This window comes from Schistocerca gregaria, chromosome 3, assembly GCF_023897955.1.
Source record: "Schistocerca gregaria isolate iqSchGreg1 chromosome 3, iqSchGreg1.2, whole genome shotgun sequence".
NCBI lineage: Eukaryota > Metazoa > Arthropoda > Insecta > Orthoptera > Acrididae > Schistocerca > Schistocerca gregaria.
In genome coordinates, this window is record NC_064922.1 from 840,297,366 (window position 1) to 840,441,544 (window position 144,179).

At 44.3% G+C, this 144,179-nt stretch overlaps 1 protein-coding gene and 1 pseudogene across 1 annotated transcript; both read right to left on the bottom strand.

Annotated features, from left to right (window-relative positions):
- Positions 1–34,762: 34,762 nt before the first annotated feature.
- Positions 34,763–117,734, bottom strand: LOC126355617 (testis-specific serine/threonine-protein kinase 1-like). Its single transcript, XM_050005979.1, has 5 exons — positions 117,441–117,734; positions 85,396–85,647; positions 63,574–63,876; positions 34,919–35,065; positions 34,763–34,870 (listed from the first exon to the last, which is right to left on the bottom strand). The coding sequence occupies exons 1-5, from the start codon at positions 117,732–117,734 to the stop codon at positions 34,763–34,765; spliced, it is 1,104 nt and encodes a 367-aa protein (XP_049861936.1).
- Positions 101,299–101,415, bottom strand: LOC126356588 (5S ribosomal RNA; annotated as a pseudogene).
- Positions 117,735–144,179: the final 26,445 nt, after the last annotated feature.

Consider the following 144,179-nt stretch of genomic DNA (forward strand, 5'->3'; position numbering starts at 1 on the left):
AGATAGATTATATAATGGTAAGACAGAGATTTAGGAACCAGGTTTTAAATTGTAAGACATTTCCAGGGGCAGATGTGGACTCTGACCACAATCTATTGGTTATGAACTGTAGATTATAACTGAACAAACTGCAAAAATCTGGGAATTTAAGGAGATGGACCTGGATAAACTGACTAAACCAGAGGTTGTACAGAGTTTCAGGGAGAGCGTAAGGGAGCAAATGGCAGGAATGGGGGAAAGAAATACAGTAGAAGAAGAATGGGTAGCTTTGAGGGATGAAGTAGTGAAGGCAGCAGAGGATCAAGTAGGTAAAAAGACGAGGGCTAGTAGAAATCCTTGGGTGACATAAGAAATATTGAATTTAACTGATGAAAGGCGAAAATATAAAAATACAGTAAATGAAGCAGGCAAAAAGGGATACAAACGATTCACAAATGAGATCGACGGGAAGTGCAAAATGGCTAAGCAGGGATGGCCAGAGGACAGATGTATGGATGTAGAGGCTTATCTCACTAGGGGTAAGATAGATACTACCTACAGGAAAATTAAAGAGACCTTTGGAGATAGGAGAACCACTTGTATGAACATCAAGAGCTCAGATGGCAACCCAGTTCTAAGCAAAGAAGGGAAAGCAGAAAGTTGGAAGGAGTATATAGAGGGTCTATACAAGGGTGATGTACTTGAGGACAATATTATGTAAATGGAAGAGGATGTAGATGAAGATGGAATGGGAGATACGATACTGCGTGAAGAGTTTGACAGAGCACTGAAAGACCTGAGTCGAAACAAGGCCCCTGGAGTAGACAACATTGGATTGGGACTGCTGACGGCCTTGGGAGAGACAGTCCTGACAAAACTCTACCATCTGGTGAGCAAGATGTATTAGACAGGTGAAATACCCTCAGGCTTCAAGAAGAATGTAATAAGTCCAATCCCAAAGAAAGCAGGTGTTGACAGATGTGAAAATTACCGAACTATCAGTGTAATAAGTCACGGCTGCAAAATACTAACGCGAATTCTTTACAGACAAATGGAAAAACTGGTAGATGCGGACCTCGGGGAGGATCAGTTTGGATTCCGTAGAAATATTGGAACACGTGAGGCAATACTGACCCTACGACTTATTTTAGAAACTAGATTAAGAAAAGGCAAACTTACGTTTCTATCATTTGTAGACTTAGAGAAAGCTTTTGACAATGTTGACTGGAATACTCTCTTTCAAATTCTGAAGGTGGCACGGGTAAAATATAGGGAGCGAAAGGCTATTTACAATTTGTATAGAAACCAAATGACAGTTATAAGAGTTGAGGGGCATGAAAGGGAAGCAATGGTTGGGAGGGAGTGAGACAGGGTTGTAGCCTCTCCCTGATGCTATTCAATCTGTATATTGAGCAAGGAGTAAAGGAAACAAAAGAAAAATTTGGACCAGGAATTGAAATCCGTGGAGAAGAAATAAAAACTTTTAGGTTTGCCAGTGACATTGTAATTCTGTCAGGGGCAGCAAAGGACCTGGAAGAGTAGTTGAACGAAGTGGACAGTGTCTTGAAAGGGGGCTATAAGATGAATATCAACAAAAGCAAAACGAGGATGATGTAATGTAGTCGAATGAAGTTAGGTGATGCTGATACGATTAGATTAGGAAATGAGACACTTATAGTAGCAGATGAGTTTTTCTGTTTGGGAAGCAAAATTGCTGATGATGTCGAAGTAGAGAGTATATAAAATGTAGACTGGTAATGGCAAGGAAAGCGTTTCTGAAGACGAGAAATTTGTTAACATCGAGTATAGATTTAAGTGTCAGGAAGCTTTACTGAAAATATTTGTGTGGAGTGTAGCCATGTATGGAAGTGAAATATGGACGATAAATTGTTTAGACAAGAGGAGAATAGAAGCTTTCGAAATGTGGTGTTACAGAACAATGCCGAAGATTAGATGGGTATATCACGTAAGAAATGAGGATGTACTGAATAGAATTGGGAGAAGATAAAATTGTGGCACAACCTGATTAAAAGAAGGGACTGGTTGGTAAGACACGTTCTGAGGCATCAAGTAATCACGAATTTAGTACTGGAGGGTAGCGTGGAGGCTAAAAATAGTAGAGGTAGACCAAGAGATGAATACACTTAGCAGATTCAGAAGAGTGTAAGTTGCAGTGGTTACTCAGAGATGAAGAAGCTTGGAGAGCTGCATCAAACCAGTCTCTGGACTGAAGACCACAGCAACAACAACAGATTAAATTTTATGTCAGCATCTGGTTAGTTACGAATTTCATCCCAGGTCATCTTTTGTAAACTATTCCTAAAAACCTTTGTTCTGGAGTCATTAACTATTCTGATCTCTACTGAGGGGTATCTATACCGTAAGACCTTATCTCACTTATCCTACCTAACTCTGCGTCATGATCAGAGAAAGTATTGATTACAGACTTATAGCTATTTTCTTGGTTTGAGCTTCATAAAAGAAACATAATCAATTAGAGTCCCACCGTCTTTATCCACCTGTGATGAAAAGTTAATTTCTGAGATACAAATAAGGTTTCAAAATCAGTCTTCCTATCATAATCCTGTAAAAGATCTACTTTGAAAGCACTACAGAGTATTAACTGTTCGCAGGTGTCTGTAAGATAGCACAGTAAGAAATCGAAGTTCCTTATGAAGAGTTCAAAAATTCCCACGTGGGATTTATACACAGTTACAACTCAAAGTGAACTATTCTTCGGCATTAATTCACAAACACACACTTCTCTGTGCTGACCACTATAAAATCAATTTCTGACAGTGTTTTGGAACTTGTGTTTGATCTTAATATGTGTAACAACCCCATCTTTCACAGCATTATTTTTACATTGCTAGAAACGGAAAAAAGAACACATTGACACCGGTGTGTGAGACCCACCATACTTGCTCCAGACACTGCGAGAGGGCTGTACAAGCAATGATCACACGCACGGCACAGCGGACACACCAGGAACCGCGGTGTTGTCCGTCGAATGGCGCTAGCTGCGCAGCATTTGTGCACCGCCGCCGTCAGTGTCAGCCAGTTTGCCGTGGCATACGGAGCGCCAACGCAGTCTTTAACACTGGTAGCATGCCGCGACAGCGTGGACGTGAACCGTATGTGCAGTTGACGGACTTTGAGCGAGGGCGTGTAGTGGGCATGCGGGCGGCCGGGTGGACGTACCGCCGAATTGCTCAACACGTGGGGCGTGAGGTCTCCACAGTACATCGATGTTGTCGCCAGTGGTCGGCGGAAGGTGCACGTGCCCGTCGACCTGGGACCGGACCGCAGCGACGCACGGATGCACCCCAAGACCGTAGGATCCTACGCAGTGCCGTAGGGGACCGCACCGCCACTTCCCAGCAAATTAGGGACACTGTTGCTCCTGGGGTATCGGCGAGGACCATTCGCAACCGTCTCCATGAAGCTGGGCTACGGTCCCGCACACCGTTAGGCCGTCTTCCGCTCACGCCCCAACATCGTGCAGCCCGCCTCCAGTGGTGTCGCGACAGGCGTGAATGGAGGGACGAATGGAGACGTGTCGTCTTCAGCGATGAGAGTCGCTTCTGCCTTGGTGCCAATGACGGTCGTATGCGTGTTTGGCGCCGTGCAGGTGAGCGCCACAATCAGGACTGCATACGACCGAGGCACACAGGGCCAACACCCGGCATCATGGTGTGGGGAGCGATCTCCTACACTGGCCGTACACCTCTGGTGATCGTCGAGGGGACACTGAATAGTGCACGGTACATCCAAACCGTCATCGAACCCATCGTTCTACCTTTCCTAGACCGGCAAGGGAATTTGCTGTTCCAACAGGACAATGCACGTCCGCATGTATCCCGTGCCACCCAACGTGCTCTAGAAGGTGTAAGTCAACTACCCTGGCCAGCAAGATCTCCGGATCTGTCCCCCATTGAGCATGTTTGGGACTGGATGAAGCGTCGTCTCACGCGGTCTGCACGTCCAGCACGAACGCTGGTCCAACTGAGGCGCCAGGTGGAAATGGCATGGCAAGCCGTTCCACAGCACTACAATCAGCATCTCTACGATCGTCTCCATGGGAGAATAGCAGCCTGCATTGGTGCGAAAGGTGGATATACACTGTACTAGTGCTGACATTGTGCATGCTCTGTTGCCTGTGTCTATGTCCCTGTGGTTCTGTCAGTGTGATCATGTGATGTATCTGACCCCAGGAATGTGTCAATAAAGTTTCCCCTTCCTGGGACAATGAATTCACGGTGTTCTTATTTCAATTTCCAGGAGTGTATATGAGGAAGACACTAAAGTGTATTCTACGTAATTTTGTAGCTGGATGCCGCTGGCGTAGCTTTCTGCAGTGCAGCAGTCTACTGGAGCGCTGCACTAGACTGCTACAGTCCGCGCAGAATGACATGGCTGTGAGATGTGCAGTCAGCAGGGCACGTGTGGGGAGAGCGATAGTGTTGGGGGCTGCGGGCGGCCGCTGTAGGGGAAATGGTGAGCGCTGGAGGGGAAGGGCCACTCCAAACTGAAACCTACGCTCACATTTTCTGTAAATATTGATTGCAGTGCCTCTACGCCCACGCTTACATGACGACTATTCCGAAAGATCTGTCAGCCTGCTTTGATTAGTGTCTAGAAAGAATTCCTCTAAAAAAAAGCAGTGATTTATTTGTGCTTGGCTTGTTAATCACTTGTAACTTTCAGGGAAGCATCATGAGTCGCGAATTTTGAGTAAAATTTATACATTTCAATGGCTGCCAAGTTAAAATTTGCTTCCTTTGCAAAACACAGTGAAGTATACACTGCGTCACCTCTCTAAGATATTGTAGAGACTTCATTGCCAAAGAATTCTGAAACAATGATTTATTAAGTTTATTAAGTAAGGAACTAAGGAAAAGTCAGGTAAGTAATTTACTAAAAAAGAACATCCTTGGTACGAAATTAACGTACATTGTCTTCACTTTTGTTGTTCCAAAACTCATAGCATTTCTCATTTCACCAGCTATCGATGGCCCCTGAAAATTACGCTCTTTCATCGACTAAGTCTGTAGTTAGTGGATTGACACGGTAGATAACGGAAGTCTTGCATATTAATCATTTAGTAAAATACCCTGCTTTTAGTGTACTATCATTTGCCAAAATCTCATTTCGATATATCAGACTGTTTATGAAATATGAGGAACGTTTAGATATTTAATTCTGGATTCATCGCTAGCGTGGCGCGTTTGCAAATGAGTGTGTTACATTAGATAGATTTTCTCGAAACAGATGACAGATACAGACCTTCAGCTAAGACCAAAGAAAAATCAGTATGTTAGCTAAAGTTCATACTAGCTAAATTTCATATACAGCAACGTATTATGTAATTTTCACCTATCGCAAAATGATTGCGGCCCCATTTTTCATTGCAAATTTCTTCCAATTTCTCTCAACGTGTTACTTCTATGTAAATGTCACAATGACTACGAGCATTAACGAAATGGTGGGCACATAATCATGAGCCTGACACATAAACTATAAGTAACGCTAAAATGATATTTTTTACCGCAAAATTTATGTAAAATCGTTTGAGGAAGACTGGAGAGCGTGCACCTCGAGTCTGTCATCACTGACTGGCCAAAAGGTGGCAAACACTTGCCGCCCTCCCCTTCCGGCCAAACGAATGAACTCGCTCAGTGCTTTGGACGACAACTGGTCACTGTGCATCAGCCATGTTATCCTGAGCGAACTGTACATGCTGTAGCATAAAGCAAAGTTTCACAGCCGACTTATGTGATGGGAAGTGAGTTCCTGTTACAATACACCTAACCGGAGCGAGTATTAATGTTGCCAGCTCAGCTGGTAGCAGCACTTCCATCAGTGTTATGCATTTGTCTGGCGCAGTCTCCAGCCCAGCCATCAGTCAGATGTGCAGCTGCTGGTCTATGAGCCGTCAGCTAGCCTTGACGGTTCTGGGTTTCAGACTGGATCAGCTGAGGCGCGGCCACCCGTTGGGTGCCATCGTCTGACACTGCAACCATCCTTCTAGAGTCCTGGGTTCAACTTAGGGTACCCGCTCCTCGCTGGCAGCTGTCTTGTGGAGTACATCGGTTCAGCAGTAAGATCACTGTACTATGGAGCTGACCACCCATTTTGCATCAGCAAGGCTGCATCACTGCCAGCTGTGATTAAGCCCTCTCAGCAGCATTCCACTACCTCAGTAGACTCACTCGTTGCCACCATCCACAGGCAGTATCTGGCCACAGCCTTCGACCTGACCGATGACCTCGCAGTTTGGTCTCTTATACCATCTTTAAAACCAACCAACCTTCGACCTGTTGTTTCAGACATGACAGATTATACAAAACGCTTTATTGAGCCATGAGTCTTGTTTCCGCACTCACTGCGGTACTACTCGTAGGAAGTCCCACTCTGACAATCTCCCGCGCATACCATTATCGGGGCAGAAGTGGCGAAGCTGGAGCACTATTGTCAGTGTAGTGGTCAATACTAACACGACAGCATTACAGTTAACAGGTTTTCGCGGGACAGTTGACGTCTATCTTCAAGAATCTGCCAGCTTTGTTTCAGGATTTTCCTGACCCTCTCCCACGCATGAACAAGCCTGTGCCATTTGTGCAGCACCCTCTTTGTATACATTCAATGTTTCCTTAAAGTTCTCTGTGGTGTTGGGGGCCCACACAGCTGAGTGACATTCTTGGATTTTTCGAACGATTATCCTGATTCAAATGGCTCTGAGCACTATGGGACTTAACTTCTGAGGTCATCAGTCCCCTAGAACTTAGAACTACTTAAACCTAACTAACCTAAGGACATCACACACATCCATGCCCGAGGCAGGATTCGAACCTGAGACCGTAGCGGTCGCGCGGTGTCAGACTGTAGCGCCTAGAACCGCTCGGCCACCACGGCCGGCGATTATCCTGTAAGCAGTCTATTTTGTAGACTGTATTTTCTCATTACGCTACCTATGAATCAAAATGTATCATCTGCTGCAACTGTGACTGAGTCTATGTAATTATTTAACTTCATATCCTGTTAAATTATTAAACCAAGGTATTTGTTCCGGTATGCGAAAGATTTGTGGGGAGATTCACTCTTGATAAGCTTCTGAGTGAGCTGGGATCCCTGTGACTAGTCAGGTGGTAAGTGTAGGAGGAGGAAATACGAGGTCTGTTCCAAAAATTCCGGAACATTCGTAACGTCGCGCCAGTGGTGTGTTGGAGCGAAATGCGGTTGGCATCCCTGCACACACCTGTGTTTGATGTGTAACTGCCGAAAGTTTCATTGTTGCATGTCTATTAATGTTCAGTACAGCACTGAATAGAACGTTGTGTAGCACAGTTCGCAAATTTTGAGATGGCAGAGTTAGAAGAGGAACGCGTGCGATTAAAAATTTGCTTGAAACTCAAGAAAAAGGAGGTATGTAATATTTCAGTTAGATTGTGTAGTGAAATCCTGACACAGCATCTTGGAATGCATCGTGTTGCCGCCAAGTGCATCCAACGACTCATGAGTCAAGACCAGAAAGACCTTCGCCTCGCAATCTGTGAAGAGCTTTTGGATCACGAAAATGAGATAGAGATGTTTTTAAAATAACCATATAGCTCCTGCGGATTTTTTTCATTTCCAAAGTTGAAAACCGCGTTCAAAGGACCCAGATTTGCAGCGAGATGAAAGAAAATTCGCAGACGACACTTCGCGCGATCCAGCAAGAGGCGTACGAAGACTGCCTCCGGAAGTGAAAACGGCATTGGGAGCGCTGAATCAATTGTGGAGGAAAGTATTTCGAAGGATACGATGTACAGTGAGTACAAGGTAAAGCTTGGAAAAATTTTGTGGTCAAAGTTCCGGAATTTTTTGAACAGACTTCGTACGTTGGTTGGCTTTTCCAGAAACATATGTTCTAGCAATTTTACTGGCTAACGTTGAAACGTTTCTGCTACGCATTGACTCGTTTGTTAAATACACCACTTGTCACTCCGCTGTTTCACAAAGAGGCAGATATTTAACGACGCGCTGCTATGCGCTGGTCGTTTGTGGCTTAGTTTGAACGGGGTGCGCAGACATAGATGACGCAGTTCGTGGACTTAGTCTGGCCAATCAGGCGGATGGCCGCGGAATTTCGGCTGTGTGATCGCATGTATCCTGTTGCGTTCCGACTTACCGGAGGCCGAATTCTGTACTGCGACGTAGTGGTCGCAGACTGTAGTTTTCGCCACGCCCCATCTTACTTCTTCGGCGATCTTACTTCTTCGGCGAGATCGCAACGTGCCCTTAGATTAAGCACCACTTTTCATGTGTGTCAGAGTGCATTCATGTAGATGTGTTTGTGTTTGATTCAAGGGTTGCCAGTCTAAATTCTCGTGGGGCGTGCATATTCAAATTAAAATGGAACATAGCTTTCCTCTCTGATCAGTACTGAATCGTGTATCGACTAGGATAGTAACGTACAATTGTACTTCAGCGAGTATTAATGGTTTTCACTCGTCTCTCATTGAATTATACATGACGAAATTGCTGGTTAGATTATTTTATGAATATTGCCTCCTTTTGTAATACCTGAGATTGTTGGTGTAATGATACCTGTTATGTAGGAAGAAACGAACAGGAGGCATAATTACAGAAACCAGTACCTCTGTGTTAGAAGTACTGACCCTGGCTGTTGAGACACTTGTCCGACTGCGACATAAGGCTGTGAATGACTGTCTCATAAAATTCCCGGGGCTGCGGTGTTAACCATTTCCGCACGTGCAGCTGGACGACCGAGGTGAATCATTTGCCCCTGAGAGCCTTTTTAAGGGGACCAAAAATGGCCCCCTTCTAATTCATTTCCTGCAGAATGGGACAACAGTGAATGCCCAGAATTACTTGCAAACCTTGACCACCCTTTGCCAAGCGATCACATCAAAACGACCAGCCAATCTCACCTGTGGGGTTATTCTGCTCCACTACAATGCAAAGCCTCACAAGGCCAACACAGTCGCGGCACTCCTTTGCGTATTTACCACCATGCGCTCGCTTCGTAGCAGCACATATTATTCTCTTGTTTAGTAATGTATCAGCTTTCTGGTAAATATGCCTGTCGCACTTTGCTGATGAATGCACTTCCTGTGGCAGCTGTATTTTACAGCGTCTGCGTCTACAGAGATACTCCGCAACCCACCGTACGGTGCGTGGCGGAGGGTACCCTGTACCACTACTAGTAATTTCCTTTCCTGTTCCACTCGCAAATAGAGCCAAAATAACTGTCTATACGCCTCTGTATGATCACTAGTTTCTCGTATCTTAACTTCGTGGTCCTTACACGCAATGTATGTTGGCGGCAGCAGAATCGTCCTGCAGTCAGCTTCAAATGCTTGCTCTCTTAAAGTTTCTCCATAGTGTTTCTTAAAAAGAATATCCCCTTCCCTCCAGCGATTCACATTTCAGTTACCGAAGCGTATATGTACCAAGTACGTGTTGTTCGACTTTTGGGTAACAAATTTAGCAGCCCGCTTCTAAATTGCTTCGGTGTATTCCTTCAATCAGACCTGGTACTGATCCAAACCCCTCGAGTAACACTCAAGAATAGGTCGCTCCAGCGTCCCATATGGGATTTCCTTTACAGGTGAACAACTCGTTCCTCAAATTTTCCCGGTAAATCAAAGCCGACCATTTGTCTTTCCAAAGACAGTTATCAAATGCTCTTTCCAGTTTATTCTTCCAATTCATCCTCATCAACTTACATTTCTCACAGTTAGAGCTAACTGTCATACATCTAACCAACCAGAAATTTTACATGAGCGATCTTCCTACAGTCCTCAACTTCGACACCTTACCGTACACCACAACAACATCGGCTAACAACCCACCCTCCCCGCTAAATGATTTATGTATATAGAGCACAGGGTCCTATCACACTTCCCTGGGACACTGCTGGTGATACCTTTGTCTCTCATCAACACTCGCCTCGAAGACAACGTATTGGTTCTGTTACTTAAGAAGTTGTCCAACCACTCACATATCTGGAAACGTATTCTGTATGCTTGTACCTTCGTTAACAGCCTGCAATGGGGCACTATGTCAAATGCTTTCCGGAAATCTAGAAATATGGCATCTGCCTGTTCCTCTTCATCCATAGTTCGCAGTTTATCATGTGAGGAAAGGGGACGCTGAGTTTCGCATGGGCGATGCTTTCGAAAACCATGCTCATTGGTGCACATATGTTTCTGTCTCAAGAAAGTTTATTATATTCGGCCTGAGAATACATTCAAGTTTTCTGCTGCAAACTAAAGTTACAGACTTTGGCCTGTAATTATGTGGGTCCGTCCTTCTACACTTATATTGTGGAGACCCCTGCACTTTTTTTCCCCAATCACTTGGGACTTTGTGCTAGGCGAGAGGTTTACGACAAATGCGGGGTAGGTAAGGCGCTAATGCCGTAGAGTACTGTTTGTAAAACGGAACTTAGATTCCACCAGGAGCTGGCGATTTATTTGCTTCCCAATCATTCAGTTGTTTCTCTACGCTAGGGATTGTTATTACCATGTCGTCCATATGGGAGTCTGTTCGATGGTCAAATGACGGTATGCTGGTACGATTCTGCTGCGTGAACGATTTCTTGAACCGGAAATATATCCCGAAAAGTTCGTCTGAAATCGCTATAACTCAGAGATGAATACTTTTGGGTGTGTAATTCAGACTTCAGTGGTAGATCAGGTCCTACAAATGGCAAGTACTTATGCATCGCTTGAGGGTTTGTCTTTAAAATGACGCTTTGTATACTAACAGTAAGAATTTACTACCTTTTCAGATCTAGTTTGCTAATGTGGACTAATCAGTTTCATCCTGAAATGTATGGATAAATGTCAAAAAGCAGTTGTGAGAATATAAACTATGTCACTGAGGATTAGATTGCATTAGCATATGGGCTTATCTGGATACCGTCGAGAAATCGGTTAAAAAGGTGTTTAAAAATTTTAATCAAACATTAAGTTAAAGTTTAAAGACAACAGTTAGCTTTCAAACTCTCTGTGACACGTGACGCCTCTTTTGTAACGTTTGCCTCCGGAGTTGGCCGAGCACCTTCGTGATAAATTCGTGCTTACTAAACGAAACTGTGATGAAAACGTGGTGACGTTCTTCTCTATTTTTTTAATTGATCATTGAGGGTCTTCGGTTGTGGACGATTCTACTTGACTACAGAAAAATAGCGTCTTTGACGATCGTAAACATATGCAGAGAGACTTACACAAAATTTCCACTTGGGGTAACGAATGGCAGTCTCTGTTTAGATGTGGCTGAATGTAACATAGTGCCTATAACAAAGAAAAAACCTGATAGTATGCGATTACAAGATTAGTGGTGAAACTGATGACCTGTTTGAACACATCACTTTGTACAACTGTTTAGGGGTAGTACAAAGAAACTATAGGAAATGGGACATTTACGTAAAATCAGTATTGGAGAATTCGAATGGAAAACTTAGATTTGTTTGGAAGTTATCTGGAAGAGTGTAACGTATTTGTAAAGAAAATCTCATACAAGACGCTAGTGAGGCTAGTTTTATTGTCCTAATGTTTGGAGTCCTTATTAGGTAACCATGCCAACAGACATCGAACAAATTCGGAGGTTCGCCGCTAGGAACCTAACAGATTTACGTAGCACAAACGAAAGTGCAACAGAAGTGCTCAGGAAATTTAAATGTGAACCCTTGGAAGAAAGACGGCGTAGTTTCACGAAACCGTGTTGGGAGAATTTAGAGGAGCTGTATTTGAAGAAGACTGCGTGAACATTATCGGTCGCCATGGTATACCTTGCACAGGAGTCACGAGAATAAGGTAAGGGAGATTAGTGCATGTTGAGAGGCTGATAATGATCTAAATTATGGATAAGTCAGCTTTCTGTCGCTCAGTGGAATAAGACAGGAAATGGCTAATAATACGAAGTACCCTCCGGCTTGCACTGTGTGAAGTGTGTTCAAGACCTCCGATATTCTTTATCACAAAATAATTACACAAAAAATTTATATCTTCCGTCATATCTCAATGCAGTCTCGCTGCTGCCGTACACATAATCGATGGCATAATCCCACAGCCGTTGTAAAGTCGTTGTTAGGAGCCTGTTTTGACCAAAGGATAATCGCTCATTGAACAGGGGCATGACCGAAGAATGTCTATCACCATTGAAAATACTCAAAATTCAGTAGGAGCCATGTCAGATGAGTAAGGAGCATGAGAAAACAATTCAAAGTTTTTTTCTTTCTTTCGCTTTTTTCACTAAGAAACTCTCGTGTCAGTTTCGCCTGATGTACTTTAGCAGAGTCAGTGACGGAAGCACTCAGACAGTTGCAGGGGGATTGGAGCGGCTGCTTCACGCCTCTACCTCAACCAATCACGTACTTCGATTTTGTAACGTCCGTACAGCAGCTAGAGCTCCTATATAATAGGCTGAATCGTCCGCCGCGTTTTCCCCACCTCTGTGGTTTCGGAAATGTTTATCTTGTGAGGGGTTTATCTATTCACGCAACGTTTTATAATATTTCTTATAAAATATTTGATACTGCATATATGAAATGTACCGAACAGTAATTAATGTTTGTAGAGATATTTAGAATACCCTTTTCAGATTAAAAAATGTAATATTAGATGACTATAGAAATGTAGATTCAGAACTTGCGCCGGCCAGTGTCGCCGAGTGGTTCTTAAGCGCTTCAGTCTGGAACCGCGCGACCGCTACGGTCGTAGGTTCGAATGCTACCTAGGGCATGGATGTGTGTGATGTCCTTAGGTTAGTTAGGTTTACGTAGTTCTAAGTTATAGGGGACTGATGACCTCAGATGTTAAGTCCCATAGTGCTCAGAGCCCTTTGAACCATTTTTTTCAGAACTTGCATGGTAGTTAGTAAATATTAAATTGAATGAATTCAGCACTCATTTTAAGTGTACTAACATGGGCTTTCTGACTCATAGTTAGTGCGCTAGACACCGCGGAAGCGCATTCACTTTGCCTGGAGGAAACATGACTGATTACTGCAGTAAATACTCGAAGAGTGTGCCATTGACTTGACGGCATAGCTCAGAGCGTCGAACCACTGAACGGTGGACATTGGATGACGTCTGATTGGCTTGATCAGGGACGTCTCCTGCAGCAACAACTATTATAGCTACGAATACCTCCATAGGAGTTTGATATACAAGAGCCTTCATGTGGCCCCATAGAAAAAAAAAATCATGTGGTGTGAGATCTGGCGATCCTGCAGGCGAGAGAATAGGTGCATTAATTTCAATCCAGCGTCCAGGTTATTGCCTGTCCAAGGATCTTCTCAGTTGATTTTGAAATGAGGTGGTTCTCCAACGTGCTAGAAGAAAATTCGTCTTTTGGTCTAAAGCGCGCATCTTCGAGAAGACTGCGAAGTTTGTGTTCGGGAAATACGCGGTAAACACGACCATTTAGACGGTGAGGAAGAGAGTAAGGCTACTTGGTTGTGAATAATTCCAGTCCAGACATAAACTGAAAATCGTTCCTGCAAATAGTAGGCAGCCGTATCTCAAGGATTTTCACTAGACCGTACATGGGAGGCGACTGTTGAATATTCCTTCGCGGTTGAGAGTCGATTCGTCAGTCCACAGAACAATGTTTGCGAAGTCGGGAGGTAGCATTATTTTCTGCAAAACCAATACGGCAGCCGGCCGCAGTGGCCGAGCGGCTCTAGGCGCTTCATTCCGGAACCGCTCGACTGCTACAGTCGCAGGTTCGACTTCTGCCTCGGGCATGGATGTGTGTCCTTAGGTTAGTTAGGTGTAAGTAGTTCTAAGTTCTAGGGGGACTGATGACCTCAGATGTTAAGTCCCTTAGTGCTCAGAGCCATTTGAACCATTTAAACCAATACGGCAAAGTCGTTCAGAATTGGAAAATGGGTGGTTATAAGGTCCTGTACGTTACACAAGCTGTAGGGATGACGATTATCATTAACGCAGTGTTCTCCAAACATTGCTAGAACTAGCATTTAGAGCATGAGCAACGGAGCTTGCACAATCTGAAGGATTGTTGTCGAACATTCATAGCCCTCGCCACTCGCAACCAGGATTGCGTACACTCCGTGGTCGACCTCTAACGTGCCCCTTTCATAGAGACGACGATCCATAGCAGCAAATGTTCTCTGATATGTTGTTCATCTGTTTGGATAAGGTGCCGTGTGCAAACGCCACGTTCCTTCCATAGTTTCTACAGCACCAACGACCAAGTGCATAATTGGAAGTTCATTCCACGTAAAACGTTCCTCGTCCTAGGCATGATGACCCACAACATTCAATCTTTTTACATTTGGAGGTGCACACCATTGTTCCATAACACACTGCCTTACCTTTGGTATAAGACTTGACTAAGAATTACGCTGAGGTGAAATCGAAGGACACAAACGACAGCTCACTTCACGTAAGCCGGCCGCGGTGCTCTCGCGGTTCTAGGCGTGCAGTCCGGAACCGTGCGACTGCTACGGTCGCAGGTTCGAATCCTGCCTCGGGCATGGATGTGTGTGATGTCCTTAGGTTAATTAGGTTTAAGTAGTTCTAAGTTGTAGGGGACTAATGACCACAGCAGTTGAGTCCCATAGTGCTCAGAGCCATTTGAACCACTTCACGTAAATAGCACCGAATGAGGACAAAGGGAAGTAGTTCGGAGTTTCCTCGCTAGGGCGCGCGTACCAATGAAAACAAATGACAGTAGACATCCAATATCCAAAGTAATGGATACGTACCGCCGGCTATCGCACCACCAGGCAGACCGATGACTTTTTGAGGTTGCCTACAGTCGTAAAAATGTGGCAACGACTTCATGTTCGTACACTTAAAATCATTGCCTGTATCCACCCTGTCATTCTACAAAAATTCCGTACTTATTTCTGAAATTGTTCAAATGTGTGCGAAATCTTATGGTACTTAACTGCTAAGGCCAGCAGTCCCTAAGCTTACACACTACTTAACACAAATTATCCCAAGGACAAACACACACACCCATGCCCGAGGGAGGACTCGAACCTCCGCCGGGATCAGCCGCACATCCGTGACTGCAGAGCTTGAGACTGCTCAGCTAATCACGCTTGGCCTTATTTCTGAAACACTTGGTACTTACAATAGACAATTAAGCGCTAGGCGCTGACTCTCATTTGCTTCTGCAGCAATTTATGGACCATCTATTTCTTCGTTCTTGGTCACTTGGAAATCTAAACATGCGAAAATTATTTTTGCAGCGCTTAGAGCAGTTGGCAGCCACTCATATATTCGATGAATTCTTCAGTACATTTAATCATAAATCTCCAGTCCCATCGTGACTCGTATATATACAAGTATTAATATCCTATGCTTTCAGGAGAACATGGGAGACACTTGAGCTCAGGCGAGAGAAGTCTCAATGGCAACGCATCACTGTTCTTGAAGCTCTGTAGAGGTGCTGTTTTCGCAGACAGCAGTTTGTACTCCACGGCAAAACTGTCGACAGCACTCGCCGCCAGTTGACAACGATCTTTCGTTGACTTTACTATAGAGCTTGGTGAAAGAGCATATGTGCAGCATTACTGATCGTGCTGATCGCAATTGTGGGAGGAGCTTGTTCTTGAAAATATCATGGTAGCATGCGCGCCACACTACAATTCCAATTGACGATTCTTCCAAACAACTGTCTCTACTACGTGACTATGTAATCTGATCGTCCGGTGTAACATTAACACTGTTTTCATTTGTAATGGCACGACATTCGGCCTGCTTTGTACTTTTCACCTATCAAAGCACACTCTTCACAGTCGTGAAGCACCACATATCTCACACACTCACTGGCGACAAAGTTCAGTTGGTGTCACACAGCACAAGTGGAGAAAACAAATAATTTCTCACTTTACTGTAATGAGAAGTCACCATTCTTAATGAGATAATTACGAGGGGCGTTTGAAAAGTCCATACAAAAATAAAACTACTTACGTGTCTGAGGTAAACCTTTTTTATTTTTCGACATAGTCTCCTTTTAGACTTATACACGTCGTCCAACGCTGTTCTAATTTGTTGACCACTTCTGAATAATAAGAATTGTTCAAGTCTGCAAAACAGCTATTAGTTGCTGCAATCACCTCCTCATTCGAATAAAATCTTTGTTCCGTCAGCTATTTCTTCAAATTGGGGAACAAGAAGTTGTCCGAGGGAGCCACGTCTGGAGAATACGGGGTTTGTGAAATGAGTTGGAATCCTATTTCCATTAATTTTGTGACCACAACTGCTGAGGTGTGTGCTGGTGCATTGTCGTGAGGGAAAAGAACTTTTTTGCAGTCCAATTGCCGGCGTTTTTCTTGCAGCTCGGTTTTCAAACGGTACAATAACGATGAATAAAATGCAACTGTAATAGTTTTACAATATTCCAGATTGTCGATGAGGATTATCCCTTGCGAATCCCAAAAAACAATCGCCATAACCTTTCTGGCCGAAGGACTGGTGTTCGTCTTTTTTTGGTGCAGATTATCCCTTGGTAACCCATTGTTTAGATTCTTGTTTGGTCTCAGGAGTATGGTAATGTATCCATGTTTCATCCACAGTGACGAAATGAAGCTTGAAGTCCTGTGGATTCTTCCTGAACAGCTGCAAACCATCCTTGCAACACTTCACACGATTCCGCTTTTGGTCAAGCTTGAGCAATCGCGGAACCCATCTTCAGATACCTTTCTCATGTCAAAATGGTTATGCAAAATATTACGTACCTAGTCATTCGAGATGCCCAGAGCACTAGCAAACTCACGCACCTTAACTCTTCTGTCATCCATCACTATATCATGGATTTTATCAATGATTTCTGGAGTCGTAACCTCCACAGGGCGTACAGAACGTTCAGCATCACTTGGGCCCATATGGCCACACCGGAAATTTGGAAACCACTTATAAACTGTTTTCATCGAAGGTGCAGAGTCACTGTAATGTTTATCAAGCTTCTATTTAGTCTCCTGAGCCCTTTGCCTTTCATAAAGTATTGTTTAATCACCACACGAAATTCTTCTTCGTCCATTTTTTGACAATCACTCGGCTTCATTGATATTCACACGAATGCCAAACACAGAGAAATAGACCAATATGGCTGAAACTTGGTGTGCGTTCTTTCCAAAGATGCTACTAACTAAACATGACCTCGATACGCGCCGGTGGTGCCATCTCTCGGATTTTTCACAGACATTTCAAAGGCCCCTCGTATTCCTCACTGCCGTCGCAGCTGATAAAGTTGTGTGTGTTGTGCAGTGCTGCCACCTGCGTCACAAATTCACTAAGAATGCTCTCATACTTCACGCTAAATCGCACGTTTCTGTAGGGTAACAGCCGTCAGAAAAAATGTTGTAGATCTTAGATCTTGAACGAACCTCGTACAGTGCCTTGCGAAATATACCAGGTGTAGCTGTAAACTTTTAATTATAGTCTCAAAAAAAGGTATTTAATTATTTGTTTGTTTGCAGGTAAATGTCTGAAGTTCTAGTACAGATTTAAAGCCCTGTTCCTCTGTATAGCAACACACCATTTGAGGGAGCCAAACGAAATGGTGCGGTCTATCGGCTAAGTGGCTTTTGTAGGATAACTGTGCGTAACAATTCATGCTGAGTTATTGGAGGTGTATGTCAGCAACGGTCCATCATATGGTGAGGTGGTTCTGAGAAATATTGACAGATCCAAAGCTGATGTGGTTGAATATACGTATGTAGCTTAAAAGCATCCTGTGTTAACTTTTTATTTGTATTTCGTTTTGAGAACAAATGCTAGAGCCACAGCATGTGCTATTGTCTTGTCTTTCTTGAGGCTGCACGTTTGGCAGAAGACGGTTTCATTCTTTGTTGTATATTTCATGATAGATATAAATTTAGTGAGATGCAACTAGTAATTAATTATCGCTTTAAACATTTCCTTGTCCTAACTTCCTCACCGCTGTTGGAGCCGCTAAAGTTGTGTTGACTAGAAGAAGGGATCGGTTGGTAGGGCATGTTCTGAGGCCTCAAGGGACCACCAATTTAGTACTGGAGGGCAAAAATCGTAGAGGAAGAGCAAGAGATGAATACTCTAAGCAGACTCAGAAGGATGTAGCTTGCAGTAGCTACTGGGAGATGAAGAAGCTTGCACAGGATAGAGTAGCATGGAGAGCTGCATCAAACCAGTCTCTGGACTGAAGAGCACAACAACAACAACTTCTTTTCAAGATTTTTTACAGAAAAAAATCTTTCGGAGATCGAGAATCAAGTCAGTCTTAGTATGGTGATACCGCTGAAGAGCTGCCATTGTAGCAGTTTCTTCAACTCTGCTTTTCTGGGGTCTCTTACGAAGCTTCAGCCAGCAGTTAAGTGTGCAGATCTGCAGCAGTATCGAGGTAGGTGGGCAATTTACGTTACAAAACCGCTGTCGATGTACGAAAGAGCGCGTTACGTCGCAACTGCACAACACAATTAAAGGATCGCTTTTTGCAAACGCTATAATTCTTTCCTAGTGCGGTGTAGAATTTTGCATTATACGTTGTTGTGTCACACAGTGGGAAGCTCGTCACATTTACATCTACATAGAAACTCCGCAAGCCACCGTACGGTGCGTGGCGGAAGGTACATTGTACTACTACTAGTCATTCCCGGCTCTGTTCCACTCGCAAATGGGGCGAGGGCAAAACGACGTCTATGTTCCTCAGTGTTATCCTAATTTCTCTTAGCTACACGCTCCTTACGCGCAATGTATGTTGGCGTCAAGAGAATCGTTCGGCAGTCAGCTTCAAATGCCAGTTCTCTAAGTTTTCTCAGCAGTGTTTCTCGAAAAGAACATCGCCTTCCCTCCAAGAATTCCCATTTGAGTTCCCTAAGCATCCCTGCAACACTTAAGTGTTGTTCGAAGCTACTGGTGACAAATCTAGCAGCCTGGCTCTGAACTGCTTCGATGTCTTCCTTCAATTCGACCTGGTACAGATCCCAGACACTCGAGCAGAACTCACGAATAGATCGCACCAGACTCCTATATGCGGTCTCCTTTACATATAAACTACACTTTCCTAAAATTCTCCCAATATATGGAAGTCGACCATTCGGCTTCTCACCCACAGTTCTCAAATGCCTGTTCCACCTCATATCGCTTTGCAATGTTATGCCGAGGTATTTAAACGGCTAGACTGTGTCAAGAAGAACACTATTAATACTGTACCCGAACAATACAGGTTTGATCTTCCTACTCATCCGTGTTAACATACATACCCAAATATACAAGCCAGATATAATTTGAAGTTGGTTTGACGACAACGTATTGAGTTCTGTTACTTAAGAAGTCTTCGAGACATTCACATATCTGGGAACCTATTCCGTATGTTCGTACCTTAGTTAACAGCCTGCAATGTGGCACTGTATCAAATGCCTTCCGAAAATCTAGGAATATGTCATCTGCCTGTTGCACTTCATCCATAGTGCGAAGTATATCATGTGAAAAAAGGACAATCTGAGTTTCGCAAAAGCGTTGCTTTCTAAAAGCACGCTCATTAGTGGACATAAGCTTCTCAGTCTCAAGAATGTTTATTAGATTCGAACTGAGAATATGTTCAAGGACTCTGCAGCAAACCGAAGTTAGGGGTAATGGTCTGTAATTTTGTGGGTACTTTCTCTTACCCTTCTTATGTACAGAAGTTACTTGCGCTTTTTTCCAGCAGCTTGGAACTTTAAGTTGGACGAGAGATTCACGATAAATGCAAACTAGGTGAGGGGCCAATGCCGTAGTGTACTGCTTGTAAAACGGAATTGGGGTCCTTCCGGACGTGGTGATTTATTTGCTTTCAAATCTTTCAGCTCTTCCTCTATGTCAGGGATGCATATTAGTATGTAGCCCATACGGAAGTCTCTCCGATTGTCAAGTGACAGCGTGTTTGTAGGATTTTCCTGTGTGAACGATTTCTTGAATGTGAAATTTAAAACTTCGGCTTTCGTTTTGCGGTCTTTGACTTGCACATCAGGTCGGTCAACAAGGGGCTGAATGGAAGCCTTATTCCCCCTTAGCGATTTTACATAAGGTTAGAATTTTCTCGGCTTCTCTCTCAGATCTTTACCTAGATATGACGCCCCCTCTTACCCACATTTCACCCCTTCTTCAGACGCCTTTGAGATGCAGGTCAGAACTGACATACCCAGAGTTGAAATAACACAGTTTTCTTATTGCTGGCTGAGAAAAACGTTTCAGAGACACCACCGTTCTCAACAGGCACCTGAAGGCCTTAGGGAGTGGCATAAAGGCCTCAATGAAACCACCTCTTCCCTTGTAAACGACCGTTTACAGTGCGATGTGCTACTGAACGACATCCTTTATAAACTTTGATGCTGTTGACGCCTCCAAAAGATTGAGCCCTGTAGTATAAAGGACATCGTGGACCAACAAACCATTGAATAGTCCTTTTTCGCACCCTCGTGCGGCGTGATCATTTTGGCGGGTTTTGACACTGTCGGATGTGTGAGTAAAACGGCAGTGGGTCCCTCTAAGACCACCCTCTTCGTTCAGACCCTCAATGCCATGCACCCACTTTTGTTGAGCACCTAAAATGCACCTGTACATACAGAAACCCGTGACGAGAGTTCTAGGTGCCTCCAGGCACTCTACACTGCTGCTTTTCTCCCTGTCAATAAGCCCTCTGGAATCGGAAGTGTGTCGAGGGAGTTCTCTTTCTGCAGGCACCTTGCAGTTCGTATAGACTCTCTCTGATGACGTATAACACATTTTTAAGCGCTCAACAAAAGCAGGAGGGTGGCACAGATGATGTTGCCGAACCGATGGGTCATAGAAGGAACCACTGCCGTTATATTCACGCATATGTCAATTTCGCGTCCCTCTGTGATCACGTCCCAAGACTTCGCGAAACAGGTGGGGTGAAAAAGCATATCATTGTTTGCAGCTTCGGATCGCGTTCAAATTTCGTCGAATGGTTTTGAACGGTTCGTTAGTGGTTTCACCCTGCATACAAGAGCAAAAATTGCGGTCGACTGCACTCCAGAGTAGTGTGGTAACACTCAATGGGGCTACTGACGCACAATGTCCTTAGAGGACTGAATGGTCGGGTAGCATCGGCAGTATCCAAGGTTGTCAAGAACGACGTTCTGTTGCACAATGCACAGCAATCTTTCGTCTTCGGAGCCGAAATATACGGTATGGAAATCGACGCCCGAAGGGAAGGCGTCGTTGCACTGACGTCCTTTATGCCACACCCTAACGCTTTTTCGTGCCGATTCGGATCAGTGGTGTGTTTGAAATGTTTTCTTCGGACAGCCGTAACAAAAGCGTGTAATTTCAATGCTGGTTGTCGGTGTTCTGACCTCCACTGCAAAAAGGGGGTGAAATGTGGGTAAGAAGGCTGTGAAGACCTTCCCACCAAGTGACAGGTACACTGTGCCGCTGGGCAGAATTAAAGCGAAATTTGGTGCCAACGTGACATCATTAACCTGCGTTACACGTCATGTGAGCTTTTGAGCTCCGGCCTTTTTCAACACATGTCAACATCTTGCAGACATGAAGCGCCGCCGTGTCCCACGGTGACGTTGGAGGTTGCCACGCATTTGTACCACCAGAGAGGAAGGTTTTAGGCACCTTTGAGAAAAATATCAAACTTCTGCATCGCAGTGGGAGACAATTACTGGGTCACAAAAAAATGTGTCGCGTAGCGTGTTTCACCAAGTTTCTTGGTCTCAGCTTCAGTGATTCGACATGACGGTTACAGCGTTATTCATAAGTACGTCCTCGGTCTGAGAACACGAGTCCGTGAAATCTACAAGACCGGCAGAAAATAGACACAAATCAGTGAGTAGAGCCTCTCTTCAAGGTTTTCACTCACGTTGCAGGTGCTCAATATGGCTACCGTTTGCGGTGCGGAAAATGTCAAGATGGGATGAAGAGTAGGTGCATACAAGTCAGTGACTTGCAACAGCAGCAGCTCACTTTGGAAACACGTTTAAAAGGGAACATATCTGCAGGCGCAAACAAATCTGATACAGCAATACAGGGAAGATGATTTGTGTGTGTATCCTGACATGCTTGCCACCTAGTGCAACTGTGTTACAGGTTCACTGCGAAACGTAACTTGGACAGATGCTCTATTCACTGATGCTCTATCTGACCAAAGTTGTTCGGACATATGATAGTGTCCACCCTTCAGTCTGTAACAGATTGAACTCTGCTTTCAGTGAAGTGTCTGAATGTAGAATGTAGAATGGTAGCCTGTTGTTCCCCTAGGGCTGAAACCCGAAAAGGTAGTGATGTTGGACATCGAGTTCTGGAGCGAAGTCGATGTTCAAAGTAGTCCCAAAGCTGTACCAGTGGGTTAGCGTCGGGACGCTCGCCAGACCAATGCATTTCAGGAATGTTATAGTCCAGAGGCCGCTGACTCATAGACGCTGCTTTATGACAGGGTGCATTACCATGCTGACACAAGAATTACTTTCGAACTGCTCCTCTCCTGTGTATAGTACACTGTAAGACATCCAGATTTTATGTATCTTACATAAGCTTGATCTATAATGACAGGACGATACAGTATGAGAGCCTCAGAAAACAACAATTACATTATATCGACAAAAGGCAATTGCAGTTAATCTCATGTGCCGAAAACTAACAGAACGATATCTGCCAATATATGGACTGACACGAACAAAAAAGTTAAAACGAAACTTCTTTTGGAGACGAACCGAGCACGTGATTAATGATATCGTAAAACTGTCATTTGGCAAGAGAACGGCGAGCTTCAGCGCGGAAAGGGATAAGGCCAGAACAATACATTATTCCTTTTAACATAAATAAAGCTGGGCCGAGGGTAAGTGGCTGTACATCTTTAACAGGGCTAGACTGTGACCCAGCAACAAAAATTAAAATGTTTATTCACGTCTAGCGAACGGTGATTGGCTGAAGCCATACTTGGTGACGCAGACTCAAATGGTTCAAAGGGCTCTGAGCACTATGGGACTTAGCATCTGAGGTCATCAGTCCCCTAGAACTTGTTGTTGTTGTTGTTTTTGTGGTCTTCAGTCCTGAGACTGTTTTGATGCAGCTCTCCATGCTACTCTATCCTGTGCAAGCTTCTTCATCTCCCAGTACTTCCTGCAAACGTACATCCTTCTGAACCTGCTTAGTGTATTCATCTCTTGGTCTCCCTCTACAATTTTTACCCTCCACGCTGCCCTCCAATACTAAATTGGTGATCCCTCGATGTCTCAGAACATGTCCTACCAACCGATCTCTTCTTCTAGTCAAGTTGTGCCACAAACTGCTCTTCTCCCCAGTTCTGTTCAATACCTCGTCATTAGTTATGTAATCTACCCATCTAATTTTCAGCATTCTTCTGTAGCACCACATTTCGAAAGCTTCTATTCTCTTTTTGTCCAAACTATTTATCGTCCATGTTTCACTTCCATACTTGGCTACACTCCATACAAATACTTTCAGAAACGACTTCCTGACATTTAAATCTACACTCGATGTTAACAAATTTTTCTTCTTCAGAAACGCTTTCCTTGCCATTGCCAGTCTACATTTTATGTCCTCTCTACTTCGACCACCATCAGTTATTTTGCTCCCCAAATAGCGAAACTCCTAGAACTTAGAACTACTTAAAACTAACTAACCTAAGGACATCACCCGCATCCATGCCCGAGGCAGGATTCGATTATGCGACCGTAGCGGTCGTCGGTTCCAGACTGTAGCGCCTATAACCACTCGGCCACTCCGGCCGGCTGATGTTTTGTCCATTTGCGTGCTAAGTGGTAAGCTAAGTATGCACACATTAGTACAGTCACTGTACAGATACAAAGGTCGGACGTACGACAACACAATGCTGTAACAAGCGCTCACACCCCTCTGCAAGAGGGACAACATACACTGAGGAGACAAAAGTCGTGGGCTAGCGATATGCACACGCGCGCGCACACACACACACACACACACACACAGGTGACGGTAGTATCGCGTGGACAACGTATAAAAACGCATTGCGTTGGGAGAGGAGTCATTTGTACTCAGGTGATTCATGTGAAAAATTTTCGACGTGATTAAACACACAAGACAGGAACTAAAAGACTTTGAAAGCGGAATGGTAGTTGGAGGTAGACGCAAGGGACCTTTCATTTCGGAAATCGTTAGGGAATTCAATATTCTGAGGCCCACATTGTCAAGAGTATGCCGAGAATACCACATTTCAAGCGTTACCTCTCACCACGGACAACGCAGTGGCCGACGGCCTTCACTTAACGACTGAGAGCAGCTACTTGTAGACCATTTGCTGCCATTCATGAACTTCGTGTTCCCAAACAGCGACGAAATTTTTATGGGTGGCAATGCGCCCTGTCACTGGTTCACAAATGTCCGTGATTGGTTTGAAGAATATGGGAATGATTTGGCCACCCAGTCGCCCAACATGCATCCCATCGAACATTCATGGGACATAATCGAGAGGTCAGTTCGTGCAGAAAATCCTGCACCGGCAACACTTTCGCAATTATTGACAGCTATAGGCGAAGCAGGGATCAATATTTCTGCAAGGGACTTCCAACGACTTGTCGAGTCCATGCCATGTCGGTTTGGTGCACCGTGCCGGGAAAAAGGAATTTCGACACGATATTAGGAGGAATGCCACGAGTTTTATCACCTCAATGTGCTAAGCACATAATACATACCCCATAATGTAACACCACCTGGTGCAGACTTGACTGTTAGCACCACACATGACGAACGGTAAACCTCAGCACGCATTCGTTAAACGCAAACCCTTCCGTCCAATTACCAAAAGGTACAGCATGATTCATCACTACAAATCATTCGTTTTCCAGTCCTCCACTGCTCTATGGCCTCGCTCTTTACACCACCTCAAGAATCGCTTACCATTCACTCAGAAACTGAGGAACTGCTCGACCGTTACTCACCATTCTTTTTAAAACCCTAGGCACAATCATCTTGGGATAACAGTCATTTTCTAGACTTTCTGCAAACGTGACGTAATTTTGGCGTCAAACGCGACAACGCGACAACGTGACAACCAGAGGAATTGCTATCGGCTTTGAGAGCAGGAATAATGTGAATGTACACTACTGGCAATTAAAATTGCTACACCAAGAAGAAATGCAGATGATGAACGGGTTTTCATTGCACAAATATATTATAGTAGAACTGACATGTGATTACAATTTCACGCCATTTGGGTGCATAGATCCTGAGAAATCAGTACCCAGAACAACCACCTCTGGCCTTGATACGCCAGGGCATTGAGTCAAACAGAGCTTGGATGGCGTGCACAAGTACAGCTGCCCATGCAGCTTCAACACGATACCACTGTTCATCAAGAGTAGTGACCAGCATATTGTAACGAGGCAGTTGCTCGTCCACCATTGACCAGACGTTTTCAACCGGTGAGAGATCTGCAGAATGTGCTGGTCAGGGCAGCAGTCGAACATTTTCTGTATACAGAAAGGCCCGTACACGACCTGCAACATGCGATCGTGCATTATCCTGCTGAAATGTAGGGTTTCGCAGGGATCGAATGAAGCGTAGAGCCAAACACATCTGAAATGTAACGTCCACTGTTCAAAGTGCCGTCAATGCGAACTAGAGGTGACCGAGACGTGTAACCAATGGCACCCCATACCATCAGGCCGGGTGATACGCCAGTATGGCGATGACGAATACACGCTTCCAATGTGCGTCCACCGCGATGTCGCCAAACACGGATGCGACCGTATGATGCTGTCAACAGAGCCTGGATTCATCCGAAAAAGGGATGTTTCGCTATTCATATACCCAGGTTCGTCGTTTAGTGCACCATCGCAGTCAGTCCTGTCTGTGATGCAGCGTCAAGGGTAACCGCAGCCATGGTCTCCGAGCTGATAGTCCATGCTGCTGCAAACGTCGTCCAACTGTTCGTGCAGATGGTTGTTGTCTTGCAAACGTCCCCATCTGTTGACTCAGGGATCGAGACGTGGCTGCACGATCCGTTACAGCCATGCAGATAAGATGTCTGTCATCTCGACTGCTAGTGATACGTGGCCGTTGGGATCCAGCACGGCGTTCCGTCTTACCCTCTTGAACACACCGATTCCATATTCTGCTAACAGTCATTGGATCTCGACCAACGCGAGCAGCAATGTCGCGATACGATAAACCGCAATCGCGGTAGGCTAGAATCCGACCTTTATCAAAGTCGGAAACGTGATGGTACGCATTTCTGCTCCTTACACGAGGCATCACAACAACGTTTCACCAGGCAACGCCGGTCAACTGCTGTTTGTGTATGAGAAATCGGTTGGAAACTTTCCTCATGTCAGCACGTTGTAGGTGTCGCCACCGGCGCCAACCTTGTGTCAATGCTCTGAAAAGCTAATCACTTGCATATCACAGCATCTTCTGCCTGTCGGTTAAATTTCGCGTCTGTAGCACGTCATCTTCCTGCTGTAGAATTTTAATGGCCAGTAATTTATGTTGGCGGCAGAATAATCGTTCGGCAGGCAGCTACAGATGCCGGTTTTCTGTATTTTCTCAATACTGTTTCTCGAAAAGAACATCTCCTTCCCTCCAGTGATCCCTATTTGATTTCTCGAAGCATCTCTGTCTTGTTGGAACTTACCTGTAATAAATCTAGCACCCAACCTCTGAATTGCTTCGATGTCTTCCTTCATTCCAACCTGTTACAGATCCCAAACACTCGAGCAGTACTCAAGAATAGATCGCACAAGCGTCCTATATGCGGCCTCCTTTGCAGGTGAAAAACTTTTCCCCATAATTTCTCCTAGAAAACCAAAGTCGACCATTCTCCTTCCCTACATGCTCGTTCCCTCTCACATCGTTTTTACAACATTATGACCATTTTTCAAACGAATTAAAGTGTCCAGCAGGATACTAGTAATACTGTATCCGAACATTACACGTTTGTTCTTACTACTCTTCCGCATTAACTTACATTTTACCACATTCAGAGCTAGCTGCCATTCATAACATTAACTGGAAAGTTTGTCTAAGTCGTCTTGTATCTCCTATAGCCACTCAACGTCGATACCTTACCGTAAACCAGAGCATCACCGGCAAACGACTGCAGATTGCTGTCCACCCTGGCAAATCATTTTTGTATATAGAGAACAACAGCGGTCCTATCACACTTCCCTGGTGAACTCCTGACGAAACCCTTGTGTCTGATGAACACTCGTCGTCAAGGACAACACACTGGATTCTATTTATTTAAGAAGCCTTCGAGCCACTTACATATCTGTGAAGTTATTCCATATGTTCGTATCTTCGTTAACACCCTGCAGCGGGGCACCGTGTCAAATGCTTTCCGAAAAATCTAGAAATACTGAATCTGCCTGTTGCCCTTCATCCATGGTTCTCATGTAGTATGTGAGAAAAGAGCAAGCTGAGTTTCGCACGAGCGATGCTTCCTAAAACAGTGCTGAGTCGTGGACGTAACCTTCTAAGTGTGAAGAAAATTTATTATATTTGTAATGAGAATATGCTCAAGGATTCTGCAACAAAAAGGAGTTAGGTCTATTGGTCTGTAATTTTGCGAGTCCGTTATTTTACACCTTTACTACTGGAGTCACCTGCGCTTTTTTCCAGTCACTCGGGGATGATTTCACATTCTTCTCTATTCTTCTGATGTATCTCTCTTATCGCTTCACATGTTCTAAGAGCCACCAGGCAGCACTGAATCTTGCGATGGACAGAGAACATAATCTTCTGGCTCATTAGTGTACTTCTGAAGCGGTGGAATACGTGCATTCAACATTCAGACTACGTCTCTTAAAAAATTCCGGAACTTTGTGCAAAAAATTTTGCTACGCTTACCTTTACTTCGAAATACTCTCCTCCATAATTGATACACTGCTCCCAACACTGTTTCCACTTCGGGAAGCCGTCTTGGTACACCTCTTGCTAGATCGCGCGAAGTACCGTCTACGAATTTCATTTATCTCGTCTATCGGTGCAAATCTTCAACCTTTCAGCTGGGGTTTAATCTTTGGAAATAAAAAAAAAGATGTCCGCAGGGGCCAGGTCTGCAGAGTATGGAGGACGAATTAGCACAGTGATTTCGTTTTTTGTGCAATAGTCACGCACCAACAGGAATGAATACACGGGTGCGTTATCGTGATACAAGACCTATGAATTGCTTCGCTACATTACAGGACGTCTCCTCCATACATTTTCTCGCAGGCGTTGCAACGCGTCCAGATAAGTACCATGTGGTACGAGTTCATGATCTTTCAAAATCAAAGAGAACTATCAGCATGGCCTTGACATTTGACTTGACCTGACGAACTGTTTATGGTCTCGGAGAATGCCCTCCGACCCATGATGAAGATTGAACGTCGGTCTCAACATCATAACCATAGACCCACGCCTCGTCGCCAGTTACGTTTCATTTGCGCCGTCCAAAAGTTCTTGACAGATTGCGAACCGAACGTCTTTGTGGTCTTGACTAATGAGCCGTGGGGCGAACTTGGCGGGAACACGGTGCATTCCAAGATGCTGTGTCAGGATTTCACGACATGATCCAACTGAAATGTTACATTCTACTGCAATCTCTCAGACGGTCAGTCTTCGATTGCCAAGCACAATTTCGTTGACGTTCATGACACCATTGTTGTCGGTAGACGTTGAAAGCCGTCCTGAACGAGGTTCATCTTTAATTTCTGTCCGACCATTTTCCAGACTGCGTGAACCGTTCGTAACACCTAGTACGGCTTAAACATTCATCACCGTAGGCTTACTGCATCATTTGGAATGTCTCTGTAAAGGTTTCCTTGAGTTTCACGCAAAATGTAATGCAGATGCGTAGCTCCTCTGTCCACCTAGAAATTCGAAAACTGTGCGACACAACGCTCTGCTCGATACAGCACTGGACAATAACTGACAGACATGCAACAATGAATCTTCCGGCAGTTACACATTAAACACAGGCGTGTGCAGGGATGCATTTCGCTCCAACACGCCATTGGCGCGAAATTGCGAATGTTCTGGAATTTTTTGAACAGACCTCGTACGTTATTTGTTCATTGCTACGATTAAAAATACAGGGTGTATGAAAAAGAATCATCCGATTTAAAAAAATCATAACGAATGTTATTTGAGATATGTCTGTGAACAACTGACTGTTGGAAAGAGCAAGCTCTAGAGTTTTACATGGTTCCCACTAGGTAGCACCAGTGTGCGCCCACTTCAGTTCTATTAAAAGTGGTGTCAGCACAACAGGAAGAGTTTTGCGATCTACGTTTTACGCAGTGCGAGTCTGTAATAGCTGTTCAGCGTTACTTTCGTACTAGTTATGGCGTCTTTTCAGTAAAGACAAATCGCCGGGCGGCTTCGAGTGTCTGACACAGACGTCGAACGCATCTGCCGTGGTTTCACAAAGTCTCCGCAGAAATTTGTTAGCCGGCCATTGTGACCGAGCGGTTCTAGGCACTTCAGTCTGGAACCGCGAGACCGCTACGGTCGCAGGTTCAAATCTTGCCTCGGGCGTGGATGTGTGTGGTCCTTAGGTTAGTTAGGTTTAAGTAGTTCTAAGTCCCATAGTGCTCAGAGCCACTTGAACCATTTTTTGAAGAAATCAGTTTGCCATGCAGCGCGATAGCTCAACATGCCCCAGATGTCCGTCTGGCTTGCGTTGCGTCGACGTTTACACATGAAACCATACAAAATTTAGCTACTGCAAGCTCTTCGTGAGGGCGACAAACAGGAACGTCTGAAGTTCTGTAATTTCGTACTGCCGAGATGGAGGATGTTTTCTTCCATCCTTAGGGTACAGTGACGAGACAACATTCCATTTAAACCGAAAGATGACCCGTCATAAGGTGAGAATGTGGGGTAGGAAACAACCAGAGGAAGTTGTACAACATGAGAGGCACTCTCCAAAATTAAATGTGTTTTGTCCACTTTCACGGAAAAAGGTGTATGGTCCATTTTACTTTGCCGAGAACACTGTTACAGGAAGCACATATCTCGATATGCTTGAGAACTTTCTTTTGCCACAGTTGGAGACTGATTCGAACGACTTCCTTTATCAACAGGATGGTGCGCCGCCACATTGGCATCTGGAAGTGCGGGAATTTTTAAATCAAAGGACTACTGAACGATGGATCAGTCGAACTGGATCAAATTATTCAGTCTTACATTACTGGCCTCCAAGGTCACTGTTCATGACTGTATGTGATAATTTCATGTGGTGGTCTTTATACGACTCTGTTTATGTGCCTCCGTTACCAAAAACAATGGATGAATTGAGACATCGCATAACAGTAGCTGTAGGACCTGTAACTCATGATGCGTGTGGGAACAATCTGAATACCACATTGACATATGCCGTGCATCCGAAGGGAGACGTACTGAGCACTTATGAACAGGTATGAAAAGAAAAAAAACTTTTTGAGTTTCCTGTTCATCAAAAAACAAAATTCGTTTTATATGTTTATTAGTTTCAGAAATATAGACGTGCCAAATCGGATGATTCTTTTTGATACCCCGTGTATTATACACTGAAGCGCCAAAGAAACTGGTATAAGCATGCTTATTGAATACGGGGATATGTAAACAGGTGGAATACGGCGCTGCTGTCGGCAACAGCTATATAAGAGAACAAGGGTCTGGTGCAGTTGTTACATCGGTTACTGCTGGCACAACGGCAGGTTATCAAGATTTAAGTGAGTTTGAACACGGTGTTATAGACGGCGTACGAACAACGGACACAGCATCTCCGAGGAAGCGATGAATTGGGGATTTTTGCTTACGACTACTTCATGAGTGTACCGTGAATATCAGGAATCGGGTAAAACATCAAATCTCCGACATCGCCGACACCGGAATTCTCTTGGTAGGACACATTCGTCTGGTCAGGGCAAGGAGATAATCAACAGGAGCAATGTTCGTGGACATAGAAAAAATATTTGACCGCGTCTGTCACGATAACCTAATCTACAGACTAGATCAGATAGGGCGCGCAGTTCACATAACCTGGATCATAGACTCCTTCCTTATATGATTCAGTTCTTCGTAAGGAACGGAAGTTTAGCCAGACTAGACGGATTGCGGCAGGAGTCCCGTAAGGTTCGGTTTTAGGTCATACGAATGACATCTATAGACAGATTGGCGGAGAGATGCGGATGACGCCGCCATATACAGATGCAGTCGCAGCCGCCTCCTTATACACCGTCACCTCCAGCAACATCTCGATAAGATCACGCAGTGGTAAACCGCTGGAACATAAAGAGAAATCCTACCAACTGCCAGGCGATCTACACTCATGCTCATAAATTAAGGATAATTGCAGAATGTGGTGCCAAACAACGTGGCATTACACAAAACTGGCGTTTATAGCATAGGAACATAGGGAACACACACGACACAGATCTGTAAGTCCACGGTATTGGTGATAAGTTGAGAAAACCGTCCCGAAACACATGTGTTACAAAACGCCACTGTTTCCTGCGTATGTATCCTGACATCAGTATGGGATATGATTACCATGCAGACGTACAGAGGCTGCACAACGTTTTCGCATGCTCTGGATCAGGTGGTCGAGCAGCTGCTGGGGTATAGCCTCCCATTCTTGAACCAGTGCCTGTCAGAGCTCCTGAAGTGTCGTAGGGGTTTGAAGACATGCAGCGATAGCTTGCCGGAGTGGCCGAGCGGTTCTAGGCGCTTCAGTCTGGAAACACGACCGTTACGGTCGCAGGTTCGAATCCTGCCTCGGGCATGGATGTGTGTGATGTCCTTAGGTTAGTTAGGTCTAAGTTCTAGGGGACTGATGATCTCACAAGTTAAGTTGCATAGTGCTCAGAGCCATTTGAAACTTTTTTTTTTTTTTTTTTTTTTTTTTTTTTTTTTTTTTGAACGCGCAGCGATTAGTCGACCGGATTAGTCGACCGAGAGGATCCCAGACTTGCTCGATGGGGCTTAGGTCTGGAGAATAGGCAGGCCAATCCGTTCGCCTGATATCTTCTGTTTCAAGGTACCAAGGTACTCCTCCAAGATGGCAGCTCGGTGGGGCCGTGTGTTAACATCCATCAGCCATCAGCAGGAAGGTGGGACCCATTGCACCCCTGAAAAGGCGGAAATACTGGTGCAAAATGACGTTCCGATACACCTGTTACAGTTCCTCTGCCAAAGACATGCAGGAGTGTACGTGCAACAATCATAATCCCATCCCACACCATCAAACCACGACCTCCATACAGCTCCCTTTCAAGGACAATGGGTTGGTATCTGGTTCCTGACTCACGCAAGATGAAAACCCATCGAAAATCGCTTTCAGACTACACCTGGACTCGTCCGTGAACATAACCTGGGACCACTGTTCCAATGACCATGTACTGTGCTTCTTGACACCAGGCTTCACGGGCTCTCCTGTGATCAGGGGTCAGTGGAATGCACCTAGCAGGTCTCCGGGCGAATAAACCATGTCTGTTCAGTCGTCTGTAGACTGTGTGTCTGGAGACAACTGTTCCAGTGGCTGCGGTAAGGTCCTGAGCAAGGCTACCTGCAGTAGTCCGTGGCCGTCTGCGGGCACTGATGGTGAGATACCGGTCTTCTTGTGGTCTTGTACACTGTGGACGTCCCGTACTGTAGCGCCTGGACACGTTTCCTGTCTGCTGGGATCGTTGGCATAATCTTGAAATCACACTTTGTGGCGCACAGAGGACCCGTGCTACGACCAGCTGTGTTTGACCAGCCTCCAGTCACCCTAGTATTCTACCTCTCACAACGTTATCAATATGTGTTCTTGGAGCCTTTTCAACACACAGTCACCATTAGCAGTCTGAAAATGTCTACACACTTACTCGCGGCACCGTACTCTGACATGCTCACTCTGACATGCTCCAACACACCTCTGCGTATGTGGACTGCTGCCAGCGCCACTGTGCAACAAACGCAGGTCAAATGCACTGCATGGTCATACCCCGAGGTAATTGAAACCCGCAAACCGCCCACCAGAGCGTTGTTTCACCATGTATCAGCGTTATCCTTAATTTATGAGCATGAGTGTATTTTACCCCTAAAATCAAGTTCACTGATCGCCAGCTCACCACTGACGGCAGAGAGATAACTTGGAGAAATTCAGTTATTTACCAGGGCCGCGAAATAGATCGATGCGTAACATGCAACAGGCACCTCACCACAGCAGCAAACAAAGGCTCTTCTGTAGGTTATATCCCCTGCTGAAAGGCGACGAAATAACCACCCAGTGCAAACTCCTCCCCTGGCTGCTCATACTTCCAGTCATCCTCTATGGCTCGGAGGTGTGGTCTATGGCGTCAGACACACCACTCTCCCGACTGCAACGTCTCCAGGACAAAGTTTTCCGTGCCATCGCAGTCGTTGGTAGATAAGTCCCCAACATATACATAAGAGACTTCCAGGGCAAAGAACCGTTAACACACTTATTCAAGACAAGTCTACAAAATTTGACGAAACAATACAAACTTCGGCCCACTTTCTCGTGCAAAATTTAGGAAACGAACCATCAAAATCTTCTCACGAATGCCCAAAATTAATCCTTAAACGACTCTTTAGGGACCAATAACACACACATAAAACCCCACACCAAACGTACACACAGAAAACACCTACAGAACCGCCTGGCGCATTCTGAAGTCAGACAGGCACAGTGGAGTGGTTCTTCATATGTAACCAAAACAACCATAGCCTCGTCGCGGTCGGGAAAAGACCCTGCAAGAACGGGACCAACGACGGCTGAAGATAATCGCTCAGCGTGACAGAAGTGCAACCCTTCCTCAAAGTGAAGCAGGTTTCTACGCTGGGCCATTAACAAATGTCAGCAAACGAACCATTCAACGAAACATCATCGATATGGGCTTTCGGAGCCGAACGCCCTCTCGCGTACCCTCGATGACTGCATGACACAAATCTTTATGCCTCGCCTGGGTCCGTCAACACCGACATTGGACTGTTGATTACTGGAAACATGTTTTCTGGTCGGTCGAGTCTCATTTCAAACAGTACGAGCAGACGGACGTGTACGGGTATGGAGCCAACCTCATGAATCCATGGACCCTGCACGTCAGCAGAGGACTGTTCAAGCTGGTGGAGGCTCTGTAATGGTGTGGGGCGTGTGGAGCTGAAGTGACATGGGACCGCTGATACGTCTAGATACGACGACAGGTGTCACGTACGAAAGCATCCTGAAAGATCACCTGTATTCATTCGTGTCCATTGTGCATTCCGACGGACTTGGGAAATTCCAGCATGACAATCAGACACCCCACGCATCCAGAATTACCACAGAGTTGCTGCAGGAATACTCTTCTCAGTTCAAACTCTTCCGCTGGCCACCGAACTCCCCAGGCATGAACATTATTGAGCATATCTGTGATGAATTGCAACGTGCTGTTCAGAAAAGATCTTCACCCCTTCGTACTCTTACGGATTTGTGGACAGCCCTGCAGGATTCATGGTGTCAGTTCCCTCCAGCACTACTTCAGATATCAGTCGAGTCCATGCAACATCGTGTTGCGGCACTTCCGCATGGTCTCTGGGGCCCTACACGATATTAGGCAGCTGTACCAGTTTCTCTGGCTCTTCAGTGTAGCACCACTGAAGGTTTTTATCTGAATCACCCTCGTAGTGGCAGGTCCGTCTCTCGTGACAGCCAGCGGTCAGTCGGGAGTTACGTAGCGGGATTACGGGTGCTTTTGTTCGCACAGTGTAGGCGGTCACCGGCTCGCGCTCGCGTCGTAGTGCGTGGGGCGTGACGGGAATGAAGAGGACGCGGCGTGCGTTGCGGTTTGGGCAGAGTGTTTATTTGACGCTGCGCGAGACGGTGGAGGACTCGGAGTGTTCCGAGGCGCGCAGGTTGGGCGCCATGACGGAGTGCTTGGCGAAGTTGGGCGCGGAGCCAGCGGGCGCCTGCAGCATGTGCACCTCGGGCAGCCCAGCCTCCGCGGCGCGCGCCGCCTCCTTGGCCGCCGCCGCCGCCGCGATATCCATCGAACCGCCGGGTTTGCGGCGCCGCGACGCGCGCGCCTCCATCAGCGCGTTCTTCTCGTCCGGCGTCAACTGCATCAGGCGCGGCTCCATCGCGAAGAAGTCCGCGTTCAGCACCTGCGCAACCCGGAGTACCACACTACTGTACACGCACCCAATTCTGGGACTGTTGCCATTTATAAAAACATCGGGTATCCGATATATCGATATTAAAGCTCCATCGCGAAGAAGTCCGTGTTCAGCACCTGCGCACACCGAAGTACCGCACTACTGTACTCGCACCCAACACTGGGACTGTTGACATTTCTAAAAACATCGGGTACCCGATATATAGATATTAAAGCTCCATCGTGAAGAAGTCCGTGTTCAGCACCTGTGCACACCGAAGTACCGCACTACTGTACCCGCACCCAACACTGGGACTGTTGACATTTCTAAAAACATCGGGTACCCGATATATCGATATTAAAGCTCCATCGCGAAGAAGTCCGTGTTCAGCACCTGCGCACACCGAAGTACCGCACTACTGTACCCGCACCCAACACTGGGACTGTTGACATTTCTAAAAACATTGGGCATCCGATATATCGATATTAAAGCTCCATCGTGAAGAAGTCCGTGTTCAGCACCTGCGCACACCGAAGTACCGCACTACTGTACCTGCACCCAACACTGGGACTGTAGACATTTCTAAAAACATCGGGTACCCGATATATCGATATTTAAGAAACATCGTCAGCCCACGACATATCGAGAAAAATTATCGATATATTGATATACTGGTGAAAAAAATATCTGCATATCAGCATGCCAGTCAAAAATAATTGTAAATACAGGGTGTATAAGGAAGAATCACGTCTATATTACCATATTTCTATATTTCTGAAACTAATAAACATATACAATGAATTTTGTTTTCTGATGAACGGGAAACTCAAAAGATTTTTTTTCGTACCTTTTTATACATATTGAATATTCTCCTATGGAGATGCACGGCATATGTCAATGCGATATTCACACTATTCCCACACTACGACGACCGTGTCTTGAGCTACAGCTTCCACAGCTGGTGTTATGTGATGTCTTACTTTATTTACTGTTGTTGGTAACGTGGCACATAAACGGCGTCTTGTACAGACCCCCACATGAAATAATCACATACAATCAGGTCCAGTGACCTTGGAGGCCAGTAATGTAAGGCTGAATCATTTGGTCCAGTGCGACCGATCCATCGTTCAGGAATCCTTTGATCTAAAAATTCCCGCATTTCCGGTTGCCAATGTGGCAGCGCACCATCCTGTTGATAGAAGAAGTCGTTGGAATCAGTCTCCTACTGTGGGAAAAGAAAGTTCTCAAGCATATCGAGATATGTGCTTCCTGTAACAGTGTTCTCGGCAAAGAAAAATGGACCGTACATCTTATTCCGTGAAAGTGGACAAAACACTTTTAATTTTGGAGAGTGCCTCTCATGTTGCACAACTTCATGTCGATGTTCTGTACCACATATTTTTACATTATAACTTTTCACCCTTCTGTTTCTGCAATATTGCATCACTGAACACTAAGCGTGGAAAAATCTGTGATCCTCCATCTTGCCAAGTACGAAATTACAGAACTCCACACGTTCCTGTTTGTCACCTTCATGAAGAGCTTCCAGTAGTTGAATTTTGTACCGTTTCATGTGTAAACGTCGACTGAACACATACCAGACGGACATCGGGGCCATGTTGAGCTGTCGAGCTGAATGGCGAACGGATTTCTCCGGACTCCTTGTGGGTCTATGGCGGATGCTTTCTACGTCTGTGGCAGGCACTCGGGGACGGCCCGGCGATTTGACTGTGCACAAAAAACCTGTTCCTCGGTATTGTTCTTGTCATCGTCTAAGCTCCGTGCTGTAGGGGGATCCACGCCATATCTAGTACGAAAGTCACGCCAAACAGTTACTACTGACCCGCACTGCGGAAAAGATGGAACACGAAACGCTTTTCGTTGTCCTGACACCACTTTCAGTGGAACTGAAGTCGGCAGACATTGCTGCTACCTAGCGAGAACAATGTCAAACTCGAGAGTTTGCTCTTTCCAGCAGTATGTTGTCCTCGCACATATCCCAAATAACATAACACTTATGATTTTTTTTTTTTTAAATTGAATGGTTTTTTCTGATATACCTTGTATGTTCCGAGTTTTAGGATTGTATATTTAGTTGTTGATTTATTATTAGATACTCTGAACATCAACAAGCTGGCAGCCTAGTTACCCCGCTTAGTGAAAGGATTGAAAGGAAAACGATGCGCGTTCACGCTTGGCGATAACCACTTTGCTGACAATGGTAACTGCAAGTAAGTGGCACAAATATAAAGGTGTACGACAGGTGCGTCGTTCGGTTTCGTTACATATCGGATTTGTCCGCAGCATTTCATGTCGACTTCCTTGTCTTTTTTCATTTCTACAAACGCTAGCGACCTAGCCTTTGTAGTGTCAAATTTGCGAAGTGAAGCTAAACGTTGCAGTGTGTGTTGGTAGCGCCGAGCGACGATTACGTCAGCATTTCCCCTCACACGTCTCCGCCCACCGCAAAGACCAGTCTTGTAATTTAGATTGTTGTTCCTCATTTTCAGCAACTGCTATTGAAGTATGCCGATGTGAAGTAATAGCACACCAGTCGCGTTAAAAACCATATTTGACGTAACTGATGTCATACAGGGAGTCCGGATAGTCTTTCCCTGATTACATAAATTGGTAACTCAGGCTAGAAGTAAGATACAAATATGAAACTTGTGTCGAGTTGTTTACAACTATAAAAGTTTTTTTCTGTTTTAGGTTCGCAGCACATAGGTAGTGGATGAGGTGCAGTGCCCAAGAAGCCATGTTAACCAATCAGGAGAAAGCACAGTGTGTCCTGTCGTACCATGAGACATGATCAACAACCACAGTGCAGAGACACTTCCAGACAACATTTGGAAGGAATCCACCTGATGTCAAGAGCATTAAAGCCTGGTATGAGAGGTTCAAGAACACAGGATTGACCTTCCGAGGTCTGGTCGACCAAGAACCTCAGCAGACAGGGTGGAAGCTGTAAGGCAGTCTTTTCTGCGAAGTCCGAAGAAATCGGTGCGCAGGGCCCCACGTGAATTACAGATGCCAAACTCTCTCCATGACATTTTACACAAACGTTTATTGTTTCGTGCATACAAAGTGCAAATCGTTCAGACCTTGTTGCCCAATGACAGCACACGTCGATATAACTTTGCGGTCGAAATGCTATAACGTATTGAGGACGATGATGGTTATCTCAGACGAATTGCCTTTTCCGACAAAGCGACCTTTTTTGTCAGTGGAGTAGTGAATCACCCTAATGTGCGTTTTTGGGGTTCACAACTCCCTGGCGAGGTCATGGAGCGCACCAGAGGCAGTCAGTCCAAAGGTGAATGTTTGGTGCGCGCTATTGCACGATCTAATTATCGGGCCATTCTTCTTCGCTGAGGCTACCATCACATCTGCAGTGTATCTGGACATGTTGCAACTGTATGCTGTTCCTCAGCTGCTTCAGTATGACCCCGATGTCTTGTTTCAGCAAGACGGTCCACCGCCTCATTGGGGTTTGGACGTCCGTGTCTATCTCGGTATGACCTTTCCTGGGCGATGGATTGGTCGTGATGGGCCAACGGTTTGGCCTCCACGCTCTCCTGACATAACTCCATTAGACTTCTTTTTATGGGGTTATGTCAAGGACGAGGTCTACCGAACACGTGTACCAGATCTTGAAACCCTGCGGCAACGGATAACCACAATCGTTGAATCGATCACTCCGGTGATGTTGGCTAATGTGTGGACGGAAACTGAATATCGCCTAGATGAGCTACGTGCTACCAAGGGTGCTCATGTGGAAGTTTACTGATGTGTGAAAAAAAGGTTTGATAGTTTGTAAACAATCAGACACCAGTTTCATATTTGTATCTTACTTCTGACCTGAGTTATCAATTTATGTAATCAGGCAAAGACTTCTCGGACACCCTGTATTTCCTCAGTGGGATTCTTGTCTTTCTGTTCACACCGCCACCCCGAAGTGCAATCACACTTCTTCTTCTTTGCTATCTATACTTGATGCACACATTGATAGAGAAAGACTGGACGTGGTGAAAGCTCAAAAAGTAGTAAGACTCCTTCACACAGTGAAAGTAAAATTATGTTCTACTACAATTAAAAAAACAGCTTCAAATATAAATCGAAAACTGCAAAAAAGAAAAAAATGATATAAAAATATCGGCACCAGATATTGCTCTTTCCCTATCGATATATCTGTAAAGAAACTATCGTCGATACATAACGACATCTGTATGAAGAAAATATCGTTATATCGATGTATCAACATATGAAGATAGTAACTGTTCTCGAAATAACAGATACCATTGAAGACCGTGCAGCTTCTCTAGAATCTACATCTACATCTACATGACTACTCTGCAATTCACATTTAAGTGCTTGGCAGAGAGTTCATCGAACCACAATCATACTATATCTCTACCATTCCACTCCCTAACAGCGCGCGGGAAAAACGAACACATAAACCTTTCTGTTCGGGCTCTGATTTCTCTTATTTTGTTTTGATGATCATTCCTACCTATGTAGGTTGGGCTCAACAAAATATTTTCGCATTCGGAAGAGAAAGTTGGTGACTGAAATTTCGTAAAAAGATCTCGCCGCGACTAAAAACGTCTTTGCTGTAATGACTTCCAATTCGCGTATCATATCTGCCACACTCTCTCCCCTATTACGTGATAATACAAAACGAGCTGCCCTTTTTTGCACCCTTTCGATGATCCCCTGTCGATAGTGGCCATTACTTCGTGCGAATAAAGAGCTAGCTGCGTTGCACAAGAACGATGTTTTCTGAAACCTGCTGATTAGATCGTTCCCTTCGAGGTGATTCATAATGTTTGAATACAGTATATGCTCCAAAACGCTACTGCAAACCGTCAATGATACGTATATGTTCCCCGAACATATACAACGAACAAAATATAACAAAATGAGATCAACAAAGAAGTAAAAAAAACAGTCTTTGAGAGTACTGTATGTATTATTTCAATAGGTAGTTATTAACTACAGTAACTTTATTTGCTGTCAGAAAACGAGAGTTGCAGTGATCGATTACTTTTTCTCGGTAAATGTATGTTAAATCCGGCTCCTACCTCCTTGCTGATACAATAATCTCTGAAGGCATAGTCCATATCAATTCAGGCAGGCTAGGAAAAAATCTTACCTTCATAGTCTCGAATATTATTCAATTTTAGTTTTGAAAAGGAGTAAGAGACTCATTTTTCACGCATTTTCAGTGGCTCCAAAATGAATGTGAAGAGTCCAAACGTTTCAATGTATACAACTTCTGGCCACCCAGTTTTGTACTAGAATCAGCCAGTAAATGGAACTAAAAATGTGTTCCACTGCTTCAGTATCTTCCTTTGATGTAGAGTGATGGCTTCCTGTTCAATCAATAGGAACTGGAGCACCTACAGTCTTCAGAACATTGTAAACAGGAAGTAAACACTTATGGCATTGGTGCTGTTCTTCGGATGGAAACCTATATCCAGCAGCTGGTCCATGTGGAAACATAAAGTTCACTACAGTTTCGTTTAACTCATAACTGGTGTCGATAATCTCCAGCAGTCACAGTCATACACACATGCCACAAACATCCCCTTTGTCAGTTGGTTCAAATGGTTCAAATGGCTCCGAGCACTGTGGGACTTAACTTCTGAGGTCATCAGTCGCCTAGAACTCAGAACTACTTAAACCTAACTAACCTAAGGACATCACACACACATCCATGCCCGAGGCAGGATCGAACCTGCGACCGTAGAGGTCCCGCGGTTCCAGACTGAAGCGCCTAGAACCGCTTGGTCAAACCGGCCGGCCTAGAGCAACTGAAACTGGTCTATCGGCAGTTCGTTCTTTGCATTTCTGGAATTTATGCATACTTGGGATGTCTCAAATGCTAAGCGACAATTCTGAATCGCCTATTGTTGGCGGGCAGTCTTTGGCGAGAGTAGCTGTGTCGCTGGAAGATGTGCTTCGTTTTGTCATCGCTGTTTGGCAGCGAAGAGCGCGGGACTTCAATTGTTAGACGCGTAGTGAGACAGACGCCGAGCAGAGGACTTTTGAGAATGTAGACGTAAAGCTAATTCCATCTTGTTTAAGTAAAATCATTTGTGTTTGAATATTGTGAAACCGACGAAAAGGATTTGATTAGTGTTTCAGAATGAAAAGAACATGAAGAGGAATGAAGGTAATATTTTATTTATCGGCACCAAGTAGCTAGAATCATTGTTGAATGAGACATCCACATCGGGGAACTTTAAATTTTTCATTAAGGCCTGTGTAATTTTCACTGTAAGGTATTTTTCGTGTTCATTAAGTTTGGACAAGAAGAGAATAGAAGCTTTCGAAATGTGGTGCTACAGAAGAATGCTGAAGATTAGATGGGTAGATCACGTAACTAATGAGGAGGTATTGAATAGGATTGGGGAGAAGAGAAGTTTGTGGCACAACTTGACTAGAAGAAGGGATCGGTTGGTAGGACATGTTTTGAGGCATCAAGGGATCACAAATTTAGCATTGGAGGGCAGCGTGGAGGGTAAAAATCGTAGAGGGAGACCAAGAGATGAATACACTAAGCAGATTCAGAAGGATGTAGGTTGCAGTAGGTACTGGGAGATGAAGCAGCTTGCACAGGATAGAGTAGCATGGAGAGCTGCATCAAACCAGTCTCAGGACTGAAGACAACAACAACATTAATAATATTTCTAAAATTTGTGAGAGTGAGATTTTGGTATCAATGTTGCCCTTTGTCAGTGTTAATGAGTGTTGTAACAGGATTTGCATAGAGATAATAATGTGTCAGATAGTTCAAAAACAGGTGCCAGTTAACATCTGAGGTCACCAGTCCCCTAGAGCTTGAAACTATTTAAACCTAAATAACCTAACGACATCACACACATCCAAGCCCGAGGCAGGATTCGAACCTGCGACCGTAGTGGTCGAATCGTTCCAGACTGAAGCTCCTAAAACCGCTCTGTCACAGCGGCCGGTCAGAATTTTGTTGAGAAGGCTTATACAGATAGTCGAGCTTCCATCCTGTAGCAAAATACTGCAAGTTTCATCCCATACATTCGCTTCTAGTTTCTACTTCTAGTTTCAACTTTCATTTTGGCTGAATCTGACTGCCATTCGTCGTACAGAAAACGTCTCACCCGAAGTCAGTTTCTTGCCACACTATCCAGCACGTCCTGTGAAATCCACCATTTTGATTTTCAACCTTCTGTAGTTCCTAGTGGTGGAATTCGGTAGTACAATGATACGTGAATGAAGCTTTTACTATGGAACCTTGCCTTTTGGCTCAGAGAACACTTAGCTTTGCCTGACCGAAAATTATCAAGCACATACGTCACATCATACTAAATTTATTGAAAGTTGTTTCGATTTAAAAAAAAGACACTGGAAACCATTCAGAGCACATCCAGATGACAGGTACGTGTTAAAAATTGCAGAGTGTATCTAATCAGTGTCGTGATTCGAGAAAATCCTTGAAACACAACTTGCAATATTGATAACTACCTATATAGTTATCGCTTGAAACCAAATCGAGACTATGGGAAGATGTGTCGCAAGCGGTATATATATATATATATATATATATATATATATATATATATATATATATATATATATATATATATTACATAAGAGAAGCGCCTGCTGCAGAACTCTCCATGTAGTGTAAAGCTGATAGCACTGCCTCCTTCCCTTGCTGGAGGTGTACAATGTGACATAGTCATGCGAGAGCAATATGCATATATAGAGATAGTGGTAGTATCGCGTGCACAAGGTATGGAAGAGCAGAGCGATGGTGAAACATATTTACGTGGGTAATCCGAAAAGTCCTTCCCCCATGAACCATGGACCTTGCCGTTGGTGGGAAGGCTTGCGTGCCTCAACGATACAGATAGCCGTACCATAGTTGCAACCACAACGGAGGGGTATCTGTTGAGAGGCCAGACAAACGTGTGGTTCCTGAAGAGGGGCAGCAGCCTTTTCAGTAGTTGCAGGGCAACAGTCTGGATGATTGACTGATCTGGCCTTGTAACAATAAACAAAACGATCTTGCTGTGCTGGTACTGCGAACGGCTGAAAGCAAGGGGAAACTACAGCCGTAATTTTTCCCGAGGGCATGCAGCTTTACTGTATGGTTAAATGATGATGGCGTCCTCTTGGGTAAAATATTCCGGAGGTAAAATGGTCCTCCATTCAGATCTCCAGGCGGGGACTACTCAAGACGACGTCGTTGTCAGGAGAAAGAAAACTGACGTTCTACGGATCGGAGCGTGGAATGTCAGATCCCTTAATCGGGCAGGTAGGATAGAAAATTTAAAAAGGGAAATGGATAGGTTAAAGTTAGATATAGTGGGAATTAGTGAAGTTCGGTGGCAGGAGGAACAAGACTTATGGTCAGGTGAATACAGGGTTATAAATACAAAATCAAATAAGGATAATGCAGAAGTAGGTTTAATAATGAATAAAAAATAGGAATGCGGGTAAGCTACTACAAACAGCATAGTGAACGTATTATAGTGGCCAAGATAGACACGAAGCCCATGCCTACTACAGTAGTACAAGTTTATATGCCAACGAGCTGTGCAGATGACGAAGAAATAGAAGAAATGTATGATGAGATAAAAGAAATTATTCAGGTAGTGAAGGGATACGAAAATTTAATAGTCATGGGTGACTGGAATTCGACAGTAGGAAAAGGGAGAGAAGGAAACATAGTAGGTGAATATGGATTGGGGCTAAGAAATGAAAGAGGAAGCCATCTGTTAGAATTTTGTACAGAGCATAACTTAATCATAGCTAACACTTCGTTCAAGAATCATAAAAGAAGGTTGTATACATGGAAGAATTCCAGAGATACTAAAAGGTATCAGATAGATTATATAATGGTAAGACAGAGATTTAGGAACCAGGTTTTAAATTGTATGACATTTCCAGGGGCAGATGTGGACTCTGACCACAATTTATTGGTTATGAACTGTAGATTAAAACTGAAGAAATTGCAAAAAGGTGGGAATTTAAGGAGATGGGACCTGGATAAACTGACTAAACCGGAGGTTGTACAGAGTTTCAGGGAGAGCATAAGGGAACAATTGACAGGAATGGGGGAAAGAAATACAGTAGAAGACGAATGGATAGCTCTGAGGGATGAAGTAGTGAAGGCAGCAGAGGATCAAATAGGTAAAAAGACGAGGGCTAGTAGAAATCCTTGGGTAACAGAAGAAATATTGAATTTAATTGATGAAAGGAGAAAATATAAAAATGCAGTAAATGAAGCAGGCAAAAAGAAATACAAACATCTCAAAAATGAGATTGACAGGAAGTGCAAAATGGCTAAGCAGGCATGGCTAGAGGACAAATGTAAGGATGTGAAGGCTTATCTCACTAGGGGTAAGATAGATACAGCCTACAGGAAAATTAAGGAGACCTTTGGAGAAAAGAGAGCCACTTGTATGAACGTCAAGAGCTCAGATGGAAACCCGGTTGTAAGCAAAGAGGGAAAAGCAGATAGGTGGAAGGAGTATATAGAGGGTCTATAAAAGGGCGATGTACTTGAGGACAATATTATGGAAATGGAAGAGGATGTAGATGAAGATGAAATGGGAGATACGATACTGCGTGAAGAGTTTGATAGAGCACTGAAAGACCTGAGTCGAAACAAGGCCCCCGGAGTAGACAACATTCCATTAGAACTACTGACGGCCTTGGGAGAGACAGTCCTGACTAAACTCTTCCATCTGCTGAGCAAGATGTACGAGACAGGCGAAATACCCTCAGACTTCAAGAAGAATATAATAATTCCAATCCCAAAGAAAGCAGCCGTTGACAGATGTGAAAATTACCGAACTATCAGTGTAATAAGTCACAGCTGCAATATACTAACACGAATTATTTACAGACGTATGAAAAAACTGATAGAAGCTGACCTCGGGGAAGATCAGTTTGGATTCCGTAGAAATGTTGGAACACGTGAGGAAATACTGACCTTACGACTTATCTTAGAAGAGAGATTAAGGAAAGGCAAACCTACGTTTCTAGCATTTGTAGACTTAGAGAAAGCTTTTGACAACGTTGACTGGAATACTCTCTTTCAAATTCTAAAGGTGGCAGGGGAAAAATATAGGGAGCGAAATGCTATTTACAATTTGTACAGAAACCAGATGGCAGTTATAAGAGTCGAGGGGTATGAAAGGGAAGCAGTGGTTGGGAAGGGAGTGAGACAGGATTGTAGCCTCTCCCCGATGTTATTCAATCTGTATATTGAGCAATCAATAAAGGAAACAAAAGAAAAATTCGGAGTAGATATTAAAATCCATGGAGAAGAAATAAAAACTTTGAGGTTCGCCGATGACATTGTAATTCTGTCAGAGACAGCAAAGGACTTGGAAGAGCAGTTGAACGGAATGGACAGTGTCTTGAAAGGAGGATATAAGATGAACATCAACAAAAGCAAAACAAGGATAATGGAATGTAGTCGAATTAAGTCGGGTGATGCTGAGGGATTTAGGTTAGGAAATGAGACACTTACAGTAGTAAAGGAGTTTTGCTATTTGGGGAGCAAAATAACTGACGATGGTCGAAGTAGAGAGGATATAAAATGTAGACTGGCAATGGGAAGGAAAACGTTTCTGAAGAAGAGAAATTTGTTAACTTCGAGTATAGATTTAAGTGTCAGAAAGTCATTTCTGAAAGTATTTGTATGGAGTGTAGCCATGCATGGAAGTGAAACATGGACGATAAATAGTTTGGACAAGAAGAGAATAGAAGCTTTCGAAATGTGGTGCTACAGAAGAATGCTGAAGATTAGATGGGTAGATCACATAACTAATGAGGAAGTATTGAATAGGATTGTGGAGAAGAGAAGGTGACTAGAAGAAGGGATCGGTTGGTAGGACATGTTCTGAGGCATCAAGGGATCACCAATTTAGTATTGGAGGGCAGTGTGGAGGGTAAAAATTGTAGAGGGAGACCAAGAGATGAATACACTAAGCAGATTCAGAAGGATGTAGGTTGCAATAGTTACTGGGAGATGAAGGAGCTTGCACAGGATAAATTAGCATGGAGAGCTGCATCAAACCAGTCTCAGGACTGAAGACCACAACAACAACAACAACAACAACAATCCGAAAAGTAAGGTCTCCTATTCTCTTTATTAATACGTAGACCTGTTTATTTCTATAATGTTTTACATCAGTTTACACCTTGAACATTTAGCTATTTTTCGACATAATCACCATTTCTGTCGATGCATTTATGTAGACGCTGTGGCAGTTTTTGTATGCCCATGTTATACCAGCTCGCCGCTAGGCTGTTCAAAAAGTTATGAACCTCTTCTTTCCTCGTCGTCGGAGCTGAATCGTTTTCGGGCCAAATGTTCTTTTAATTTAGAGAAGAGGTGACACTCACTGGGCGCCAAGTCAGGACTATAGGGTGAGTGGGTGATTACGTTTCCACTGAAACTGTTGTAGGAGAGCAACGGTTTGCGAGCTATGTGTGGGAGAGCGTTGTCATGGAGAATGTGTACGCCCTTGCTCAACATTCCTCTTCTCCTGTTCTGAATTACCGGCTTGAGATTTTTCAGAGTCGCACAGTACCTGTCAGCGTTAACTGTTGTCCCAGTGGGAATAAAAGCGACCAGCAGTACCGCTTTCCGATCCCAAAAAACCGTTGTCATGACTTTACCGGCAGACTGTGTTTCTTTGAATTTCCGCTGCTTTGGCGAAGAAGGATGCCGCGATTGGCGTGATTGTTGCTTGGTCTCAGGTGTAAAGTGGTATGCCCAGGTTTCGTCACCCGTGACAACTGAGTCCAGTAAGTTGTCCTGTTGGGCTGCAAGGCGGTGAAGAAACCGCTGGAAGCATCAACTCGTTGCCACATGTGGTCCTCAGTCAGCACCCATCTTGCGCACAGCTACCGGTAGTTCAATGTTTCCGTTAAAATTCTGCGAGCGGTGCTTCGGGAAACCTCAGGAACAAACGTGCAGATATCATCGAGAGTGCTCCGCCGATCTTCACGCATGCTTTGTTCAACCTTCGACACTTCTCAGATTGACGGTCTCCAGCTCCTTTGTTCATCGTGAATTTCGGTCGGACCAGCTACAAACTCTCTACGCCACTTATGGCCATTTTTGACATCCATGCGCGACTCACCATACACTTCCGTTAATTGGCAATTGATTTCATCGGCGCAATGACTTTTGCGTTCAAAAACCGAATAACTGCGCGCAATTCGCACTTGGCGGTAACATCCAACGGGAGCTCCATTCTCAACGGCTGCCAAGCCAAGACTGAGCGCCTCAACGGGGCGTGCGCATCTTTACACACGGCGAGTGAAGCACTCTTCATAACAGTGTGGCCAACTGCCACACAGAGTTCTGTACTTATAAAAAAAATAGGAGACCTTACTTTTGGGATTACCCTCGTACACTCAGACGATTCATATGAAAAGGTTTCCGACTGATTACGGCCGCACGGTGGGAATTAACAAGTTTCGAACGATTGGGACATCCGTTTCGGTAATCGTTAGGAAATTCAATATTCCAAAATCCACCGTGTCAAGAAAGTGCCGAGAATACCACATTTCAGGTATCAGCTCTCACCACGGACAACGCAGTGGCCGACATCCTTCAATTGACGACTAGGGCATCTGAGTTGTCAGTGCGTGAAATAACCGCAAAAATCGATATGTGACATACGATGAACGTATCCATTAGGACAGTGCGGCGAGATGTGGTGTTAATGGGCTATGAGAGCAGACGACCGACGCGAGTGCTTTAGCGAGCTGCACATCGCCTGCAACGCCTCAGCTGTACTCGTGACCGTATCAGCTGAACTCTAGACCCAGTTGGTATGCGCTGACGGTGGATTTCGAGTGCGGCACAAACACCATGAAACCAAGTTGTCAAGAAGGCATTGTGTAAGCTGGTGGTGACTCCATAATAGTGTGGGCTGTGTTTACGTGGAATGGACTGTGATATGTGGTCCACTGAACTGATCATTGCCTGGAAATGGTTTCATTCGGCTACTTGGAAACCATTTACAGCCATCACCGATGGAATTTTTATAGACGACAATGTGCCGGCGCACCGGGCCACAATTGTTCGCGATTGGTTAGGGAAGCATTCTGGACAGTTAGAGCGAATGATTTGCCTACCTATCTAACATTCACGGGTCGTAATCGATTTCGTGCACAAAGTACTGCACCGGCAACACTTTCGCAATTATGGGAAGCTACAGAGGCAACACTGTTTAATATTTCTGCAGGGGACTTTCAGCGACTTATTGAATTCATGCCACGTCGAGTTGCTGCACTATGCGGGGCAAAAGAACGCCCGACAAAATATCAGAAGGTGTCGTTTGAATTTTGTCATCTCAGTGAACATCCTTCTCTCACAAACCCTGAATTACTTAGAAATAGGTTCAGCTGACGCCTTGTGATAAAATGTTACCCTTAAAAAGTGAGTCACTGACGCGCGAGGCCTGAAAAGTGTGAATGATCATTATTCCCAGCTTGAGCATACTTAAGTCCATGGGATTAGCCCATTTCGAGTCTAAACATTTGGTCCTCGCGCAAGCGTTCACTTGCCGTTAAATGGACACAGTACTCTAAAATAATATGTAAGAAACTATCAGCCTCGATTGCGGTAACGAAACCAACCTTTTCTTAGGTTTCAGCCCAAATAACTGAGCCTTCTTCAGAAGATATACCTGAATCTATAATTTGTCTAAGAGGGCATGGTGTAGAAATAAAACTAAAACAGCCTCAATAGGCGAAGTCACATTTTAAAAATGTGGTACCTGAGTACTGACTCAACATCAAGACTTAAGCTGTGGCGTGCGCCTCGTCTCCATGGTCACCGTACGGTGGGCCTCGGGAGCTCACGTGAAACTAAGTAGGACTAGGTAACGCGCTGCTTGATAGCTTGCTTGTCCGTCTTTGGAATGAAATACATCACTGATTCTGCGTATCAGGGATCCGACAGTTTGTTGGTAGGTTTGTGGAGGTATGTGGCGTTAGATGTCTACCAACAGGGCGTGTAATTCGCGTAAATGACTGACCGCCGATTTGCGTCCGCGGTGATGGCGGCCGATAGCAAAACAGGTGAGTTCCATAGCCGTTTCTCTTCGGCTGAAAGCTCTGGGGAAGCTGCAGGGAGAGGGAAAAAAGCAGTAAGCAAATCGAAAGACCGCTTGTAAAATGCTACTCGCCAGATACAAAAGAAAGTAGTTTCTCCATAGAATAGTGACAGGTGATGAAAAATCGATATATTTTGGGGATCCTAAGCATCGTAAATCATGGAAGACTCCAGGCAAACCATCGACATCAATTGCAAAACCAAATCGCTTTGGAAAGAAGACAACGCTCTGTGTTAGTTGAGATCAGAAGGGTGTCATCTGACCTGGTGAAACCGTTAACACTGATCGCTACCAATAGCAAATGATCGATTTAAATCGACCATTACGTGTAAAATGACGGGAATATGGAAAAAGGCAGCACAAAGTCATATTGCTCCATGGTAACGCCCCATCACACACAGCAAAATGGGTCAAGGAAACGATCGAGGCGTCCAGTTGGGAAATACTAAGGCATGCAGCTTATTCTCCAGACTTGGCTCCGTCCGATTATTGTCTATTTGCAACACTGGGACACGCTCTCGGTGAACAACGTTTCAGTTCTTATGAAAATGGACGAACATGGCTCGCTGACTGGTTCGCTTCAAAAGAAGGACTGCTTTTTGGCGTGGCATTCGTAGCCTGTCGGAGAGGTGGGAGAAAAGTATAAATAGCGATGTAGATTATTTTGAATAAAATATTGTTTATCAGTTTCAAATAACAGTCGTGCAATTATTGCAACCAAATTCCGGTTTCATACTTCTACACCTAAAAGATGATACGCTGTCGGGGAATACATCAAGCATGAAGGGTTGGAGGTGGTTCGCAGTTGTCAGCGTGTATTCGATTACTACCACAGGTATCACACAAGCACAGGAGAATGTATCCCGTATCATAATACTGCTCCCAACAGCCTGCGCCCCTGGCGCACAGCACGTTTCGAGCAGGTGTTCACCTCGATGATGCCATTTGTGGAGACGGCCGCCGACCTGCTGCAGCAAAAACTTGATTCACCCGAAGAGGCAGTACGTTTCCATTGATCAATGGTCGAATCCCGGTGGCCTCTTGCCCACTGCAGTCGTAATTGTCGATGTCTTTGGGTTAACATGTGAACACGTAGGGGAGATCTGCTGCGGAGCTCCATGTTAAAAAATGTATTACGAACGGTGTGCTCCGAAATACTTGTGCGTGCACTAGCACAATGATCTTTCGACAGAGGTACCGTAGTTCACCATCTGTCATACTCTACAGAACAGGCAAGCCTCTGAACCCCATGTTCTGTGAAGAGTCATGGAACCCACGTTCTGTGAAGAGTCGTGGACGTCCAACCATTCAGCTCTTAGTGGCAGTTTCAGTGTCCTTCTACCTCTTTCCGTAGATGGTCACGACAGTAGCACTTTAATATTCGACCAGCTTGCTTCTTTTTCGAGATTTTCGCTTACAAACTCTGCGTAATGATAATCTGCTCTTTGTCAAAGTCGCTTATCGCAACGGATTTTCCCACTTGCAGCCTATGTCTTCTCTCCGGTGCTCCTCGTCCGTGTTTGCTCCGCTTACACACACTGAAGAGCCAAAGAAACTGGTACACCTGCCTAATATCGTGTTGGGCGCCCGAGACCACGGAGAAGTGGCATGGACTCCACTAATGTCTGAAGTAGTGCTGAAGGGAAATGACACCATGAATCCTGCAGGACTGCCCATAAATCTGTAAGAGAACGAAGGCGTGAAGATTTCTTCTGAACAGCACGTTTGCAAGGCATCGCAGATATACTCAATAATGTTCACATCTGCGGAGTTGGTGGCCAGAGGAAGTGTTTAAACTCAGGAGACTGTTCCTGGAGCCACCCTGTAGCAATTCTGGACGTGTGGGGCGTTCCATTGTCCTGCTGGAATCCGCGAGAACGCACAATGGACATGAACGGGTACCGGTGATCAGATAGGATGCTTACGTACGTGTCATCTGTCAGAGTCGTACAGATGTATCAGGGGTCCCATATCGCTCCAGCCGCATACGCCACACACCATTACAGAGCCTCCATCTGCTTGAACAGTTTCCCGCTGAGATGCATGGTCATTGGATTCATGAGGTTGTCCCCATACCCGTACACGTCCATCCTCTCGATACAATTTGAAACGAGACTCGTCCGACCAGGCAACATGAAACCAGCCATCAGCAGTACAATGTCGGTGTTTATGGGCCCAGGCGAGGCGTAAAATTTTGTGTCGTGCAGTCATCATGGATACACGAGTGGCCTTCGGCTCCAAAAGCCCACATAGATGATTTTTCGTTGAATGGTTCGCACGCTGACACTTGTTGAAGGTCCAGCATTGAAGTCTGCAGCGATTTGCAGAAGTGTTGCACTTCTGTCACGTTGAACGAGTCTCTTCAGTCGTCGTTGATCCCGATCTTGCAGGATCTTTTCCCACCTTCAGCGATGTCGGAAATTTGATGTTTTATCCGGTTCTTGATATTCTCAGTATACAGGTGAAATGGTCGTACAGGAAAATCCACACATCATCGCTGCCTTGAAGATGCTGTTCCATTGGGAACATTGATTATTTCCGTCACTTATCGGAACTTAAGATAACTGCATCACATGGTGATTAGACTACCATTTATTTGTGATAGTGTGAAGTTTGGTTAAATTTGACTGTGACCACCAATCGTTATTTCCGTACATTTCATGTATTTTATTCATATAGTGAGCTTACAAACCATTAAACTGGGAGCTGGAGCTGAATTCCAGTCCATTCCAACCTATGAAATTCTGTGTGAAACTGGCAACAATGAACTTCGTTGTTAAACTTGACTGCCTGAAGTTGGTGCGCATTATTTAGCTTTGCTGCACCTACGAGCAACATAATGTTATTTTGCATCTGATTAGTACATCGGAGTCAAATATTCATTCACTAAGAGGAAGTGTGATTGAGAATTGTAAGTGTATTACCATTGTCGAAGCCAGTTTGGCACCATATCTCAATAGGTGTTGGTTTCTGGGTATGTAATTATAGGAACTTTTCTTCTAGTTTTGACCCACACAACCTCCTACAGGAACACACATTTTTAAACAATGTGTATTATGTGAAAAAGAACAAAAGTATGTATTGTGTGAAAAGTTATGAAAATACATATTATTCTGGTACGGACTCTGGGAGAGTGGTGTGGGTTATAATCTCTAATCCGGGTGTTTACATTATGCAGTCATTAGTAGATACTGATGCATTGCTTTATGAGGAACAAATATAAGTGGGTTGATCACCAACCAGAACTGTTGACTCCTTTGTGAGTCAAATTGCGCCAGATTCTGATCTAAATGTATTTCACGTGACAGTGTGACATTACTGTCACCACGTTGTCAATTTTATTTAGAGTGCACTGGTCACATTTGCTGGGAGGAAAGTTTTGTGGTCTCTGGGTCGTCTTCGTCGGCAGGAGGCAGTCGGCGAATCTCATTAGGAAGTGTGAAGGTCACCTGGGAGCTGGGTGGTTTTCGCAGAAATTAGCCTGCAGCCTGCTTCGAGATTTTTCAGCAGAGCCGGCTCCTCTCCTGGCCCTGAGTAGAAGGCACCGTGCCGCCACTGCCATTCCCAGAGAATAACTGAGCACATCATTTTTGCCTATTCTGTATAGACATCAAAAGGAGGACACGCCAAGACGCTGCAAAACCAGCGTAAAATTTGGTGTATCTAATATAATAGAGTTTCCTCACCATTATGCTTGGCATGAAGAATTGAAGCAACTTCTGGGACGCTGCCCCATTTCTAGTACCAGCCTCTTTTTTGTTAGGGTGGGTTCTGTACACCAAGAGTTGGTAGTTTCTGCAGGGTTCCCCCGTTTTTTCGTGAAATAAGTGATATTCTCATCTGACATATTGGCGAAAGCATTTAGTCAAGCCCACCGTATAGATTTTTTTTTTTCGAAAGTAGAGTGTTGTGAAGTGTTGATGCCCACCGTAAGGGTCACTTATCTCCTGGCTGCCATTTGGTGCTGATGGGCGCATGGTTTGCTGAATTTAGAGAAATGTTAAGTGTCGTAATTGCGGCGGCTCGATCCTTATTCTTAGCAGCACTTTACTTGCTTACTTTCGCATACAATTTGTGTCGGTTAACTTGGTTATAATTTGTGACATCTTGTTGTGTTATCACCTTTGATTCTGCAGAGGAGCAGATCGTATTGCGCTTTCTGCATACAGTCATCCACACATTCTGGCATCTCTCCACAGTGTTAGCATCATTTTTTAATCTGATCTCAGATTTAGAGAACTTTGGTCTCAGTTAATTTTTGTTGTGTGTTTTGCCAGTCACTAGAGATAATAAATATCTGTTAGTGTTAGTCTTGACCTAGGTTCTAAGATCCTTTATATTGTCCTACAACTTTTCCATGGTGAGGCGACACAGTAATACTAGATATGGCCTGGTGCACACCTAAACTTGTTATCGTCACTGCGACCGCCTTATCGATGTGCACAGTGGCCAATCACAACCCTTAGTTACGTTAAAACTTCAGAGGAAGGAGCGAGGAATGCACTCGCTGATCTTGTATGATTGAAGATTTGTTTTATAACTGACATTGCACTTACGTTCCTGTACTCTGATCCTGAACGTGGACCCAACTGTCAATAGAAAGACTAATTGATTGCTAAATCGCGATATTAACTGGAGATCTGAGGCCCCTGCTGGCGCCTGATAAGCACACCAACTGGTCATGTTCACCAGACCCCGACGCTTGGAAGCACTCTGACCTAAACTGAGATTGCTATGAGCACGCTGGCAAACTCTTCGAACGCTGGCAGGACAGGTAGCATCGTTACGTTCTCGGAGGCCCCGGTGCCATGCTTAAGTTCCTGTGACGTCAGTATTCCGGCCAATGTGAGAAAAGAATATGGAAATCAGTGAACTGCGGTAACTCCGGCAATGGCTCCGTATCACAGAGCACGCCCAGTCACATGAAGTTTAGCTGAACAGACAATAACATGGACTTCTTAAACCTAAATGCTTGTATTATTTTTACTACTGCGATGTAGTTCAACACGGTACAAATAGTGAAAATTCTAGATGCCTCGAGCTAGTGATGAATGCTTGCGTTAGATACGTGTGCAATATTCGGTTGTATGACCATATCAGTCCTTCATACTCCCAGCTAGGTTGGATACGCCCACATAAAGCACGCGATCTCCACACGATGTGCTTACTTCATCGATTTCTTAGCCACTGGTGCCCCCAATACTTATCTTCTCACATTAAACACCTATCATCATTCCACAATCGCAACACCAGATCGGATACGTCTATCATCTTGGCTGTACCTTTACATAACACAAAATCTTTCTCCGTGTCATTCTCCATCTCAGCCATACGACTATGGAACGCACTCCCCTGTGATCTGCGTCTTATCCAGAACCACTCAACATTCAAGAGGGAACTCAAGACTTACATATTAGGGACGGTATAGCCACCATTGTTGTGCCCCTCCCATCTCTTTCTTTCTCTTTCTTTCTCCTCTCCATCACAGCTTCGAATTTTACCATTCTATTTCTCTTCCTCTAACCTATCTACCTCTTATATATCTCTTTCACCCCATTCTATCGTCTTATGTCTCTGCTCGATGAGAATAACTCACAAGCTGCAAGAACATAACGAGAAAATTCCCAACTAACAATGGGACTGACATTCACAAAAGAAAAGTATGTTTACTTTCATATACATAGTCATTATTATTATTATTATTATTATTATTATTATTATTATTATTATCATTATTATTCTTGATTGTTATAATTATTTTTATTGTTATAATTATCATTGTACTACTGTTATAATATCTATTTTTTTAACATCAATACTGCATAATACGCTATATGTCCTTAATGTTATGTAGAAACTGTAACTCCTTCAATCTGAGTATGCCTGGTTAGGTGTAAGAGAGGGCCTGAAGGCCCTAATCTTGCCAGGTAAAATAAATGCATAAATAAATAAATAAATAAATTGAAAGTTAGGAATAGAAGAGAGTTTGGTTGAATTGGAAGAGGATTGCGTTAAGATCAACTGAGACACAAGAGGGTTATCAGAAGTGCAAAACCGAAGTCCATATGCAATTAGACTTAGGACTTGGGCTACACTATAGAGGAACAGAGCAGGGAGGAAATTCAATAGTTGACTTTACGGTGTACAAGAAGACTAATACCAGTCTAATAATAATAATTATTATTATAATAAATTCAGACAGATTAGGAAGACTTGTTTCAAAAATAAATAAAACATGTTTCATGAATATTAGTTTAGTTTATGCACTAGCACACTGATATCCTGAAGAACAAACTGAGGAGCCTTATGAATATTTGCAGGTGCTAATAAAATCGTGTTACGAGTTGATAGTGGTAAACTTTAACGTTAATAACTGGAAAAGCTAATGAGCGATTCTCCATTGTGAGACTTTGGATTTAGCATCATAAATGTCGGAGATACAAGAATTCGCAGAAAGCAACAATTTTATTTTTAACATGTTCTTCCGAAAGAAAATAAATACCATATGGGATTGGCTAAAATCGAATGGAACTAAAACTGAAAGGATCTATTCTTTTTTATCATGCAATAAAGGAATTGTACAGGATGTGTGGGTCGGTCCTAAACCACTTTCCAATTGTGAACAATCATTAACTGCTATTTCAAAACGAAAGTAGTGAATCCAGGATTGGCTCTAATGTCCTGACACTGGTGGGATCGGCAGAGAGTGAACACTGGTTCAGCTAGAGAAGGATGATCAAAGGAACAGACCGCAGAAAATCCATAGAGATTCTGATCGTATGTGAAGTATGCTAGCGGCAAAATACAATCAATGCCTTCTCCACGCGATAGCATAGTTACTAAACGCAGCCTTCCGAAATGCCTTCACAAAAGAATAAGAAGTAAATATTCCACAACTCGAATCAAGAACAGCTGTCAACATGAGTAACGAAGAAGTAGATATCCTCGGACTAGTGAAGCAACTTAAATCACTTAACAAAAGCAAGTCTTCTGGTTCAGACTGTATACCAGGTAGGTTTCTTTCAGAGTATGCTGATGCAATAACTTCATACTTAACAGCCATGTACATCCGTTTTCTCGACGAAAGATCCGTACCAAAAGACTGGAAAGTTGCACAGGTAACACCAATATTCAAAAAAAGGTAGAAAGGTTAACCCGCTAAATTATGGACCCATATCATTAACGTCGATATGCAGCAGGATTTTGGAACAAATATTGTATTCGAACGTTATGAATTATCTGGAAGGAAACGGTCTATTGGCACACAGTCGACACGGATTTAGGAAACATCGTTCTTGAGAAACACAACTAGCTTTTTACTCGTACGAAGTATTGAATGCTATTGACAAGGGATTTCAAATGGAGTCCGTATTTCTGGATTTCCGGAGAGCTTGTGACACTGTACCACACCTGAGGCTTCTAATGAAATTGCATGCTTATGGAATATCGTCTGACTTATGTGACTGATTTCCTGTCAGAGAGGTCACAGTTCGTAGTATCTGACGGAAAGTCATCGAGTAAAACATGGTAGTGTTATATACCCTGTGCTGTTCCTTATCTACACTCCTGGAAATTGAAATAAGAACACCGTGAATTCATTGTCCCAGGAAGGGGAAACTTTATTGACACATTCCTGGGGTCAGATACACCACATGATCACACTGACAGAACCACAGGCACATAGACACAGGCAACAGAGCATGCACAATGTCGGCACTAGTACAGTGTATATCCACCTTTCGCGGCAATGCAGGCTGCTATTCTCCCATGGAGACGATCGTATAGATGCTGGATGTAGTCCTGTGGAACGGCTTGCCATGCCATTTCCACCTGGCGCCTCAGTTGGACCAGCGTTCGTGCTGGACGTGCAGACCGCGTGAGACGACGCTTCATCCAGTCCCAAACATGCTCAATGGGGGACAGATCCGGAGATCTTACTGGCCAGGGTAGTTGACTTACACCTTCTAGAGCACGTTGGGTGGCACGGGATACATGCGGACGTGCATTGTCCTGTTGGAACAGCCAGTTCCCTTGCCGGTCTAGGAATGGTAGAACGATGGGTTCGATTACGGTTTGGATGTACCGTGCACTATTCAGTGTCCCCTCGACGATCACCAGAGGTGTACGGCCAGTGTAGGAGATCGCTCCCCACACCATGATGCCGGGTGTTGGCCCTGTGTGCCTCGGTCGTATGCAGTCCTGATTGTGGCGCTCACCTGCACGGCGCCAAACACGCATACGACCATCATTGGCACCAAGGCAGAAGCGACTCTCAACGCTGAAGACGACACGTCTCCATTCGTCCCTCCATTCACGCCTGTCGCGACACTACTGGAGGCGGGCTGCACGATGTTGGGGCGTGAGCGGAAGACGGCCTAATGGTGTGCGGGACCGTAGCCCAGCTTCATGGAGACGGTTGCGAATGGTCCTCGCCGATACCCCAGGATTGCTGAGAAGTGGCGGTGCGGTCCCCTACGGCACTGCGTAGGATCCTACGGTCTTGGCGTGCATCCGTGCGTCGGTGCGGTCCGGTCCCAGGTCGACGGGCACGTGCACCTTCCGCCGACCACTGGCGACAACATCGATGTACTGTGGAGACCTCACGCCCCACGTGTTGAGCAATTCGGCGGTACGTCCACCCGGCCTCCCGCATGCCCACTATACGCCCTCGCTCAAAGTCCGTCAGCTGCACATACGGTTCACGTCCACGCTGTCGCGGCATGCTACCAGTGTTAAAGACTGCGATGGAGCTCCGTATGCCACGGCAAACTGGCTGACACTGACGGCGGCGGTGCACAAATGCTGCGCAGCTAGCGCCATTCGACGGCCAACACCGCGGTTCCTGGTGTGTCCGCTGTGCCGTGCGTGTGATCATTGCTTGTACAGCCCTCTCGCAGTGTCCGGAGCAAGTATGGTGGGTCTGACACACCGGTGTCAATGTGTTCTTTTTTCCATTTCCAGGAGTGTATATAAACGATTGGGGAGACAATCTGAGCAGTCGTCTTAAGTTGTTTGCGGAACACGCTGTCGTTTACCAACTAGTAAAATCATCAGAAGATCAAAACAAACCGCAAAACGATTTATGAAAGATATATGAATAGCGTGAAAATTGACAATTGACCCTAAAGAACAAAAAGTGTGAGGTCATCTGCATGAGTGATAAAAGGAATCCGTTAATCTTCGGTTACACGTTAAATCAGTCAAATCTAAAGGCCATAAATTCAGCTAAATACCTAGGAATTACAATTAAAAACAACTTAAATTGGAGGGAACACATAGAAAATGTTGTGGGGAAGGCTAACAAAAGACTGCGTTTTATTAGTAGGCCACTTAGAAAATGTAACAGATCTACTAAGGAGACTGCCTACACTAGGCTTGTCCGACCTCTTTTAGAACTGCTGTGCGGTGTGGGATCCTTACCAGATAGGACTGACGGAGAACATCGAAAATGTGCAAAGAAGGGTAGCACGTTTTGTATTATCGCGAAATAGGGGAGAGAGTGTCACTGAAATGATACAGGATTTGGGATGGTCATCATTAAAACAAAGGCGTTTTTAGTTGTGCCAGAATCTTCTCACAAATTCCAATCACAAACTTTCTCCTCCGAATGCGAAAATATATTGTTGACGCCGACCTGCATGGAGAGAAACGACGAGCATGATAAAGTAAGGGAAATCAGAACCCGCACGGAAGGAGATATGTGTTTGTTCTTTCCGCGCACTATACGAGATTGGCATAATAGAGAATTGTGAAGGTAGTTCGATGAACTCTCTGCTAGACCCTTAAATGTGATTTGCAGAGTATCCACGCAGATGTAGATGTAGACGTAGATGCAGATCCAACGCGACAATTGGACGCGATTTGGTACGGTATCCCTCAGCAGGGCATTCGTCAACTCTATCAATCAATGACAAGCCGAGAAACTGCTTGAGCAAGGTCTAGAGTTGGATCAACGTGTCATTGAATTGCCCAATTTGTGAAGGTCTTTCTCTCGAACAAATCATTCAATTTTTTCTGAAACTGTAATGACTCGTTTGCCTATACACGTACATCACATCTCCTGTTTTCCATCACATTCGCATTAAGGTAGAAAGATTTTTCTGTTTAGCAAAAGTGACAAAAAGCAGATTGCAGTGTACCTGACGGCTAAACACAAAAGTTTTGTCTCAAGTACAGATAGTGTTGAGGATCAGAGGACAAAGTTCAAAACCATCGTACAGTATACGTTAATTGAGTATGTGCCAAGCAAGATCGTAAGAGATGAAAAAGATCCACCGTGGTACAACAACCGGGTTAGAAAACTGCTGCGGAAGCAAAGGGAACTTCACAACAAACATTAACATAGCCAAAGCCTTGCAGACAAACAAAAATTACGCGAAGCGAAATGTTGTGTGATGAGGGCTATGCGAAAGTAAAGTTGTATGTACTGACTTGGCAGAAAATCCTAAGAAATTTTGGTCTTATGTCAAAGCGGTAGGTGGATCAAAACAAAATGTCCAGACACTCTATGACCACAATGGTACTGAAACAGAGGATGACAGACTAAAGGCTGAAATACTAAATGTCTTCTTCCAAAGCTGTTTCACAGAGGAAGATGCATTGTAGTTCCTTCTCTAGATTGTCGCACAGATGACAAATTGATAGAAATCGAAATAGACAACAGAGGGATAGAGAAACAATTAAAGTCGCTCAAAAGAGGAAAGGCCGCTGGACCTGATGGGATACCAGTTCGATTTTACACAGAGTACGCGAAGGAGCTTGCACCCCTCCTTGCAGCGGTGTACTGTAGGTCTCTAGAAGAGAGAAGCGTTCCAAAGGATTGGAAAAGGGCACAGGTCATCCCCGTTTTCAAGAACGTCGAACAGATGTGCAGAACTACAGACCTATATCTCCAACGTCGATCAGTTGTACAATTTTGGAACACGTATTATGTTCGAGTATAATGTCTTTTCTGGAGAGTAGAAATCTAGTCTGTAGGAAGCAGCATACGTTTAGAAAAAGACGATCGTGTGAAACCCAGCTCGCGCTATTCGTCCACGAGACTCAGAGGGCCTTAGACACGGGTTCACAGGTAGATGCCGTGTTTCTTGACTTCCGCAAGGCGTTCGATACAGTTCCCCACAGTCGATTAATGAACAAAGTAAGAGCATATGGACTATCAGACCAATTGTGTGATTGGATTGAGAAGTTCCTAGATAACACAACGGAGCATGTCATTCTCAATGGAGAGAAGTCTTCCGAAGTAAGAGTGATTTCAGGTGTGCCGCAGGTGAGTGTCGTAAGACTGTTGCTATTCACAATATACATAAACGATCTTGTGGATGACATCGGAAGTTCACTGGGGCTATTTGCGGATGATGCTGTGGTGTATAGAGAGGTTGTAACAATGGAAAATTGTACTGAAATGCAGGAGGATCTGCAGCGAATTGACGCATGGTGCAGGGAATGGCAATTGAATCTCAATGTAGACAAGTGTAATGTGCTGCGAATACATAGAAAGATAGATCCCTTATCATTTAGCTACAAACTAGCAGGTCAGCAACTGGAAGCAGTTAATTCCATAAATTAGCTGGGAGTACGCATTAGGAGTGATTTAAAATGGAATGATCATATAAAGTTGATCGCCGGTAAAGCAGATGCCAGACTGAGATTCATTGGAAGAATCCTAAGGAAATACAATCCGAAAACAAAGGAAGTAGGTTACAGTACGCTTGTTCGCCCACTGTTTGAGTGCTGCTCAGCGGTGTGGGACCCGTACCAGATAGGGTTGATAGAAGAGATAGAGAAGATCCAACAGAGAGCAGCGCGTTTCATTACAGGATCATTTAGTAATCGCGAAAGCGTTAAGGAGCTGATAGATAAACTCCAGTGGAAGACTCTGCAGAAGAGACGCTCAGTAGCTCGGTACGGGCTTTTGTTTAAGTTTCGAGAACATACCTTCACCGAAGAGTCAAGTAGTATATTGCTCCCTCCTACGTATATCTCGCGAAGAGACCATGAGGATAAAATCAGAGAGATTAGAGCCCACAAAGAAGCATACCGACTCTCCTTCTTTCCACGAACAATACAAGACTGGAATAAAGGGAGAACCGATAGAGGTATTCAAGGTACCCTCCGCCACACTCCGTCAGGTGGCTTGCGGAGTATGGATTCAGATGTAGATGTAGATTTCTTCGTGTTGCGTCGTTCTGTAATTTATTTATTATTTTCATTTTTGATTTTATTTGTTTATTTTCTTCTTCTTAGAGTATACCTGATGCCGAGAGAATTTCGTCAGTGTCTACTGCAGCGTTTTGCCTACATTCGTATACTGTGCTGGATGTCCGTGAGACAATCAAGAGCAAATTTGGCAAAGTACTGATGGTAAAAGTGGAAGCAAGATTTAGCCTCAACGACCCATTGATGACAAAGCCATTAAAGAGAGAGAGAGAGAGAGAGAGAGAGAGAGAGAGAGAGGACAAGTTGGCGAAGGATGTGGAAGAAAATAGGCTTTGTCTTTTCTCTAAGAACCATCCCGGTGTGTGCCTCCAGTCACCAAGTAGAATAAGACAGAACTTAAATATTGCCTAGCTTTTCACTGACGCCTTTTACATATGGTAAGTGTATCCGTGGAAGATTCTCTCATATGTAAAAAGCGTCAGTGAATGACTAGGCAACGTCCTGCGCCGACGAGGTTTCAAACCGATTTTTCGAAGCAGTCACAGGATCCACGAAATGATAGGTTCCACCAAGGATGTCGTCAACAGTCGTAACACTGCAGGTGTTTACAAACTACGGTGAGAGTGCGGAGCTGCCTACATAGTAAAAACAGGGAGACCTGTCAGCTTACGAGTAGCAGAACACGAACGATATGTACGATTACAACATAATAAATCGGCGATAGCGTAACACCACCGTGACTGTGGACAACCTACCAGGTTCCAGGAAGCCCGAGTTCTGGCGAAAGAATCGTGGATGCGAGAACGCAAAATACGGGAGGCGATCGAAATTATTAAGCAGCCTGACAACATCAACAGAGAAGATGGCTACAAATTCCCGGCGTCCTAGCTGCCGGCCATCCCAGTCCAACGGGCCGCGAGCGGTTGCGGGGCAGAAGCTACACGGGACACGGGCGTACCTGCACAAACAGCTGTAGAGCAACTGTCAGTCCACTTCCGCGCACACCGTGAGGAAAACTTGCCGACCAGAAGCAGAACGCTGATTGGCGGACAGCTACCAATGGTTGACTACATGGACATCCACGAATAGCCTCTTTGCTTCCATCTTCCCTTACGTCATGACTAGCCAATCATGTTAGAAGGCCAATTAAAAGTTTTACAACAGTGACGTCAGACATCGATAGTCTATAATAAATAAAAGCACCTATCCCCAAGCAAAACCAGTCGTGCCCTGAGGAATTCCGTTGCAATTCGGCCGAAACGTCTGTTGCAGTTTAATATTGTCGTTAGTTATTAGCAATGACGTGGCATAATACCCACAAGATTTTAATCACAATGATTTTGGTGTCTCTTGGAGTCGGTGTCGTGTTAGCTGTCACAGTGTAAGTAGACTGTTTAGGTTTTTTTTATTGGTAACGCCACCTCTGTATGAAAATCACTGACTGTGCTGTGTGCAGTCTGTGGCTAGTTTGCATTGTTGTCTGCCATTGTAGTGTTGGGCAGTTGGCTGTTAACAGCGCGTAGCTTTGCGCAGTTGGAGGTGAACCGCCAGCGGTGGTGGATGTGGGGAGAGAGATGGCGGAGTTTTGAAATTTGTAAGACAGGATGTCATGAACTGCTATATACATTATGACTTTTGAAACTATTGAGGTAAATACATTGTTTGTTCTCTATCAAAATCTTTCATTTGCTAACTATGTCTATAAGTAGTTAGTGCCTTCCGTAGTTTGAATCTTTTATTTAGCTGGCTGTAGTGGCGCTCGCTGTATTGCAGTAGTTTGAGTAACGAAGATTTTTGTGAGGTAAGTGATTTGTGAAACGTATAGGTTAATTTAGTCAGGGCCATTATTTTGTAGGGATTACTGAAATTCAGATTGCGTTGCGCTAAAAAAAAATATTGTGTGTCAGTTTAAGCACAGTCATGTATAAATTTTGCTAAGGGGACGTTCCAACAGTCATCAGGACAAACGTGTGTACAACAGCCTGATAACAAGGTGCCTAGTTCAGCTGTTAATGACTGTGTAGGGAAGCCGCAGTAAATATGAATCAGAATGCGTGTATGAGGATGTGAACCCCATTCCTTCAACTATAAAACTTTATCTCTCAGGTGCAACTGCTAAGCAGCCGGTCCAGGAAATAATTTTGTAGGTCCGTCAAAATGTGGCTCGAGGATTCCGTGTGGATTGCCAATATGCTGATGTCAGTTTTGGCACTGGCAACTCACCTGCTGGATGTTGACCCTCCTGCTGGTCTCGGGCTCCAGCATGGAGGTCGTGAGCCGCTTGACCTGGTCGCTGAGGATGTTGACCACCTTGGAGCGGAACTTCCAGCGGCGCGCCATCTGCTGCTCCTGCAGCCGCTTCACGTTCGTGTCGTCGAAGGGCATCGCCTTGTTGAGCATGACGAACAGGATGACTCCAAGTGACCAAATGTCGGCTACCTTGGGGTGGTACGGAGTCCCTTTGAGGATCTCTGGCGGCGCGTATGCCAGTGAGCCACAGTACGTGGTGCTTAGGATCGGCTTACCCTGCAAATTGACAGAAACGCCAATGGCCGCCACCACGTATACCACGTGGGAACAACTGCTCAAAAGAGGGATATCCCCTGCACAATTAGGCAAATGACAATGAAGGCAGAATAAAATCTACTCAGTTCTTTCTCTACTGGCCATTAAAATTGCTACACCAAGAAGAAATGCAGATGATGAACGGGTATTCATTGGAAAAATATATTATAGTAGAACTTACATGTGATTAGATTTTAACTTAATTTGGGTGCATAGGTCCTGAGAAATCAGTACCCAGAACAACCTCCTCTGGCCGTAATAATGGTCTTGATACGCCTGGGCGTTGAGTCAAACAGAGCTTGGATGGCGTGTACAGGTACAGCTGCCTAGGCAGCTTCAACAAGATACCACAGTTCATCAAGAATAGAGACTCGGGTATTGTGACGAGCCAGTTGCTCGGCCACCATTGATCGGACGTAGGAGAGATATATGGAGAATGCGTTGGCCAGGGCAGCAATCGAACATTTTCTGTATCCAGAAAGGCCCGTACAGGACCTGCAACATGCTGTCGTGTATTATCTTGCTGAAATGTAGGGTTTCACAGGGCTCGTATGAAGGGTAGAGCCACGGGTCGTAACACATCTGAAATGTAACGTCCACTGTTGAAAGTGCCGTCAATGCGAACAAGAGGTGACCGAGACGTGTAACCAAAGGCACCCCATACCTTCACGGCGAGTGATGCTCGCGTTGGTCGAGATCCAATGACTGTTAGCAGAATATGGAGTCGGTGGGTTCAGTAGGGTAATACGCAACGCCGTTCTGCACCCCAACGGCCTCGTATCACTAGCAGTCGAGATGACAGGCATCTTATCCACATGGTTGTATCGGATCGTGCAGCCAAGTCTCGATCGCTGAGCCAACAGATGGGGACATTTGCAAGACAACAACCATCTGCACGAACAGTGCAACGACGTTTGCAGCAGCATGGATTATCAGCTCGGAGACCATGGCTGCGGTTACCCTTGACGCTGCATCACAGACAGGAACGCCTGCGATGGTGTACTCAACGACGAACCTAGGTGCACGAATGGCAAAACGTCTATTTTTCGGATGAATCCAGGTTCTATTTACAGCATCAAGATGGCCGCATCCGTGTTTGGCGACATCGCGGTGAACGCACATTTGAAGCGTGTATTCGTCATCGCCACACTGGAATATCAACCGGTGTGATGGTATGGCGTGCCATTGGTTACACGTCTCGGTCACCTCTTGTTCGCACTGACGTCACTTTGAACAGTGGACGTTACATTTCAGATGTGTTACGACCCATGGTTCTATCCTTCATTCGATCCCTGCGAAACACTACATTGCAGCAGCATAATGCACGACCGCATGTTGCAGATTCTGTACGGGCCTTTCTGGATACAGAAAATGTTCGACTGTTACCTGGCCAGCGCATTCCCTAAATCAGTCTCACCAATTGGTAACGTCTGGTCAATGGTGGCCGAGCAACTGGCTCGTCACAATACGCCAGTCACTACTCTTGATGAGGTGTGGTACCGTGTTGAAGCTGCATGGGCAACTGCACCTGTACACGCCATCCGAGCTCTGGTTGACTCAATGCCCAGGCGTATCAAGGCCGTTATTACGGACGGAGGTGTTCTGGGTACTGATTTCTCAAGATCTATGCACCCAAATTGCGTGAAAATCTAATCACATGTCAGTTCTAGTATAATATATCTGTACAACGAATACCCGTTCATCATCTGCATTTCTTCTTGGTGTAGCAATTTTAATGGCCAGTATTGTATGTTGTATAGACGGTGAACGTGGAATGACAGAGCATTTGCCTTATGAAATTTCGACTTGACAGTCATTTCATGTGCTTCTTTATGAATAAAAGGACGTTAATAGAATTTTCAAATCTTTACTGCAATTAAACTTCATTCTCATAGCGCGCTAAATTTGTGAAAATGAACTTACAGGAAATGATTTTGAACTTGAGATACCATTAGGTAGTGGTTTCATCAACGCTACCTTACATTGCCTAGCGTATATCTACAGAGTGAAGGGACCTTGGAAGGAAGAAATATAGAGGTAGGTTAACTGTACCATGAAAGTGACCGAGAGAGAGTAAGGAGACGAAAGAACGACTGAAACACCCCGTCCTGTCGCAAACAGATGAATATCTGGAACTTGATGCCGATTACGACTGTCTGCCAGACCAGGTATCGAACCCCTTCCCTTAAGTTTCAAAGACAATGTTTTTGAAGAATGAACTATGCCTCCAGGCCTCACCAGTTCAGTACGAAAGCATCTCTTTCTTTTTTATTCCTTACTGGCATAATGTCGCACGCAGAAAGTATGTAGTGGGAACTCGCTTAGTTTTAGCCCATAAGTTATTTCTTGAACGACACTTTCTCTCTAAGACTCTACTACTGTAAAAGAAGTTATGTTGATATCGAAATGTAAAAGAAGAGGAAGAATGCTCAGGGTTTAAAGTCCAGTCGATGTTGAGATTATTGTTAGCGAAACTCAAACTCGGATTTGGAGGATAGGGAAGAAAGTTGGCCGTGCTCGTTCATAGGAACCACAGCGGAATTCGGCTTAATGAATTTACCGAAATCACAGAAAACCTGAAACCAGATGGCCATGTGGGAATTTCAACCACTATCTTCTCGAATACGAGTCCATTGTATTAAACACAGTCCCATCTCTTTCGATGATAGTACGATAGAAGAATTATTATCACAGGCTGATAGATGTTCCCAGATAGTTCTGCTGGTAAGTTCATTTTCTACAAAAGCCAAGGGTCTGTGTTGGGTTCTTAGTTCGCCAGATAGTTGTAATCTGTCACAAAATTTCGTAGCATCGGTTAGTGCTGCACAGAAAAATGTTTGATTAGAGTTCGCAATGGGTGATCACGAAATATTGTCTATCCTTCCTTCCCTTGTGTCTAATAGGCCTTCACCACGCACCTCTTACTCTACCTTTTACAGAAGGGGTGTCATCGAACCATGGACTTGCACATTTATGCTGCTTGCTAATTATCATTATACAGCTGGTATACAAAGTATCTAATTCCGAGAATGGTAATGTTTCCTCCGTAATCGTTGCACCTTCTAGTGTTTCCAACGTATGACAACTGCTGAATATTCTTGATTATGACAGAGGCCAAGTTTTTTGTCGTACTTGACACTGGTTAGTAATTAATCACAGTGGGGACTGGCTGGCAGTTGTTTTTTTGTCCATGACGTATCATCATTTTAATCGGGGGCTGTGCTTCATATGATATTATTCATGCGTGTAAGAGTCATGCCAAACGACGCCTCGCTTGGTGTAAGGAGCGTAAACACTGGATGATCGAACAGTGGAAAAACGTTGTGTGGAGTGACGAATCACGGCACACAATGTGGCGATCCGATGACAAGGTGTGGGTATGGCGAATGCCCGGTGAACGTCTTTTGCAAGCGTGTGTAGTGCCAACAGTAAAATTGGGAGGCAGTGGTGTTATGGTGTGGTCGAGTTTTTGATGGAGGGGGCTTGCACCTCTTGTTTTGCGTGGCACTATCACAGCACAAACCCACATAGTTGTGTAAGCACCTACTTGCTTCCCACTGTTGATGAGCAATTCAGGGATGGCGATTGCATCTTTCAACATGATCGATCACCTGTTCATAGCGCATGAATGGTTACACGACAATAACATCCTTGTAATGGACTGGCTTTCACAGAGTCCTGACCTGAATTGTACAGAACACCTTTGGAATGTTCTGGAATGCCGATTTCGTGCCAGGCCTCACCGACCGACATCGATACCTCTCCTCAGTGCAGTACTCGGTGAAGTATAGGCTGCCATTCCCCAAGAAACCTTCCAACGCCTGATTGAACGTCTGACTGCGAGAGTGGAAGCTGTTATCACGGCTAAGGGTGGGCCAACACCATACTGAATTCCAGCATTACCGACGAAGGGCGCCGCGAACTTGTAAGCTATATTCAGCCAGGTGTCCGAATACTTTTGATCACCTAGTGTTGAAGTACATACCCTACCTAGGTCTAGCGAAGCAACTTATGTCACCTAATAAAGGCTAGTCTTCCTGTCCAGGACGTATGCCAAATCGGTGCCTTTCGGAGTATTCTGCTGTATTACCTTCATATTTAACAATGATCTGCAACAGCTCGGTCGCCGCAAAATCCGTATCTAAGAACTGGAAAGTTGCACAGGCACACCAGTACACAGGAAACGAAGCAGAAGCTCCCTTGGGAGGAAACACGATTTTCTTGTTAAATCAGTCACAGTGACCTCAGTCAATCTTAGTCCTCACAGATCAGAGATAGAAAAGATTAATCTGATTTTAATAAACTGCAGGAGCATCCAACGAAAGGTCTCAGAATTAGTGTCGCTCAAGAATTATGACGTTCTTGGAAAATGAACAGCTCCTTTATGAAAAGCAACATGGATTCCGCAAACATAGATCCTGCGAAACACAGCTCGCTCTGTTCCTCCATGAAATCCACAGCACAGTGGTCAACGATGCTCAGGTTGATGGTATGTTCCTTGATATCCGTAAGGCAATTTACACCGCCGCGCATTACCGTTTAATGAAAAAAATACAAGCTTACGGAGTATCGGAGCAGAGATAGTATTGGGAACACAAAGCTAGTTGAAACCAGACGTCAGTGACAACGAAATCCTAAGTTCAGAGTGTAATGTTTATCGTAAGGATAGGTTAGTCGCCAATGGTGGCAGCGTGTTTATTACAGTAAAATATTAGATAAAATATATCGAGGTTATCACGGATTCCGATTGTGAATTAATCTGGGGGGAACTGAGTATCAATGACCGGTCGAAAATGCTTTTATAGACTACCTGGGGCAGGATCTGTAGTTGTAGAGCACTTCAAGCAGAGCTTCGAGAATATCATTAGTATTTTTCCTCATCATGCCGCTGTAATGGGGGTGAATTCAACTTGCCAGTTATAGATTGGGAGTGTTATGCCATCAAAAGTGGGGCCACAGACAGGGAATCATGTGGCATTGTTCTGGATGTCTTGTCCGAAAATTACCTAGAACAGATAGAGAAAAAACTCGTGAGGGTAACGTCTTAGACCTACTGGAGACAAACAGAACTGAACTTATCGAATCAGTTAACGTAGAGGAAGGTATCAGTGATCATAAGGCTGTATCAGCATCTATGACGACGGTCCTACAAGGAATGTTAAAAAAGGTAGGAAAATATATTTGCTCAGCAAGCGTGACAGGATACAAATGTCAGAATATCTCAGCAGTCAGCATCAAATATTCGGTGATGAGGACGAATATGTGGAGAAAAAAATGGAAAAAAATTATAATGCATCGTTCAATATGCCCTAGACAAGTATGTTCCGAGTAAGGTTTTAAGGGATGGAAAAGATCCAGCATGGTTTAATAACCGTGTTAGAAAAGCGCTACGTAAACAAAGAGCACTTCATCTCAGATTCAAAAGAAGTAAAAACGTAGCTGACAAACAAAAGCTGAACGAAGCGAAAATGAGCGTAAGGAGAGCAATGAGAGACGCGTTCAATGATTTCGAAAGTAAGACGTTGTCAACCGACCTGAGTAAAAACCCTAAGAGATTTTGGCCGTATGTAAAATCAGTAAGTGGGTCAAAATCATCTATTCATTCTCTCAGCGACCACACCGGCACCGAAACGGAAGATAACAGAGAGAAGGCCGAAATACTGAATTCGGTCTTCCGAAGTTGTTTCGCCGCCGAAGACTGCAACACTGTCCCTCCTTTCAATCGTTGTGCGAACGTCGAAATGGCAGATATTGAGATAACCGATCGCGGAACTGAAAAGCAGATACAATCGCTTAGTAGTGGGAAGGCTTCAGGATTGGATGAGATACCTATAAGATTCTATAAATATTATGCGAAAGAACTTGCTCCACTTCTAGCAATAATTTATCGTAGACTGCTTGAGCAAAGAAAAAAATCTAACGAGTGGAAAAAAGTGCAGGTCATTCCCGTTTTTAAGAACAGCCGTAAGACAGATCCACACAATTGTAGACCTATGTCGTTGACGTCAATCTGTTGTAGAATTATGGAATATGTTCTATGCTCAAGAAGAAACGGAAAATTAACAGCTCCTCTATAAAATACAAAATGGATTCCGCAAACATAGATCTTGAGAAATCCAATCGCTCTGTTCCTCCATGAGATTCACATCGCAGTGGTTGTTGCCGTGTTCCTTGATTTCAGTAAGGCATTTGATACCGTCCGGCAATGTCGTTTAATGAAAAAAGTACGAGCTTACGGAGTACTGGAGCAGACCTGCGATTGGATTCAAGACTTTCTAGCACACAGAACTCGACATGTCGCTCTTAACGGAACTAAATTGACAGATTTAAACGTAATATCCGAAGTACCACAGGAAGTGTGATATGACCGTTGCTGTTGAAGATATATATAAATGATCTAGTAGAATGCGTCGGATGCTCTTTAAGGGTATTCGCAGATAATGCAGTTGTATATACCAAAGTAGCAACGCCAGAAGATAGTAAGAATTTGCAGAGCGACCTGCAGAGAAATGGTGAATGGTACAGACTCTGGCAGCTGACCCTGAACGTAAATAAATGTAACATTTTGAGTGTACATAGGAAAAGAAATCCACTACTGTACAGCTACACTATTGATGACAAACAAGTGGAGACAGCGTCTGTCATAAAATATTTAGGAGTGACTATCCAAAGCGACCTTAAGTGGAATGACCATATAAAACAGACAGTGGGAAAAGTAGACACAAGACTCAGATACATCGAAAGAATCTTAAGGAAATGTAACTCGCCCACTAAGGAAGTGACTTATAAGGAGCTTGTTTGCCCGATTCTTGAGTACTGTTCATCTATCTATGATCCCTATCAGATGGGACTGATAGAGCAGATAGAGAAGATCCAACGAAGAGGGGCGCGTTTCGTCACAGAATGGTTTAGCAGGAGAGAGAGCGTTACGCAGATGCTAAACAAACTCCACTGGCAGGCGTTGTGCATCACGGAGAGATTTACTACTGAAATTTCGGGACAGCTCATTTCAGGAGGAGTCAGACATCATATTACCTCCCCCCACACACATCTTGCCTATAGACCACAAGGTGAAAATCCGAGAAATTAGAACCAATGCAGAGGGTTACCGTCAATCATTCTTGCCACGCAGTATTCGCAAGTGGAACAGGGTTGGAGGGATCAGATATGGGTACCGAAAGTACCCTCCGCCACACACCATTAGGTGGCTTGCGGGGTATGATGTAGATGTAGAAGCTGAGTTAAGGGGGTTCGACGTGGTGACGGACGAAAATATTGCTCAAATTCAGAATTTTTTTCTCCATGCTGGAATGTAGTAGACAAATGGGGTTGGCTGGAATGAATAAACCATACATTGAAGTTTTTGCTGGTATTTTTTACTGAAAAATATTAATATTTTAACTGTGTAATTGTGATTTTCCCAAGGTTGCTCTGAAATGAGGTAGTTGGACTGTTGTCGCTGTAACACCTGTTATGGCTGTGTGAAACATGTAATTAACATATCACCCTGGTCCTTACACATATAATTTTAGTTCATTGTAGAGATCTGAAAAAAAGGGCGACAATATAGATATCTGAAACAATGGCTATTTTTGGACCTCTTTTTCTCGGTCGAAAATAAGTAAAAAAAAAAAAAAGAATCGGCTACAAAGGACTGAAGAGAATTCAGTTTGCAATATGTTCGAGTATAATGACTTTTCTGGAGACTAGAAATCTACTCTGTAGGAATGAGCATGAGTTTCGAAAAAGAGGATCGTGTGAAACCCAGCTCGCGCTATTCGTCCACGAGACGCGGAAGGCCATAGACACGGGTTCCCTGGTATATGCCGTGTTTCTTGACTTCCGCAAGGCGTTCGATACAGTTCTCCACAGTCGTTTAATGAACAAAGTAAGAGCATATGGAATATTCGACCAATTGTGTGATTGGATTGAAGAGTTCGAAGATAACAGAACGCAGCATGTTATTTTCAATGGAGAGAAGTCTTCCGAAGTAAGAGTGATTTCAGGTGTGCCGCAGGGGCGTGTCGTAGGACCATTGCTATTCACAATATACATAAATGACCTTGTGGATGACATCGGAAGTTCACTGAGGCTTTTTGCGGATGATGCTGTGGTATATCTTGAGGTTGTAACAATGGAAAAATTGTACTGAAATGCAGGGGGATCTCCAACGAATTGACGCATGGTGCAGGGAATGGCAATTGAATCTCAATGTAGACAAGTGTAATGTGGTGCGAATACACAGAAAGAAAGAGCCCTTATCATTAAGCTACAAAATAGCACGTCAGCAACTGGAAGCAGTTAATTCCATAAATTATCTGGGAGTACGCATTAGGGAATGATCATATAAAGTTGATCGTCGGTAAAAGCAGTGTGGGATCCGTACCAGATAGGTTGATAGACGAGATAGAGAAGGTCCAACGGACAGCAGCGCGCTTCGTTACAGGATCATTTAGTAATCGCGAAAGCGTTAAGGAGATGATAGATAAACTCCAGTGGGAGACTGCAGGAGAGACGCTCAGTAGCTCGGTACGGGCTTTTGTTGAAGTTTCGAGAACATACCTTCACCGAGGAGTCAAGCAGTATATTGCTCCCTCCTACGTATATCTCGCGAAGAGACCATGAGGATAAAATCAGAGAGATTAGAGTCTACACAGAGGCATACCGACAATCCTTCTTTCCACGAACAATACGAGACTGGAACAGAAGGGAGAACCGATAGATGTATTCAAGGTACCCTCCACCACACACCGTCAGGTGGCTTGCGGAGTATGGATGTAGATGTAGATGCTTTAAGGGAGACCAAAAGTCATTAAAATCGGATGAGAATTGTAGCGTGGGGGATGACAACCATACCAAAAAACATGCTTCTGAGAAAAAAGCGTTTACAGTTTGACAAGTATTTATCACACAAAAAGGAACAAAGCTTGAAATTTACGGGATATCATCGATGCCTGGTCCATAATAACTATTGCTCCGCATAGTGGATCGCTGCTTTCTGCTACTTTGACCCGATAAGCGTTCATTTTCGTCCTCTAAACCCTTTTCGTCTCTACCTTCAAAGAATCGGCGCATTTCATCACCGGTTTTGATTTGAAGGACATTTGCCACGTGCATTATAGTAGTGTGCCCTACATTGAATAGACACATGGCCAAATTTGAAGCAACGTTGACAATTTCGCCTTGAGTGGATGTTATTATTGGAGCGTATCTCGAAATGAAACTATTGAAACCTTCGTTCACGTTTTGAGTGAAACCTGCCAAACAAAGCAAATCAAGTTTACTCAAATCGGCCTAGGCAGAGGTGATGGCATAGATAACGATTTGTAGAAACGGCGTTGCGTGTTGTGCACACACAGAACATCTACATCTACATCTACATCTACATCCATACTCCACAAGCCACCTGACGGTGTGTGGCGGAGGGTACCCTGAGTACCTCTATTGGTTCTCCCTTCTATTCCAGTCTCGTATTGCACGTGGAAAGAAGGATTGTCGGTACGCTTCTGTGTGGCCTCTAATCTCTCTGATTTTATCCTCATGGTCTCTTTGCGAGATATACGTAGGAGGGAGCAATATACTGCTTGACTCTTCGGTGAAGATATGTTCTCGGAGATTTAACAAAAGCCCGTACCGAGCTACTGAGCGACTCTTCTGCAGAGTCTTCCACTGGAGTTTATCTATCATCTCCGTAACGCTTTCGCGATTACTAAATGATCCTGTAACGAAGCGCGCTGCTCTCCGTTGGATCTTCTCTATCTCTTCTATCAACCGTATCTGGTGCGGATCCCACACTGCTGAGCAGTATTCAAGCAGTGGGCGAACAAGCGTACTGTAACCTACTTCCTTTGTTGTCGGATTGCATTTCCTTAGGATTCTTCCAATGAATCTTAGTCTGGCATCTGCTTTATCGACGATCAACTTTATATGATCATTCCATTTTAAATCACTCCTAATGCGTACTCCCAGATAATTTATGGAATTAACTGCTTCCAGTTGCTGACCTGCTATTTTGTAGTTAAATGATAGGGATCTATCTTTCTATGTGTTCGTATCACATTACACTTGTCTACATTGAGATTCAATTGCCATTCCGTGCACCATGCGTTAATTCGCTGCAGATCCTCCTGCATTTCAGTACAATTTTCCATTGTTGCAAACTCTCGATACACAACAGCATAATCTGCAAAAAGCCTCAGTGAACTTCCGATGTCATTCACCAGGTCATTTATGTATATTGTGAATAGCAACGGTCCTATGACACTCCCCTGCGGCACACCTGAAATCACTCTCACTTCGGAAGACTTCTCTCCATTGAGAATAACATGCTGCGTTCTGTTATCTAGGAACTCCTCAATCCAATCACACAATTGATCTGATAGTCCGTATGCTCTTACTTTGTTCATTAAACGACTGTGGGGAACTGTGTCAAACGCCTTGCGGAAGTCAAGAAACACGGCATCTACATGTGAACCTATGGCCCTCTGAGTCTCGTGGACGAATAGCGCGAGCTGGGTTTCACACGACCGTCTTTTTCGAAACCCATGCTGATTCCTACAGAGTAGATTTCTAGTCTCCAGAAAAGACATTATACTCGAACGCTCACAGAATGGTTACTTTATGCAGTTCGCGCATAATATTTTTGGAATAATTCTTCATTGTATATACATTCGAATTCTGTAATACAAAAATGCGAATTTTTTCGACCGTCACAATTTCGTTTCCCCTTAAGGGAACTTTTCACTGACATCACTTTGCAGTACGATTCTGGAACATATATTGTGTTTGAACCCTATGAAATGCCTCGAAGAAACATTCAGAAAACATTGTTCTTGTGAAACAGAAACAGCCATTTATACGCGGTGCTAATGATAGGGGATCTGATGCTGATCCCGTATTTCTAGATTTCCATAAGGTTTTGGGAACGGTTATTCGCAAGCAGCTTCTAACTAAATTGCGTGCCAACGGAAAATCGTCTCAGTTGCAGTTGTGATTTCCTGTCAAAAAGGTCACTTTTTCCAGTAATTGACGGGAAGTCATCGATTGAAACTGAAGTGATATTTGGTGTCCTCAATGAATTCTTATGTGTTCTCTTGGAGGAGACACAGTGAGCATCCCATTTATGTATTTTACAGATGATCTGCCGTTTACTGCCTAGTAAGGCATCAGAAGATCAATGGGTATTACAAAATGATATAGGCAAGATATTTGTGTCGTCAGAAAAGCGGCAGCCGATGCTGACCCATAAAAGTGTAAGGTAGTTCCATAGGTTCTGAAAAGAATCTGTTAAACTTCGGTTACACGGTAAATCACAATAATTTAAAGGTTTTCGATTTAACCAAATACCTAGAGATTACAGTTATAAATAACTTCAAATGGAACCATTATACAGAAAATGTTTTGGGGAAGGCGAAGTGTTGTGCCAATAAAAGGCAATCTTTGGAGCCGTTTTACGTTGGGGCGAGATCTTTCCACCAAATTTCAGCTTCCAACTCTCTCTCTCTCTCTCTCTCTCTCTCTCTCTCTCTCTCTCTCTCTCTCTCTCTTTTCTTTCTTTCTTTTTTGTTTTTGCGCACTCTTACATAGGGAGAAGCGATCATCGTTATAAAATACGAGAAATTAGGTTCTAATGGATCTGAGCACTATGGGACTTGACTTCTGAGTTAACTTAAGTTAGAACTACTTAAACCTAACTAACCTAAGGACATCACACACATCCATGCCCGAGGCAGGATTCGAACCTGCGACCGTAGCAGTCGTAGGTTCCAGACTGTAGCGCCTAGAACCGCTCGGCCACCACGGCGGACGAGAAATTAGGGTTCGCACAGACAGATTTAAGTGTTCATTTTTCCCACACATTGTTGGAGAAAGGGACAGTCGAGAAATAATGTGAAAGTGATTCTGTGAAGCCTCTGATAAGCACGTGGTAGTGTTAGCACACTGGACTCGCATTCGGGAGGACGACGGTTCAATCCCGTCTCCGGCCATCCTGATTTAGGTTTTCCGTGATTTCCCTAAATTGTTTGAGACAAATGCCAGGATGGTACCTTTGAGAGGGCACGGCCGATTTCCTTCCCAATCCTTCCCTAACCCGAGCTTGCGCTCCGTCTCTAATGACCTCGTTGTCGACGGGTCGTTATACACTAACCACCACCACCACTTGGTAGTGGACTGCAGAGCAGTGATGCAGATGTATTAGGTGTACAACTTTGCTTCCGCCCTTTTGCAATAGACAGCATTAGTGGAAATTAGTGGTGCAAGTCGTTCGTCGTAAGTATTATACAGTAAGCTTAGGCATTTGAGAACATGACGCCATCAAAATATCAGTCAATTTTTAATTGCAACATAAGGTTATTCTCGACTGAGTACGTCAACTTATGAGCCCAATTATCGTCATCTTCGGGAAGTTTTAATTTTATGCTTTCATATGAAGAAATCTGCGGCTGAGGCACATAAAAATCTGGGTAAGATCTATGATGAGACGCCTGTTAGTGAGAGAACTTCGCTGAAAATGGTTTCCATGTTTCAAGAATGGTGGCTTTGACGTTGAGGACCAGCTTGGTTGTGAAATAGAGAAAGGTTTCAATGCTACTGCAACCGACGGGAACAATCGCAGGAGATGGTTATGGAAAGCAATTGATGTGTTTGAGCTCAGCTCTGAAAGAAAAACGGCCACACTACAGAGATAATCCTGCCTCGGGCATGGACGTGTGTGATGTCCTTAGGTTGGTTAGATTTAAGTAGTTCTAAGTTCTAGGGGACTAATGACCACAGCAGTTGAGTCCCATAGTGCTCAGAGCCATTTGAACCATTTTTGAACTACAGCGATAGTCATGAAAAAATGATTTTTCAGCAAGACAGAGCACGACTCCACGTCGAAAATCCAGTCAAACCATACTTGGAGACGTTGAAATGGGAAGTTCTACCCCACCCTCTGTATTCTCCAGATATTCCTCCCTCTGACTCTTAACTACTAAGATCATCAGTCCCTAAGCTTACACACTACTTAACCTAAATTGTCCTAAGGCCAAACACACATACCTATGCCCGAGGGAGGACTCGAACCTCCGCCGGGACCAGTCGCACAGTCCATGACTGCATCGCCTGAGACCGCTCAGCTAATCCAGCGCTGCAGCTGACTAACACTTGCGGTCATGGGAACAAGTACAAAATTGGATCGATTCATGGCTCCCCTCAAACGATGCCCAGTTTATACACTGCGGGATTTGTATGCTGCCCTAAATCTAGGAGAATGCAGTAGCCAACGTTGGTCAATACTTTGAATCGTAAATTTTTTGTAAGTTTTACACAATAAAGTCTCGAACTTCGAGAAAAAACGGCGGAAGCAAAGTTGTAGACCTAGTGGATGTAGAAAACGACATCTCTTTCCTTTCCAGCGCTTACCCTGTCGTACGGAGTCTCATGTATTACAAGATTTGGGAAATCTATTTTTATTTCATTTTGTAGCCGGATGCCTTTTATGTCACCACTAATGTCAGCTAGCCCCAGGGTGGGAAGTCGTGTGCGCCAAAAATTGTCTCTGGATCGTGTATGACTTTTGTTATGCTTGTAATCGTATTTAACTGCTTGTGTATAATACTTTAGGAGGCGACGACAGTTGTGAGCAGAGCATTTACCTAAACCAACTTGGAAAATCGCGTGAAAAGCACATACAGGGTGGCCTTTATACCCACCAGTCGTACAAGCCAGTGCGCTGTGTGCCATACGTAATGCCATCAGAGACGTTAAATTATCGAGCCAAAGGAATCTGCTGCACCCTAGGGCAAACGGAGCAACAGAACATGGAATCTAACGTTGATGCGTCTTCAAGAGGTATGTCTAAAACTCTTTAGCCGTGGCGGGATTTAATGCATGGCACTCTGCAGGCGCCACTAACTACTGGGGTTGCCAGTATAGACCCTGATCATATGTCGGGAGTTAGGATCTTCGGTCGAGAAATGTGTTGTTGGTTTTTGGCGGGATCTGGTACTGCAGTTAGCTGTAGGGCACGTGGCTCGAAAGTTGTTGGTTTTGAAGGGATTGCTGCTGTCCGGTACGGGTCTCGAGAAGCCAAGAGTTGGTCGAAGGCAAGCCTTGTAGGCTGGATTAAGGACTGGTAGCGGCGAGTCGCGGGAAGAGCAGTGAACGCCGCGGGCAACCTGTTCGGTACGTTCCCAGCCTACTCGGCGAGCTTAAATTTTACGGCACTCCCAAGGCAGCCTGTATGGATTGGAGGTAATAACAGCCCGGTTTGGAATCCTGGAAGTCACGGCTCCTTCACACCTCACTGGAGTTAAGTGTTCCTTTTACTAAATTTGGTACGTGCTATCGTAAGTTCAAGTCTGTATTATATGCCACTGGACGTGTCATACTAACGCACCTCCGAGTGACGGAGTGCATGGTCATTTTACCAAAATGGTAGCTCAGTTGATTTAACACCCACGGTATTTTTTCTTTGATTCTAAACCGAAGTCTATGTTTATGTTGACAAGCCACAAACTTTGGAACATTTGCAGACAAACATTTGTCAGGCAATCGCAGACATAAGGCCATTAATGTCGGACAGAGTTATTGACAATTGGAGCCATCATGTAAATCAGTGTGTACAAAGCCGTGATGGACGTTTCAACAGTGTTGTGTTCATAACGTAACTTTAATGTCTGAGCTTCAAAATAAAGCACAATTTACTTTGATATGTTGACTGGTACATACATACAGTAATCCTTGTTCTAGATCATCAATACAACATTTCGTAATGATGTGGAACGTGTCACTTCAACATTAGTTTTCTTTACACACACTAATTAATTAATTTTTTAAATTACTACTTCATATCTAAAAATTCATCTATTGAGTAGGAGCAGTTGTGATTCAGAAATTCTTTTTAATTTGCTTTTAAATGTTGGTTGGCTGCCTCTCAGACTTTTAACGCTATTTGTCAAATGACCAAAGATTTTGGTGGCAGCATAATTCACCCCTTTCTGTGCCAAAGTGAGATTTAATCCAGAATAGTGAAGTTCATCTTTTCTCTAGGTGTTATAGGTATGCGCTTCGCTTTTATTTTTGAATTGTGATGGGTTATTAATGGCAAATTTCGTAAGTTAATATATGTATTGCGAAGGTACTGTGAATATCCAGAGTTTCTTAAATAAATGTATGCAAGATGATCTTGGGTGGGCTCCAGCTATTATTCTGATTACACGCTTTTGTGCAATGAATACGTTCTCTCTTAATGACGAATTTCCACAAACTATTGAGACATATGAAAGCAGTGATAGAAAATATGCATAGTAGGCTAATTTACTGATATGTTTATCACCAAAATTTGCAATAACCCTGAAGGTAACTCAAATGAAGCAGTAGTCTAATAAGAAACCATGGATCACACAAGGGATAAAGATATCATGTGAGACAAAAAGGCAACCCCTTTCCTACTTTTATTCATATTTGTTTATGCATCAAATTTAAAAAAAAGTGTTACTCCTAATGAATAACTCTTTACTCCTCAAGGAAGGCCACAATGCTGGGATCACGGATTTACTTCAAACATTGTGCAAATTTAGTAGGTCATCAAAACAATATAATTTGCGAGTAGTAAAGTGCACTACTCTGGCAATTCGGGAAAATCACAAGAGAAGTTTTACACATCTCTTATGTAACTGATGTATCGAACTTATGGGCCATAAGAAGGCATTGTGGTAAAGTAAGCACTTAGCAGAAGGGTTGTGGACAAAGCGATGGTTGGAATCCAGCTACCAATTATTTTTTAATCCATATTTTTCATGCTTGGTCACTTTATTTGGTTTACATGACATTTGAAAACCACGCGGAAAGAAGGGGTTAAGTCCATTTTATAGATTTTTCAGGGGAGCAGTTTTAAAATCTAAAACTTTACAGCTTAATTGATAATTGAAATTTGTAATTTATACAGTCATTCAACAACCTTTCCTTTAGGCTTCCTTAAAAGTGGAAAATAATATTATTATAAATTGGACCCTGTATGTCTTTTTATCTGAATGTCAATTTTTCAATTTCTTTGCATAATGCACTAATTAGATTGTAAAAGTCAGAATGTAATGTGATATTGGGATGACACTAAACTATAAAACTTCCCTGCAATTCCTTTGACAAAGACTGATTCATCTTTGAGTCTAGTCATTATTGTACAGAATGTTCATGACTAATCAGGTTTTAGGAACAATACTGTTTATCGATATTCTGTTTTTATTTTCGCTGAACTCATGCAAATTATAGTGATTAATAAGCCCATGTCTCAACTTTTGTATCTTTAAATCACCTGGTATGCAACTACCAACAAATATTCAATGAATGGTTACAACACATACATTAAAAATACAAAAAGACGTAATTTCAATTATCAGCATAAATCACATTTTTTATAACCCACAATCTTCATTTCTCACGTTTTACTTATAACAAACAAATAACACAAAACATGTTTGTAAATTCAGTGTCTGAAATGAATATTTGTATAGTACTCTTGGGCCCCTCTGTTAGAGTACACCATCAGTTCTTGCCGATCACGATACTTTTCATTGGTGGTATATAGCAGTCCTGAAACATTGGATATGCGACCTCTTATTCGCATGGTATCTCAGTAGGTTTGTTATAATAAAGCAGGATCTTCAATATCACGCACTGATATAATCTAGTTTCATTTAATTAGTGCGACGTAAGCCCTTACCAGCCTACCTTCGTAACAGAGTGAAAGGAACAAAAGAATCTCCTTCTGCAAGTTCTGATTCCTCTTCCGTTCGAGCAGCAGGAGCAGTAACAACTGTGATCCAAGATCCGTTGTTAGTGTCACTATGTATGATAAGTCTTGGACAGTGACGTTCTACCTTAATAATTCGTATTGGGAATGGACATTTTGGTCGTATCTAGGTTGGAAGAAATCAGTGTAGTCACGTATCATTAAGCCATCAATTTCAACAACCTGAAAATGTGCGGGTTTCGCACTCGCATCTTTAGTTATGTCTGTACCGTCCTCTGGGGACCCAGCTTTTGTTTTTACGTTTGATGAGGCCCATGTTTTTGTCACTTTCCAGGGATGAATGTCCTCTTACTGGGAACGTCACACAAATTGATTCAAATTGATTTGCATGATGGACAAGATAGTGGATTAACGCGAAGAGGGTGTAGTTTTTGTTTTGACTATCACATGTGTCACAGAAGATTTCCCAATTTTTAACCTCAGGATCATAATGATGCAGCAAAGAAACTACTTCATTTGAACATTTATTCCTTATGGTTTCAGGATAAACATAAAACATTGTATTAGTGTCTGAGAGTCGATGTATGTTAAACAGATGTAGAGAAAGCTGTCGCCTATAACAGGCAATGTTGATACTGATGTTTGGACATGGAAGATTTCGTTGGAAGTCTATACATATCGATTCTGTGTTTGTAAACTATCTGCTTCTATGTCGAGATTGTCCTGTACGTTGATAGAATGCATCAGCTTTACGGCGGTGCAGTTCATATTCAGTCTTCTCTCTCTTAATATTACTTTTAATGTCTGATCTTTCCTTTCCGTCTCTTGCATGTGTGAGTTGTGCCTCAAGGCCTTAGAAAGTTACAGAAAACTTATCACAAGTTCTGCATGTATCACATCGAGGGAAAATGAATGAGTTATTAAATTTTATATTAAATATTTTGCGATAAGTTTCATATGATACGGAGCAAATGGAATAAGTCTCTTGAAACATCTCGAACATCTTCTTGATCGTGAGATCTTCAAACAAATACACTTTGTGTGTTTTATTTATGCTACAATTACTGGACCATCCTTTAAATGACTTGATGTGAGCGCAGATGTTTTGCTCTGTTTCTGTTGAAAGTTTATGAATTTGGTTTTCGTGTTTCCCTTGTTCATCAACTGGCACCATGCCTTCATTTTTTAAGGAATCGCTGATAGTTTCTAATCTTTCTTTGAAATACCATGCAGTGATATAAAGGCCTCTTGACAAACAGTCAATTGTCCCAGTATTGTCTCTCATTATTCTGACCTTATAATGAAATGTATAACCACGCAAAGTAGCTGCTGTTCCAGTCCTTCAGCACCTTGAACATAGTTATTAATGTATACTTCTCTGTATCAGTTAGCAAATCAGTACAATTCTTCTCACAGTTACAATCCTCTTCTATTTCATGTGACATTGTTCTTAGCTTTCAAGATTTTTCAGATTGTCTACCATAGGTCTATATTTTTCTACACTTACTACTGCAGCTTGACTCTGGATGTTCCATCACCAATTAAAACACCGACCTCAGCTGGATTTTACACGAAATGGAATTCTATCTACCATACCACAATGATCTGAAGGGATTCTCAGGGCTGCTGTGTGTTAGCACAAATCACAGCACGAAATTCAATTCCACCACAGCACAGCACAATGTCAAATTTGCTCCGTGCTAGATTCGACAATACATAAGAAAGATCAGCAATAATTTAACAATGCCAACAATGGGACTTCCATAAGAGCATAGAAGAAATAAATACAGTTCATAAATTCGCACCTGCTCGACTTCACCCTTTCTGTTGGTGTATTTGACGGAGTTGACCCGTTTTCTCCGTGTGTACCATATTTTAATCTGGCTACAACTCTGTGACTATACCCATCACATTCATTTACGTTCACCTAACTGAAAGTATATCTGATGAACTTCATTATGTTACTACTAACTCATTTTCGTAAGATTTGGATTTAACGCCTTCTTTCCATGTAGTATTCATTTGAGAGGTACTATATGGAAAAAACCACGTGCATTTTCATGAAGTTGTGGTGAATTTCGTATGTTATTTGGCTAGTTACTATTTGTAATTACATTTTCAACGACCAAAGTCAAACCACGATAAATAATGATGCGAATGACGTTATTCACAATCAGTAATATTGAAAGTAGCAATGAGGCAGACCACGAGAATAATGTACAGTTATTCGTCGGATGAGCTCTCGACATCACACGTTGCAGAATGGTATTTGCTATATAGACATGGAAGACAAAGATTGAAACTTGACTCAAATACTTAATGCAAATACACGTGGTTTTCTTTTTTACTATTTTACCTCTCAAATGCCATATAAATTAAATAATATGACCAATGACGAAAAAAACAGAGTAGTAAATAAGTGTGAGTCGGAGTCGAATCGTCGCTGTTCGTCTTACGAAGCTCGAACCCAGATCACTTGACCACCAGGAACTTTAACATGCAATACCTACGTGCAGATACACTACTTGCCATTAAAATTGTTACACCACGGAGATGACGTGCTACAGTCGCGAAATTTAACCGACAGGAAGAAGATGCTGTGATATGCAAATGATTAGCTTTCCAGAGCATTCACACAAGGTTGGCGCCGGTGGCGACACCTACAACGTGCTGACATGAGGAAAGTTTCCGACCGATTTATCATACACAAACAGCAGTTGACCGGCGTTGCCTGGTGAAACGTAGTAGTGATGCCTCGTGTAAGGAGGAGAAATGCGTACCATCACGTTTCCGACTTTGATAAAGGTCGGTTGTAGCCTATCGCGACTGCGGTTTATCGTTTCGCGACATTACTGCTCGGGTTGGTCGAGATCCAACGACTGTGAGCACATTATGAAATAGGTGGCTTCAGGAGGGTAATACTGAACGCCGTGCTGAATCCCTGTGCCTCGTATCACTAGAAGTCGAGATGGCAGGCATCTTATCCGCATGGCTGTAACGGATCGTGCAGCCACGTCTCGATCCCTGAGTCAACAGATGGGGACGTTTGGAAGACAACAACCATCTGCACGAACAGTGCAACGACGTTTGCAGCAGCATGCACTACCAGCTCGGAGACCATGGCTGCGGTTACCCTTGACGGAGTACCACAGACAGGAGCGCCTGCGATGGTTTACTCAACGACGACCCTGGGTGCACGAATGGCAAAACGTCATTTTTTTGGATGAATCCAGGTTCTGTTTACAGCATCAAGATGGTCGCATCTGTGTTTGGCGACATCGCGGTGAACGCACATTTGAAGCGTGTATTCTTTACAGCCATACTGGTGTATCACCCGGCGTGATGGTATGGGGTGCCATTGGTTACACGTCTCGTTCACCTCTTGTTCGCATTGAAGGCATTTTGAACAGTGGACGTCACATTTCAGACGTATTACGACCCGTGGCTCTACCCATCATTGGATCCCTGCGAAACCCTACATTTCAGCAGGGTAATTGCACGACTGCATGTTGCAGGTCGTGTACGGGATTTTCTGGATACAGAAAATGTTCGACTGCTGCCTATCCAGCACATTCTCCAGATCTCTCACCAATTGGAAACGTCTGGTCAATGGTGGCCGAGCAACTGGCTCGTCACAATACACCAGTCACTATTTTTGATGAACTGTGGTATCGTGTTGAAGCTGCATGGGCAGCTGTACCCGTACACGCCATCCAAGCTCTGTTTGACTCTATGCCCAAGCGTATCAAGGCCGTTATTACGGCCAGAGGCGGTTGTTCTGGGTACCGATTTCTCAGGATCTATGCACCCAACTTGCGTGAAAATGTAATCACATGTCAGTTCTAGTATAATATATTTGTCCAATTAATAGCCGTTTATCATCTGCATTTCTTCTTGGTGTAGCAATTTTAATGGTCATTAGTGTAAATTAAATAATATGGCCAGTGACGAAAAAAATATAATAGCAAATAAGTGTGAGACGGAACCAAACCATCGCCTCACACACGCTCGTCTTACGAAGCTCGAACGCACATCACTTGAACACCCTGAACTCTAACATGCAATACAAAAATGGTTCAAAAGGCTCTGAGTACTATGGGACTTAACATCTGTAATCATCAGTCCCCTAGAACTTAGAACTACTTAAACCTAACTAACCTAAGGACATCACACACATCCATGCCCGAGGCAGGATTCGAACCTGCAACCGTAGCAGTCGCGCGGCTCCGGACTGAGCGCCTAGAACCGCGAGATCACCTACTTACAGATACACGAGTTATATAATAGCCGCGATAAACTTCTCTTGGCATTTTCTCGGAATTGCTACAGTGGTGCACCTTATTACTTGCACGTAGTGTTGTTTTCATGGCCTACTAATAGGTGTACAAAGTTTGAAATAAGCCCCTGCTCCCAGCGACATGCCCTACACTTGCCGGTTACCCTGAGACAGGCAACCCGTCATACTCCATCCACCTCCAAGTGCAGATGATGTACGCTAGGCTGCCTATCTTGAGGCAACTGAAATACTTTCCGGGCGAGTTTTATTTGGCCCAAGGTCTATATGTAGTCTGCGATGTGTTTCTCTGTCCCCGACATGAAAGTAAAGTGGCAGAGATGGAGCGGGAGGGGTCTTTGGGATTTGTGGACGGTGGTGTCATACAGTTTCAGTCCTGAACGTCATGACAGGCAGTAGACTCAGGTGCTCAGAAGGTCGCACGGCAGTTGCTGACCCCCCGTTGGCCTACCTCCGCGTCGACGATGCGGCGGGCGAAGCCGAAGTCGGCGAGCTTGCAGTTGTAGTTGGAGCTGATGAGGACGTTCTCGCACTTGAGGTCACGGTGCGCCACGTCCATCTCGTGCAGGTACTGCAGCGCGAGCGCCATCTGCCGCAGCCAGATGCGAGCCTGCTCCTCCGACACGGCGCCGTTCTTCAGCACGAAGTCCAGCAGGTCGCCGCGCTCCGCGAACCGCATGAAGATGAAGTACTTGGCGCGCCGCTGAAACGCACATGCCCGAACTAGACTACTCTGCAGCAAAAGGGTAGAGCTACAGAGGTGAATCGAGAAGTAGCTATGGTTACCGCTTCTTCTAAAAACCTCTTTTTTTAAATTATACTTAGAAGAACAGTCTCGGTCGTACAAATCACATTAATCGGAGACCACTTTCAGTCCAAAGACAGATTATCTTCAAACAGTACTCCAAAGTTGACGTGTGGAGACGGATCCACAGAGCAGGAACTGCAGAAATCTCCTGAGCTACTCTGAATCGCCAAAGCAAATGGTATAGGCATGCGTATTCAAATACAGGGACGTATAAACAGACAGAATACGGCGCTGCGGTCGACAACGCCTATACAGGATGTTACAGAAAGGTACGGCGAAACTTTCAGGAAACATTCCTCACACACAAAGAAAGAAAGGATGTTATGTGGACATGTTACAGCTCATTTTAGTTTCGACAGTATGTACTGTACTTCCTCGATTCACCGCCAATTGACTGTACTGACTAGGCAGAAAATCCTAGGAAATTTTGGTCTTATGTCAAAGCGGTAGGTGGATCAAAACAAAATTTCCAGACACTCTGTGACCAAAATGGTACTGAAACAGAGGATGACAGACTAAAGGCCGAAATACTAAATGTCTTCTTCCAAAGCTGTTTCACAGAGGAAGACTGCACTGTAGTTCCTTCTCTAGATTGTCGCACAGATGACAAAATGGTAGATATCGAAATAGACGACAAAGGGATAGAGAAACAATTAAAATCGCTCAAAAGAGAAAAGGCCGCTGGACCTGATGGGATACCAGTTCGATTTTACACAGAGTACGGGAAGAAACTTGCCCCCCTTCTTGCACCGGTGTACCGTAGGCTTCTAGAAGAGCGAAGCGTTCCAAAGGATTGGAAAAGGGCACAGGTCATCCCCGTTATCAAGAAGGAACGTCGAACAGATGTGCAGAACTATAGACTTATATCTCTAACGTCGATCAGTTGCAGAATTTTGGAACACGTATTATGTTCGAGTATAATGACTTTTCTGGAGACTAGAAATCTAGTCTGTAAGAATCAGCATGGGTTTCGAAAAAGACGGTCGTGTGAAATCCAGCTCGCGCTATTCGTCCACGAGACTCAGAGGGCCATACACACGGGTTCACAGGTAGATGCCGTGTTTCTTGACTTCCGCAAGGCGTTCGATACAGTTCCCCACAGTCGATTAATGAACAAAGTAAGAGCATATGGCCTATCAGACCAATTGTGTGATTGGATTGAAGAGTTCCTAGATAACAGAACGCAGCATGTCATTCTCAATGCAGAGAAGTTTTCCGAAGTAAGAGTGATTTCAGGTGTGCCGCAGGGGAGTGTCATAGGACCGTTGCTATTCACAATATACATAAATGGCCTTGTGGATGACATCGGAAGTTCACTGAGGCTTTTTGCGGATGATGCTGTGGTATATCGAGAGGTTGTAACAATGGAAAATTGTACTGAAGTGCAGAAGGATCTGCAGCGAATTGACGCATGGTGCAGGGAATGACAATTGAATCTCAATGTAGACAAGTGTAATGTGCTGAGAATACATAGCATGAGAGATCCCTTATCATTTAACTTCAAAATAGCAGGTCAGCAACTGGAAGCAGTTAATTCCATAAATTATCTGGGAGTTCGCATTAGGAGTGATATAAAATGGAATGATCATATAAATTTGATCGTCGGTAAAACAGATGCCAGACTCAGATTCATTGGAAGAATCCTAAGGAAATGCAATCCGAAAACAAAGGAATTAGTTTACAGTGCGCTTGTTCTCCCACTTCTTGAATACTGCTCAGCAGTGTGGGATCTGTACCAGATAGGGTTGATAGAAGAGATAGAGAAGATCCAACGGAGAGCAGCGCGCTTCGTTACAGGATCATTTAGTAATCGCGAAAGCGTTACGGAGATGATAGATAAACACCAGTGGAAGATTCTGCAGGAGAGACGCTCAGTAGCTCGGTACGGGCTTTTGTTAGTTTCGAGTACAGACCTTCACCGCATAGTCAAGCAGTATATTGCTCCCTCCTACGTATATCTCGCGAAGATACCATGTGGATAAAATCAGAGAGCTTAGAGCCCACACAGAGGCATACCGACAATCCTTCTTTCCACGAACAATACGAGACTGGAATAGAAGGGAGATCCGATAGAGTTACTCAGGGTACCCTTCGCCACACACCGTCAGGTGGCTTTCGGAGTATGGATGTAGATGTAGATGTAGATGGTAATGTTGACTTCGGTGCTTGTGTTGTCATGCGACTCATTGCTCTACAGTACTAGCATCAAGCACATCAGTACGTAGCATCAACAGGTTAGTGTTTGTCATGAACGTGGTTTTGCAGTCAGTGCAATGTTTACAAATGCGGAGTTGGCAGATGCCCGTTTGATGCAAGGATTAGCACGGGGCAGTAGCCATGGCGCGGTACGTTTGTATCGAGACAGATTTCCAGAACGAAGGTGTCCCGACAGGAAGACGTTCGAAGCAATTGATCGGCGTCTTAGGGAGCACGGAACATTCCAGCCTATGACTCGCGACTAGGGAAGACCTAGAACGACGAGGACACCTGTAATGGACGAGGAAATTCTTCGTGCAGTTGACGATAACCCTAATGTTAGCGTCAGAGAAGTTGCTGCTGTACAAGGTAACGTTGACCACGTCACTGCATGGAGAGTGCTACGGGAGAACCAGTTGTTTCTGTACCATGTACAGCGTGTGCAGGCACTATCAGCAACTGATTGGCCTCCACGGGTACACTGCTGCGAACGATTCATCCAACAATGTGTCAATCCTCATTTCAGTGCAAATGTTCTCTTTACGGACGAGGCTTCATTCCAACGTGATCAATTTGTTAATTTTCACAATCAACATGTGTGGGCTGACGAGAATCCACACGCAATTGTGCAGTCACGTCATCAACACAGATTATCTGTGAACGTTTGTGCAGGCATTGTTGGTGATGTCTTGATTGGGCCCCATGTTCTTTCACCTATGCTCAATGGAGCACGTTATCATGATTTCATGCGGGATACTCTACCTGTGCTGCTACAACATGTGCGTTTACAAGTACGACACAACATGTGGTTCATGCACGATGGAGCTCCTGCACATTTCAGTCGAAGTGTTCGTACGCTTCTCAGCAACAGATTCGGTGACCGATGGATTGGTAGAGGCGGACCAATTCCATGGCCTCCACGCTCTCCTGACCTCAACCCTCTTGACTTTCATTTATGGGGGCATTTGAAAGCTCTTGTCTACGCAACCCCGGTACCAAATGTAGTGACTCTTCGTGCTCGTATTGTGGACGGCTGTAATACAATACGCCATTCTCCAGGGCTGCATCAGCGCATCAGGGATTCCATGCGACGGAGGGTGGATGCATGTATCCTCGCTAACTAAGGACATTTTGAACATTTCCTGTAACAAAGTGTTTGAAGTCACGCTGGTACGTCCTGTTGCTGTGTGTTTCCATTCCACGATTAACGTGATTTGAAGATTAGTTATAAAATAAGCTCTAACACGGAAAGTAAGCGTTTCCGGACACATGTCCACATAATATATTTTCTTTCTTTGTGTGTGGGGAATGTTTCCTGAAAGTTTGGCCGTACCTTTTTGTAACACCCTGTGTAACACAAGTATCTGGTGCAGTTGTTAGATATGTTACTGCTGCTGGAATGGCAGGTTGTCAAGATTTAAGTGAGCTTGGACGTGGCGTTATAGTCGGCGCACCCGCCATGGGACACAGCATCTCCGAGGTAGCGATGAAGTGGGGATTTTCCTGCACGACCATTTCACGAGTGTAGCGTAAATATCACGAATCTAGTAAAACATCGAATCTCCGACAGCACTGCAGCCGGAATAAGATCCTGCAAAAACGGGACCAACGACGACTGAAGAGAACCATTCAACGTTACAGAAGTACAGATTTCAATGCTGGGCTAGCAACAAGTGTCAGTGTGCGAACCATTCAACGAAACGTCATCGATATAGGCTTTCGGAGCCGAAGGCCCATTCGTGTACCTTTGATTACTTCACGACACAGAACTGTTGTGTGGTCGGACGAGTCTCGTTTCAAATTGTATCGACTGGAAACATGTTGTGTGGTCGGACGAGTCTCGTTTAAAATTGTATCGAGCGGATGGACGTGTACGGGTATGGAGACAAACTCATGAATCCATGGACCCTGGATGTCAGCAGGAGACAGCTCAAGCTGGTGGAAGCTCTGTAATGGTGTGGGGCGTGTGCTGTTGGAGTGATATGAGACCCCTGTTACGCCTAGATACGGGTAGCAGGTGACACGTAAGCATCCTGTCTGATCACCTGCATCCATTCATGTGCATTGCGTTTAGTGGTGGTGACAGACGGTCGTTGAAGAGATTTGTGAGAAAAAAAATAAGAGGACGACAACTGAAAAAGTCACTGCAGAACACTCGCCAACCATGTCAGCACCAAAACTACACGAATTGAACGTTGCAGGGCGAACTGCAATTCCAGCACCACTCATCATTGATGCAAATACCCTCAGCGGAAAAACGTGGTCCCGATGTCATAAAACCTGGACTATGCAGTAATGGAAGAAAGTAATTATGCCGGATCAGTCTTGTTACACACTGTTGCTAAGCTCTGGTCGACTTTACGTCACGAGATTGTAAGATGGAGTGGGTTATGTGATGGTTTTTGGCTGCCATATAATGCTATTCCATGGTCCACATTGCGGAGGTCCACATTGCGGAGGACTGTGTGACCATTTTGATTGATCAAGTCCATGTGGTGGTACAATGTTTGTTCCCCTGTGGTGATACTGTGTTCCAAGAAGACGGGGCCCTGTTCACACACCTCGTATCGTCCACTTCTGGTTTTATGAGAACGGGTGTGAATTGTCGCATCTCCCTGGCCGTCACAGTTACCAGTTATCAATATTATTGAGCCTTTGTGGTCTGCTACTGAGAGAAGGATGCCTGATCGCTAGCTACCTCCACCATCGTTACAACAACTTGCCACTATTTAGCAAGAAGAATGGTATAAGATTCCCTTGAAAACCATACAGGACCTGTATTTATCCATTCTGATACGACTCGAAACTGTTCTGAATTCCACCGGTTTTACTACACCATATTAGCCATGGTAATGTGTTGTATTTTTGGAATGTCCATATTTTTGTCCACTTCCTGTACAAGGAAACACCTGCGCAAATGATCTCAGAAGTGATTACCTGACAACTGAAAATTCACACAAAAAGGAAAAATAATCTTGCATTAATATCAAAATAGGCACACGTAAAATAGTAAAAGAAAGAAATAAAATTTCCTCCACTAGCATTTAATCACACCGCAGTGATTGGTTGTGCTACAAAAGGGCTTAAGTCGAAGTCAAAACTTCTCCACTAAATTACAAAATTCCGTAATTTCAGTAATGTCTGAAAATCATTACACATACTGGGGTTCATGTTGCGTGAAATTATTAATCCAATTCGTTAAAAGGCATTCTGAATGTGGTGCCTTCACTTTTCGCACATCTGGTGGTTGAACCGCGTAAAAATCCTTACTCAAGTCCACAATGAACAAAATTCAGATCTCGTGATAAAAAACGGAATTCACTTCCAGATTACGATCTAGTCGCTGGTGACTAACTTCGACCTAGATGATGTAGACTTTAACTAGGTTCTGCCCGAGGCACGTTACTCTAAATCACCAGCCTGTTTGTACCGGAGATATCATTAATATCAGTACCGTCACGTTCTCAAATTGAATAACGCACTACTTCTAAATAAACGCGCGGTGAGTCTAAAGAATTACTAGTGCTGATGCCACATGGTCCATATTGATACAAACAAAGGGCAGACTCAAATACAGACATTAATCGTAAGAATCACTAAAAAAAATTTCACGATTCGAAATGGAAAACACTCCCGCACACGTAGCGAATTTAAGGAGGTAGCTTCCTAACTGAAGACAAGTGTTTCCCCCACTAACCAGAGCATAAAATGTACCGAACTGTTTTCGAAAGAACACTCATTGTTATCACATCCCGGGCAAGACAGCTTCCCAAGACGCCAGCCACTGGTAATTTCCCTGAGGACCCGTTTTTTAAGCGAGTAGGTGTGGATGCCCAATGGTTCGGGGAGCTGGAAGAACGACAAACGCTTTCGTACCCATAGAAGAACTTATGAATCGTTCAGATATGCCAGCCAACGGCGGCCGATGTCAAGACTTTACTTAAGGGGTATTGGGTGGATCTCACTACCAACATTTCGCTTAGAAACAAACGAGAGCGCTTTCACTCGAAACTATGCCCCTCGCCAAGCCTCACTGGAGAAGTTTAGCAAGGTTGGCATTACATTACCAGAAAGCACAAGGAAGTCTCTACTTTCCTCACCGGCTGATTTGACATACACGCACACGTTAACACATGGTGACAATTACTGAACTATATGAAATAATATCTTCATAACTTCTGAACGGTTTGCATTAGGACGTTCAAATTGTACGTTTGGAGACGGGGCATGATGAGAATTAGTATGCATATGTATGGTTTGCTTTAGTGATGGGGCCATTTGAATGGGATCGTGAATAAGCAAAATTGGCTCATCTGGAGGCTGGGAATCCGCATTTCGCGTCTCTTCACCCTCAACGTGTGGTGTACAATGTCCAGTTACGGAATAATCGGTGTGGTATTCCTTGACGGCATGGCATGGCATCTTAGAACGATCCTTTTTTATCATAATGATGTGTAACGAGTCAGTTTACAAGATATGAATACATGATAGTGTTAACATAAATGAACACATTTTTATTTTTAATCCTATTGACGCAGCTACGATTTTTTTCTTTTTTTACTAGCAACGAATTTTTAATAGAAGTAGTCGTCCATGAGAAATGATTTTAAATCAGATTTATAACTTGCTTCGCTGTATCTAAGACATTTTATGTTATTGAGCAAATGATCGAACATTTTTGTTGCTGCACATTGGACTCCTTTCTGACCCACTGACAGCTTTAACAATGTGTAATAGAGGTTGATTTTCCCTCTGGTGTTGTAGGCATAGACCTTACTGAAACTTCCTGGCAGATTAAAACTGTGTGTCCAACCGAGACTCGAACTCGGGACCTTTGCCTTTCGCGGGCAAGTGCTCTACCATCTGAGCTACCGTAGCACGACTCATGCCCGGTCTTCACAGCTTTACTTCTACCAGTATATCGTCTCCTACCTTTCCAACTTTACAGAAGCTCTCCTGCGAACCTTGCAGAACTAGCACTCCTTAAAGGAAGGAGACTGCGGAAACATGGCTTAGCCACAGCCTGGGGGATGTTTCCAGAATGAGATTTTCACTCTGCAGCGGAGAGTGCGCTGATATGAAACTTCCTGGCAGATTAAAACTGTCGAGTCTCGGTCAGGGACACAGTTTTAATCTGCCAGGAAGTTTCATACCAGCGCACACTCCGCTGCACAGTGAAAATCTCATTAAGGACATTACTGTTCTTCTCAAATTGTGATGCATTATTTATGATCCGTTTCATTATCGAATATATGTACTGTGACAGGGCAGTTACAATGCCTAGCTACTTGAATAGGTGACTGTATGACGTCTGTGAATACCACATATTATTCTTACTGCTTGCTTGTCTGCAATCTATACTTTCTTCCTAAATGATGAGTTACCCCAGAAAATTATTTTGTAGGACGTTATTGAGTGGAAATACGCAAAATATGTCAGGAAACCGATACTATTACTTTGAAGATTAGCAATTACATGAAGAGCAAGAGTAGCTAAACTTAACTGTTTGAGAAGCTCAGTAATGTGCTTCTTCCAGTTCAAGCTTTCATCAATATGCGCACCCAAATATTTGGAGGATTCCGCCCTCTTTACTGAATCCTGCTCATATGTTACATGTACAAAACTGATTAAGTGTCTTTTTCTAAAATTTAGGGAAAGTCCATTTCCAGAGAAACACTTAATAATAGTTTGGAAAATATCATTTACCAACTGTTCTCTTGCTTTCTCTCTAATGGGAATTATTGTAGCACTGGTATTGTCTACAAAGACCATCAATTTTGTCTGTTGTATATTAAGTCGAAGGTCATTCACATATGTAAGGAATAGGGGTGGACCCAAAATTGAACCCTGTGGGCTTCCCTTTATCTGAATTATTCAGTAGGACTTTTTGGCTTCTGTTTGTGAAGAATGATTCAAACTCGCTGTGTATAAAGTCTTCAGCTCCCTAAAAGATGAGTTTTTCTAAGACATTAACATGATCTACATAATAAAATGCCTTGGAAAGATCACAAAAAACACGAACTCGTGATATATTATTATTCGAGGTTGTACTATTTGATGAGTGAATGTATGGCTAGCACTGTCAGTCGAGTAACGTTTCTGGACTCCATACTGTGATATGCTAAGTAACTGTTTTCGCTTAATCTGTTATTATTCGTTTTTCCATCTTGAGTTTACTGCAACTTAATTAAAGAGAATTTTACATCAGACGTGTTTCGCTTTCATTTATGAAGCGTCTTCTGTGGTTATTCTACAAATTGATTTCACATCTTTGTACTTTTTTGGTTGTTTTAGATTAAAAACAGCGTTTTGTTTATAAAGTTGGAGTGCAAGTTACTTGCAATGTTTCTTTACATATTCTCCAAACTACTGCTCTTTCCCTCCTAGCTAGCAGTGCTTTATGTCGAGAGACTCCGTTTCACGTATACACTTGGCAGTTTTTGATATTCTGCAGTATTTCTTGAGCTGCGTTAGGGTTATTTACACTTCACTTTTGTAATTAATTTTGACAATTGCTGCGGAAGATGGCCATCAAACAAACGTATTATGTTTCCACTTAAGTGTAGTGTTATTCTAGAGTACATTTCCTTTTCGAATAGTTTGGAAGAACATTTTATTTAGTAAGGAAATTGGATGATAACTGTTTAACTCTGTGTTGTTACCTTTTTTATGAAGTGATTTAACAAAAAAAAAAAGGCACCGAGCACTATGGGACTTAACATCTATGGTCATCAGTCCCCTAGAACTTAGATCTACTTAAACCTGACTAACCTAAGGACATCACTCAACACCCGGCCGTCACGAGGCAGAGAAAATCCCTGACTCCGCCGGGAATCGAACCCGGGAGCCCGGGCGTGGGAAGCGAGAACGCTACCGCACGACCACGAGATGCGGGCAGTGATTTAGCAGTTGCTGCGAAAACTTCTGCTGTGTTACGCTCCGTCAACTAGAATGTAGAGGGCTTCTGTTGGTACTCAAATGGGGGCAAAGATGGTTAGACCCTCACGTCATACTACGGACGGCGAGGAGTGGGTCAGTCCTGCTGCCCAGATGCTTTGGTGGCAGGCAACGGCTCATGTCCTGTATCGACGTCACCAGCATGGCTCTGAGCAGCACAGGGTCGACGTCACATTACTGTCCAGCTGTTCGATTGCTAACGGCTGGTTCATGTGTGTGTACATGCTCTGCTATCTGCTGACTTTGCGGTGGTGGCGGCGTTTGTGTGTTGTGCCGAATTATCTGGAATAGAGCCAATGGTCGGCTGCCATGACCACCAGTGAGTCAGTGTTTTCCAGTGACCGGTCTGATTTCGTCACGCGGTAGACTGCAATGCGGAAGAGGTTTCAGTCCACACAACATGTGGGTCGCTGACCGGCTCTTAGACTACTCCAGTGTGGCCTTATACAGTCGTGGCGCTCCACCTCTGGCTCTATGTCCTGTTATGACTTTTGCCCTTTACAGAACGCACTTCCACATGGCCATGGAAATACACTTCTACATGTTATCTGAGGGCGTCTGATTTGTTTCCTTTCTCTCTCTTGTTGCAGGCAGCGTAATTCAGGAGTGCTGCTGTCACACTGGCGACTATGCAGGAGAAAGCGCATTGTATTCTGATGTTTCATGAAATACTCTCGCCTATTACAGTTCAACAACAGCTCTGAAGTACCTATAGTCGAGATAGGCCAGACGTGTAAAGCACCAAAGTATGGTAGGAAAAGTTTAAGAAGACTTTCAGTGCTCGGGACAAGACACGAAGCGGTAGATGTTGTGTGAGCGACGGCATTGTTGATACCTCGCGTACAGCATTCTAATGCAGTCCACAAAAATGGATGAGTCGTGTCTCCAGAGAAACAGGTATACCTCAGAGCACTATGGTGAAAATTCACACAAACAGTAGCATTTCCAGGCACAAAGAGTGCACCTCGTGCATAGGTCCAGACATGTTGAGTTTGCTAGGAACAAGCTGAAACGAATCAATGCAGACAATGACTACCTTAATAAAGTTTGTTTTTCGGATGAAGTGATTTTTCACATTTGGCGGAAAGCAAACAGACATAATGTCCATATCTCTGGGGATCGGAGAACCTACATCTTGTGGTACAGTAGATAAGTAACAGCCCAAAAGTGAATGTGTGGTGTGCATTAATGCACAAAACTATTATTGAACCACATCCATGGTAGGCATTGAGAAATTCGTAATTTCATTTTGTTAAATTTTGCAGCTTAAGCGAACACGGTTTCTTACAAAATAATATAAAGTGGCAAAGAAATTGTTCAAATGGCTCTGAGCATTATGGGACTTAACATCTGAGGTCATCAGTCCGCTGGACTTAGAACTACTTAATCCTAAGTAACCTAAGGACATCACACACATCCATGCCCGAGGCAGCATTCGATCCTGCGACCGTAGCAGCAGCGCGGTTCCGGATTGTAGCGCCTAGAACGGCTCGGCCACAAGGAACTGTGTAGTAGAGGCCTGTTTACTGATAGGTAAGAGAAATCCATGCAATTTCAAATCTCTCTTTGATTGTGGAGGTACAGGTTACTGGAATTACGAGTTTCCAGATACATATGGAGTCACGAGGTTTTCATTGCTCACCATCGAATTGCGTACGCGTGATTTCGCGGGGATGTGTATTGAAAAAAATGTCTGTCGAGCTTCTGGCCGTGTCAGGCGGGTTAAAATCTTCGAGTTTTCGGACTAGTATTCCTTGCCCATTGTTAAGTGATGACTGTCTGACAGTCACCACTAGACAATGGCCCAAGAGTACTCGGCCTAAAGCTCTTGGATTTTAAACCACTTGATGTGGCTGGAAGCTCGAGAGAATTTTATCAGTATTATTCGATCGCTCTTTTTCACTGAATCTACCATTATGGCAGCAGTTTACCTGGACATCTTGTAGCTTTACGTTGCACCTCAATTACAGGAATTTCAACCGAGGGCAGTGTTTAAACAAGGTAGTTTACCAGCGAACTGGGAATTATTTGTTCACCCATTATTGGATGAAATGTATGTGGACAAATGGATCAGTAGAGACCGTTCAACATCATGGGCACCATGTTCAAAAGACATAACATCTCCTGATTGTTTTGTGGGGATACTTTAAGGATAAGGTGCACAGTTCACAAGTTCCTTATGCGTAAGCTCTTATGGCACGAATGCGAGATGCTGCAGAGGTAGTGAAGGAGGAGATGTTGACAAAGACATGGAGAGATACTGGCTATCGGCTAGACGTACTACGGGCAGCAGACAGAGCAAATGTGGAAGTACACCCATAAAACACTTACGAATGGAGCTAACATTTGCAACAAACGGCACAGTTGTAACGAGCGCAGTCATTTTGAAGTAAATTTTTGTAATCAAGAAACATTTTTACATTCATTCTGCGTACTGAATGGCCGATCATGGACACCGCACTCCTACACCATGCATCACACCTAGAAAGCCTGCGTCAGCGTCGCCTAAAGTTTTGCTCAATCGAACGACTTGCACCCGGCGTATGGTCTACCCGACGGGAGGCCCTAGTCACACGACATTTACTGTTTAAAGTTTTACTTCACCAAAATTATGCTAGACTCTCCAAATTCTCGGAAACCGTGCACCCTGCCTCGCTTTTCAGTATCCGTCTACCACCCTCCACCACAGTCCTGTGTGTTATTTAAACCCCCATTTTCTTCTCCCACACTGAACATCTTCGGATGCCACACACTCTCGGTAAACTTGAAACGGACCACCACCCTCACCCGCGTATTAAGCCATACCGGCACATACCACTACATTAACACCTAATCACTTCCTAAATCCGGTCCCACCAAAACTTTAATCGCCTCCCACTACCTGTCGATGAAATTCATTCTTAAATCTATCCATCCTTCCAGCTTTCTTAGAACACTCCTCTCCTTTCCCATAAACGACGCCCTCTGAACTCCCTCTCCCCTGCACTGCCCAGCTTTCTTTTCCCTTTCCAAGCACTTAGTTTGGTGTCTTCCTCCCTCCAAATCCTTTTCAAGACTTTTTATCCATATCATTTTCAAGACACTCATTCTCCAACAACCCTCTTCACCCTATTCACCTTCAGTAAAGTAAAGTGCTACGCCCTTGTTTCTATACAGAAAAGTAAAGCACCTAGACGACATGGTTGTATATCAATGTAACTTCGTACACATTTACACCATCGGCGTGTAAATGAATGACAAGTGTTCCTATTAGGACATGTAATGGACGTGAATAACACCTGACTTTGAGTGATTTCATTGAAGGACACGTACATGCCGCGTATACGTGTTAGCGGTATCAGCATACCGCGTTTGAAAGGGGCTTCATTGTGTACCTCCAATTCGCCAGCTGATAGAATACTGCAGTATCCAGATTTCTACGGCATTCGGAGGTGACAGAGGTCCGATGTTGGACCGCGCCTAAACATGAGGGCAGACATACTCATATCAAATTTACGATCGACCACATGTGACCAATACAAGGAAGGACTGACGTCCTATGACCAACTACTGCGTAACCTTTCCACATACGTGCCTGCCATCAAAATGGTTCAAATGGATCTGAGCACTATGGGACTTATACATCTGAGGTCATCAGTCCCCTAGAACTTAGAAATACTTAAACCTAACTAACCTATGGAGATGATACACATCCGTGCCCAAGGCAGGATTCGAACCTGCGACTGTAGCAGTCGCGCTGTTCCAGACTGTACCGCCTAGAACCGCTCGGCCACTTCGGCATGCCTGCCATCGCAGAACAAGGAATGGACTCTCAGAAACATTCTGTACCAGCACGTACCACAGTCAGAGACTAGCAGCAACTGGACTAGGGAATTAACGCCCCTTGTGTAGGCTGCCGTTAACACCACAACATAAACGCATGCGTTTTAACTGGTGACGTAACTGGGAAGCACGGACATCCTACATTTTCATGTGTTACCTCTGATGCGACAGTATTGTTGTGAAATTCTTCAACAGGACAATGCTCGTCCATACATAGCAAATCGCTGACTGAAGTGCCTGCATGATGCTAACGTATTCCTGTGGTCACAAGGACGCTCAAATATTTCTCCAATAGAAAGCTTTTGGGAGCAGCTCGGACGTCAATTCCGACCCAGTGCCAATATTCAGGATTTCAAGGACCAACATGTAGGGTCAGCTTGCTTCAGGAGAGGAAACGACACTATTATGACAACCTCCTAAGCAAATCAATGCATACATACAGGCCAAAGGGGGGCAACGTCTTAGCGATGAAATGGCTCATACTGCCAAGTTCTTTGTAAATTTGTCTCAAATTTTTAATTGCTGAATTGCATACCGGCTCAACCCGTGAAATTTCATTTCATTTCCTCCTTCCCCGCAGAGTGCTTCACTTCTTTCGCCTGGCACTCTGTGTTAAACATAGCTAACTTGAAATATTTAACCAAAAATAAAATGGAAACTGTACGCGATAAAACGATGAAAATTCGCGTAGGTGCAAACGTTCCCAAAACAACTCACCACACGACGAAGCATGTAGGCGAAAGAAACAATTGATTAGAACTTGTAACTCTGGCCATGAATAAATTTTAAATGTATAGAAGAATCACACAAAGAGCTTTAAAACAAGGTTGCGTTCGTAGTAGCCATTTATCCTCAGCGTAACCGCCGAAATTACTTTGCTTAGACAGGAAACGAATAGCTGCTCGCCCGAGAGTTAGTCAACCTGCAGTGCTGTTATGCGTCCGTAATAAACTGATTTCCAGGCTATAACGACGCGAGTTAATGCGCGGTAACATTCGTTGCTATACAGCCTGCAGTTTTGGAGCCGGAGGCTGTGAAGGAAACCGCAAGTTGTCTCCTGTCAATGAGTCATGTACACCTGCTGCTACTGCAGCGTGAGAACGGCTCCGGTGTCACTTCGAGCGACTATATATTCCTGCCACCTATGAACCTAAATAAATGATATTTAATATTATTGAGTCATTTTCAAAATCGGTACAATATCTTTTGTTATTCATGAGAAGATTGTATAAAAATTTCAACATTGTACCTATCATAGTTTCAGAGCTAGAAAAAAATAGTAAAAAGTCAAAAACCAACACTTAGGGAACTAAATTCAGTTACGAAATGTAACAGTTTATCTTTTGGTATCATTAAAAAAAAAAACATAATAAGAACTCTCAGTGTGCAGAATTAATTAACTGAGATTCTCACATTATAATTTTAATTACTTTTCGTTTTCGTAGTATAAAAATCAGACAAAATTATTATTTGTGTCTATTATTGTTGTGGGAATAAATCTGAGTAAATGAGAATGTGTATGTGGGAACCAGATTTAAATTTCGCATTATATACTGTTTTAAGTAACTGGCAAGAGTTACACAAGCCTGTTGTGGTAAAATGATCCAAGGGAATTTACCCCACTCTGCTGCTGACATATGTCTAGGTGTAATTGCTATTGTATTAGAGCAGCCAGAAAGTTAGCTGGAATGAAGTCTCTATGTAAAGAATATTTTCAGAATTGTTGTCTTTCCGTTTTCGTTTATTAAACATTACTTTAATATTTGCATGTCAGATTGGCACAAATGTGTCTGTGTATAAGGACTGGTGCAGGCCAGTTATGGCGTGAGGATTATCATGAACGAGCATTCTGATTGGCAGCGATTATGACCAGCCAATTAGAATTGAGACGGTTCCCGCTCATTACCTGGTAGTTATACTGGGAGCGAGGTTGCGAGAAGGGAGTCGCTCGGCAGCTTCGGTCGCGGAAGGAAATGTTGAAGGTGATGTTTCTCATTATGTGTAAAATGAAGGAATATTGAGTTCCTCGCGTTTGATACGTGTTGTGACTAACGCTGATGTAGTTACGGACAGTTTTGTGAAGTTTGCAAGTTTTAGAATTGTTTAGTTGGAAAGATATTCAAGAGTGAAAATTTGGCCTTCATAGTATCCGCGTTGCATGTTTCAGTATTCAACCACTGAGCATATTTGGCGAGCAGTTTCTTTTTTAGAAATCCACTAGAAGGACCGAATGTAATAACGCAAATTATTAGTGAAATTAATGACTCTGGAAACGTTGTTTAATTAGGGTCGAGTTTGGACAGATTTCTGGAAGCTGTGCGAGTGAAATGTGTGTATGAATTGTGAACTAAACTAAAACTAAACTCATTCCGAACAGTCCATGAAGGCTCAACGGTACCGACCGGCCGCCGTGTCATCCTAAGCCCACAGGCGTCATTGGATGCGGATATGGACGGGCGTGTAGTCAGCACACCGCTCTCCCGGCCGTATGTCAGTTTCCGAGATCGGGACCGTTACTTCTCAATCAAGTAGCTCCTCAGTTTGCCTCACAAGGACTGAATGCATCCCGCTTGCCAACAGCGCTCGGCAGACCGGATGGTCACCCATCAAGTGCTAGCCCAGCCCGACAGCGCTTAACTTCGGTGATCTGACGGGAACCGGTGTTAACACTGTGACAAGGCCGTTGGCGTATGAATTGTGAACTGTAAGAAAATAGCCAATAGTTTAAATGTGGACTGAATAGTACCATTTCTGTGGCTATCAAGGACAAAATAAACATTATTGTGTGGAAATTTCGGACATTACTTTCCAGAAGCATATCTATCTTCTTACTGCCCGATAAAATTGAATAAAAGATTTTCCACAGAGCTTTATTTACTAACTAGAGTTGCGCGGCCTCAGTAACTGTAGATATTAGGTGGTGTTTTTTATCAACGCTGCTTTTACACCATCTTGTAAGAACATACGTTGTCGAGTGGAGCGACATCGAGCAGACGCCGTTCTGAGGTAGGTGAATTTTAATTTGCAGCCGGCACAGACAAATCCCGCCTCTGTGCACAGGCGGCGTGAGCCGGTCAGTGACCTGGAGGCAGCCTAACTGGAGTCTAAGGACGCCAGTAGTTGATCTGTTCTTAGGTCATTGTAGCGTGGAGTGGATGGAAAGTAAAGCTAATTGGGTAAGCAATATTTGTGTTTTAATTGCATTAAAGCTAACATTTCCGACCGCATGAACTGCTGCTATATTTCAGGCGTTATTAGAGCAGCTGTCGGGCGATATTTCCGGTAAAATATTCCAGGCCGGGGTATGTTTACAAGGGCAGCTAAATAGACGAAAGCGAGCTACTGGAAGTGAATCAGACTCGCCTGCATTTGCGTTCCAAAAGGAAAAAGTTAGCGTGGAAAACAGAAATTGAGCGTAGTGAATGCGTTCCTTTTTAAGACAATTGTTTCCGGAACTTTGATTCGTGAACTGATGCTGGACAGATTATCACTCCCAGAATGTTAAAACACGAGTTTGAATGTATTGTTCGAAATCAGTGCGTAAGACCGATAACAGACTCTACACCATTTACAACCAAACTGGCAATCTCCTTTAGTTTTGGTCACTGGCGATTGACACAAAAGTTTGATGTATCTCTTCGAACTGTAGGCCTGCTTCTCATCGATGTGTCTTCACATTAGGTGTTCGCGACACTCTTCTGGAAGGAATCGACGAAGTCATAAAAGATGCCCGTTTTTCTTTTAATTAGACACACTGAAGGGCCAAAGAAACTGGTATAGGCATGCTTATTCGAATACTAACATATGTAAACAGGTAGAATACGGCGCTGCAGTCGGCAACACCTATCTAAGACAACAACAAGTATCTGACGCAGTTGTTAAATCGGTTGCTGCCGCTGCCAGTTTGAACGTGATGTTACAGTCGGCGCACGAGCGATGGGAAACAGCATCTCCGAGGTAGCTATGAAGTGAGGATTTTTGCGTACGACCATTTCACAAGTGAACCGTGAATATCAGGAACCTGGTAAAACATCAAATCTACGACATCGCTGCGGCCGGAAAGAGATCCTGCGAGAACGGGACGACTGAAGAGAATCGTTCAACGTGACACAAATACAACCCTCCCGCAAACTGCTGCAGATTTCAATGCTCGGCGATCAACAAGTGTTAGCGTGCGAACCATTCAACGAAACATCATCGACATGGCCATTCGAAATCGAAGGCTCACTCGTGTACGCTTCTACACTGTACGACACATAGTTTTACGCCTCGCCTGGGACCGTAAGGACCGACACTGGACTGTTGATGACTGAAAAATGTTGCCTGGTCGGAAGAGTCTCGTTTCAAATCGAATCGATTGGATGGACGTGTACTGGTATGGAGACAACCTCATGAGTCCATGGACGTTGCATGTGAGCAGAGACTCTTCAAGCTGAAGTCTATGTAATGGTGTGTACAGTTGTAGTGATATAGGAACCCCTGATACTTCTACATACGACTCTGACAGGTGACAGGTACGTTAGTATCGTGCTGATCACCTGCATCCATTCATGTCCACTGTGCGTTCCGAATAATTTGGGCAATTCCAGCAGGACAATGTGACACCAACACGCCCAGAGTTTCTACAGTGTGGCTCCAGAAACACTCTTCTGAGTTTAAACACTTCCGCTGCCCACCATACTCCCCAGACATGAGTCACTTTGAATATATCTGGGATGCCTTGCAACGTGCTGTTTAGAAAAGATCTCCACCTCCTCGTACTCTTACGTATTTATGGACAGCCCTGTAGGATTCTTGCTGTCAATTCCCTCCAGCACTACTTTACACATTAATCGAGACCATGCTACGTCGGTTGCGCTGCTTCTGCGTGCTCGCGGGGGTCCTACACGATATTAGGCAGGTCTACCAATTTCTTTGGCTCTTCGGTGTATAACCCTAATTCTGCACCATAGCGTTTTTCCAAATACTGGACACACATTTCATCATATCTAATGGGCTGCTTGGGGCTATCGTGTTTCAAATCAAGAGCAGGCAGTGCCTCTCTTTTCGTAAATTTCACCGAGTGCAATGTCGTGTTAAATCCGTAAGAGAATATAATGAGATTTGACATCAGAATTTATGTAAAAGGCGAAACAGGTTCTGAGTAAACGACTTCAGTATGACTATCAGGAAAGGAATTACACTGATAATTTTAAAAGACGTTTTTCAAAAAAATGGTTCAAATGGCTCTGAGCACTATGGGACTCAACTGCTGTGGTCATTAGTCCCCTAGAACTTAGAACTACTTAAACCTAACTAACCTAAGGACATCACACACATCCATGCCCGAGGCAGGATTCGAACGTGCGACCGTAGCAGTCGCACGGTTCCGGACTGCGCGCCTAGAACAGCGAGACCACCGCGGCCGGCAGACGTTTTTCAAGCAGGAGAGCTATTCTCACTAATCACATTGATCACAGGAGTTAGGAGGGAGTGGTGCGATGCACGTAGGCGAAAATGCTAGAGAACAAAACTCAATGAAAAAAGATGATTTATTCACGCGAGGTACACTCTCCTTGAGTTTTAGCAACCAGTTAATATTATGGGTCCTTATGAAGTTTGATTTCTTAGCAAATTCTATGGGCATTATTATGTCACCAAATTATCGTGCCATTAGAAAGGTAGGACACAGTTGCTCTTGTCAACGCATCAAAAACTCTAGCTCTCGCTACAGCAGTGGAAGATCGACACTAGAAGAGAAATTCACCGGTAATTCCTACGAACTGCGGGCGGTTGTTGTCAAACCTGGCTTGTAGCCATTCATTCTGCTCAAGAAAGCACAATGGAGAAATCCTGCCGAAAGTGAAACAAGTCACTCTTCCAAAAACGAAGTTGAAAATCGACAAAATTGACGCACGCGAAACTTAGCTATATAACTCACTTGATAACTGTATTCGAGCACAGCAAGGATCATCTACATATCGGAGCTAAACGATTAACAGGATTCCAACCTAAACGTTTTTTTCTAAATGCGCTTAAGTGCAGCGTGTGTTACCTACCACACCGTCAACAACGACTTACTGTTACGAAAAAGTTTCTAAAACTTGCCAGACGCTGTACCCTGGTGCACCCAACCTGAGTATGAGTGGCTGCCAGGCAAACGTCACGAATAATGATCCCGTAGCGCCAAACGCTTTCCCCAATTGGATGTATGCCGAAAATTCCAGCGCTCATTAATCAGCCTCCCACCAGTTTGCCGAACAAAAATTCGAACAAAAGGCCGTGGAAAATCCTACAGTTCGCATGTAGGTCTGACTAGCCAATCAAAGGACGAATTTTTAAAAATAGCGGGGCGAACTCTAGTCTCCGGTCTTGGCACGCCACAAGCCAAATTTCGAAGCTAAAAATTTTACAGATGTTGCCACTGGCTTTTGCAACGAGAACCAAGAAAGCTATACTCATTCTACGATCGCACATACACTCTAAAATAACCATTCATTCATAACTCTCAGAGCAAACTGTGGTTTCTTATGGGTAAAACTACCATAGGATGCTGATACGATATAAAAATCGTTCTTTCCGGAATTATTAGATTATAAGCAAATAGCAGAAAATCAATCTGCTGGACCAAGTGAAGCAAAGTTAATCATTACAATTAATTTTTTCTTGAAAGGTAGCTAATACGAACACCTTTCATTAATTTAGTTTGCCTGAAAGGAAAATCAAATTTTTGTCCTCACCGGTACTGCGATACAATTATGAATTTCATGGATTACACGTACGAACAGATTTATGGGAAGTGAAAAATAGTGTATAAACAGACAACAAAAAAATGAAACACTTAAAAAGTTGCTGCTGACGAACACGGGAATACATGTAATGCAGCGTCACAAACGTTTAGAAGTATTAAGCATCTACATATGTACAACAAAGTTATACCTCATTACTACTGATCTACTACGATAGTAGGAAGAACGTTCTGTTTCAGATTTCAATCTTTGTACACATACTGAGGTCACAAAAGCTATGTCATACTTCCTCCTATCGTGTCAGAGCTCCTTTTACCTGGCGTAGTGCAGCAACCCAATGTACATGGACGCAACACTTTCGTTGGTTATCCCCAGCAGAAATAGTGAGCTATCCTGTCTTTATAGTCGCCCGTAATTGCAGAAGTATTTCCGGTGCAGGATTTTGTACACGAAGTGATCTCTCGATTCTGTCCATTGTCGTGTCATATGGGTGGCCAAATAATTCGGTCGAATTGTCCAGAATGTTCTTCAAGCCGGCCGCGGTGGCTGAGCGATTCTAGGCGCTTCAGTCCGGAACAGCACGACTGCTACGGTCGCAGGTTAGAATCCTGCCTCGGGCATGGATGTGTGTGATGTCCTTAGGATAGTTAGGTTTAAGTAGTTCTAAGTCTAGGGGACTGATGACCTTAGAATTTAAGACTCATAGTGATCAGAGCCATTTTGAACTAATGACAGCTCTTCTCTCCCTTCCGTATATTACTTTCTGCCCTCCACAGTTCTGGTCGTAGACGTATGCATCCCATTTACGAAATTAATGATTGCCTCTTATGCCCATTTCTACAGCTTTGAAAACACAAACAAACTGAGTGCCTCTAGATATGCGACCCATTTTTAGAAATGAAGCGGAGTAAAATTGTTTCATTACTCACATTTCTCGACTGAGTACAGCAGCGCTGTGGACGTGACAACGAAGAAGGAGGGCTGAGAGTGCGAGGGAGATTCTCACATATAAGGTCAGAAGCAGATATTACCCGGCAGTGCGAAATATTCTCCACCCTTGGTGGATAGACGCCGACAAGACCTCGGGCAGCTACTTGCAACAGGCTTATCCGTGAGCAATATTGCCTGTCGATACAGCAATATATCTGTGTACCGCAACCACATTGCGCTAATATTGTGGCCACACATTGCCGTTAAGTGTAGCTCCCGTGAGCACACCACGATACATCAATCACAGTTCACGAGTTAACGCAAGCGCTTTAAAAAAAAAAAAAAAAAAAAAAAAAAAAAAAAAAAAAAAAAAAAAAAAAAAAAAACCGCAACAGTTCACCGGGTTGCGACCTATCGAAAAGTCAAAGAATGCGGCCTGTTCTTTCTTGTCACCCATGCAACATTTATAATACTCTCCTCTTCACAGGCTACTATCGCTAAAAGTGGAAAACCACCAAAATCCTACGTTTTCTCAAGCCTACTGTTATTTCCTCTTATCCTCCCATTTGCCTCCGCTCATTGTTTAGCAAGGACTTCGAATCCATCCTTTTCGGATGCATCCATCAGCACCTGGAACCGACATCACCTCCTTCCTGTCAACCAGTGTGGTTTCCGTTCCAACTTATCCCCGGATGTCCAGCTCGTGTACCTAGCTCATCTCCTACCTCACCAGCTGCACAATCACAAACGTGCTAATTTTATACTCCCCGACCTAGGGAAAGCGTACGACCATGTATAGCATGAAGTCTGGTCTCCTATTCAAACTATAGATGTACGTACTTTCAGTTAAATATGTCCACCTTATTTCATACTTCCTATCTACTACGGAAAGTGGAAATGAGCGTTTGGCATCATTGGCCTTATGGGGCAGGTCCGGCCGCCTTGGTGCAGGTCTTACTGCATTCGACGCCACATTGGGCGACCTGAGCGCCGGATGGGGATGAAATGATGATGAAGACAACACAACACTCAGTCCCTAAGCGGAGAAAATCCCCGACCCAGCCGGTAATCGAACCCGGGCCCGAAGGACAGCAATACATCACGCTGACCTCTCAGTTATCGGGACGGACACCTATCTACTATTAACATTGTCAAGTATCGTATAATCTATCCCACCACATGTGTGTACGAAGGCTATGCCTCTCTCCTCTCCTTTATCTCCTCTACACTGCCGATACTGGAACACATGATGCAATACTGACCTTACGACTTATCTTAGAAAATAGATTAAGGAAAGGCAAACCTACATTTCTAGCATTTCTAGACTTAGAGAAAGCTTTTGACAATGTTGACTGGAATACTCTCTTTCAAATTTTAAAGGTGGCAGGGGTAAAATACAGGGAGCGAAAGGCTATTTACAATTTGTACAGAAACCAAATGGCAGTCATAAAAGTCGAGGGGCATGAAAGGGAAGCAGTGGTTGGGAAAGGAGTGAGACAGGGTTGTAGCCTCTCTCCGACGTTATTCAATCTGTATATTGAGCAAGCAGCAAAGGAAACAAAAGAAAAATTTGGAGTAGGTATTAAAATTCATGGAGACGAAGTAAAAACTTTTAGGTTCGCTGATGACATTGTAATTCTGTCAGAGACAGCAAAGGACTTAGAAGAGCAGTTGAATGGAATGGATAGCGTCTTGAAAGGAGTATTTAAGATGAACATCAACAAAAACAAAACGAGGATAATGGAATGCAGTCGAATTAAGTCGGGTGATGCTGAGGGAATTAGATTAGGAAATGAAACACTTACAGTAGTAAAGGAGTTTTGCTATTTGGGGAGCAAAATAACTGATGATGGTCGAAGTAGAGAGGATATAAAATGTAGACTGGCAATAGCAAGGAAACCATTTCTGAAGAAGGGAAATTTGTTAACATCGAGTATAGATTTAAGTGTCAGGAAGTCGTTTCTGAAAGTATTTGTATAGAGTGTAGCCAGGTATGGAAGTGAAACATGGACGATAAATAGTTTGGACAAGAAGAGAATAGTAGCTTTCGAAATGTGGTGCTACAGAAGAATGCTGAAGATTAGATGGGTAGATCACATAACTAATGAGGAAGTATTGAATAGGATTGGGGAGAAGAGAAGTATGTGGCATAACTTGACCAGAAGAAGGGATCTGTAGGTAGGACATGTTATGAGGCATCAAGGGATCACAAATTTAGCATTGGAGGGAAGCGTGGAGGGTAAAAATTGTAGAGGGAGACCAAGAGATGAATACACTAAGCAGATTCAGAAGGATGTAGGTTGCAGTAGGTACTGGGAGATGAAGAAGCTTGCACAGGATAGAGTAGCATGGAGACCTGCATCAAACCAGTCTCAGGACTGAATAGTGCACGGTACATCCAAACCGTCATCGAACCCATCGTTCTACCATTCCTAGACCGGCAAGGGAACTTGTTGTTCCAAAAGGACAATGCACGTCCGCATGTATCCCGTGCCACCCAACGTGCTCTAGAAGGTGTAAGTCAACTACCCTGGCCAGTAAGATCTCCGGATCTGTCCCCCATTGAGCATGTTTGGGACTGGATGAAGCGTCGTCTCACGCGGTCTGCACGGCAAGCACGAACGCTGGTCCAACTGAGGCGCCAGGTGGAAATGGCATCGCAAGCCGTTCCACAGGACTTCATCCAGCATCTCTACGATCGTCTCCATGGGAGAATAGCAGCCTGCATTGCTGCGAAAGGTGGATATACACTGTACTAGTGCCGACATTGTGCATGCTCTGTTGCCTGTGTCTATGTGCCTGTGGTTGTGTCAGTGTGATCATGTGATGTATCTGACCCCAGGAATGTGTCAATAAAGTTTCCCCTTCCTGGCACAATGAATTCACGGTGTTCTTATTTCAATTTCCAGGAGTGTATTATACTAGAACTGAGATGTGATTACATTTTCACGCAATTCGAATGCATAGATTCTGAGAATTCAGTACCCAGAAAAACCACCTCTGGCCGTAATAACGGCCTTGATATGCCTGGGCATTGAGTCAAACAGAGCTTGAATGGCGCATACGGGTGCAGCTGTCCATGCAGCTTCAACACGATACCACAGTTCATCAAGAGTAGTGACTGGCGTACTGTATGAGCCAGTTGCTCGGCCACCATTGACCAGACGTTTTAAATTGGTGAGAGATCTGGAGAAACTGCTGCCCAGGCCAGCAGTCGAAGATTATCTGTGTCCACAAAGGCCCGTACAGGACCTGCAACATGCGCTCGTGTATTATCTTGCTGAAATGTAGGGTTTCGCAGTGATCGAATGAAGGGTAGAGCCACGGGTGGTAACACATATGAAATGTAACGTCCAGTGTTCATAGTGCCGTCAATGCGAACAAGAGGTGACCGGGACGTGTAATCAATGGCACCTCATACCATAACGTTGGGTGATACGCCAGTATGTCGATGGCGAAAACACTCTTTCAATGTGCGTTCACCGCGATGTCGCCAAACACGGATGCGACCATCATCATGCTGTAAACAGAACCTGGGTTCATTCGAAAAAATGACGTTTTACCATCCGTGCACCCAGGTTCGTCGTTGAGTACACCATCGCAGGCGCTCCTGTCTGTGATGCAGCGTCAAGGTAACCGCAGCCATGGTCTCCGAGCTGATAGTCCATGCTGCTGGAAACGTCGTCTAAATGTTCGTGAGGATGGTTGTTGTCTTGCAAACGTCCCCATCTGTTGACTCAGGGATCGAGACGTGGCTGCACGATCCTTTATAGACATGCGGATAAGGTGCCTCTTATCTCGACTGCTAGTGATACGAGGCCGTTGGAATCCAGCATGGCGTTCCGTATTACCCTCCTGAATCCACCGATTCCATATTCTGCTAACAGTCATTGTATCTCGACCAAGGCGAGCAGCAATGTCGCGATACGATAAACCGCAATCGTGGTAGGCTATAATCCGACCTTTATCAAAGTCGGAAACGTGTAGCTGCGAATTTTCCTCCTTACACGAGGCATCACAACAACGTTTCACCAGGCAACGCCGGTCAACTGTTGTTTGTGTATGAGAAGTCTGTTGGAAACTTTCCTCGTGTCAGCACGTTGTAGGTATCGCCACCGGGGCCAGCCTTGCGTGAATGCTCTGAAACGCTAATCATTTGCATATCACAGCATGTTCTTCCTGTCGGTTAAATTTCATGTCTGTAGCACATCACCTTCGTGGTGTAGCAATTTTAATGGCCAGTAGTGTAACATTTGTGTAAATGTAATTACCTTTGCCTCAAAAGTTAATGTGTTGAAGATTCTTGCGGTTGTGGTTCAGATTGAGCAACAATTGTGGAACTGGTTTCTCCTGCGCTAGGAAAGTTTTATTGCTTTCCATTATTTATTATCATGTCTGTGTGATTCTTCTTTCGCCTACAGTTGTGGTGGATTATTTAGTACGTAAAATAATGTAGTTCTTACATTCCATATAGGTGTCCTAAACTCCTCGTTCACTGATTTGACTGAAATGAGGCGAACAAAATTCTGTTTTTTTGGGTACATATACGACGGCTTTCTGCAAAAGGTCGTGTCTTCTGCTATTTGATAGCAATCTTTTGTTATTAAAGTAAAACTCCATTATTCAGCAAATGCTTGTACATTACGAGAGGATCATAAATTAACATTCCTGTAATGTAGCGTTTCTTACCACCCAGGCTCGTTAGGAAGGTAAAAAATGCCAAAATGGTTCAAATGGCCCTGAGCACTATGAGACTTAACATCTGAGGGCATCAGTCCCCTAGAACTTCGTACTACTTAAATCTAACTAACCTAAGGACATCACACACATCCATGCCCGAAGCAGGATTCGGACCTGCGACTGTAGCGGTCGCGCAGTTTCAGACTGAAGCGCCTAGAACCGCTCGGCCACAACGGCTGGCCTAAACAATGACAAATGTGGTGTAATCTTTTAGTTAATGCCGATTTCTATGGCGCTACACACACAACCGAGTGTAAAAACTATGTTCCAAACCAATATACACGTTAGTTTCATGTGTATAGACTGAAGCAGTAAGCGAAAATTTGTAACAAGGCTGGGAATTGAATCCGGGCCTGCTGCTTGCTATGCAGGTGCATTAGCCCCTACAGAAGTTGAGATAACTGCACGGATTACCCCAGCACACTTCCCTCCTCGATCCAAATGAACAAAATTGCCGAGGCTCTCTGTGTTACGGAATAGCACCTCAGCATTGATGTCTAACTCCATTGGGAATGTTTTCCACCACAACCATATTGTTGTCAATATATTTTGGACAAATGGTAGTATCAGTCCTAAAGATTTATATCCTTTATTTTACAGATCGATTTCCGTCATTTTGTGACCATTTTCGGTGCAAACTATTCGAACCTTGTAGGCCTATACCATAGTAACACAACATTTTGCATTGGCTCTGGGATCAAGCTAACTGTATGTCAAATCAGCAACTGCTGAGATTACATGACAGGTTCTTCTGTAATTCTGAATTCTAGTGTGCAGTAAAAGTGAAGATATTCTGGTGGCCCCCGGAGCCACAATATAAGTATGTCAGCGATTTCAAAGGATTTAATTTTCTTTCTGTTAATACTACACACCAACGGCCTTGCCGCAGTGGTAACATCGGTTCCCGTCGGATCACCGAAGTTAAGTGCTGTCGGGCTGGGTTAGCACTTGGATGGGTGAACATCCGGTCTGCCTAGCGCTGCTGGCAAGTGGGGTGCACTCAGCCCTCGTGAGGCAAACTGAGGAGCTACTTGATGGAGAAGTAGCTGCTCCGGTCTCGGAAACTGACATATGGCCGGGAGAGAGGTGTGCTGACCACATGCCCTTCCATATCCGTATCCAGTGGCGCCAGTAGGTTGAGGATGACACGGCGGCCGGTCAGTGCCGTTGGTCCTTCATGGCCTGTTCGGACGGAGTTTAGTTTTTAGCTTAGTATACAGTAAAAATGAAGATATGTGTTGAAAGTAGCCATCACAATACATGTTACACCTCATGGGAAATGTATGTTATTTTGATATGGGCCTAAAAGGTTCGAATAGTTTGCACTAAAGATGATCGCACAATGACCGAAATCGACCTGTAAAATAAAGGTTTTCAATCTTTATGACCGGCGCTGCCATTTATCTAAAATATATTGACCTCAGGAGGGGGATTCAGCCTGAAATCCAGGTGTATCTACTTGTTCAAATGAAACAACACAATTTCAAAGACTTTACTGTTCTCTTACAGATATGATTTTATGTATATAGACTGAAGCGGTGAGTGAAAATTTGTACCAAAGCCGGGTATCGGACCCAGGTCTGCTGCTTACTAGGCAGGTGCGTTAGCCACTAAGCCACTTTGGCACAGAAGTTCCCATACGCCATGTGATCAAAAGTATCCGGACACCTCACCGAAAATTAATTACAAGTGCCTGGCACCCTCCGCCGGTAACACTGGGATTCAATATGGTGTTGGCCCACCCTTAGCCTTGATAACAGCTTCCACTCTCGCAGGCATACGTTCAATTAGGTGCTGAAAGTTTTCTTGAGGAATGGCAGGCCATTCTTCACGGAATGCTGCACTGAGGAGAGGTATCGACGTCGGTGGGTGAGGCCTGGCACGAAGTCGGCGTTCCAAAACATCCAAAAGGTGTTCTCTGGGATTTAGATCATTACTCTGTGCAGGCCAGTCCATTACAGGGATGTTATTGTCGTGTAACCATTCCACCACAGGCTGTGCATTATGAACAGGAGCTCGATCATGTTGAAAGATGCAATCTCCATCCCCGATCTGCTCTTCAACAGTGGGAAGCCAGAAGGTGCTCAAAACCTCACTGTAGGGTTATGCTGTGATACTGCCACGCAAAACAACAAGGGGTGCAAGCCCCCTACATGAAAAACACAGCCACACCATAACACCATCGCCTAGAAATTTTACTGTTGGCACTACACACGCTGGCAGATGACGTTAAGCGGGCATTCGCCATACTCACACCCTGACACCGGATCGCAACATTGTGTACCGTGATTCGTCATTCCACATAACGTTTTTCCACTGTTCAGTCGTCCAATGTTTACGCTCCTTACAGCAAGCGAGGCGTCGTTTGGCATTGGCACTTACGAGCGTGAGGTGTGGCTTATGAGTAGCCACTCGACCTTGTAATCCAAGTTTCCTCACCTCCCACCTGTCATAGTACTTGCAGTGGATCCTGGTGCAGTTTGGAATTCCTGTGTGATGGTCTGGATAGATGTCTGCCTATTACACATTACGACACTCTTCAACTGTCGGCGGTCTCTGTCAGCCAACAGACGAGGTTGGCCTGTACGCTTTTGAGCTTTTCTGTCCCTTCACGTTTCTACCTCGCTATCACATCGGATACAGTGGAGCTAGGGATGTGTAGGGGTGTGGAAATCTCGTATACAGACGTATGACACAAGTGACATCCAATCACCTGACCACGTTCGAAGTCAGTGAGCTTCGCGGAGCGCCCCATTCTGCTCTGTCACGATGTCTAATGACTCCTGAGGTCGCCGATATGGAGTACCTCGCAGTATGTGGCAGCTCAATGCAACTAATGTGGGAAACCTACGATTTTGGCCGTGTCCGGATACTTTTGGTCACACAGTGTAGTTGCAGGGATTACCCTGGAAGGCCTCACTCCTTGATCCAAATTCTCAGTGCCACCCCACTCCACTTGAAATTCCCTGTTTACACATGAACAGAATTCCCGATCCTCTCCATGTTCTGGAATAGCACCTCAGCGTCGAATATAAATGGGGGACCCAGCTTAAAATGCAGGTGCAGGTACCTATGGAAATGAAATGACACAATTTCAGAGACTTTACCAGTCTCATACAATTATGATCTTATGTGTATAGAATGAGGCAGCACCGTGCGAGGTGGCACAGTGGTTAGCACACTGGGCTCGTTTTTAGGAGGACGACTGTTCAAACCTGTGTCTGGCCATCTTGATTTAGGTTTCCTGTGATTTCTCTAAATCACGTCAGGCAAATGCCAGAATGGTTCCTACAGAAGGGCAGAGCTGACTTCCTACCGCATCCTTCCATATTCCGCTCGGACGAATGACCTCCGTGCCTCACTGTTTGGTCCACTGCTCCCCCCTCCTCCCCCCCCCCCCCCCCCCCAAATCAGCCAACCGGCCAACTGAAGCAGCGAGTGGCAGGGTAATCCGTGCAGTTGTGTGAACCACTGTGCGAGGGTGGCTTAGTGGCTAACTTACCAGCCCAGTAAGCAGAAGACCCAAGCTCGATTCTCGAACATGGTACAAATTTTAGCTTGCCGCTTTAGTTTACACAGGTAAAATCATATCTGTATGCGACCAGTAAAGTCTCTGAAATTGGATAATTTCATTTGTGTAAACGTTAGTATTCGCACTCATCCAATATCGTACTCTGCTATCGCCGTAGGGTGACAGAAAAGAGACCGAGTGTTGCAACAGATACGTTAGACCAGGCTCGTCCAAACTGCGCCCCTGGGGCGCTGGCGCCCGCGATCGCCCGCGGCCAGCGCCCCGGGCGAATTCGTATGTTGCTGCAGTGGCCGAGCCGTGCCGCTCAGCTGGCCTTGCGGACCGCCCGAACGCCAGCCGATAGATATACACTCCTGGAAATGGAAAAAAGAACACATTGACACCGGTGTGTCAGACCCACCATACTTGCTACGGACACTGTGAGAGGGCTGTACAAGCAATGATCACACGCACGGCACAGCGGACACACCAGGAACCGCGGTGTTGGCCGTCGAATGGCGCTAGCTGCGCAGCATTTGTGCACCGCCGCCGTCAGTGTCAGCCAGTTTGGCGTGGCATACGGAGCTCCATCGCAGTCTTTAACACTGGTAGCATGCCGCGACAGCGTGGACGTGAACCGTATGTGCAGTTGACGGACTTTGAGCGAGGGCGTATAGTGGGCAAGCGGGAGGCCTGGTGGACGTACCGCCGAATTGCTCAACACGTGGGGCGTGAGATCTCCACAAGTACATCGATGTTGTCGCCAGTGGTCGGCGGAAGGTGCACGTGCCCGTCGACCTGGGACCGGACCGCAGCGACGCACATATGCACGCCAAGACCGTAGGATCCTACGCAGTGCCGTAGGGGACCGCACCGCCACTTCCCAGCAAATTAGGGACACTGTTGCTCCTGGGGTATCGGCGAGGACCATTCGCAACCGTCTCCATGAAGCTGGGCTACGGTCCCGCACACCGTTAGGCCGTCTTCCGCTCACTCCCCAACATCGTGCAGCCCGCCTCCAGTGGTGTCGCGACAGGCGTGAATGGAGGGACAAATGGAGACGTGTCTTCAGCGATGAGAGTCGCTTCTGCCTTGGTGCCAATGATGGTCGTATGCGTGTTTGGCGCCGTGCAGGTGAGCGCCACAATCAGGACTGCATACGACCGAGGCACACAGGGCCAACACCCGGCATCATGGTGTGGGGCGTGATCTCCTACACTGGCCGTACACCTCTGGTGATCGCCGAGGGGACACTGAATAGTGCACGGTACATCCAAACCGTCATCGAACCCATCGTTCTACCATTCCTAGACCGGCAAGGGAACTTGCTGTTCCAACAGGACAATGCACGTCCGCATGTATCCCGTGCCACTCAACGTGCTCTAGAAGGTGTAAGTCAACTACCCTGGCCAGCAAGATCTCCGGATCTGTCCCCCATTGAGCATGTTTGGGACTGGATGAAGCGTCGTCTCACGCGGTCTGCACGTCCAGCACGAACGCTGGTCCAACTGAGGCGCCAGGTGGAAATGGCATGGCAAGCCGTTCCACAGGACTACATCCAGCATCTCTACGACCGTCTCCATGGGAGAATAGGATCCTGCATTGCTGCGAAAGGTGGATATACACTGTACTAGTGTCGACATTGTGCATGCTCTGTTACCTGTGTCTATGTGCCTGTGGTTCTGTCAGTGTCATCATGTGATGTATCTGACCCCAGGAATATGTCAATAAAGTTTCCCCTTCCTGGGACAATGAATTCATGGTGTTATTATTTCATTTTCCAGGAGTGTATTTGTTCGCCCGTTTTCCCTTCGGGCAGAGGACGTCTCGCAAGTGCTTCAGCTAGAACTGATTGACCTACAGTGCGATATCCGCCCGAAGGACCACTTTCTTGTGTGTAAAACTTTGGATGACTTTCACAGCTGTCTTCCACGAGAGAAATATTCTCTTTTGCGCAAGCACGCGGCCAAAGTTCTCTCAATGTTTGGTTACACGTACATTTGTGAGTGCTTTTTCTCTCTTTTAAAGCTTGCTAAAACTAAGAACCGTCCATTCCTTGGCAATAAAAGTTTGACCAATTCTTTGAGGTTAGCAGTCTCACGGAATATTGTACCCAAGCCTAGGCAAAATCCTTTCCTCGAAAAAGAAAAAAAGAGTAAAATGTTAATTATCTTCTTTAACAATATTGACTGTAAGAATTAAATGGCTTTATAACCTTAATTCTATTTTAAAAAGTTTTGAAACTTGGTCAGTTAAAATTATTACGGGCAAAACAGCAAACTAACGATCCGATTTCTAAACTCTGAATAGGGATACAAAAAATTGTAGCACGAAGTGTGACAAGAAATGCTTACTTGTAACTACTAACAGTAAAAATGAGACTCTATATCCATTACATAAAATTAATTCTAAAATAGAATATTTTAACTACGTTGGATCAGTGTAGCGCAGAGCACTGCTGTGCGGTCTCACTCGCTCTGCAGCTCTCTTTCTCTCTCTCTCTCTCTCTCTCTCTCTCGCTCCTATGGCGACACTAGCGACACACGGGCGCGGATGGGGCGCTGAACTTGACTGTCTTGCGCCAGCGGCGCACTTCTTGGATGAGTCTGTGTTAGACTGTGCGTGTAGGTACCGTATTGAAGTGCGTGTGCAAGTGCTCCTTTCCTCGACCCCGTCGCCTCACCTATGTTCAGGGCTAGAAATCGTAGGCGCAGGGCACAACTAAGCGAGAAGCGTGTGGGCATAGTCAGTACTGTAGGCGATGCCAGCGAGAGCGGCGACCGACAAGAGGCGCGCCGGCTGACCTGCCAGATGCTGTGCATGTGCACGATGTGCGGGTGGTGGAGGCGCGCGATGATGTCGAGCTCTCGCGGCAGGAACTTGCGCACGAAGTCCTTGGGCGCGTCGGCTGTGTTGATGATCTTGCAGGCGAGCTTCTCCACCACCTGCGCGCTGTCGGCACTGCCGGTGCGCCGGTACTCGGCCACGTACACCTTGGCGTACGAGCCCTCGCCCAGCTTCTTGCCCAGCTGGTAGCCGCGCTCCGCCAGCACCGCCATCTCGCTCGGCGACTGCCCCAGCCCCGCCGACTGCGCCATTTTGTCCGTGGCCCCTCCAGTCTCTGCCGGACAAGCGAGCGTGCTTCGTCACTGTCCCGGGCTGGCTCACTGTCAACAGTAAGCACACCGAACAAGACACCTGCAGCTCCAAGGAGGCCGAAACCGTGCGCGACAGACTGTAGCCCCAAAAGGTTTGTCGGCCGCGGTGGTCTCGCGGTTAAGGCGCTCAGTCCGGAACCGCGCGTCTGCTGCGGTCGCAAGATCGAATCCTGACTCGGCCACGGATGTGTGTGATGTCCTTAGGTTAGGTTAGGGTTAAGTAGTTCTAAGTTCCAGGGGACTGATGACCACAGATGTTGAGTCCCATAGTGCTCAGAGCCATTTGAACCATTTTGAACCCCAAAAGGTTTACGAAGTGATTATGGCCGCACGAGGGCAGTGACCAGACTTTGAAAACGAGGAGTGGTAGTCGGAGTTCGATGCTTGGGACATTCCATTTCGGAAATCGTCAGGGAATTCAATATTCCGAGGTCCACAGTGTCAAGGGTGTGCCGAAAATATCAGATTCCAGGTATTATCTCTCACTACGGACAACACAGTGGCCGACTGCCTGCCGAAAGCAACGGCGTTTGCGTAGAGTTGTGAATGCTAACAGACACGCAACACTGCGTGAAGTAACTGCAGAAACCAATGTGGGACATACGACGAACGTATCCGATAGGACAGTGTGGCGAAATGTGACCTTAATGGGGGTGTGGCAGCAGACGACCGACGCGAGTACCTTTGCTAACAGCACGACATCCCCTGCAGCACCTTTCCTCGGCTCGTGGCCATATCGGTCGGACACTAGAGGACTGGAAACGAAGTCCTGATTTCAGCCGCTAACAGCTGATGGTAGGGTTCGAGTGTGGCGTAGATCCCACGAAGCCGTGGACCAAGGTTGTCAAAATGCACTTTGCAAGGCGGTGGTGGTTCCATAATCGTATGGGCTGTGTTTACATGGAATGAAAAAATCAACACGGACTCTCCTCACAGAGATCTTGCAAAACTCGGTTCGCTTTGTTGGCCCTAGTAATTCAGAGTGCTGTAGACAAACGCATCTGGGCTGATGCCGTGTTCATCACTCAGAAGAGTGTTCCTGGAGCCACTCTGTGACAATTCTAGATGTATGTGGTGTCGTATTGTCCAGCTGAAATTGTCAAAGTCCGTCGGAATGCACAATGGACATGAATGGATGCAGGTGATCAGACAGGATGGCTATGTACGTGTCATCTGTCAGAGTCGTATCTAGATGTATCAGGAGTCCCTTATCACTCCAACAGCGCACTCCCAACATGATTACAGAGCCTTGACCAGCTTGAACAGTCCCCTTCTGACATGTAGGTTCCATGGATTCATGATGTTCCCTCCATACCCGTACACGTCTATCCTCTTGATACAATTTGAAATGAGACTCGTTCGACCAGGCAACATGTTTCCAGTCATCCACAGTCCAATGACGGTGTTGACGGATTCAGGCGAGGCGTAAAGCTTTGTGTGGTGCAGTTATCAAGGGTACACGAGTGGGCCTTCGGCTCCGAAAGCCCATACCGACAGTGCATCGTTGAATGGTTCGCACGCTGACACTTGCTGATGGCCCGGCACTGAAATCTGCAGCAATATGCTGAAGAACTTCACTTCCGTCATGCTTAACGATTCTCTTCAGTCGTCGTTCGTCCCGTTCTTGCAGTATTTTCCGGCTGCAGTGATGTCGGAGATTTGATGTTTTTCTAGATTCCTGGTATTCATATGCTGTGTCTGATCGCTCGTGGGCCGACTATAACACCACGTTCAAACTCATATAAATCTTGATAACCTGCCATTGTAGCAACAGTAAGCGATCTAACAATTGTGCCAGACACTTGTTGTCATATATGGACGTTGCCGACCGCAGCGCCGTATTCTGCCGGTTTACGTATCTCTGTATTTCAAAGCGCATACCTATACCAGTTTCTTTGGTGCTTCAGTATATATAGGGCCCAATGGATTCCAATATTTCCTTACCACTTAAGCTTCCGTAGTATTAAGCGGAAGTTTCTATTTTAGTGACGTTGTTTTAGCTTATATTTGCTCTTCCTTTGCAACGTATTTATAACAGTGGTCCTTTGTAATTATATCTTCTGCACGCCGAATTATACGTGCATTATTACTTTGTCAGCAAATGTATTAGAGATTTCATACGAACTGTATATCTGCAAACATATTGTATTATTAGCCTTGAAGAAGAAATTTTCGTTCTTACTGTAATGTAAAATGCCGTTACTTAACACAAGCAAGGCGTAATTCTTACGCGCTTGTATTTAGCGCCCTCTACACCCAAATATTTTCTTACCGCTTGAGCCTGTACCTTCGAACACTTGATCTTTGTCTCCGGCATGGTGAATACTTACGTTATGCAAATATTTTATTTTTTGGACTACTGTTATAATTTTATGTAGACAAGAGCCTTTACTAGTGGGCCAACATATTTGTGTATTTATTCTGAATTACGCTGAGTATAATCTGGGTACTGTCTTAAACTGTGGCATGTGATGTTTCTGGTTTTTGTATCAATTTTACACATGACAAGAGCCGCTCGGCTTCAGATAGTGTAATTAACCACCATGTGATGTAACAGGTGAGTACGCTTACCTCACAAATATTTTTTTGCTATCAATATTTTGTTCATATGTAAAAATAGTTTGTAACCGTTTATATACACTTTTAGGGCCCACTGCTTCTGAAGAAAATGTTTTTATTAATATCGAAGCCTAGGTGGAGGGCTAAATAAACCTTTGGTTCGCAACTGGTTGGCTGATTCTTTCCAACCTCTTCACATTTATACAGTTGCTGATTCGCAGCAATGTTTAAGATTTTACATCCTAGAATGTTGCTCAAGTGTGCGTGATCCGTACCAGATATGATTATCAAGGGATATTGAAAGTATACAGAGAAGGGCAGCACGAATGGTGACAGGTTTGTTTGGCCCATGGGAGACTGTCATTGAGGTGTTGAAAGAATTGAAGAGGCATAGTGTTGAAGATAGACTGAAACTATCTCGATAAAGTCTACTAACAAAATCTTAAGAACCGGCTTTACGGGATGTCTCTAGGAATATACTAAAAACCCATACATATTTCTCCCATAGGGATCGTGGGGACAATATTACATTAGTTGCAGCACGCATAGAGACATTTGGATAACCATTCTTCCTGCATTGCGCAAATGGAACGGGAAGAAACCCTAATAATTGTCACAATGGGACGTATCCTCTGCCATGCACTTAAAAGCGATTCGCGGGGCACAGATGTAAATGTAGATGTAGACCATCATGAGGTCTGTCGTATAAAATTGTAACGTAAGACTAAGTAAAAGTAATTATAATTATGTAGTGAAGCTGATTTACATTCACTGATCAGGCAGAACATTATGAACAGAGACCTACTATCGATATAATCCTGTCCAGGCGATAGCAGCGTCACTTGGGGAGGAACGAATGTAGTAGCAGTGAGCGTGCTGTACGTGTGTGCAATGGGGAAGGCGCGCGATCTATCAGAGTTTGGCCGAGGGCAGATTGTTATGGCCTGAAGGCTCGGCATTTCGGAAAGTGCACGAGTTGTCGAGTATTCGAGGAGTGCTGTGATGAGTGTCTTCAACATGTGGAGAAACCAGGGTGAAACTACGTCCAAACGTTGTTGGGGTTGGGTGGCCTCCCCTCATTACAGATGGATGTCGTAGGTTGGGTAGACTGATAAAACTGGACAGGCGGCGAACTATGGCGGAACTAACATCAGACTTTAATGCTGGGCAGAGTACAAGTGTGTCTGAACACACGGTGCACCGAACATCCCTAACGATGAGCCTCCGCAGCCGACGACCCATGCATGTGGCAATGTTAGCACCACAACGTCGGCAGCTGTGTCTGAAATGGACACCTGACCATCGAAACTGGACGTTGGCGCAATGGCAGAGAGTTGCATGATCTACTGAATCCCGATAGCTTCTTCACCATAGCGATGAGAGGGCGCGAATCCGTCTTCTTCCAGGGGAAAGCACCTTGACACCTGTGCAGTGGGACGGAGACAAGCTGTCGGCAGCTCAGTTATGTTCTGTAGGAAAATTGACAAGGGCATCCATCGGTCCAGAGGAGGCACAATGAGGGTGAAGGATTATCATACGCTGGTTGCAGGCCTCGTACACCCCTTTCGCGACGATCCTATTTCTCAAAGACAGTTGCATTTTTCAGCAGGATAATGCGCCATGTTAAGGCCAGGAGTGTGATGGACTGATTCGATGAACACAGTGGCGAGTTACTGTTGTGCTGTTTCTCCAACTTGCCAGATTTGATCCGATCGGATACATCTTGGATGTGATTGAACGTTGGGTCAGAGCTCACCAACCTCTTCCCTGGAAGTCAGGTGACTTGTGTGTGAGCAGATGTGGTGCCAACTCCCTCCAGCGGTCTACCAAGGCGCCATTGCCTCTATGCCACAACCCGTTGGCTCTGCTGTCCGGTGGACACATCAACTGTCAGGCAGGTAGTCATAATATTCTGACTGATCAGTATACCTTACTTCCATAAATAGTATCGTGTCATTTTATAAACATTCCTTCATGAAGTTAATGCGCAAATTATTTCATGCAGAAGGCATGTTACAAGGTAAACAGCTTTACCACTAAGTGGCGTTAAGGACGTTTTGATTGTCAATGACAAAAGAAGATATATACGTTTTATGTTACTCGCTCAGTTCAGTCATATGTAGTTTGAACACTATCTATGCAACGTAAGTCAATGCAGTAAGGGATTATGACCAAAAAAATTCGTGGCATGTGATATATCATTCCATTTACATTAAAATTTTATAATCTACAATCAGCCTCATTTCAGGTGATACGCATACGATTCTGTACAGATTTATGCAAACAAATATGAAACCTAAAGTTGAAAATGAGACAAACAGTATTTTAAATGTGTGTGGATTCATAAGGGAGCAAACTGGTGAGGTCATCGGTCCCAAACAGTATTTTAACAAGTCATGTAAGTACATCGTGAGTGATAGCGAATAACAAAACTTATCTTTAAAGTACGTATACAGTTCTGTAGAGGTACGTCTAAACAAGATAAAATCTAATGTTCAAAACAATATAAGCAATGTTTTAACAAGCGATCGAAGTGCAACGTGAGTGGCAGTGAATGACAAAACGTAGCAGTACGAAATGTGGGAAGAAGGGACTAAAAGCACTATTTTTTCATGATAACTCATTGACGTACCGCTGCTCTATGATGGAGTGCGGCGTGAGTATGAAAACGTAAGCAGGCACAGGACGCACGTCGAGTTACAGTCATTACGATGCAGGTCTTATCTATGCCTTTAAATATTCGAAAGAATTAATTTAGGCTCATTGAAATATAAAAACGGTACGCACAGTGCTATCACAAGGCATCAAGTTACAGTGAATAATAAAAAATAATTTTAAAAAGTAGGAAGGAGGAACCAGGAGCGTTTAATACTACAACATACTTGATTGCCCTGTTCCATCTGGAAAAGGGCGTGACGCATGTAAAACACTACCAGGATTGAAACAAACTCTATCACGGAGCACCAAATTAAAAGTAATGTAAAGCAGTATGCACCTTCTTGTCATAAGACCTCAAATTACAGTGAGAAACAAGAAACTAATTTTAAAAAGAAAGAAAGTATTAGGAACGTTTTTTACGACAATATAACTGGATGCCGGTATATGATTCGAGAAAAAGGTCTAATGAGTATAAAACACTGCTAGCTTTAGAAATACTTCATCACGTAGTGTAAAATTAATAATGCAACTGCTGTTATATCCACCAACAAGCAAAATGTATTCCTGATAGATGTCATGTGGTCATCCATGTCCGCTACCAAATTATTGAGAAATAGACGCAGCTTACTAAGTTTTTATTTTTGGTAAAATTGTAATGTAAACGCAATGACGCCTAACATACCGCAAAACTTTTTCGGTCGCAATACGCTATTCTAATGGACGTAACATGTATAAATTATTTTAAGTTTACGCACAGTTGAATCAAGCGAGTAACGTATTATAGCCATCTTCTTTTGTAGTCAGCACTGAGAAAGTTACTAACGCCACGTAGTGGCAAAGATGTTTATCTCGTAAAGTGCCATACGGATTGAGCTAGTTTGTGCACTGACTTCATGAGGGATTGTTTATAAAATGACGTACTACGGAAGTGAGGTATATAACTCAGCTTCACCACGTCGCTGTAATGATATTTTCTCAACTTTGTCCTATGCTACAGTTTGATACCACAGATCTGATGATGGTGATACCGAGACGCGTTGTGAGAACTGAAAAATAAAGAAAATATATTTTTTTGGCGTCCAAGCCAAGCGTAATCATCAGTATCAAACATGGTTCCGGACACAGTGAAAAACTTATTGTCAGACTAATGAAATAGTAATAAAAGTAAGGTACCTAGACGTACCTAGGAGCAGCCTGAAGCAGAATGGTCAGATGAAACAAAGAGTTAGAAAAGGAGAGGCCAGGCTGAGATCTTTCAGATGAACATCATGGAAATATAGTTAATCCAGAAAATGGCGTCTTACCAGGTTTGATTAACAGTAGAGACCGATGGCGCGCAGCAGGGGAAGGGGGGAAGGAGGGTCGGAGACGCGGGGGGGGGGGGGGGGAGGGGGGGGGATACGACGACGAAACGAAAGGCACGTTTAGTTACGGTATCGTTTTGTAAATGCAAGAGAGCTTAAGAGATACTCAACGAACTCCAGTGGCAAATGCTGCAAGAGAGGCGTTGTGCATCACGGTGAGATTTACTGTAGGACTTGTTAGAGCGTACTTTCCAAAATGAATTGGGCACCATATTACTTCCTTTTTATATATGCCTCGCGAACTGACCGCCACGAGAAATTCGGAGGAATTTGATTCCATACTGAGGTTTATCGCTACTAGTCCTTCACGCGCCCCATACGTGAATGAAACAGGGCAGGCGGTTTGCGGGGTATAGATGCAGAATTCTCATTTGTTCCTGGGGGCTTTGCGAGTGCAACATTGCAAAACGTATTAATACCTGCGGAATAGGTCTTCGAATGTGACGGAAATGTGGTATTTCTGTTGGTGAGGAAGTTGAAGATCCGCTAAAAGAGTACACATACAATGTGAGAATAACTGGATGAGAATTTTATGATGTGTTGAAATGTACTTTCTCTACCTCGTGATGACTGGGTGCAGTTTGCTGTCCTTAGCTTAGTTAGGTTTAAGTAGTTCTAAGTTCTAGGGGACTGATGACCATAGATGTTAAGTCCCATAGTGCTCAGAGCCATTTGAACCATTTTTTTAGAAATGTACTGTGTCTGCAACGAATACCAAACGTCTGTTTGTTATCAGTAGCATATTTAGTCATCGATATGCAGTGGGCTTGTATACTGAAGAAACCTACGGATATAGGGAGGCTCCGAACGTCCTTTGTGTCGGCTGTGAACTAGTGAGAATTTGTCTTATTTGTATGTACCACGCCACTTGTACTTCTGTAGTAATACTGAACCGCTGACTGATTCGAAAGAATTATGTGTTTAACGGTGTCGTGAAATATCTACCTTGGCGATACTAAATGAAATATCATCTCAGTTATACGGAAGACACAGTGAACGGCAATTTATGACACCCAAACTTCTGATACAAAATTGTCTTAATGGTACAAATAAGAATACGAGAAACAATATATAATGATGCAGTAATTAACTTTCAAATCGTGAACACATTTTTCTGCGCAGAGATAGATATAACTCCCAAACATGTTTTAAAATTTTTTGCCAAGATTCTCGTAAAGGAAAGCTTTCAACTTTAATGGTATAGAAATTCGAGGACATTCAAATGTTGCAAATAAAGTATTCATACTGCAAAAGAAGCAAAATTAATACAAGTTTGGATACACGCCATTCGACAAGAAACTGCGTGAAGCTAGGAGTATCTCAGAATAAAGTAATTCGGCCCAAAAGTAGCGTCAGTTGTATGATAATAAAAGTATACAAGTGTTTACTTTCACATATATGAAGTTTGGGATACATTCTCAAACAGAAGTTAATATGATTCATCTTAGAAAGTCCTTTTTATTCAGTCAATGACTTTTTTCTCAGATGACACAAAAATATTGATAGAATACGTAATAGTTTCATGGTATGTGTACTGTAGCAGACTTAAAAATGTGTACCAGTTTATGTTATTTTGTTTAAAAACATATATTTATGTACTAACACATAACTATAAACAAAAACAGATCTATAAGCACGTGAAATAAATGCAAGAAAAACTGGCGAAGAAAATGTATACTATTACCTTATTCATAGAAATTTATCTTAAGATGCTAAATAAATAGTCAGTAATGTGAAACCAGAGCTTGTCAGCGAATGGCATACGCATCCTGAGGGTGACAGAAGCGAGCAGCTGCCATTTGTTTTAACAATTTTGGGGTATTTTGTGTTTTAAAAGGAGCAGCGAGAGACCAAGGCGTTTACGTTACCGTTTTGGGACACAAAAATTACTTCTTATGAAAATTAACGTAATTACGGACATAGAGAAGATCATTTCGTAAGAACTCACCCACTGAGAATTCAGATACTGGCAGACATCAGTTCCAGTCACTTAAGAATTTATAAATGGCGACATTCTCGTCGATTTTTAATTTTCGTTCAGCGAAAAATAACGTTGCTAGGCAACTGCGTCGCTTCTCAAGAAATGTCTCGGATCCACAAAAAAAAAGTAACTGTCGTCAAATACACTGTAATATACATCGCCTATTTCGATTTCCAGGTAGACTGTAGAGGAAGTCGACTTTAGGAGCGTAATAGAAACGTTACGTTTCACCCACAATAATGGAGGGACAGCATCTAGTTAAAATCCTAATCTTAGAGCTGAAGTATACATCGACGAAAATCATACTGCAAAAAGTAACTATACAACGGCTGCTGAGGAAAGGTTTCATACCGACGTTTTCGACGCTACGGTGTTCCCGTAAAGCGAGATCTTGAATGAGGATGCTTTTCTGATTGCTAAAAGGAAACTCCGTGTACAAATGTTCCTTTACAAAAGGATGATATAGGAATGCTGACCTGGTGATCATCACAATAAAATAAGAGAAATCAGCGCTCGCAGAGAAAAATTTAAGTCCTCGTTTCTCCCGCGTGCCGTTCGAGAGTGGAGCGTTAGAGAGACAGCTTGATGGTGGTTCATTGAACCCTCTGCCAGGCACTTTTTTGTGAATAGCAGTGTAATCATGTAGATGAACACTGTGCAAAGGTGGGTGACTGGGATCTTAAGGTCAGCGGCAAAAAGAAATAGATGACATTACTAAAATCGATAAAAAGCTGAGAGGCACGATGGAATTCCTGTCAGATTCGATACAGAGTCTACGACTAAGCTACCTCCTGTTTTAATGCTCGAGTGAAAAAACTGTGCCCGATAGTAGAACGAAAGCACAAGTCGCCATCGTTTACAAGAAGGGTTGCAGAAGAGATCCACAAAATTAGCGTGCAAGAGATTTGACATTAATCTACTGTAGACACTTAGAAAATATTCTGAGGTTAAAAATAATGAGGTACCTCGGAAAGAATGATCTCCTCGATGTCAGGCAGCATGAATTTGTCGTGCGGAAACCAACTCGCGCTTTGATCCTGAATCTCATGGATGAAGCCAGTCAGGTAGTTTCAGTATTTCCCGATTACCGAAAAGCATGTGACTCTGTATCACACAAACGCTTATTAACGAAAGCGCGATCATATGGGGTTACAACCAAAATTTATGACTGGACTGAGGATTTGTTGATAGGGGGGACACAGTACGTAATCTTACGTGGAAAGTCATCGAGAGGTATTGAAGTAACGCGATCTTCTTGTAGGCGTGGTACACTGATGTCCAAAATTAAAGCAACAAACTGCTATTTACCCATCCTGTATCTAATTCACGGTATAATCATACAACTTGTCAACAGATACCGTTATGATCATGTTCGGCACGGAATACGGCATTCTGACGAACTGACAACCACGCCAGCAATGAGTTAAGGGCACATATCAAGCGGAATAGCGTTTGCATGACAGTACCACATCCTCAATCGCTGTGTACACACACGTCTATAGGCTCTCTGTCGTGAAGGGCCATAGGAAAAATAGAAGCAGGAGAGTCGCAAGCTAATGTGGCCTGACTGTTTAATGTCAATCGTTCTGCTGTTTCTTGGATGACACGACAGTTTATAAAGACCAAAACAGTATCCCGGAGACCAGGACAGCGCCGACAACATGTGACATCAGAAAGAGTGGACCGTTATTTGGCTGTAAGAGCATCTGACTTCGCAGCATCTCCTGGACGAGTGGTATCGAGGCAAACGATGTACGAAATGCTTCGACAGAGTGGCCTTTATTGTTAGAGACCTGCTGTCTGTTTACTTCTGGCGTGTCTTCACAGAACCGTCAACATGCCACCTGGACAGACGGACGGTGGACCTGTGTTCTTTTCACAGATGAGTCTCGATTTGGTCTAGACAGTGATTTTCGACGGATTCGCATCTGGAGGGAACGTGGAAAACGACTTCGGGACCAAAAATTGTGGAAAGAGGCCAATGTCGAGGAGGATCCCTAATGGTTTGGACAGAGATAATGTCGACGACGCGAATACCATCATCATAATCATCATCATCATAATTTAAGACTGATTATGCCTTAAGCGTTCAGTCTGGAGCATAGCCTCCTTATAAAATTCCTCCATGTTCCCCTACTCAGTGCTAACATTGGTGCCTCTTCTGATGTTAAACCTATTACTTCAAAATCATTCTTAACCGAATCCAGGTACCTTCTCTATGGTCTGCCCCGACTCCTCCTGCCCTCTACTGCTGAACCCATGAGTCTCTTGGGTAACCTAGCTTCTCCCATGCGTGTAACATGACCTCACCATCTAAGCCTGTTCGCCCTGGCTGCTACATCTATAGAGTTCATTCCCAGTTTTTCTTTGATTTCCTCATTGTGGACACCCTCCTGCCATTGTTCCCATCTACTAGTACCTGCAGTCATCCTAGCTACCTTCATATCCGTAACCTCAACCTTGTTGATAAGGTAACCGGATTCCACCCACCTTTCGCTCCCATACGACAAAGTTGGTCGAAAGATTGAACGGTGCACAGATAACTTAGTCTTGGCACTGACTTCCTTCTTGCAGAAGAGAGTAAATCGTAGTTGAGTGCTCACTGCATTAGCTTTGCTACACCTCGCTTCCAGTTCTTTCACTATGTTGCCATCCTGTAAGAATATGCATCCTAAGTACTTGAAACCGTCCACATGTTCTAACTTTGTTCCTCCTATTTGGCACTCAATCCGTTTATATTTCATTCCCACTGACATTACTTTCGTTTTGGAGTTGCTAATATTCATACCATAGTCCTTTCATTTCTGATCTAGCTCTGAAATATTACTTTGCAAACTTTCAATCGAATCTGCCATCACAACTAAGTCATCCGCGTATGCAAGACTGCTTATTTTGTGTTCACTTATCTTAATCTCACCCAGCCAGTCTATTGTTTTCAACATATGATCCATAAATCATATGAACAACAGTGGAGACAGGTTGCAGCCTTGTCTTACACCTGAAACTACTCTGAACCATGAACTCAATTTACCGTCAACTCTAACTGCTGCCTGACTGTCCATGTAAAGACCTTTAATTGCTTGAAAAAGTTTGCCTCCTATTCCATAATCTCGTAGAACAGACAATAACTTCCTCCTAGGAACCCGGTCATATGCCTTTTCTAGATCTATAAAGCATAGATACAATTCCCTGTTCCACTCATAACACTTCTCCATTATTTGCCGTAAGCTAAAGATCTGGACCTGACAACCTCTAAGAGGCCTAAACCCACACTGATTTTCATCCAGTAGGTCCTCAACTAATACTCGCACTTTCCTTTCAACCATACCTGAGAAGATTTTACCCACAAAGCTGATTAAAGAGATACCTCTGTAGTTGTTACAATCTTTTCTGTTTCCATGTTTAAAGATTGGTGTGATTACTGCTTTTGTCCAGTCTGATGGAGCCTGTCCCGACTCCCAGGCCAATTCAATTATCCTGTGTAGCCATTTAAGACCTGACGTTCCACTGTACTTGATGAGTTTCGACTTAATTTCATCCACCCCAACTGCTTTATTGCGCTGCAATCTATTGACCATTTTCTCCACTTCCTCAAATGTGATCCTATTTCCATCATCATTCCTATCCCATTCTACCTCGAAATCTGAAACATTACTGATCGTATTTTCACCGACATTGAGCAACTCTTCAAAATATTCCCTCCATCTGCCCAAGGCATCCACAGGAATCACCAGCAGTTTTCCTGACCTGTCCAAAATACTAGTCATTTCCTTCTTACCTCCCTTTCGAAGCCTGCTAATTACACTCCAGAAAGGTTTTCCCGCAGCTTGACCCATAGTCTCCAACTTGTTTCCAAAGTCTTCCCAAGATTTCTTCTTGGATGTTGCAATTATCTGTTTGGCTTTGTTTCTTTCTTCAACATAACTTTCCCTGTCTACCTGAGTTCTAGTATGTAGCCATTTTTGATACGCCTTCTTTTTCCTTTTACAGGCTGCCTTGACGGTGTCTTTCCACCAAGCTGTTTGCTTCATCCTAATTTTACACACTACTGTTCCAAGACATTCTTTAGCCACTTCTAGTACTGCGTCCCTGTACCTTGTCCATTCCTTTTCCAATGACTGTAACTGACTACATTCAACTAATTGGTACCTTTCTGAGATCGCTGTTATGTACTTGTGCCTGATTTCCATATCCTGAAGTTTCTCCACTCTTATCCTCCTACATATGGACCTGACCACCTGCACTTTCGGCCTCACAATCCCAATTTCACTGCAGATTAAATGGTGATCAGTGTCATCAAAGAATCCCCTGAATACACGTGTGTCCCTCACAACCTTTCTGAATTCCTGATCTGTTATTATATAGTCAATGACAGATCTGGTTCCCCTGCCTTCCCAAGTATACCGGTGCATGTTCTTATGTTTAAAAAAGGAGTTTGTGATTACTAAGCCCATACTGGCACAGAAATCCAAGAGTTGTTTCCCGTTCCTGTTGGCCTCCATATCCTCTCCAAATTTACTCATAACCCTTTCATACCCTTCTGTTCGATTTCCAATCCTGGCGTTAAAATCACCCATGAGCAGAACACTGTCTTTGTTCTTTACTTTAACAACTACATCACTGAGTGCCTCATAAAAACTATCCATCTTATCTTGATCTGTCCCTTCACAATGCGAATATACTGACACAATCCTAATTTTCTTGGTATCCACATCAGTCGTTCGTTTACATACCTTACTGCAACTACGCTGGGTTCCATTTCTTTCCTGATGTAAAGCCCTACACCCCATTGTGCTATTCCTGCTTTGACTCCTGACAGGTAGACCTTGTATTCTCCCACTTCCTCTTCTTTCTCACCCCTTACTCGAATGTCAATAAGAGCTAAAACGTCCAGCCCCATCTTACGTGCAGCCCTTGCCAGCTTTACCTTCTTCCCAGAGTAGCCTCCATTGCTATTAATAGCTCCCCATCTCATTACCATTTGTTTGCCAAGTCATATCTTAGGAGTCCCTGATTTGTCAGAGGTAGGACTCCGTCACCTCCAAAGGTCCGAGGCATTTTGCTCTGACTGTTGCCAGTATCATATTTAAAGTATCGGGGAAGCAGGTTGCTAGCCTTACTTGCCCCGAGTCCCATTTGGTTCTACCCCTAACGGCTGAGGGACTAACCGGTGGATTTGGTAGTCTTTGCCGTATGAGCACAAAGTTGACCACGACTCAGTATGTCCGAGATGCCCAGCCTTATTCGCGAATACCTTTTCACGAAATTGTATGGGTCAATCAGCTAGATTTAACTGCTGTCAGGTACCATAACGAGATCTTTGGATCTCATGCGCGGTTGTTGCGAGGTGCTGTAAGCCCAGACTTCGTATTGTTGTGGACGATAATGCTCGATCTCATAGAGCATGGGCGGATGATGTTTTTTTGGAAACGGAACATATTGCACGCATGGCTTGGCCTGCCCGCTCTCCCTATTTGAATCCCATAGAACACGTATGGGGTGCACAATGAAAGCGCGTTGCATCACGTCAGCATTCAAAAACCACTCTCCAAGGCTTGTGAGCATCTCTGCAGGAAGAACTGCCGTTATTGCCTCAACATGAGACTGGTGGCACTATTTACAGCATGCCCCGTCGTTGTTTTGTTGCCAGAGGTGGTCACACCCCATACTGAGCACATTAACCCAGCGTGTGCAAATCCGTTAAGTTTGAAAGGAACGAAGAACATTTTTGTCTACTGTTATGCATGTTGCAGTTGATTACGATCTGTTTTCTTTGCATTGTTTCTACTTTACTATATTTTTTATATTGTTTTGTGGCAAAATAAACGAGACCTTGCAAAATTTTCCTTTGTTGCTTTAATTTTGGTCATTGTGTAGTTACCTACAATGAAGTACTGTCTGAAGAAAGCTGCACGAATATTCAGTCAGATCCCGATATGACCTCAAAGTGCCTGAACCTTTGGCTACTTGTTTTAAATATTCAAAAATGTAAAATTAAGTACTTTGAGAAACGAGAAATATGGAGCATCTTATGACTACAATTCCAATGATCGTAGCTGAAATCAGTCAACTCATAAAACTATGTCGTTGCAAATATTTGTATGAATATAAAATGGGATTATAGTATAGTCTCAGTCGTGCAGTCGTGAGTAGGCGAGATGGCAGGAGAGGAGGAGGAGGAGGAGGAGGAGATTAGTGTTTAACGTCCCGTCGACAACGAGGTCATTAGAGACGGAGCGCAAGCTCGGGTGAGGGAAGGATGGGGAAGGAAATCGGCCGTGCCCTTTTAAAGGAACCATTCCGGCACTTGCCTGAAGCGATTTAGGGAAATCACGGAAAACCTAAATCAGGATGGCCGGAGACGGGATTGAACCGTCGTCCTCCCGAATGCGAGTCCAGTGTGCTAATCACTGCGCCACCTCGCTCGGTGAGATGGCAGGAGTAGGTTTATTGGTAGTATACTGGGGAAATGCAATCGGTCTACAAAGGAGGTTCCTCACAAATCACTCGTGATACCCATCCTAGAATACTGCCCAAGTTGTTGATAGTCTACAGCAACCAGCCACAAATTAGTATTGGGTTACTTTATTTAAAAAGTACCGTTACCGGTTTCGAATTTTTCACAATTCATCATCAGACGGTTTTTCTCATTATTTTCCATCAAAACAAATTATACATTGGTTTCCTGTGAGTTGCCATGCCAAACTTCAAAAACAAATGCGCCAGATGGACATTTAATGGCAACTCACAGGAAAATCAGTGTATAATTTGTTCTAGTGGAAGCATGAAAAAACCGTCTGATGATGGATTGTGAAAAAGTCGAAACCGCTAACGGTACTTTTTAAATTAAGTAACCAAAAACCAATTCGTGGCTGTGTGCAGTACGCCATCGACAGTTTCTTTCACATAACAGCCACGGTCCTAACCATGTCTTTCCTGACAAAATGACATTCACCAAATTTGTGGGACACATACCAACACGACTGACAGGCCGTACTGAAGATATACAAAGAAGCGGAGGAAGTACGGTGACAATTTTTTTTTTTTTGACCGATGGAAGTGTGTTACATAGATGCTGACGAAACTGAACTTGCAGACGCTGGAGACAGATGGCAATTATCCCACGAAAGCTCACTCACAATGTTTCAAAAAAGCGGTTTTGTACGTTCTTTATTGGTATCTGGTGTCCGTGCTCCGTAAATGGAAAATGGATAAAAGTAAGAGCACGAGGGAAGTCTTCTACTAGCGCATAACGAGTTCCTTCTATGTGTACATCTGCACTGTCTGTTCCACATAGTGATATGGAATTGTCCCGCAGGTATAAAAAGAAACGGAGGGTACTGTGTTGTCAACAGATATGTTGCTCGTAATTTAGTGCTGACATCAATGCCAGATGCTTATAAAAGTTTCCACAACGAAACTTTGTCTCGAAACCTGGCAGAAAATCCAAAGAGATTCTGTTCGTATGTTAAGTGTGCTAGTTGCAAGACACAATCAATGCCTTCTCAGCCCGATAGCAATGGAAATATTACGGATGGCAGCGCTGCTACAACAGAATTACTAAACACAGCCTTCCAAAATTTCTTCGCCATAGAAGACGATGTAAATATTACAGAAACCGGATCAAGAACAACTGCTAACATGAGTAACTCGCTGTTACAAGTAGATAATCTCAGAGTAGGGCAGCAACTTAAATCACTCAACATAAGCAAGTCTTCCGGTCCAGATTGTATACCAGTTAGGTTCCTTTCACAGTACGCTGTTACAGTAGCTCCATGCTAAACAATCATATATAACCGCTCGCTCGACGAAGGAGCCGTACCCAGAGACTGGAAAGTTGCACAGGCCACACCAGTACTCAAAACAGGTAGCAGGATTAATCCACTAAATTATGGGCCCATATCATTAACGTCGATATGCAGTAGGATTTTCAAAAATATATTCTGTTCGAACATTATGAATTATCTCGAAGAAAAAGGTCTATTGATACACAGTCAACACTGAATTAGGAAACATCGTTCTTGAGAAACACAACTAGCTTTTTAGTCTCACGAGGTGTTGAGTGCTATACACAAGGGGTTTCAAATTGATTCTGTATTTCCGGAAGGCTTTTGACACTCTGCCACAAAAGTGACTTGTAGTGAATTTGCGTGCTTATGGAATATCGTCTCAGTTATGTGACTGGATTCGTCATTTCCTGTCAGAGCGGTCACAGTTCGTAGTAACTGACGGAAAGTCATCGAGTAAACCAGAAGTGACTTCCGGCGTAGTGTTGTCGGCCATTTGCTGTTCCTTATCTACACTCCTGGAAATTGAAATAAGAACACCGTGAATTCATTGTCCCAGGAAGGGGAAACTTTATTGACACATTCCTGGGGTCAGATACATCACATGATCACACTGAACCACAGGCACATAGACACAGGCAACAGAGCATGCACAATGTCGTCACTAGTACAGTGTATATCCACCTTTCGCAGCAATGCAGGCTGCTATTCTCCCATGGAGACGATCGTAGAGATGCTGGATGTAGTCCTGTGGAACGGCTTGCCATTCCATTTCCACCTGGCGCCTCAGTTGGACCAGCGTTCGTGCTGGACGTGCAGACCGCGTGAGACGACACTTCATCCAGTCCCAAACATGCACAATGGGGGACAGATCCGGAGATCTTGCTGGCCAGGGCAGTTGACTTACACCTTCTAGAGCACGTTGGGTGGCACGGGATACATGCGGACGTGCATTGTCCTGTTGGAACAGCAAGTTCCCTTGCCGGTCTAGGAATGGTAGAACGATGGATTCGATGACGGTTTGGATGTACCGTGCACTATTCAGTGTCCCCTCGACGATCACCAGAGTTGTACGGCCAGTGTAGGAGATCGCTCCCCACACCAAGATGCCGGGTGTTGGCCCTGTGTGCCTCGGTCGTATGCAGTCCTGATTGTGGCGCTCACCTGCAAGGCGCCAAACACGCATACGACCATCATTGGCACCAAGGCAGAAGCGGCTCTCATCGCTGAAGACGACACGTCTCCATTCGTCCCTCCATTCACGCCTGTCGCGACACCACTGGAGGCGGGCTGCACGATGTTGGGGCGTGAGCGGAAGACGGCCTAACGATGTGCGGTACCGTAGCCCAGCTTCATGGAGACGGTTGCGAATGGTCCTCGCCGATACCCCAGGAGCAACAGTGTCCCTAATTTGCTGGGAAATGGCGGTGCGGTCCCCTACGGCACTGCGTAGGATCCTACGGTCTTGGCGTGCATCCGTGCGTCGCTGCGGTCCGGTCCCAGGTCGACGGGCACGTGCACCTTCCGCCGACCACTGGCGACAACATCGATGTACTGTGGAGACCTCACGCCCCACGTGTTGAGCAATTCGGCGGTACGTCCACCCGGTCTCCCGCATGCCCACTATACGCCCTCGCTCAAAGTCCGTCAACTGCACATACGGTTCACGTCCACGCTGTCGCGGCATGCTACCAGTGTTAAAGACTGCGATGGAGCTCCGTATGCCACGGCAAACTGGCTGACACTGACGGCGGCGGTGCACAAATGCTGCGCAGATAGCGCCATTCGACGGCCAACACCGCGGTTCCTGGTGTGTCCGCTGTGCCGTGCGTGTGATCATTGCTTGTACAGCCCTCTCGCAGTGTCCGGAGCAAGTATGGTGGGTCTGACACACCGGTGTCAATGTGTTCTTTTTTCCATTTCCAGGAGTGTAGATAAACGATTGTGGAGACAATCTGAGCAGTCGTCTTAAGTTGTTTTCAGATGACGCTATCGTTTACCTACTAGTAAAGTCATCAGGATATCAAAAAAAGTTTCAAAATGATTTAGAAAAGATATATGAGTAGCGTGGAAATTGACAACTGACCCTAAATAACAAAAATTGTGAGGTCTTCCAAATGAGTGCTAAAAGGAATCTGTTAACTTCGTTTACACGAGAAATCAGTGTAATATAAAGGCCGTAAATTCAACTAAATACCTAGGAATCACAATTACGAACAATTTAAATTGGGAAGAACACATAGAAAATGTTCTGAGAAGGCAAAACAAAGGCTTCGTTTTATTGGGAGAACAGGAAATGTAAGAAATCTACTATAGAGACTGGCTTCACTATGTTTGTCCGTCCTCTTTCGGGGTAACACTGCGCGGTCGAGGGTCTTCATCAGATAGGACTCAAAGAAGAGCAGCACGTTTTGTATCATCTCGAAATAGGGGATAGTGTGTCACTGACATCATATAGGATTTGGAGTGGACGCCATTAAAGCAAAGCTGTCTTTCGTTGCTGCGGAATCTTCTTACGAAATTTCTAACACCAACTTTCTCCTCCGAAAGCCTAGGTATTTTGTTGACGCCCACCTACATAAGGGGAAAGGATCATCATAATAAAATACCGGAAACCAGAGCTCGCAGGGTAAGATCCAAGTGTTTGAGAGTGGAATAATAGAGAACTATTGTGAAGGTGGTTCGATGAACCCTCTGCCAGGCACTTAAATGTGATTTGCAGAGTATCCACGCCGATGGAGATTGTAGATAGATGAAGCAGTGACGGCAGAATGAGTCGATGTGGAGAGATTTGCAACTTCGAACGTTGACTACACTGTAGTTACTTCTCTAGATTGTCATACAGATGAGAAACTGGTAGATATCCAAAAAGATGACAGAAGGATAGAAAAACAATTAAAATTGCTCAAAAGAGGAAAGGCCGCTGGACCTGATGAATACCATTCAGATTTTTCACAGAGTACGCGAAGGAACTTGCCTCCCTTCTTGCAGCGGTTTACCGTAGGTCTCTAGAAGAGCGCAGCGTTCCAAAGGATTGGTAAAGGGTGCAAGTCATCCCAGTTTTCAAGAAAGGACGTCGAACAGATGTGCAGAACTATAGACCTATATCTCTAACGTCCATCGGTTGTAGAATTTTGGAACACGTATTATGTTCGAGTATAATGACTTTTCTAGAGACTAGATATCTACTCTGTAGGAATCAGCATGGGTTTCGAAAAAGACGATCGTGTGAAAGCCAGCTCGCACTGTTCGTCCCCTAGACTCGGAGGGCCATAGACGCGGGTTCCCAGGTAGATACCGCGTTTCTTGACTTCCGCAAGGCGTTCGATACAGTTACCCACAGTCGTTTAATGAACAAAGTAAGAGAATAGGGACTATCAGACGAACTGCGTGATTGGATTGAAGAGTTCCTAGATAACAGAACGCAGCATGTCATTGTCAATGGAGAGAAATCTTCCGAAGTAAGATTGGTTTCAGGTGTGCCGCAGGGGAGTGTCGTAGGACCGTTACTATTCAAAATATACATAAATGACCTTGTGGATAACATCGGAAGTTCTCTGAGGATTTTTGCGGATGATGCTGTAGTATATCGAGAGTTTGTAACAATGGAAAATTGTACTGAAATGAAGGAGGATCTACAACGAATTGACGCATGGTGCAGGGAATGGTAATTGAATCTCAATGTAGAAAAGTGTAATGTGCTGCGAATACATCATTTAGCTACAATATAGCAGGTCAGCAACTAGAAGCAATTAATTCCATAAATTATGTGGGAGTACGCATTAAGGGTGATTTAAAATGGAATGATCATATGAAGTTGATCATCGGTAAAGCAGATGCCAGACTGAGATTCATTGGAAGAATCCTAAGGAAATGCAATCCGAAAACAAAGGAAATAGTTTGCAGTACACTTGTTCGCCACCTGCTTGAATATTGCTCAGCAGTGTGGGATCCGTACCAGATAGGGTTGATAGAAGAGATAGAGAAGATCCAACGGAGAGCAGCGCTACGTTACAGGATCATTTAGTAATCGCGAAAGCGTTACGGAGATGATAGATAAACTCCAGTGGAAGACTCTGCAGTAGAGGCGCCCAGTAGCTCGGTAGGTGCTTTTGTTGAAGTCACGAGAGCATACCTTCACCGAGGAGTCAAGCAGTATATTAGTATATTGCTCCCTCCTACGAATAACTCGCAAAGAGTCCAAGGGGATAAAATCAGAGAGATTAGAGCCCACACAGAGGCATACCGACAATTTTTCTTTCCACGAACAATACGAGACTGGAATAGAAGGGAGAACCGATAGAGGTACTCAAAGTATCCTCCGCGACACACCGTCAGTCAGGTGGCTTGCGGAGTATGGATGTAGATGTAGATGTAGACTAACCATTGGATCTAGCCTGAATATTCAGTCCGCCGGGGACATTTCAACTCTTCTAAAGCTGCCCATGTAGACAGTTGGTGGTGTGACTACGAAGTGGAAACGCGAAGGAAGAACCGCAACTAAACAAAGACCAGGCACGCCACATGCACAGACAGACAAGGACCGCGCAAGATTGCGGAAGGTGGTTCTAAGAAACGCATGAAATCGGCGGTAAGAATTACTCTTCAGTTCCAAAATATTACCAGCAGTCCAGGTGGTACAATGGTTGTGCACAGGGAGTTACAAGAAAGAGGTGGAATAGTAGAGTAGCTCCGCGTAAGCCACAACGTTTTTGTAGTCAGTGCTAAGAGGCGATTGAGGTGGTGTAAGGAGCCACTGGACAATATACAGGGTGGTCCATTGATCGTGACCGGGCCAAATATCTCACGAAATAAGCGTCAAACGAAAAAACTAAAAAGATCGAAATTTGTCTAGCTTGAAGGGGGAAACCAGATGGCGCTACGGTTGGCCCGCTAGATGGCGCTACCATAGGTCAAACGGATATCAACTGTGTTTTTTTTTAAAAATAGGAACCCCTATTTTATATTACATATTCGTGTAGTACGTAAAGAGATATGAATTTTTAGTTGGACCACATTTTTCGCTTTGTGATAGATGGCGCTGTAATAGTCACAAACATATGGCTCACCATTTTAGACGAACAGTTGGTAACAAGTAGGGTTCTTAAATTAAAATACAGAACATAGGTACGTTTTGAACATTTTATCTCGGTAATTCCAATGTAGTACTTGCACCTTTGTCAACTTACAATATCTGAGAATGCATGCTGTTACAGCGTGATTACTTGTAAAAACGACATTAATGCAATAAATGCTCAAAATGATGTCCGTCAACCTCAATGCATTTGGCAATACGTGTAACGACTTTCCGCTCAACAGCAAGTAGTTTTCCTTCCGTAATGTTCGTACATGCATTGACAATGCGCTGACGCATGTTGTCAGATGTTGTCGGTGGATCGCGATAGCAAATATGCTTCAACTTTCCTCACAGGCTGGCCGCTGTGACCGAGTGGTTCTAGGCGCTACAGTCTGGAACCGCGCGACCGCTACAATCGCAGGTTCGAATCCTTCCTCGGGCATAGGTGACGTCCTGCGGTTAGTTAGGTTGAAGTACTTCTAAGTTCTAGGGAACTGATGACCTGAGCAGTTAAGTCCCATAGAGCTCAGAGCCATTTGAAACATTTTTTTCCCACAGAAAGAAATCCGGGGACGTCAGATCCGGTGAACGTGCGGGCCATGGTATGGTGCTTCGACGACCAATCCACCTGTCATGAAATATGCTATTCAATACCGCTTCAACTGCCGTGACCCATGTGCCGGACTTCCATCATGTTGGAAGTACATCGCAATTCTGTCATGCGGTGAAACATCTTGCACTAACATCGGTAGAACATTACGTAGGAAATCAGCATACATTGCACCATTTAGATTGCCATCGATGAAATGGGGGCCAATTATCCTTCCTCCCATAATTCCGCACCATACATTAACCCGCCAAGGTCGTTGATGTTACACTTGCCGCAGCCATCGTGGATTTTCCATTGCCCAATAGTGCATATTATACCGGTTTACGTTACCGCTGTTGGTGAATGACGGTTCGTCGCTAAATAGAACGCGTGCAAAAAATCTGTCATCGTCCCGTAATTTCTCTTGTGCCCTGTGGCAGAGCTGTACACGACGTTCAAAGTCGTCGCCATACAATTCCTGGTGCACAGAAATATGGTACGGGTGCAATCGATCTTGATGTAGCATTCTCAGCACCGACTTTTCTTCGATTCCCGATTCTCGCGCAATTTGTCTGCTACTGATGTGCAGATTAGCCGCGAGAGCAGCTAAAACACCTACTTGGGCGTCGTCATTTGTTGCAGGTCGTGGCTGACGTTTCACATGTGGCTGAACACTTCCTGTTTCCTTAAATAACGCAACTATCCGACGAACGGTCCGGACACTTGGATGATGTCGTCCAGAATACCGAGGAGTAAACATAGCACACGCTCGTTGGGCATTTTGATCACAAAAGCCATACATTAACACGATATAGACCTTTTCCGCAATTGGTAAACGTTCAATTTCAACACCGGCAAAGTATCACGAAGTACCGTCCGCATTGGCGGAATGTTACGTGATACCACGTACTTAAACGTTTGTGACTATTACAGCGGCATCTATCACAAAGCGAAAAAAGTGGTCCAACTAAAACATTTATATTTCTTTACGTACTACATGAATACGTAATTAAAATTGGGATTCCTATTTATAAAAAGCGCGGTTGATATCTGTTTGACCTATGGCAACACCATCTAGCGGGGCAACCATAGCGCCATCTGGTTTTCCCCTTCAAGCTAGACGAGTTTCGTTCTTTGTAATTTTCTCGTTTGACGCTTATTTCGTAAGATATTTGGCCCGGTCACTATCAATGGACCACCAAGTATAATTGGAAACGAGTGATTTGGCATGACCAATCACGCTATAGCCTGCGGTAATCCGATATAAGTGTTTGAGTTTGGCTAATGCCTGGAGAGCGTTACTCCCCTTCCTGTGCAGTACAAACACTGAAGCACGCGGTAAGTGGTGATACAGTGTGGGGGTATTTCTCGTGGTTAGGGTGGCGCTCTATTACTGCACTTAAGAAACCGCTAAAATATGAAGAATATTTTACAACATTGTGTATTGCGTGCGCCAGAGAAACATTGCGGAGAGGGTGATTGTTTCAGCATGACAATGCACCCTGTAATAAATCACCATCTGCTATGCAAGAGTTGGTGGAAAATAACATTCCCGAAATGGACTAGGATGCCCAGAGCCGCCGACCGTGGTGGCCGAGCGGTTCTAGACGCTTCAGTCTGGAACCGCGCGACCGCTACGGTCGCAGGTTAGAATCCTGCCTCGGACATGGATGTGTGTGATGTCCTTAGTTTAGTTAGGTTTAAGTAGTTCTAAGTTCTAGGGGACTGATGACCTCGGATGTTAAGTCCCATAGTGCTCAGAGTCATTTGAACCATTTTTTTTTTGCCCAGAGCCCGACGCGAGCCCAACAGAACACCTGTGGCATCGACTTCACCCCATACTCCAAGTCCAACATCGCTGACCTTTTTTTTCTGCTCCTGAGGAATAATCGCTGCCATTCGTCTTCAGACTCTTGGGCACCTCATGGTAATTTTTGGTTGGTTGGTTGGTTGTTTTTGGGGAAGGAGACCAGACAGCAAGGTCATCGGTCTTATCGGATTAGGGAAGGTTGGGGAAGGAAGTCGGCCGTGCCCTTTCGGACGAACCATCCCGGCATGTGCCTGGAGTGATTTAGGGAAAAGGATGGCCGGACACGGGATTGAACCGTCGTCCTTCCGAATGCGAGTCCAGTGTGTAACCACTGCGCCACGTCGCTCGGTCATTGAAATTGTCCTGTAGCACGACAGTCTATTGCAAAAGGGAGAGACACTTTATTCAACCACAAATACGAGACCGCAGATGCTCAGGTGGCGGCTGAGATCGGGTCATATTCGTGCTCACAGCTGAAATCAGCTTGAGAGGAGTACGTGGAGGGCCAGTTTCACTCTGTGCCCCACAGATGGGGTTGTCTCTCGACTTCCAACGGATGCTAAACGTGACCGGGTGACAGGGAAGACACGCCCGCTGAGCAGCACAATGGCTGCTCGTTCCTCATACCCGCTTTTCGTGTCCGGTGCAAAGTTACTGAATATTGAACGGCACGTGTCACTGAAGAGTTGGTAGGCTCATTTGAAGCGGAAAAGATGGACGAGTACATGTGTGGAGATGAGCTTTCGTTATCTGCATTAGTTTATGTTATTGTACACTCCTGGAAATTGAAATAAGAACACCGTGAATTCATTGTCCCAGGAAGGGGAAACTTTATTGACACATTCCTGGGGTCAGATACATCACATGATCACACTGACAGAACCACAGGCACATAGACACAGGCAACAGAGCATGCACAATGTCGGCACTAGTACAGTGTATATACACCTTTCGCAGCAATGCAGGCTGCTATTCTCCCATGGAGACGATCGTAGAGATGCTGGATGTAGTCCTGTGGAACGGCTTGCCATGCTATTTCCACCTGGCGCCTCAGTTCGACCAGCGTTCGTGCTGGACGTGCAGACCGCGTGAGACGACGCTTCATCCAGTCCCAAACATGCTCAATGGGTGACAGATCCGGAGATCTTGCTGGCCAAGGTAGTTGACTTACACCTTCTAGAGCACGTTGGGTGCCACGGGATACATGCGGACGTGCATTGTCCTGTTGGAACAGCAAGTTCCCTTGCCGGTCTAGGAATGGTAGAACGATGGGTTCGATGACGGTTTGGACGTACCGTGCACTATTCAGTGTCCCCTCGACGATCACCAGAGGTGTACGGCCAGTGTAGGAGATCGCTCCCCACACCATGATGCCGGGTGTTGGCCCTGTGTGCCTCGGTTGTATGCAGTCCTGATTGTGGCGCTCACCTGCACGGCGCCAAACACGCATACGACCATCATTGGCACCAAGGCAGAAGCGACTCTCATCGCTGAAGACGACACGTCTCCATTCGTCCCTCCATTCACGCCTGTCGCGCCACCACTGGAGGCGGGCTGCACGATGTTGGGGCGTGAGCGGAAGACGGCCTAACGGTGTGCGGGACCGTAGCCCAGCTTCATGGAGACGGTTGCGAATGGTCCTCGCCGATACCCCAGGAGCAACAGTGTCCCTAATTTGCTGGGAAGTGGCGGTGCGGTCCCCTACGGCACTGCTTAGGATCCTACGGTCTTGGCTTGCATCCGTGCGTCGCTGCGGTCCGGTCCCAGGTCGACGGGCACGTGCACCTTCCGCCGACCACTGGCGACAACATCGATGTACTGTGGAGACCTCACGCCCCACGTGTTGAGCAATTCGGCGGTACGTCCACCAGGCCTCCCGCATGCCCACTATACGCCTTCGCTCAAAGTCCGTCAACTGCACATACGGTTCACGTCCACGCTGTTGCGGCATGCTACCAGTGTTAAAGACTGCGATGGAGCTCCGTATGCCACGGCAAACTGGCTGACACTGACGACGGCGGTGCACAAACGCTGCGCAGCTAGCGCCATTCGACGGCCAACACCGCGGTTCCTGGTGTGTCCGCTGTGCGGTGCGTGTGATCATTGCTTGTACAGCCCTCTCGCAGTGTCCGGAGCAAGTATGGTGGGTCTGACACACCGGTGTCAATGTGTTCTTTTTTCCATTTCCGGAAGTGTATGTTAAATGTTATAAATAATTCCTGAATTGTGAAAGTGAATATCTCGGCAACGCATCATGCGATTGCAAAAAAGGAGGTGTCTGCAGATACATCTCATAAAACTGTATCTCACTGTGACAATAGATTTACTGAATTTATTCAGATACGTATTTAAATGACAGGCGGAAGGGTGGACTGTGAGTAATGAAAACAGCTTGTCTTACTAAATAAATAAAGAAACATTAGAAGTAGTGGCAGTAAAGTAAACTTCAGATATACATGAAATTATTTAATGTATAATTGAAATTGTTTGTTAACATTTACGCTTATAAATCCGAAAACGGAAGAAAACAATAGAAATTATTGTTTCTAAATAAACTACG

Bases quoted from the DNA above. Each gene is read 5' to 3' on its own strand.
- LOC126355617 (XM_050005979.1), bottom strand. From the start codon at position 117,734: ATGGCGCAGTCGGCGGGGCTGGGGCAGTCGCCGAGCGAGATGGCGGTG. The intron at 63,877-85,395 runs GTAGGCCAACGG...GTCAATTTGCAG, and splicing joins GCCGCATCGTCGACGCGGAG to GGTAAGCCGATCCTAAGCAC. The intron at 35,066-63,573 runs GTGAGTTGCCAG...CGGGTTGCGCAG, and splicing joins GGAGGGTCAACATCCAGCAG to GTGCTGAACGCGGACTTCTT.